General features: G+C 44.2%; 5 protein-coding genes, 2 long non-coding RNA genes, 4 other non-coding genes and 1 pseudogene across 17 annotated transcripts; 3 read left to right on the forward strand and 9 right to left on the reverse strand.

Moving 5' to 3' along the window:
* Positions 1 to 53,843: 53,843 nt before the first annotated feature.
* Positions 53,844 to 55,303, forward strand: LOC124668267 (putative glutamine amidotransferase GAT1_2.1). The gene has a single exon (XM_047205433.1). The coding sequence runs from the start codon at positions 53,963 to 53,965 to the stop codon at positions 55,301 to 55,303; it is 1,341 nt and encodes a 446-aa protein (XP_047061389.1). The 5' UTR covers positions 53,844 to 53,962.
* Positions 55,304 to 61,788: 6,485 nt separating this feature from the next.
* Positions 61,789 to 62,538, forward strand: LOC124668268 (putative glutamine amidotransferase GAT1_2.1). The gene has a single exon (XM_047205434.1). It carries the CDS (start codon positions 61,789 to 61,791, stop codon positions 62,536 to 62,538), a length of 750 nt encoding a protein of 249 aa, XP_047061390.1.
* Positions 62,539 to 66,422: 3,884 nt separating this feature from the next.
* On the reverse strand, positions 66,423 to 71,288 carry LOC124660851. Of its 3 annotated transcripts, none has more exons than XR_006989992.1 (5): positions 71,243 to 71,288; positions 70,151 to 70,211; positions 69,769 to 70,052; positions 67,849 to 68,695; positions 66,423 to 66,897 (listed from the first exon to the last, which is right to left on the reverse strand). It is a non-coding gene; the product is annotated as an uncharacterized LOC124660851 (long non-coding RNA). The 3 variants fall into 3 exon arrangements; XR_006989993.1 differs by lacking the exon at positions 71,243 to 71,288 and adding an exon at positions 70,695 to 70,864; XR_006989991.1 differs by lacking the exon at positions 71,243 to 71,288 and having other exon boundaries at positions 70,151 to 70,501.
* LOC124668857 lies at positions 71,037 to 71,122 on the reverse strand. Its single transcript, XR_006991927.1, has one exon. It is a non-coding gene; the product is annotated as a small nucleolar RNA Z102/R77 (small nucleolar RNA).
* A 1,154-nt stretch (positions 71,289 to 72,442) lies between the features above and the next one.
* On the reverse strand, positions 72,443 to 72,587 carry LOC124668895. The gene has a single exon (XR_006991962.1). It is a non-coding gene; the product is annotated as a small nucleolar RNA snoR137 (small nucleolar RNA).
* Positions 72,588 to 72,813: 226 nt separating this feature from the next.
* LOC124668753 lies at positions 72,814 to 72,895 on the reverse strand. Its single transcript, XR_006991841.1, has one exon. It is a non-coding gene; the product is annotated as a small nucleolar RNA Z159/U59 (small nucleolar RNA).
* A 544-nt stretch (positions 72,896 to 73,439) lies between these two features.
* Positions 73,440 to 73,535, reverse strand: LOC124668743 (annotated as a pseudogene).
* A 557-nt stretch (positions 73,536 to 74,092) lies between these two features.
* On the reverse strand, positions 74,093 to 74,173 carry LOC124668754. The gene has a single exon (XR_006991842.1). It is a non-coding gene; the product is annotated as a small nucleolar RNA Z159/U59 (small nucleolar RNA).
* A 4,106-nt stretch (positions 74,174 to 78,279) lies between these two features.
* LOC124668600 lies at positions 78,280 to 79,182 on the reverse strand. The gene is made up of 3 exons (XR_006991761.1): positions 79,140 to 79,182; positions 78,511 to 78,630; positions 78,280 to 78,344 (listed from the first exon to the last, which is right to left on the reverse strand). It is a non-coding gene; the product is annotated as an uncharacterized LOC124668600 (long non-coding RNA).
* Positions 79,183 to 79,829: 647 nt separating this feature from the next.
* Positions 79,830 to 87,915, reverse strand: LOC124665242. 5 transcript variants are annotated; one of them, XR_006990521.1, is made up of 4 exons: positions 87,215 to 87,374; positions 85,817 to 85,977; positions 85,258 to 85,376; positions 79,830 to 80,298 (listed from the first exon to the last, which is right to left on the reverse strand). XR_006990521.1 is itself a non-coding variant. In XM_047202662.1 (4 exons), the coding sequence occupies exons 2-4, from the start codon at positions 87,313 to 87,315 to the stop codon at positions 85,324 to 85,326; spliced, it is 360 nt and encodes a 119-aa protein (XP_047058618.1). In that variant the 5' UTR covers positions 87,316 to 87,379; positions 87,825 to 87,915; the 3' UTR covers positions 85,187 to 85,323. The 5 variants fall into 5 exon arrangements, 1 of the variants encoding a protein (XP_047058618.1); XR_006990519.1 differs by lacking the exon at positions 79,830 to 80,298 and adding an exon at positions 81,956 to 82,128; XR_006990520.1 differs by lacking the exon at positions 79,830 to 80,298 and adding an exon at positions 84,109 to 84,214.
* A 16,884-nt stretch (positions 87,916 to 104,799) lies between these two features.
* Positions 104,800 to 110,480, reverse strand: LOC124665921. Its single transcript, XM_047203273.1, has 4 exons — positions 110,377 to 110,480; positions 106,514 to 107,058; positions 106,117 to 106,180; positions 104,800 to 105,484 (listed from the first exon to the last, which is right to left on the reverse strand). Exons 1-4 carry the CDS (start codon positions 110,455 to 110,457, stop codon positions 105,011 to 105,013), a joined length of 1,164 nt encoding a protein of 387 aa, XP_047059229.1. The 5' UTR covers positions 110,458 to 110,480; the 3' UTR covers positions 104,800 to 105,010.
* Positions 110,481 to 118,306: 7,826 nt separating this feature from the next.
* Positions 118,307 to 120,092, forward strand: LOC124659472 (23 kDa jasmonate-induced protein-like). The gene is made up of 3 exons (XM_047197338.1): positions 118,307 to 118,533; positions 119,078 to 119,351; positions 119,644 to 120,092. The coding sequence occupies exons 1-3, from the start codon at positions 118,364 to 118,366 to the stop codon at positions 119,824 to 119,826; spliced, it is 627 nt and encodes a 208-aa protein (XP_047053294.1). The 5' UTR covers positions 118,307 to 118,363; the 3' UTR covers positions 119,827 to 120,092.
* Positions 120,093 to 144,179: the final 24,087 nt, after the last annotated feature.

Consider the following 144,179-nt stretch of genomic DNA (forward strand, 5'->3'; position numbering starts at 1 on the left):
GTTCTCTGGCACTCGTTACAGTCAATCCATGTGCTGCCGCAGCTGCTATGATATCGGGGGCATCCGGACCGGCGGCTTGCACTATGAGCGGGGCGATCGATTGTTTACTTTGTTCCCCGAGCTGGGCAACTTCTTTCCCCCTTTCTAATTTTTCTCGGCCTCCTCCAAGGCTTTCTTCTCCGCCAACTCTTGGTTCCTCTTGAACGCGAGTGCTTGCCTACGAAGTTCACGTGCATAGTCGTCAGGCAGATTCTTCGCGGCTTGGGACGGTGTGTTCAAAAATGACTTAGCCCGGCTCTTTTCCTTGTCAGAAAATACTTGCTTGGGCTCGGGCTTCTTTTCTTCTTGCAGTCCGCCTTCCATTTCTCATAATCAGCAGCCGCGTGTGCGTCGACTTCCTCGGCACTACGTTCCCAAGGCCTTGTGGGGAGAGGCTTCAGTGATGGCTCTGGTATCTTTGTGGTTCTAGGTACATAAGGGTCCGGGTTAATAACCCAGGACTGCTTCTGCTTCTTCGCCGGAGGTGGACTAGGGGGCGGTGTCTGATCACCCGCCGGACGAAGACTGGGGGGCGGCGTCTGCTTACCCGCCGGAGGTGAATTGGGGGGCGGCGTCGGCTGACGTGAAGGAGGTGTAGGTGAAGCACCACCACCACCACCGCCACCGCCGCCACCACCACCACCGTAGGGGGGTGGACTTGTTGGCGCCTCGCCTGGAAACTTGATAAACTTCTTCTGCCATAGAATGAACTAGCGCTTGACATCTCCAAGTCTTTTCGCCCCTTCAGGTGTAGCAATGTCAATGTCCAGGTCCTCAAACCCTTGGACTATCTCCTCCACCGTGACACGAGCATAGCCATCTTGAATGGGGTTGTTGTGGTGGAGTGCTCCAGTGGTAAAGCACTCGCCGATGGCTACCTTCATGGACATGCTCCCGATAGGATAATACAGATGACATGCTTTCATCTCCTTTATATCGTCCACGGGGTAGCGAGGAGGCTCCGGTGCAGTAATTTCGACCACCAGAGGCTCCGGTGCAGTAATTTCGATCGTCGGTGCACTAGCCGGTGAGGCCTCCGTGGAAGCCACGCTGCTTCTTCTCTGCTGCTGGCTTCCGAGATCCATTGGATGATCTTCATGCTGCGCCCGAGCTGCATCTCTTTCGGCTACTAGTACACTCACGGTTTTCTTCATCACATCCATTTCCGTTACCAACTGCGCCACAACATCTGCATCCCAATCCATCTTTCTCTTACGGCTTCTGTAACCGTACGGGTCATCGTTCCGGGGAACCCTACTTTCCACGGAATGGGCCCCATGCCTCGTACACGTCCTCCGTGTTCAGGATTCCCGAGGGCTTTTGTCGGGCGTCGTTCTCTCCGTTGAACTTGATCCTCCCCTCTTGAGCATCCCTCATTGCCTCAATAAGCTTTTGGGTGGGTTTAATTATTTTGCCCTGATAAACACACTCCCCTGTCTCCGGGTTCAGCGATCCCCCATGCCCGTACCACCAGCTTTTGGCCCTTGGGTCCCATCCCTCCGTACCTGGACGGATTCCTCGCACCCTCAGCTCGTTCTCCATCTTCTCCCACCTAGGCTGCCAAAAGCGATACCCTCCTGGCCCCATAATATGATTGTACTCCTTCTTGGCCGCATTCTCCTTATTTTTTTCGATATTTCAAGGAACTGCTCCGATTTCTTTTGCTTCACAAATTCTGGCCAATCATGTTGCGGTTTCTCATATTGTCCTTTGAAATCCGGAGTCTTGCCCTGCTTGACAAAGTCATGGGCTAGATTTTGCTTGTATTTCCGGAATGCGTTGGACATCTTAGAAAGAGCGAACTGTTTGACTAGCTTGCGCCTCTCCTTGTTTTCCTGAATCTTGTTAACCTTCTCATCGTATTTGCGGTATTCCGGAGGTAGAACGAAATGTTCCATAAGCTTGTTGAAGCAATCTTTTTTTGTTCTCTTATCGACAAAAGTGAAACCAAGACGTGCCTTCTTTGGCTCATTCCACTCCTGGACGGTGATCGAGACGTTGTCTCTAACAACGGCTCCGCATTGGCTGATAAACTTGGTGGCGTTCTTGCTGGGCTCCAGAGGCCTGCCGGTTGCTTCCTCGACAACCTCGATGGTGCATGTTTCGTTTGGTTTCATCGTCTTCGTTGCGCCACGCTTTGACGACGTACTCGATTTTTTTGACGATCCGGCGGAGGGCTAAAATAAGAAAGAGAGTTAGTTTGTTCAAATCAGTTAGTTTGTATCACCAGAGGCTCAATGTATATATATACCTCGGCGCCGGAGGTGGTTTCTACTTCCAATTGAAGATCGTCGTTTATCGACGTTTCTTTGGCATCATCTTGCTGACGGCGCCCTTCATCTTCACCGTCAAGGTTCAGATAAGAAGAGATATCATCTTCTTCTTGTCCGGTCGGCACATATACAATATCGCCATTTATGATGCCGAACATATGATCCTCAGCGTCCGGATCATAGTTGTCCATAATCGGGTCAGCTCTATCGTCCGCCATATGTCGATCCCGAAAACATGTAGTAAAAACAAATTAATTGTGTATATGCCAGCATTATCACATCTCTTCTACATATAAAGAGAGAGGGCGACGAGGGAGGCGAGAGGGGGACGCGAGTGACCGCGTGACCGAGAGACCGGTGGCGGTGGCGAAAGGGGGACGCAGTGACCGCGTGACCGAGAGACCGGTGTGGCGGTGACCGAGAGGGCGGTGGCGGTGCCGAGGACACATAACCCTCGCCGCCCCCTCTCGATCCCAAAATAAAATAATTCTTGTTAATTAAGTTAAAAAAATTGTTAAGTTAAAATTTTGATCATTAAGTCTAAATTTTGTTAAGTAAAATTTTTCTTAAGTTAAAATTTTGATCATTAAGTCTAAATTTTGATCATTAAGTCTAAATTTTGTTAAGTAAAATTTTAGTTACATTATAATATTACATGTGTAATTTTTTGTTAACCTAACACATTTTTGTTAAGTAAATTTTTGTTATGTCAAAATTTCGAGGGAGTACAAAATTATATACATTATACTATATATTACATATTTGTTAAATTTTGTTAAGTCAAAATTTTGTTAGTATACAAATTTTTAGTTAAGTTAAAAAAACAAAAAAAAAACAAAAAAAAACGAGAGAGGCAGGGGCGCCGGCCGTGTACTGGCGCTCCCCGCGCCCTCTCTCTCTCTCCCGCAGCGCGCGGTACGGTGGGCGGCGGCGGCGGTCGTCTTCGGCGGGCAAGCGGCGGCGCTGCGAGTGGGGGCGCGCGGTGGCGCCGGCAAGCACAGCGCGCGGCTCTGCGCGGGGAACGGCGGCGAGCGGCGCGGGATCGGGCGGCGTTGTTGGCGTCGGGGAACGGCGAGACGTACGGCGGCGCGGTCGAAGAACGGGGCGGCGCGCGTTCGGCGGCTCGGGCGCGGCGACGGCGGCGTGAGGAGCGACGGCGACGGCGGCGTGAGGAACGGGGCGACGGCGGCGCGGTCGATCGGCGGGGCGGGCAGGGCTTCGCTGCAGAGTCGTCGTTCGCGCGGAGAAGAAGAGGAACTGGCCGCTCAGGCGCCGCGCGCGTATTTATAACCCCCCCTTTAGTCGCGGTTGGGGAGGCGACCCGCGACTAAAGGGTACCCTTTAGTCGCGGTTGGCCACACCAACCGCGACTAAAGGGTATTTTCGCCGGGTTTTCGTTTCCCGCGGAAAAATACCGGTTGGCGAGGCCAACCGCGACTAAAGGTATTTTTTCAAATTACTTATCTTTTTCAAATTACTTTTCTTTTTCAAATTACTTTTCTTTTTCAAATTACAAATAATATATCAAAAAGTAAAGAAAAATAAAACTAATTCATTTCAAAATCTGAAAAATACATATAATATATCAATAAATTTAGAAAAATAAAACTAATTCAATTCAAAATCTTAAAAATACAAATATTATATCAAAAAATTCAGAAAATTAAAACTAATTCATTTCTAAATGTTAAAAATACAAATAATATATGAAAAAATTCAGGAAAATAAAACTAATTCATTTAAAAATCTTAAAAATACAAATAATATATCAAAAAAATCAAAAAAATAAAACTAATTCAATTCAAATTCTTAAAAATACAAATAATATATCAAAAAAATCAGAAAAATAATATATCAAAAAATTCTTTCTTCCCGCCACTTTCTTCCCGCCACTTTCTTCCCGCCTCTTTCTTCCCGCCTCTTTCTTCCCGCCTCCTGTCTTCCCGCTCCCATTTTTCCCGCCATTTGTCACTACATATAGGTAGCCCGGCTTGGCCAGCATTATCACATCTCTACAATCTCTCATCACTCTCTCATGGCTTCCACCGCACCCACTCTAACCTACCGGCAGGTGGAGGAGCTTTGCGCCTCGAACTACCCTTGCCCACCGGGCTACCGCGTCCACTGCCGGCCGGAGCCTAAGCGCCGGCGGCGTGCCGGTCCCTCCCGTCCCTCGAGTACTGCGGGCCGGGCGGCCATCACGAACCACTACTACCTCGACCTCACGCCGGAGCAGCGGATGAATCCCCGCCGGCATCCCGATAACCAGCATACTTGGGACGCCTTCTTCATCAATCGGCGTGAGAGGGCGCTCGCCGGGTATGAGGAGGACGGTCCGCCTCCCGGAAACTTCCACGAGGCCGGCCGTCGGCTATGGTGGTACGGCCGGACTGCGCAAAGCGTCATGGACTACATCACGGCCGGCGATATCCCCCGCCTGCGCTACCCTCGGTTCGAGCCACGAGCGCCGCCCGATGACGGCGACGACGGCAGCGACGACGACGCCGGCAACTTAGAAGGCGACGACTACCGGTACAACGGCGGCGGCTATGAAGACTACGAGTATGCATATTATACGCCTAGGCAGGAGTATGACTAAATCACTCCAAATTTCATGTATGCGGGAGTATGACTTAGTCACTCCAAATTTCTGTATGCGGGAGTATGACTTAGTCACTCCAAATTTCATGTATGCGGGAGTATGACTTAGTCACTCCAAATTTCCTGTATGCGGGAGTATGACTGAATCACTCCAAATTTCATGTATCATCGGTGCTATCTCGAGTCAATTGAATCATTCGAAAATGGACACCAAACACATCACGGGTAATATAATTCACATGATTCATTCAACAAAGTTTGGTACAATAAATTATTACACATCATTTCTTCCCTTGTGTCCACCGCTTGCTTACGATTGTGCCGTATCCATGGAGCATCCTCATCATTTAACTTAATGCTTGGGTCGGTGTTCACTTTGAAGGGCGGAATTTCAGCAAACATATTATAATCTTCGACATGTCCGTCTTGTCCTCCACTCCCACGATGTTTCTTTTCCACTGAAAGAACAATGTGGCGCTTTGGATCATCGCATGATGTCTCGATCGTTTTCTTATCTTTCCATTTCCTCGGTTTGCTACTCATGTCCTTCACATAGAAAACCTGAGCGACATCTTTCGCTAGGACGAATGGTTCGTCAAGGTAACCAAGATTGTTGAAATCCACCATTGTCATTCCGTATTGCTGGTCCACCTTTATCCCACCTCCTGTTAGCTTGAACCATTTGCACCGGAACAAAGGGACCCTAAAGGAGGGTCCATAGTCAAGTTCCCATATCTCCTCTATGTAACCATAATATGTGACCTTTTGCCCATTCTCGGTTGCTGCATCAAAGCGGACACCACTGTTTTGGTTGGTGCTCTTTTTATCTTGGGCGATCGTGTAAAATGTATTCCCATTTATCTCGTACCCTTGGAAAGTCGTTATAGTCGAAGATGGTGTCTTGGCCAACATGTACAGCTGATCTACAACATGATCGCCACTCATTAAATGTTTTCTCAACCAAGCGCCGAAAGTCTCCATGTGGGCCTTCCTAATCCAGGATTCGGGCTTCCCGGGGTTGTCCGAGCGTAAAATATTCTTGTGTTTCTCAAAGTACGGAGCCACCAAGCTGGAATTGGTCAGAACTGTGTGGTGTGCTTCAGTCAGAGAATGGCCGTCCATACATATCGTTGATTTCCTTCCGATCGTGCCTTTTCCACTTAGTCTCCCCTCGTGCCGCGATTGAGGAAGACCAATCGGCTTAAGGTCAAGAACAAAGTCAACACAAAACTCAATTACCTCCTCATTTCCATAGCCCTTGGCGATGCTTCCTTACGGCCTAGCACGGTTACGAAAATATTTCTTTAATACTCCCATGAACCTCTCGAAGGGGAACATATTGTGTAGAAATACAGGACCGAAAATGGAAATCTCATCGACTAGGTGAACCAGGAGGTGCGTCATAATATTGAAGAAGGATGGCGGGAACACCAACTCGAAACCGACAAGACATTGGATCACATCGTTACGTAACCGTGGTAGAACTTCCGGATTGATTACCTTCGAGAGATTGCATTGAGGAATGCACATAGCTTCACAATGGCTACTCGAACATTTTACGGCGAGAGCCCCCTCAAAGCAATCGGAAGCAATTGCGTCATAATCACGTGGCGGTCGTGAGACTTCAGGTTTTGGAACTTTTTCTCCGCCATGTTTATTATTCCCTTTATATTGGACGAGAATCCTGACGGGACCTTCATACTGCTCGGGCATTCAAAAAAGATGACCTTCTCTTCTTTGGTCGGAGCGTAGGCGGCACGACCTTGAAACCGTTCCGGATGCCGGTCATCGGGGTCTTTCAAACTTTGCTTTGGTCCTGCCGTGCTTCCTTTGTATCATTTGACTTCCCATACACGCCCAAGAAGCTTAGGATGTTCACGCAAATATTCTTCGTAACGTGCATCACGTCGATTGCGGAAGCGGACTTCTAGGACTTTCCAATATTCTAGCTCCCGGAATATAGATTTCTTCTTCCACATGGCTGCGTGCCCGTCGGCTCCCTTCGGAACCGATTGTCCGCCGGGACCCTTTTCAAAGATGACTTTCAAATCCTTGACCATATCAAATACCTCAGCACCGAGTAGTGTTCCGCAGGCTTCGGCCGGTGATCTGCCTTGCCGTTGTAATGCTTGCCTTTCTTTCTTCTTGGATGACCTTTCGGAAGAAATCGACGATGCCCAAGGTACACGTTCTTCTTACAATTTGGCAAATGTACACTTTCCGTCTCATGTAAGCAGTGCGTGCATGCATTGTATCCCTTATTTGACAGTCCCGAAAGGTTACTAAGAGCAGGCCAATCGTTGATGGTTACGAAAAGCAACGCTCGTAGGTCAAATTCCTCTTCTTTGTGCTCATCCCACACACGGACACCAGGTCTGCCCCACAGCTGTAAAAGTTCATCAACTAATGGCCTTAGGTACACATCGATGTCGTTGCCGGGTTGCTTCGGACCTTGGATGAGCACTGGCATCATAATGAACTTCCGCTTCATGCACAACCAAGGAGGAAGGTTGTAGATGCATAGAGTCACGTGCCAGGTACTATGGCTGGAGCTCTGCTCGCCAAAAGGATTCATGCCATCCGTACTTAGACCAAATCTTATGTTCCTTGCGTCAGCTGCAAAATCTTTGAACTCTCTGTCGATCTTTCTCCATTGCGTTCCATCTGCGGGGTCTCAACTCCCCGTCCGACTTACGGTCCTCTTTGTGCCATCGCAACAACTTGGCATGCTCTTTGTTCCTGAACAGACGTTTCAACCGTGGTATTATAGGAGCATACCACATCACCTTGGCGGGAACCCTCTTCCCGGGTTTACGGCCCTCAACATCGTCACCGGGGTCATCGCCTCCGATCTTATAACGCAATGCGGTGCATACTCGGGCATTCATTCAAATTCTCGTATTCACCGCGGTAGAGGATGCGGTCGTTGATGCATGCATGTATCTTCGAGAACCTCTAAACCTAGAGGGCAGACAACCTTCTTTGCTTCGTGCGTATCGGCGGGCAACTCGTTATTCTTTGGAAACATATTCTTCAACATTTTCAGCAAGTTTTCAAATGCCGAGTGAGCTACACCTGCCCGTGCCTTCCATTTCAGCAAATCCGGTGTGCAGCCCAGCTTTTTCGGACTATCATCGCATCCGGGGTACAGCGCCTTCCTGTGATCCTCTAACATGCGATCCAAATTCTCCCTCTCTTTTTCAGTTTCGCAGCGTCTCCGTGCATCAGCAATGGTCCGACCAAGATCATCAACGGGATCATCACGTGCCTCTTCTTCACCTTCCCCTTCACCTTCAGCATCCTCCATGAAAGTATCACCGAAATGAGCAAGATAGCTTTCATCGATGAAATCATCCCCTTCTTCATCTTCTTCCATTATAACCCCTCTTTCTCCATGCTTGGTCCAACAATTATAGCTTGGCATGAAACCGTGCCGAAGCGGGTGCATGTGAACATCTCTTGAGGAAGAGTAACCCTTCCGATTCTTACGGTTAACACATGGACAGATAACAAAACCCCCACGCTTGTTCGCATTAGCCACTACGAGGAAATCTTTCAAACCCGTACTCGAACTCGCCGGAGAGTCGGTTACCGTACATCCATTGTCGATTCATCTGCATTATTATAATATAAAATATATAATTAACCATCATGTATTTGTTAAACTAACTAGCTACAAACAATATAAATTAAACAATGAACTACACACACATGCATATTTTATCAACGACACATCAAAGGTTCAAGTTGCTAACCGCGATCGAGGAGGAAAAAATAAATGAGAAAGCTCAAGTGTGGCTCCAACACTTCATATCATGTTTGTTTCATGCTCTTGGGGCATTTCATCAAACACCTTATGTGCATAAGAGGAACCAAAAGCAAACCTAACACCCACTTGTGAAGTTTGTGAAGAGAATGGCTCCAAATGGCTAAGTGTTTGCTGCTGGATGGGTATATATAGGGGAGGGGCTTTAGTCCCGGTTGGCCTGGCCAACCGCGACTAAAGGCCTTCGGGCACCTTGGCCAACCGCGACTAAAGCCCCCCACGTGCACCGGCTGGCCACCGAGCGCCCTGGGCCCAGGCCTTTGGTCGCGGTTCGCCTCCCGAACCGCGACTAAAGGTCCCATTAGTCGCGGTTCCTATAGCTTCGCGACTTATGGGGCTCACCGGAAGCCTGTTTTTCTACCAGTGAATGGGAGGCATTGGTCCCGGTTCATCCTAGAAAGCCTTTAGTTCCGGTTTATTTGGAACCTTTAGTCCCGGTTGGGGTGGTGGCAGGCTGCCTCCAGGGCGGACTAAAGGTCTATCCTTTAGTCCTGGTTCGATATTCCAACCGGGACTAAAGGCTTTCTAGGTTTTTTTGGCTCTCCACGCACCTCCACCCCCCTCCCCCGTGGATCGCCTTTTTTAGCTCTGTAAAATATAAAAGAAAATGATAGAAAATTCAAAAAATAAAATCTTTTGAGATTCCTGTATGTTACGCAACCTACTATTAGGATAAATTAACAAATTTGAATGTCGACTTTTTCCCCATAATTTTTTTAGAAAAAGGTAAAATAGGATTAACTTTTGCGTACGAAGTCAGAAAAAAACGTATAATATATTAAAATGATCGTGGGAAAAACTTACATCCAAATTCACCTGGATTTAGCAAGTTAGCCAATTTTTAGATTCTCAAAATTACAAATGAAAATATGAAAGCAGAAAGATTTTAGTTTTTGCCAGAAATTAAGAATTTTATATTTTTCAAATTTTTAAATTAATAATTGCATCCTGCATAAAGGTTACTATTACTTAACCATAAAGTTAGCCAATTTTTAGATTTTCAAATTTTTAGGTTTTGCAGAAAAAAATATTAAAAAAATTTAAAATTAAAAAAACAATTATAATACAAATTTAAAAGTTAATACTTATAAAAATTCAAAATTATAATACAATTATAATAATAGATTATTATTACATCATTATTTTTGTTTATTAAAAGAATTATTTGGAATTAAAACAATAAAAAAGTGTGACATCGACCAACATGTTAATAGGATTGATATGATACTAGTATCAACAACATGCGCGCGAAGCCCTTTAAAGCGGGACGGGATGAAACTTGGAAGTTAAGCGTGATAGTGCTAGAGTAGTGGGAGGATAGGTGACCGAGCTGGAAGTTTGACCACGGGTAAGCAATTTGACTAGAGATTAAGTGTAGTTAGAGGGTAAACTTGTTAAATAAGTGAAATACTAGAAATTATGAAAAAAATAGAAAAAAATAGGGAGCAAAAAATAATTAGGAAAACAAAAATAGATATAAAAAATTAACGAAATAGCCTTTAGTCCTAGTTGGTGTTACAATCCAGGACTAAAAGTTATTTGCCCCGACGCGCGCCAGCAGCCCACGTGGCGGGACCTTTAGTCCCGGTTTGTTTTACAACCGAGACTAAAGAGGAGGGCCGAATGACTAGTTCCGGTTGCAAAACCAGTACTAAAGGCTCTTATCAACCATGATATAGGCCATTTTTCTACTACTGATAGACTACTCACATCATCTGTCTTTTACGTAAACCACAAACTTTACATGTAATCTGTTGCGTAGAGATCCAAAACTCAGATTAAGCTGCGTAACAACAAATCTGATAACCATGGCCCACATGCCAGTGATGACATGGCATCTACCTGTCAACAACTAGCATTTTTTCAAACATCTCAAAAAAAAATCCAATAATCGAAACAATGTAAACTAACAAATAGAGGGAACTTTTAAACAATTAGATCATCCGTTAAAAATATATTTTTCACCCCTTTTTAGATTCGACCAAATTTTGGTGAAATTTTCAAACAATGTCTGGTTGGTGGTCCTGGGTCGTTAGATTTTCTATTAAGTAGATCAATCCCATATTTGGACCTGCATATCTTACTATTAAGGTAAAACCTACGATGTCACAATTTTCTAGATGCCATACTTCGCACTATTTACACATCAAATGGCTCCGCACCACAACAACCTATCTTTGAAACAAATAACCTATCCTGGAATTGGGCACAACACACCAACTACCTGTCTCTAAGAGGAGGAACGTGTTTTGTGTTCCACCTCGCAGTGTTTCGCTCGCATGCTTCGTCGCGCCTCACCTATTGTTCAGCGCACCCACGACCCACCTTGCTCTAGCGGTCTGGCCTCACCGCAACCGTTTCCAATTTTCCCGAATCCCATCCCACGCCTTTCCCTAGCTATCGCAACATTTCCAATTTTCTCGTCGATCCCTCAAGCTCCCATCTCCTCTGATGGCATCTCCCTCAGCAACACTGACGACCCCGACCGTCTGCATGTCTTCCTCGTGGCCGACACCAAACTCTCTCCCATGCACCATGTCGGGGCCCCACACTCCCCCTCGTCATGTGCCCATTCCCTAAAAGTCTAAGGCGTCGACGCAAGCCGCAGACTCGGCAACAGCAAAAGAAATATGTTCACATTTGTAGCTATGTGATGAAGAATTAAACATATTTTAGGCTTATTACATTTGACAAAATAGAGGATGGTTCCATTTTCTCATACTATGATCAATTGTAGCTTTTTTAACACTTGTGGTATCCAACATGCTCACTTGTTATGCATATTTTGCTTCGAAGTGGTACTATCTTCTCTATTAACTGATTCAATGACTAAATATACGAGGAGCTATTCAGCATGTATTTTATAAGTAGTACACTTTGTTGCTCTTCGACTTAAATAGAATTTAATGCATATTGTGACTTTGTTTGGAATCTCAATCTATTCAAATGTCTTATTTAGAGCGGGACTTGCAACGCTGCAGTGGGGTAGAGGAACAATGTGAACACGTTCGCTTCTTGCAAGTTGAGGATAAAAGAGAGGGCTCTCATAAAAGTATAAGGTATTCGCGAAATAAAACGATGATCGATATATTTATATTTATATATCTGTGGTAACGCACGGACGTTCAACTAGTCATGAGTTAATATTTATGTCGAAAGTTTCATTTCATGTAAGCATATCACTTCCACAAATATAGTCAATCTAATTAGCAAAGACTCGGGGCCGTCGGCAGCCCGGTAGACTAAAGTATTATACCACAGACATGGGTATCCTAGGTACCCTCCACTTAGGCATGCCTAGAAGAACTCGGGATAGTTGCACGACTGGGTGGCCACTACGTTGTAGCCCGAAGAGCACCCAAATCACATCCGCGCCAGACTCAGTGGGAACTATCAAGGCGGAGGATCTGGGATCCCAAATCCTGTTGTGTCAAGTAGAAAAAAATCGAGACGGAGCTCAAAAAATGGAGAAAAATCGGATGCTACACGTAACTTAGTATTTAGTATTCACACCATAGTGGATTCCCCTACGGTATCTCGGTCAAAAAAAAGTATATAGTATATATGTAGAATTGTTAAGCGTTTAATTTTTGTTTGTATCATTGCTTGATATCCACACTTATGTGATACCCAAGTAGACACCACGTGTGGCACCCACAAAATGGTGCAGGACCGTGCACTCCACAGGCTCTAAGAGATCCTATCATCAGTTGCATGGCCTGTGATGATCTATTTTTAACAAGTATTTTCGATGAATGAAATTTTGTTGTATACATCGGGGGTTTTTTTTTGTCATATGGATCGCTTAAATGTCGCAACATTTTGTTCGGTTTTTGCGAAGTACGGAAAAATTAGTGCAATGATGTTCCGTAGACCAATGATGTTCTATAGATAATATGTTGCGTGCAGAGTTTTCATGACGCAATGATCGAACTTCCCATAGACCATGAAAACATAAGTGATATTGGATGGTCTAGGATGTGGCCAACCGGGGAAATATATCACCTGACTGACACTTGGTGTAGACGATTAAAAATATAATTAACGTGTAAGATGAACTAGAAGGAGTGTATCTAAGGGTGCTTAAGAAAAATTCTATACACGGTGTGTGCATGTGTGAAAAAACAATTTCTATTTTCATTATTTATCAATTGATGACTGGTTTGCAATAAATGGTTCTAACATGAAGAAGTACCAATGATGGAAAAATGAATAGGACGGCAAAAAAAAATTCTTAAGAACCAATGATTACAATGCATAAACGTTCACATTTCATACCACAAACACACGTTAGACATAACTTCTATTGAACAACGCAATCTCCGGGCTTCAAGATTGGAAAAAAATACCACCTGCGATTGCTGGAAATATTCTTGCTTGTACCCACATATAAAGTGTGGACAATTTGTGTCCAGTAAGAATCTTACATTTTTTTAGGTAAGAGAATCTTACATATTTAGTGGCAAACAACAATGACATGCATTACCTAGAACATATTCTGCGATGGAACAGAAAGAAAAGAGAAATCAAATTTCCATGGAAGACATGTATATCTAGGGACCTGAAATCGTTAGAAAAAGGCCGATCTTCGCGAAGGGAAGACAATTCGCTCCGCACGCGGCAAGTGGTGCGCTGTGGTGCCAAAAAAATTCTATGAAGTGGTCTCCCTGCTCGCCACGTGTCGCAAGGGGAAACAAGGTGGAGATGAGGGAGGAGAGAGAAGAGAGGGGAAGGCTGGGTTGTGTCAGCTTTTCCTTTTTTTCCTAGATTCGTTTTTCCAAAATGAAATATCTTGAGACCGTAAATTCAAATTACGAACCGTTTTCACTTTTGAGACCCTCTTGTCGAGATCTTCAAAACTAGATTCCATGTTGATAGGTTTCGATATTTTTTTTTCGTACTTCATATACTACTATGGTTGTACTCGTATTGTGCATCTAACTGTACTCGTGCATGAACTCATAAGTATATCTGTTTTGAATGTATTTGATACATTTTTTCTCTTTACTCGTGTGCGCAACTGTTTATGTACTAGTTTGTTGTGCGTGACTGTACTTACTTGTGTGTGCGTCTTTACCTTTCTTATGTGGACGACTATACATGTACTCGTTCGTGTACGCGGGTGTACCTACTCGTGTGCGCGGCTGTACCTATCTCGTGTACGCGACTGTAACTGTACTCGCTCGTGTACGCGACAGTACTTACTCGTGTGCGCGATTGTACATGTCTCGTGTGTGTGACTGTACCTTTACTCGTCCATGTGCGTGACTATACTCGTGTCGTACGCGTACCTGTACTCGTGTGTAAATGTATTTCACATGGTGTGTTTTGAACTAACAAACATACTAAGCTAACTCAAACGATCATTCAAAAGGAAAAACTAGCTAATGGATTACATTTTTTTTAGATATGGGAGCATAGCCCCGGTCTCTGCATCAATCGATGCACACAGTCATTTATTAAATAAAATGTCACAGCGAAGTACTTATTACATAAAGAAAGTCTGGTAACCGGAGAAAACGAAAATATCGAAACAAAACAAGTGCCGATGGAAAGTATACAAAGAACTATCCATCTAGAATTCTGCTAATGTGTCGCCATCCAGTAGCCTGGAAATAGCAGTCCTGAGTGACCTCCAGGAGCCGGTTGCATCCAGTAACCATGGTATCCCGCTGGTCCGCCGTGAGCAAAAATGCCCATAGTTGTAGCTAATGGATTACATGCATATGGGTTGTTCGCGTACATACTCCTACCATGCATAGCTGGTCCCTCCGTATGTAAAGCGATTAGAGCATCTCCAACAGGCGCGCTATATAGGCCGCGCTGTAAAAAAATGGCCGGTATGCAGCGCGCGGGAGGAATTCAGGCGCTCCAGCAGGCGCGGTAAACGGCGCGGCGCTGCAAATTTTTTTGGGCGCGCGGTGTTTTGCACAATCCGGAGCGCCATATGTGACGCGTCGGCTACAGCGCGCGGCATCGCTCGTCCACGCGCGAAAAAGCCAACGGCAGGAAATCCCCCCCCGCGCCCGCGCCCTCATTTCCCCACCGCCCGCCGCCGCGAAATCCAGCCGCCGCCGGCCCCACTGCTGCGCGCCGCCGCGGCGTAGATCCGCCTCACCCGCGCCCCCCTCCCGGCAGCGGCGGCCGCTCCGCCGCTCTGTGACGCCCGCGCCGCCGACTGCTGCCTCCTCCTCCGCCTCCTCCTTCCCGGCGCCGTCGCGTTGTCCTCCGCGCCGCCGTCGCCATGTCGTCGTCATCGTCTTCGAGCTTGCTAACTGATGTCTACGCACGTTTCTATTCCTGTAGACATTGTTGGGCCTCCAAGAGCAGAGGTTTGTAGAACAGCAGCAAGTTTCTCTTAAGTGAATCACCCAAGGTTTATCGAACTCAGGGAGGTAGAGGTCAAAGATATCCCTCTCAAGCAACCCTGCAATTACGATACAAGAAGTCTCTTGTGTCCCCAACACACCTAATACACTTGTCGGATGTATAGGTGCACTAGTTCGGCGAAGAGATAGTGAAATACAAGTAATATGGATGAATATGAGTGGTAATAGCAATCTGAAATAAAGATGGCAGCGAGTAAACATGCAGTGGAACAGTGAATAAACGGAGATTCGATGTTCGGAAATAAGGCCTAGGGATCCTACTTTCACTAGTGGACACTCTCAACATTGATCACATAACTGAAACTACTCTACACTCTCTTGTTGGATAACAAACACCATTCATTGCGTAGGGCTACAAGAGCTCCCTCAAGCCGGAGTTAACAAGCTCCACAACATTCGGAGTTCATATTTAAGTAACCTTAGAGTGCATGATAGACCATTGCAATTATACCGAGTACTAACATAGCATGCACACCGTCACCGTCGAGGCTATGAAAGGGGAATAGATCGCATCAATACTATCATAGTAATAGTTAACTTCATAATCTACAAGAGATCACAATCATAACCTACACCAAGTACTACATGATGCACACACTCGTCAACATTACATCATGGAGGAGGAATAGACTACTTTAATAACATCACTAGAGTAGCACATAGATGATATTCAACTAGATCACAAAGAGAGAGATGAACCACATAGCTACGGTAGAGCCCTCAGCCTCGGGGGAGAACTACTCCCTCCTCATCATAGGAGACAGCAGCGTCGATGAAGATGGCGGTGATGTCGATGGAGATGCCTTCCGGGGGCACTTCCCCGTCCCGGCAGCGTACCGGAACAGAGACTCCTGTCCCCCGAATCTTGGCTTCGCGATGGCGGCGGCTGCGTAACTTTTCTCGTCCCGTGGCTTATTTCTCTAGGGTTTTTGCGACGGAGTCCTTAAGTAGGCGGAAGGGCAGCCTCGGAGGGGCCCTGGTGGGGCCACACCATAGGGGGGCGCTGTTATCACCAGAATTTGACCGAGTCAGAGGTGGGCCGCGATCAAGATGGTTTGAAGAAATATATCTATAGAAGGAATACGTGGATCGGCCTTTTATACCAAGTTGGGCTTAATTGCCCGTGTATCTGTAACATATTAGATCGCATCTTAGTTTAGAGATAGAATCTTACTCGTGCACGGTTTGGTGCACGCCCACATTAGAAAGTCCCCTGGACTATAAATATGTATCTAGGTTTTATGGAATAAACAACAACACAACGTTCACCCCAAAACAAACCAATCTCGGCGCATCGCCAACTCCTTCGTCTCGAGGGTTTCAATCAGGTAAGCGACATGCTGCCTAGATCGCATCTTGTGATCTAGGCAGCACAAGCTCCACGTTGTTCATGCGTTGCCCGTACTGAAGCGTCTTTGATGGCGGGCAACGTAGTTATCATAGATGTGTTAGGGTTAGCATAGTTCTTCGTATAACATGCTTACGTAGTGCAACCCTTGCATGTCTAGCCGCCCTCACGCCTATCTCAGGTGTGGGGGCGGCACCCTGCTTGTTCATTATTTAGTAGATCTGATCCGTTACGATTGCTCCTTGCTCCGCAAGGATTAGTTTAATATCTGCAATAGTTAGGCCTTACAAAGGGGGGGAGGATCCAGTGGCACGTAGGGTGGCGTTCGCAAGTCCTAAACAGGATGTTCCGAGGATCAACATCATGTTGGTCGTTTGGCCTTGTTTAGGATCGGCTTACGAGCACCGTGCGTGGCCGCGAGGCCCAACTCCGGAGTAGGATGATCCGATTATGCGGTGAAAACCCTAAATCGTCGTAGATCTCATTAGCTTTATCTTGATCAAGCAGGATCACCAAGTATTCGTGCACCCCGCACGGATCATGGGTGGATCGGCTCTTTGAGCCGATTCACGAGATAACCTGAGAGCCGATCGAGGCTCGTATTTAATGTTTACGTGTATGCCATGCAGGAACTAAGCGAGGCATCCCCATCACCTTCCTGGCCAGGTATAGGTCAGGTGGCACGCCCTTGCACTTCGCATCGCCGCGTGTGACCAGAAGAGCATTGCGGGCCGTCGCTCGGAGGGGTCTCAGCCCAGCCGCAGCTCTAGGCTCTTCCCGGCTCTACCGTGTTGACAGGCCGCTGCCCGCCGGTGGGTTTTGGCGGTCAACACATTCTGGCACGCCCGGTGGGACAATCGTCTACATCAACCACATCGCCATCTACATCTGAGATGGCGGCGGACGGCACGCCAGTCACCTACGAGGAGCTACCTGCCGAGCTCAAGAAGAAACATGACGAGATCAAGGTCACCCTCGAAGCCGACCTCATCGGCTCTTTTCAGAGAACCCGCACCCATGGCATCAGATGGAAGGGGTTCTCACCGGAAGGTGCACTCGATGGGATAGATCTCTCTGCCCCGTCGGAGGAACGCACCAGGGGCCTACGGCAGGAGATCAACTACTTGGTGGCTCACTCGCTACACCGCCACTCTGAAGACTTGGTCAACGTGTTGGAGCGTCTCGCTCTGCGCGTGATCCAGGAGATCATGAGCCACCAGTACTCGCCGTCAGGACCAGCTCTCGGGACGCATCAAGGAGAGTTGGCACTCCAGTCCCGTCCACCGCTGCCATATGCGTTGGCAGCACCAGCTGAAGTGCCGGCTACACCGGCATTCGTCGTCTACCAGATCGGTGGTGACCCTAGTGACTACCAGTTCTTGGCCGAGGCGCCCAAGGAGATCCCTCAAGGATACGCGTGCACGTATGTGCCGGATTGTGGCAACTGGCCACTCTCAAACCAGGCCACCACGTCGGGGACTCCGGCGCAAACAGGGAGGAACGTCAGCAACAGAGCTTGAGAAGCAGACGTGGCTAACTAAGTACGCCACCCCGACGAAACTCCCGAGCCCAGCTCCCGCAGTTGGCTCAGAGCTGGAAAAGCAAACATGGCTGGCTAAGTACGCCACCCCGGCGAATCTTCAGAGTGCATCTCCTGCAGCCAGCACAGCGGATCAGATCAGTACCATACTGAGAGACCGGTTCGGCATGGTGCCGAAAAGAAGGGCAATCGGCTATTCCAAGCCGTACCCCGACGAGTACGAGATGATCCCGCTGCCACCTAAATATCGGCTCCCCGACTTCTCCAAATTCGGTGGATCGGATGGCTCCGGCTCCATCGAGCACATCGGCCGATATTTGGCGCAACTAGGACCGGCTTCGGTGTCGGATCAGCTACGTGTGAGGCTCTTTTCACAGTCCCTCACGAGGATCGGCTTTTGGATGGTATACCTCTTTGCCGGCAAACTCCATCCAGTCTTGGAAGCAATTGGAAGAACAGTTCCATATGCAATACCATTCGAAGCTTCCGAGTCTAGCATTGCCGATCTAGCACAACTACGTCGAAGCGCGGAGAAACGGTGACAGAGTACATCCAGCCGCTTCAGGAATCTTAGGAACCGATGTTATTCGGTTCGTATAACCGAAAAGGAAGCGATCGAGTTGGCGTAGCCGGCCTTGCGACACAGCTCAAGGACATGGCCTCCCAAGCAGATTATCCCTCGGCGGCGCACATGGTTCGAAGCTATCAGCATATGAACAGCGCCACCCGGACCTGTACCAAGACAAGTTCAAGCGTGCGATAGTCATGGTCGATACGGAGGAAGGTGAAGTGCCTGCGGGAGACCAAGAAGTAGCGAGTGGCTGAGTGGACTCGGGGAGGAACCCCCGTGTCCCGCAAATGGGTAAAGCCACCGGGGCCGCCCGGGGTATTTGATTTTGACGTGACCAAGACCGAACAAATCTTCGACCTCCCGCTCAAGGAGAAACGAGTTGACGATTCCTCGAAGGTCTCAAGTTCCCCACGGCGCAAGAGCTAAACGGAAAGCCGTACTGCAAATTCCACAACTCGCTTTCCCATACTACCAACGACTGCAGGGTGTGGCGTCAGCACATCCAAGCGGCGATAGAGAAGGGGCGTCTAATTTTCAACCAGTACGCCATGAAGGTAGACACCCAGCCCTTCCCCGCCGTTAACATGGTAGAAGTCATCTACCCTGAGGGTTGCCAGCCAGGTCCCACGTTCAGCATCAACATGGTAGGACCTGGGAACCACTCTGGCAAAGATGGAGATGAGAGCAGCTTGCTCTCATAGCAAGGACACGAGAGGAGGCCGCTCCACGCGATCGGCTCCATCATGATGGCAAGCGCTACGTCACGAGAGGGAGAAGTGAAGAACATAAGATATCAACGACCTCTCTCGATCACCTCCTCAACAAATATGTGAGTCAGGTATGACCAACGCCGACGGTCCAACTATGATGATGAAGGAGATCGTCCGGCTAGAGAAGCCGAGAAGACATCGTCGGCGAGGATCGCGATGAGGAGGAGCACGAGCGCCGTGCCACGGACAAGTCGAGGGATCAAGATGACAACGCCAGACACTGGGACTGCCCTTTCTTCAGACACTGCTGGGATTCAGGAATGAGCCGATTGCCTACAATCGGCAATTGCCCAGAATGCAACAAGAAGAGGAAGGAGGCAGCCAACGTGTCTGTATTTGAGCGCTTAGGGCCTCTCCCACCACCAAGCAAACGTGCTGAGTCACTTCGTTGGGCAGATCTTGAGGATTCCGAAGACGAGGGACCAGAAGGAGAAGAAGACAGGTACCACCGTCCAAGGTGGTGCCCTGACGGACTCAGCCGTTCACAGAAGCGTAGAGTTCAGCGGTTGCGCGGCCTGGAGGAAGCCGGAAGGTTATACCTGCATACGCTAAGAAAGGCACGGCCTGATCTGGCTGCAAAGGTTCAGCGAGCCCTGGATGAAGAGGGTGGTCCACGGAAAATGGAGTGGCGCCCCAAACAAAGGAGAGCCGATAATGAAACATCGGCTGGCACGAACATGGTGTTCATCCTCCCTTCAGAATTCAGTGCTCCAGGGTTAGATGAGACATCCGTGGCGCAACTTGACTGCGGCCCACGGCCGGTTATCTTTGAGAAGCCACGAGATAAGAGCTACAAGCATTTAAAGGCCCTGTATTTGCGAGGATATATCGATGGGAGGCCTGTAAACAAGATGCTGGTGGACACCGGAGCGGCAGTTAACATCATGCCGTACTCTATGCTACGTCGGCTGGGACGCTCTAGCTCGGATCTAATCAAGACCAATGTGACATTGAGCGATTTCAACGGCCAAGCGTCCGAGGCACAAGGAGTTACGAACGTGGATCTGACCGTAGGAAGGAAAACTATCCCTACAACGTTCTTCATCGTCGATAGCACGAGCAGTTATGCTGTGCTGCTAGGAAGAGATTGGATCCACGCCAACTGCTGTATTCCTTCCACGATGCACCAATGCATAATACAGTGGGATGGAGATGAGGTAGAGGTCGTCCAGGCCGATGATTCAGCTGAAGTTTCAACGGCTGGCATGAACGCATGGGAAGCAGCAGGCCAAGAACCCCTCTCAGGCATCAATTTAGACGACTGCGAACGCATCGATGTGACAAAGGGAAGGGTTAAGCTGGTTTTATCCACTGGCCTGACCATGTAGTTGAAGCGAAGCGACGTGCAATTTGGCGAGGCTGATCCTTGTGATCGGCCCCAAAGATCTACGAAGGGACATTACAGAGCCTTCAGTCAACACATTCAGTCAGCGCTCCAATCATTATGGAGGCCGATCTCGGCAATCGGCCAAAATTATCCTCACCACATGATCTACTTGTGTTCGCCCTTGACCCTATCAGGAGCCGATGTGCGAATTACAGAGCCGATATCTGCCATTCTTTAACAGATTCGGCTCGGGGGGCACCTAAACACGGGAGTAGATGCAGAGGTACATGTGTGCAATGAAATACTGGGGGCCGATAGGAGAGAATCGGCCGGTAAAAAAAAAAAAAAAAATTTCAGCCGATGCAAGGGCATCGACTTCAGAATTGAGAAACAGCCGATGCGCAGCCATCGACTTTAGTGGAATTATGCGATGTTTATCGAGTATCCACCAAATCCAGGCCACGGTGGTGCCTTCTGTTGCTTCGAGGGAATTTCTTCAGCAGCTTCGAGCCGATCCGGGTCTCTGAACTTTTGTCGAGGATTTCCAATCTCTGGGGCTAGTTCAGCTGAAACGGAAGATTATCGGCTATCTGAGAAAGAAAGAGGATCGGCTTTGGCGCATTCTCTCTGACATTCTCGCCTCAAGTAAGGCTCGGGGGGCAGCAGGCCTGATGGATGCTCTGTTTTACTCTATTCAAAGAGCCGATGGGGGTACCATTGGCTGCTCCTTCATTGCAACCTTCTTCATAATGATGAGTGCTGAAGAGGATTATTGTATTTGGTTGGAAAAGTTCAAAGGTTTCCCTGAAGATCCTGCACTTTCCACCAGATTTAGAAAATCATCAGTTGAAGAAGGGAAAGGTGGATTTCAAAGAACCGATGCGGTGCTATCGGCTCAATTCGCATTGGCAAAGGGGACGAATCGGCAAGATCAGTAGAAGAGGAAATCGGCTAAATTAAACTCAGAAGAAATCGGCAAAATCAATTTGGGGAAAAGTTCTTCATTGACAGGCGAGATTTCTTACATAAAGAGCCGATTGCTCTCAAAAGGAAATACTAGGGGATGCATGACCCCATCTACCACTACTGGCCCTATTCTAGAGGTCCTATCTACGGGCCATCACTGCCCTCGTCGTCACCGTCGTCGCCGGCCGTCGGCGGCCGCTTCCGGCGGGCTCGTCGTCGCTCCAGGTGGCCGCCGATCGGGCCCTCATTGTCCTCATCTTCTTCGTCGGCGTCATCGTCGCCGTCGAAATCGCTGAGGTTGCCCGGCCGGGGCGGAACCGCTTGGCCGGCGGCTCGTCGGAGGAGGTGTCATCCTCCTCCTCTTCTTGCTCCTCCTCCTCCCCGGGAGAGGTGAAGTCGCAGGAGAAGCTGTCGTCGTCGCTCTCCTCCTCCGTTTCCCCAATGGCGAGGAAGCGGAGGTCGCTCTCCCCGTCCGTCGAGGATTGGTCGTCTTCGGACCAGATGGAGAAGTCGTGGTCTGACTCCTCCCCGGCCGCAATGGCGCGGCGGGTGTTCTCTGCGTGGACCTCTGCCGGGTTGTACTCCGGCGTCGGCTCTCGGGAGGTGGAGGACTGGCTGGAAGGATCCGATGGAGCGGAGGAAGAAGACATGGTGGTAGGAGGGCTTTTGGAGTGCTAATGCGAAAGAGATGCAGAGGGGAACTGTTCGCAGCGGTTAAATAAAAGGGGATATAGTGGAAATTCAATGCCACAGCAGTTTCCGAGGAAGTGGTGCCTAAAAAAAAAAATTGCCAAATCACGCGGAGAAGTTGAGAAGGCAAGGCATCATAATGAAGGATACTGCGACGGTTCTGCCACGACATGACCCGACGAAAGAAAGCAGAGTGATTTTGGAATTACCAATTCCAAAACCAGGGGGGCATGTGTTATCACCAGAATTTGACCGAGTCAGAGGTGGGCCGCGATCAAGATGGTTTGAAGAAATATATCTATAGAAGGAATACGTGGATCGGCCTTTTATACCAAGTTGGGCTTAATTGCCCGTGTATCTGTAACATATTAGATCGCATCTTAGTTTAGAGATAGAATCTTACTCGTGCACGGTTTGGTGCACGCCCACATTAGAAAGTCCCCTGGACTATAAATATGTATCTAGGTTTATGGAATAAACAACAACACAACGTTCACCCCAAAACAAACCAATCTCGGCGCATCGCCAACTCCTTCGTCTCGAGGGTTTCAATCAGGTAAGCGACATGCTGCCTAGATCGCATCTTGTGATCTAGGCAGCACAAGCTCCACGTTGTTCATGCGTTGCCCGTATCGAAGCGTCTTTGATGGCGGGCAACGTAGTTATCATAGATGTGTTAGGGTTAGCATAGTTCTTCGTATAACATGCTTACGTAGTGCAACCCTTGCATGTCTAGCCGCCCTCACGCCTATCTCAGGTGTGGGGGCGGCCCCTGCTTGTTCATTATTTAGTAGATCTGATCCGTTACGATTGCTCCTTGCTCCGCAAGGATTAGTTTAATATCTGCAATAGTTAGGCCTTACAAAGGGGGGGAGGATCCAGTGGCACGTAGGGTGGCGTTCGCAAGTCCTAAACAGGATGTTCCGAGGATCAACATCATGTTGGTCGTTTGGCCTTGTTTAGGATCGGCTTACGAGCACCGTGCGTGGCCGCGAGGCCCAACCTGGAGTAGGATGATCCGATTATGCGGTGAAAACCCTAAATCGTCGTAGATCTCATTAGCTTTATCTTGATCAAGCGGGATCACCAAGTATTCGTGCACCCCGCACGGATCATGGGTGGATCGGCTCTTTGAGCCGATTCACGAGATAACCCGAGAGCCGATCGAGGCTCGTATTTAATGTTTACGTGTATGCCATGCAGGAACTAAGCGAGGCATCCCCATCACCTTCCTGGCCAGGTATAGGTCAGGTGGCACACCCTTGCACTTCGCATCGCCGCGTGTGACCAGAAGAGCATTGCGGGCCGTCGCTCGGAGGGGTCTCAGCCAGCCGCAGCTCTAGGCTCTTCCCGGCTCTACCGTGTTGACAGGCCGCTGCCCGCCGGTGGGTTTTGGCAGTCAACAGGCGCGCCCAGGGCCTTGGCCGCACCGCCCTGGCGTGTGGGCCCCCCTGGCTCCTCTCTGGTCTCTCTCCGGTGTTCTGGAAGCTTCGTGGAAAAATAAGATACTGGGCGTTGATTTCGTCCAATTCCGAGAATATTTCCTTACTAGGATTTCTGAAACCAAAAACAGCAGAAAATAGGAATTGGCACTTCGGCATCTTGTCAATGGGTTAGTTCCGGAAAATGCATCAAAACGATATAAAGTGTGAACAAAACATGTAGGTATTGTCATAAAACAAGCATGGAACATCAGAAATTATAGATACGTTGGAGACGTATCAGCATCCCCAAGCTTAGTTCCTACTCGCCCTCGAGTAGGTAAACGATAACAAAGATAATTTCTGAAGTGACATGCTACTTACATATTCTTGATCATACTATTGTAAAGCATATGAGATGAATGAAGTGATTCAAAGCAATGGTAAAGACAATGAGTAAACAACTGAATCATATAACAAAGACTTTTCATGAATAGTACTTTCAAGACAAGCATCAATAAGTCTTGCATAAGAGTTAACTCATAAAGCAATAAATTCTTAGTAGAAAATTTTGAAGCAACACAAAGGATGATTAAGTTTCAGCAATTGCTTTCAACTTGTAACATGTATATCTCATGGATAGTTGTCATCATAAAGCAGTATAACAAGTGCAATAGGTAAATATGTAAGAATCAATGCACACTGTTGACACAAGTGTTTGCTTCTAAAGTAGAAAGAAGTAGGTAAACTGACTCAACATAAAGTAAAAGAATGGCCCTTCGCAGAGGGAAGCATGGATTGCTATGTTTGTGCTAGAGCTTTTATTTTGAAAACATAGAAACAATTTTGTCAACGGTACTAATAAATCATATGTGTTATGCATAAGACATCTTATAAGTTGCAAGCCTCATGCATAGTACACCAATAGTGCCCGCACCTTGTCCTAATTAGCTTGGATTTACATGGATTATCATTGCATAACATATGTTTCAACCAAGTGCCACAAAGGGGTACCTCTATGCTGCCTGTACAAAGATCTAAGGAGAAAGTTCGCATTGGATTTCTCACTTTTGATTATTCTCAACTTAGACATCCATACCGGGACAACATAGACAACAGATAATAGACGCCCCTTTAATGCATAAGCATTCAACAACAGATAATATTCTCATATGAGATTGAGGATTGTTGTCCAAACTGAAACTTCCACCATGGATCATGGCTTTAGTTAGCGGCCCAATGTTCTTCTCTAACAATATGCATACTCAAACCATTTAATCATGACAAATCACCCTTACTTCAGACAAGACGAACATGCATAGCAACTCACATGATATTCAACAAAAGTTGATGGCGTCCCCAGAAACATGGTTACCGCTCAACAAGCAACTTATAAGAAATAAGATACATAAACGACATATTCTTTACCACAATAGTTTTTAAGCTACTTTCCCATTAGCTATATATTGCAAAGACAAGGAATGGAATTTTAAAGGTAGCACTCAAGCAATTTACTTTGGAATGGCAGAAAAATACCATGTAGTAGGTAGGTATGGTGGACACAAATGGCATAGTTTTTGGCTCAAGGATTTGGATGCACGAGAAGCAATCCCTCTCAGTACAAGGCTTTGGCTAGCAAGGTTGTTTCAAGCAAACACAAGTATGAACCGGTACAGCAAAACTTACATAAGAACATATTGCAAGCATTATAAGACTCTACACTGTCTTCCTTGTTGTTTAAACACCTTAACCAGAAAATATCTAGACTTTAGAGAGACCAATCATGCAAACCAAATTTCAACAAGCTCTATGGTAGTTCTTCATTAATGGGTACAAAGTACATAATGCAAGAGCTTAAACATGATCTATTTGAGCACAACAATTGCCAAGTATCAAATTATTCAAGACATTATACCAATTACCACATGAAGCATTTTCTGTTTCCAATCATATAACAATGAACGAAGCAGTTTCAACCTTCGCCATGAACATTAAAAGTAAAGCTAAGAACACCAGTGTTCATATGAACAAGCGGAGCGTGTCTCTCTCCCACACAAGCATGAATTTATTCAGAGAATGAAAATAACAAAACGAAAATAAAAGCACACGAGACGCTCCAAGTAAAGCACATAAGATGTGACGGAATAAAAATATAGTTTCACTAGAGGTGACCTGATAAGTTGTCGATGAAGAAGGGGATGCCTTGGGCATCCCCAAGCTTAGATGCTTGAGTCTTCTTGAAATATGCAGGGATGAACCACGGGGGCATCCCCAAGTTTAGACTTTTCACTCTTCTTGATCATATTGTATCATCCTCCTCTCTTGACCCTTGAAAACTTCCTCCACAACAAACTCAAAACAAACTCATTAGAGGGTTAGTGCATAATCAAAAATTCACATGTTCAGAGGTAACATAATCATTCTTAACACTTTTGGACATTGCCCAAAGCTACTGAAAGTTAATGGAACAAAGAAATCCATCAAACATAGCAAAACAGGCAATGCGAAATAAAAGGCAGAATCTGTCAAAACAGAATAGTCCATAAAGACGAATTTTTTAGCGGCACTTAACAGGCTCAGATGAAGAAGCTTAAATTGAATGAAAGTTGCGTACATATCTGAGGATCACGCACGTAAATTGGCATATTTTTCTGAGTTACCTACAGACGGGGCGACTCAATTTCGTGACAGTAAGAAATCTGTTTCTGCGCAGTAATCCAAATCTAGTATCAACCTTACTATCAAAGACTTTACTTGGCACAACAATGCAATAAAATAAAGATAAGGAGAGGTTGCTACAGTAGTAACAACTTCCAAGACTCAAATATAAAACAAAATTGCTGTAGTAAAATAAAAACATGGGTTATCTTCCAAGAAGTGCTTTCTTTATAGCCATTAAGATGGGCTCAGTAGTTTTAATGATGCACTCATAAGAGATAAGAGTTGAAGCAAAGAGAGCATCAAAAAGCAAGTATGAAACAAATTTAAGCCTAACCCACTTCCTATGAAAAGGAATCTTGTAAATAAACAAGTCATGTAGGCATAATGCAACAAGCATAGAAAAGTAACACAAGCGAAACTTCAAGATTCTCAACATAAAGAGGGGAAACTTAATATTATTAAGATGCATATAACCATGTTTCTCTCTCTCATAATAACTTTCAGTGGCTTCATGAACAAACTTAACAATATAACTATCACATAAAGCATTCTTATCATGAGTCTCATGCATAAAATAATTACTACTCCCAACATAAGCATAGTCATTCTTATTAATTGTAGTGGGAGCAAATTCAACAAAGTATCTATCATTATTATTCTCATCATCAAATATAGGAGGCATAGTATAATCATAATAAACTTTATCCTCCATAGTAGGTGGCACCAAAATACCACTATCATTATAATCATCATAAATGGGAGGCAAAGTATCATCAAAGAAAATTTTCTCCTCCATGCTTGGGGGACTAAAAATATCATGCTCATCAAAACCAGCTTCCCCAAGCTTAGAATTTTCCATAGCATTAGCAACAATGGTGTTCAAAGCGTTCATACTAATATCATTGCTACTAGCATGCAAATAAGGTTCCATAGGTTTTTTAATTTTCGCATCAAACAATCCATGTCTTAACTCAGGAAATAGATTAAAAAGCTCACGGTTGTTTTCCATTATGCCTAACTAGTGTAAACAAGAAACAAAAAGATGCAATTGCAGGATCTAAAGGAAATAGCTTCGAGCACTCACACACCGGCAACGAGTGCTAGGAAATAGCTTAGTAGTCGGAGGATGTGAATACCTTTTACCTTACCTCCCCGGCAACGGCGCCGGAAAATAGCTTGATGTCTACGCACGCTTCTATTCCTGTAGACGGTGTTGGGCCTCCAAGAGCGAGAGGTTTGTAGAACAGCGAGCAAGTTTCCCTTAAGTGAAACACCCAAGGTTTATCGAACTCGGGGAGGTAGAGGTCAAAGATATCCCTCTCAAGCAACCCCGCAATTACGATACAAGAAGTCTCTTGTGTCCCCAACACACCTAATACACTTGTCAGATGTATAGGTGCACTAGTTCGGCGAAGAGATAGTGAAATACAAGTAATATGGATGAATATGAGTGGTAATAGCAATCTGAAATAAAGATGGCAGCGAGTAAACATGCAGTGGAACAGTAAATAAACGGAGATTCGATGTTCGGAAATAAGGCCTAGGGATCCTACTTTCACTAGTGGACACTCTCAACATTGATCACATAACTGAAACTACTCTACACTCTCCTGTTGGATAACAAACACCATTCATTGCGTAGGGCTACAAGAGCTCCCTCAAGCCGGAGTTAACAAGCTCCACAACATTCGGAGTTCATATTTAAGTAACCTTAGAGTGCATGATAGACCATTGCAATTATACCGAGTACTAACATAGCATGCACACCGTCACCGTCAGGCTATGAAAGGGGGAATAGATCGCATCAATACTATCATAGTAATAGTTAACTTCATAATCTACAAGAGATCACAATCATAACCTACACCAAGTACTACATGATGCACACACTGTCAACATTACATCATGGAGGAGGAATAGACTACTTTAATAACATCACTAGAGTAGCACATAGATGATATTCAACTAGATCACAAAGAGAGAGATGAACCACATAGCTACGGTGAGAGCCCTCAGCCTCGGGGAGAACTACTCCCTCCTCATCATAGGAGACAAGCAGCGTCGATGAAGATGGCGGTGATGTCGATGGAGATGCCTTCCGGGGGCACTTCCCCGTCCCGGCAGCGTACCGGAACAGAGACTCCTGTCCCCCGAATCTTGGCTTCGCGATGGCGGCGGCTGCGTAACTTTTCTCGTCCCGTGGCTTATTCCTCTAGGGTTTTCGCGACGGAGTCCTTAAGTAGGCGGAAGGGCAGCCTCGGAGGGGCCCTGGTGGGGCCACACCATAGGGGGGCGCGCCCAGGGCCTTGGCCGCGCCGCCCTAGCGTGTGGGCCCCCCTGGCTCCTCTCTGGTCTCTCTCCGGTGTTCTGGAAGCTTCGTGGAAAAATAAGATACTGGGCGTTGATTTCGTCCAATTCCGAGAAAATTTCCTTACTAGGATTTCTGAAACCAAAAACAGCAGAAAACAGGAACTGGCACTTCGGCATCTTGTCAATGGGTTAGTTCCGGAAAATGCATCAAAACGATATAAAGTGTGAACAAAACATGTAGGTATTGTCATAAAACAAGCATGGAACATCAGAAATTATAGATACATTGGAGACGTATCACTAACAACATGGCGCGACCATGGTGCTCGCCGATTTGCTCGCAAGGTATACACCTCCGCCGGCCGGCCTCTATTAGGATGTGATTTTTACTCGCCAATTAGCTATAATAGTTTCATATGTATGTTTGTAGAGTTCATCATACGATTCATCGGACGACGAGTTCGACCAAGAGGAAGAGGAGAACATATCGCTACTATTAGCATACGGCGCCGTTAAGAAGCCAAAATTTGGTGGATCGGTGTTCGGTAGACAGAAGTTGTGGAGAGAAAGGATTGAAGGGCATGAGAAGTTGATGCGGTCGTATTTCAATGAGAATCCGATATTTCCCGAAAGCTATTTTCGGCGGCGTTTCCGGATGAGTCTCAACTTGTTCAAGCACATCACAACGGAGGTGACCAAGTATGATCGCTTCTTTGAGCAAAGGAGGAATGCCGCCAGAGAACTTGGTCATAGCACATATCAACAGGTGACCGCCGCCTTGCGTATGTTGGCATATGGTATACCGGCGGATCTTGTTGATGATCATTTGGCCATGGGAGAGAGCACTTCTATCTTGTGTGTCAAGCGCTTTGTCGTTGCAATTGTCAATGTCTTTGGCTCCACATACTTGAGAACCCCCAATGCTCAAGACACGGCAAGGCTTTTGGAGATCAACGCCAACCGGGGGTTTTCCGGCATGCTTGGTTCCATTGATTGTATGCATTGGAGTTGGAAGAATTGTCCGACGGCATGGCATGGACAATTCAAAGGGTACAAGAAGGATGCCACCATAGTCCTTGAAGCGGTGGCCGACCAAGAGACTTGGATATGGCATGCCTTTGGTATATCATGACCGCGTGTGTCATCATGCATAACATGATTATAGAGGATGATCGCGGGAAAGATGTGGATCATACCCACTACGACTTGATGGGGGTTCCCGTGCAAGTGCGGAGGTCCGCACATAGGATTGCCCGGTTCATTGCCTCATACCATGCCATTCGGTGCAACGACACACATGATGAGCTTCAAAAAGATCTCATGGAAGAATGGTGGAATTGGAATGGGCAACAGTAGTTGCATACTTGTTGTATTTATTTGAAAACTATGTGTTGTATTGTCTCAAAACTATGTTGTATTGTTGTATGTTGGACGTGTTGTATTTGGTGTGAACAATGTATTGTATTTGGATGGTAGATTTTATTTGTGAATTTTATATGGTTCTTTGATCTTATTCGATGCATAGTTGTGTTTGTTTGTTGTTTGCGCCGCGCCCGCGCGCTGCAAAATAGAGCGTCCGGCGGAGGTGTTTTTTTGCGCGTTGGCGCGCTGCAAAATGGAGCATCCGGCGGGGGAAAAATCGCTCCGGCGCGCGCCATCGGTTTACAGCGCGGCGGCAGCGTGGTATAGCGCGCCGATTTATAGCGCGCCTGTTGGAGATGCTCTTAGTATTGATAGGATGGACTCCCACGCGATGTACTTGGGTCTGAAGGAAGTGCTCGTCCGCGGTTTCCGCACCCGCCCGCGCTGGAAGTACTCGCCCGTCCGAACGAAGTACTCGCCCACGTGGCCACGCGTCATACGGATAGATTGTTCCGTACGTGGACCGTACCTTTGCAAAGGTTGGTCTTTAGTAGTGGTATCCCTTTCATAGAGGTGAGTGTGTGTATGTATGAACGTCTTCGATTGTACTGTGTTTCGTAAAAAAAGGTAGTGATACCGGGGATTCCTATTCTCCGCTCCTAGCGGGAGCGAACCGGCACTCCGCACAGGGCAGACTAATACTGGGCCGGCCCATTAACGAGGAAGTGTTTGCTTTTTCTGGTTTTCTTCAGTTTATTCTTCGATTTTCTTAGCTTTTTGTCAATTTTTTCGATTTTTCTAGTCAGTTTTTTTGAAAAAATTTCAAACTTGAAATTCTCAAGTTTTCGTGAAATTTTTAAAATCCGAACTTTTTAGGTTTTGATCATTTTTTAAATTCGAACATTTTTCAGATCCAACTATTTTTAGATTTGTATTTTTTAAAAACTAATTTTTTTAGATTCGTACATTTTTTTAATCTGAACATTTTTCAGATTCGAACATTTTTTAGATTTAAACATTTTTTAAATTTAAACATTTTTTAGATTCTGACATTTTTGAAATTCTAACATTTTTTAGAAACGAACAATTTTTGGATATAAACATTTTTTTAATTCAAACATTTTCCAGATTCAAATATTTGTGAAGTTCGAACTTTTTCAGATTCAACAATTTTTTAATTTGAACATTTTAAAATCTAATTTTTATGAACGTAAGTTCTGGAGCCTTACTGTACGTCTGTAAGTGGGTAATTACAACGAAGTGCAGTAATGAAGAAATAGGAAAGCATCCGCCCAACTGAAATGGGCCGAGCCCATATCGTAGCCAGGGTTGTGCGGAGGCAATCGTTTGGTCCGCTTAAAGCGGACAATAGGCGCTCCCAGTGATACCATTAAGGGCCGCAGATAATAGAGTTCAGGTACAAAATTTTGGGGCCCATTATTTGCATATAGGTCTACTTCAGATTTATATGGATAAAGGCTTAGACGCATCGCTTGGGAGCCCATCTGCTTGCCGATGAGAATAGAAATCAGGAAAACAAAATTAGGACCACGTCCGAACGAACTCTCTTGTTGCTCGATCCAATCGTCGATCGATCGATTAGTCTGCAAAATGCAAACCAATTAGCAAGGACGAACAGTGTGAATTTGGTGGCCATCGGTCCATCTAATCGCCAAAGAAATTAGCCGCATAGTTAATATTGTCCAATCGACCGATGATGTTGCATCTTTTTAATTTTGTTATTTTATTCGAACCTGGGTACCAGCGCACCAAAAAAAGACCTCCTCGCTCCCTGTCGCTCCCTCCAAGCGACGGGCGGGGTGAAACCCTAGCCGCCGCCGCCACAACCCCCCCTTCTGTGCCCCTCCCCTCGTCGCCGCCTGAGGCTTCCGTCGGCGAAGCCGGGCGGCGCTGACGAAGGGGGCGGCAGGGACCTAGCACCCCTCGCGTCCCTATCTGCTGGCCTGGAGGGTGGCTGCCCATCTGGGTCTCGGGGGCTAGCGGCGACGCGCGGCGGTGCGAGCTGGAGATGCGGAGGCGCGGCCAGGTGATGCAGCGGTGGTGCGGCCTGGAGGTGCGGCGGCGGCGGTGACGACCTACGGTGGCCGCGTCTGCGGGCGATGACGGTGCCACGGGCTTGGCCTGGCCCGTGTTTTCTGCTGGCGGGGCGCGGCGGTGGTGCTGCGGTGCAGGCACGGCGTGGCCTGGCGGCGCGCGCTCGGGCCCAGATGGGATCCGGCGGGCCGGCTCGGGATCGCCCCAGGTCGTGCTGGCTCGGTCCGTGGGCGCCGAGGCTCAGGCGATGCCCTTCTGCTGGGGAGGGCGCGGTGCTGGTTGGCGGGGCGGCGACCCTGGGGGTGTGCTAGGAGCTCATGTCTGCGGACTTCGGCGTTCGTCCTCGAGCCCCGTGTTGGTGTTGGTCGGCGCCCCCTCTATGTGGCGTTCCGGCGGCGCCCACGGTGCTCTTCGGCGGTGCTCCGTTGGCTACAGGCTGTGCAGCACAGCGGCGGCTAGAGGTTGAAGACGAGCATTTGAGGCTGCGGGGCGGGGTGCGTGCGGCGGCTCTCTGGGGGTCGCGATGCGGCGGATGTAGGTGGTGGTCTGTGCCGGTCCTTGCTAGGCGAGCGCGAAGTTTTGGGACTCTTCGCTAGGCGAAAGTTTTGTCTTGGCGGCCGGCCAGGACCGACGACGGTGATGCCCGAGGGCGCCGCATCCTTCTTGAAGGCGTCGTTGAAGCAGGTGTTTCTTGATCTCCGCCCGGGCTCTCCGGGGGAAACCCTAGATCCTTCGCGGGATCGGGCATGGACGGCGATCTTGTGTCGCTTTGCCTCTTGGGGCCTCGCTTTGGACGTCCACCGGACAGTGGGACTTGTGGAGTGTTTTGGTGGTTCGGCGGAGGCGGGTTCATCTTCGGCCAGTCGGGGCGCGGCCTTGGGGCCGGCGTGGTAGTTTGGAGCGGTGGCTCCGGTCTTTCGCCTCCGCCTGTTGCGTTGAGGTGTGGTGTCGACCTGGTTGGTCGTCGACCCGTGTGGAGCGCAGCCTCGGGGCTGGCGTGTGGTGTCGTGTTGTAACGGTTTTCGGCCAGTTTTCCTCATAAACGGGCCAACTCTTTTCTCCTATATCAATGAAAGGCAAAGCTTTTGCCTCGTTTCAAAAAAAAAATTTGTTATTTTATTTTTAGTATGTACTGTTCCAAAACCAAGATTTGATTTATCATGGGGCACCAGATATGGTGCCAAAAAGTATAAGAGAGAAGGAAAGAAGTGAATTACAATTAAATCTCAAAAGGGGGCCATGGACAGGTTTGTCTTAATATATTCAATTGCTATGTAAATTATGGCTGAATAGAGTAAAATTTCTAGTAAGATAGGACATCATTTTAGAGTTTTAGCGTATAGGTACATCTAAATTTGGACAAACCTTCGAAATCCTTTTATAGACAGAGGTAATATATGTATTTTTCTGCATTTATTATTTTCGATGTGTTTTCTATCTTTTGGTCATTTATATAGGTTGAAATTTTCGCCAAATCATAGTTGCACTTCTTACTGAGAAAGATGCAACCTTATTTATGTTTATTGTGGTTTTCTATTTTTTGATTATTTATATAGGTTGTAACTTTTTGCCAAATCATTGTTGTACATCTTCTGAAGAAAATTGCGACAAAGAATATATATATGTATTTTCTATTTTTTATCTTGCTGTTTTCTGAGTTGAGATTTTATGAGAAATGTGCAACTCCAATAGATATATTATTTGAGTTGCACTTTTTCTAAAGAAATATGTAACTGCACCACATACTTTCAAACGAGTTGAATTTTTATTTTTTTATGAAACATGCAACTTTTTCGATAACAGTTGCACTTTTCTCGAGAAATGTGTAACTCAAACCGATTTTCGGTACGAGTTGCACTTTTGTTAAAAAAATGTGCAACTCAACCCGGTTTTCTGTGCAAGTTGCACTTTTCTTAAGAAATGTTCAACTCAAACCGGTTTTTGGTTCGAGTTGCACTTTTCTCAAAAATGTGCAACTCAAACTGTTTTTGCGTACGAGTTGCACAACCAGATTTTCTGTACGAGATGCACTTTTCTCAAGAAATGTGTAACTCAAATTGGTTTTGGCGTCATAAAAAGTGCAACTCAACCCGGTTTTCTGTACGAGTTGCACTTTTCAGAAATGTCCAACTCAAACTGGTTTTTGGTACGACTTACACTTTTCTCAAGAAATGTGCAACTCAAACCGGTTTTACGTACCAGTTGCACTTTTCTCAAGAAATGTGCAACTTAAACTTGTTTCGGGTACGAGTTGTACTTTTCTCAAGACATCACTTAGTCAAGAGTCGACAAGGGTCGCTCTGAGCGAAGAAACTGATGAAGTCCAAAATCTGACGATTATGAAGACAATGGTGATGACCGCGAGCTTAGCGGGGCGAGCCTCTTTACCCTTCGGGTTTGCAAAACGCCTGTGCCTCGTGGATTCAAACTTCCTACCGAGCGGCAAGAGTACGATGGTATCCAGGAACCCGAAGCATGGCTCGAAGACTACCTGCAAACCATAAGGGTGCAAGGCGGCACAAAATCCACCACTATGGAGAGATTGCAGCTCCATCTGAGTGGCCCTGCAAGGTCCTAGCTTCGGAAGTTACCCGAAGGATCCATTAGTCATTGGGACGAGCTGTGGGAATAGTTTCTCCGAAACTTTTGGTCCACCTTCAAGCGGCCCAAATTCATTGAAGAACTACGAACATGTGTACAGAAGGCGGGTGAACGATACAAGCATACACTAGCGATGGAGCACCATAAAAACACAACGGAAAACATATTCGATGAACCGGCAATCGATGCTTTCAATAATAGATTGCGCCGCATGGACTTTGTAGAGGAGCTGGGCAGAGCCAGACCCAAATTGAGATCATGGACATAGCCAATAAGTGGGCCGATGGCGAAGGCGCAGTAGGCAACAAAATGTCACAGTCACCCGAAGATGACCGTTTCAAGCGCAGCTAGAGAAGAGGCTAAAACTATGAGGACTACAACTGACCCCATCCAGTAGCAGCAACATTTAGAAGTAGAGACAAATAGGAAAGATGAGTAAGGCGGTAGTGAATACCGCAACAGCAAACGAGAAGAGCCCGGTCACAGTAGGCAAAATGTAGAGGCCAAGGCCTTGGATCCAGCGAGAGTATGATTCGACACCAGAGCAGATACTCAGTGGACCTTGCAACAAGCACTATTATATCGACTCAGAAAGAAAAGAAAAAGCTGTCGAATCACCTCATGAAGGACTGCAGAACTTTTCTACGGCTGCAATGAGCTTTCAGCGCGCTCCAAACGATGCATCAAACGAAGGATTCCAATTAAATGCTTCACTCATTTTCGCTAATATAAGCTATGTTGCTTACATTGAATTCTGAAATTTTATGTTATTTTTTTCTCAATTCATACACCCGATACTCGGGGCTGCAGTTTAAAATACTACAAATAAGCCCGATACTAGACCGTCAAAGCGCGCGTTGCCGCGCCCGTCCATTAAATGATGATAATAAATTAATAATATGTGCAAACAACACTAAACAATAAAAATTCATAAAAAATAACTCGACAATAGAACTAAGTAAATACCAACAAACTTGGAAAATTTCTGAAACTGCTTATAAGTGATGAAAAAATAATCTTATGTGCTTGTAATTTGTAAATACTCTGATTTACAGCCGCCAGTTCAAATGGACCACACTGATGCATCCTGTATATACAGGGCCGGTCCTGAGATTTCGAGGGCCCAGGGCGAAACTAGAACCCGAGGCCCCTTAGTTTATAAAAATATGGATAATAATCAATACATTTTTATACATATTAACTTTATTGTTTTCTTGTTACATTTTATATGTCAAGTCACAAAAGGTCTCCTTTTTTAGAGATTGACAAAAGATCTCTTTGAGTCAAAAGGGAAATAACATTTTAACCATTGGGATTTTTTGAGAAATACAGCATAAATATAGACACTTAGAAGTATGTACATATATTCACCTCTATGGACGCACGCACATACACCATATCCATGTCCATATGAATACCGAGACTAAGCCGATGGGTATTAGGATTGTCGAAGTCACCACATGCATCTCATTATTGACTGTATGTTGCCTCCCACTAGAAAAATATTCCGCCTTTGATGAAACACCAAAGCATCAAAGCTGGGGTTTGATCCCTTGCATTTTTCCTATTGAGATTGTTTGATTTATTATATAATTGTAAAATTCCTTGGTGTTATTTCACTTTTTATTTCAAGGGAATAAATTTGCATTAAGCGGAACTCCTGAAAATCCATGATGTTTACAGTTTATGCAGAAAACAACTGCCATGACATCAAATCTGTACAATTTTATTTCTGAACTTCTCTTTAGAAATCCTGCCAATCAAAGAGGGTTCCCAAAATGAAAGCAAACCAACCTGATAAAACTCTTAATACCAAACCGGCGGCTTTCTTTCCCAACGAACGCGAACCCAATTAAACCACCAATGAATCCTGCATACACTGTACTGCCCCGACCTTTCTATCCATTCCTGGTGTGCAAGGCCAAACGCCCAAACTAGGCGACAGAGCGGGATCATGTTGAATTGTCAGATAGAGAAGGATGCTCACCAATTCTCCAGAGAGCGCCTCCGGGGAGCCTTCGTCGGGGCCGGTGTCCACGGCTTCTGGCCGGCGCCGCCGCGCAGATGAGATCATCAACCGCAGCACTGGAGCTGTCAAGGCCCGGATCTGGCGATCTTCTTATTTTTTCAGTCCGTATCTCAGCGACTCGGCGTGGAAACGCCTGAGAGCCTGGCCGTCTTCCGTCGGAGCATCCTAGGCCTGCCTTCGGGCTCTTCTTACTTTAGGCCGCATCCAACGTAGTATACAGTACAGAGTACACGTGGAGGGCCCCCTGGTTTCATGGGCTGGACAGTTTACATTATCCAGTTGAGACTTTGGGTCGTCCAAACATGCAACAGTTTTATGGCACTTCAGGAAAAGAGATCAGGCGTAAAGAGTACAACAGTACACCGTTGGAGCCAAAGCCCTTCTGAATGCTCCATACTGTTCGGCGGCTGGATATTCCTCGAAACAGTGAGTAACGGTGTCCTCTTTAGAGAAATCAAAGATAATCTGAGTGTTGCTTTTGCCAAGTAATAGTTAAAGGTGTGTCCAAGAACTTATTCTGTAACAATATAGCTCACAAAATTGTTGTACGAGGCGCTCTGTCAGGGGATGGCAGCCGCTGTGTTTGGTTTCACCATCTTGGGACTGTTGTTGTACTGAACTTTGTGTGCTCACTACACGAATGGGCCGAGGTGCCGATGGCCGAGCCCTATGTCGAGGGCCAAATATCGGGGCCGTCACCGATAAGTTTCGCTAGGACATACTACGAAGTGACACCGGTAAGTATTTCGCCAACCATTGGTTACGACTTCCTTTGCCTCGCAAGTTGCTAACATCGAGGGAACATGTATATAGGAAACAGGACATTCCAGGAAATAGGACTTTGGTCATGCCTCCGAGGGTGGGCGTGAGATCACACCGGTTCATCATGGTGGTCCTACTCCTGGCCATTCTTTTGGTGCTTCTCCCGGTACTTCTTCTAGTGGTTCTTCTGCAGCTTCTACTGGAGCGCAATATCACCCTCCTACACCTTAGTTCAACAGTGACGAGCTCGGTTTCGGCCCGATTTACCCAGGAGATCATTAGAGCTTTTGTCCGATGTATATCTCTAGTTGACGCTATGACCCACCTATGCACATTTTGGATGATGTTATGATACTCTGATGTCTATTTGCTACTTGCACTTCATGTTATGTGTAATTGATTGGGTGCAGTTTCTGTGAATTTTATGTGAATTTTGCTGCCGCCAAACGAGCGAAAAAAAAAGATAAATGTCTGCCCCTATGCCGAGGGTGTGGCCGTCGGCATAGGCAGGGATGTAGACCATTGAAATCAGATGTAACTTTTTGAGATGATCATTTTGATAGGTTATACTTTTTTTCGACGTCGTATGCAAAAGATAATTCTATTTTACCGAGAAATAAGCTTTTTTTGCAAAAAAACAAAATTTAAAATTGTTAATTCCCCTCATAGTAGGTTGTATATCATACAGAAATCTCAAATAACTTTTTATTGAATTTTTTTATTATTTTCTGCCAGTTATTTAAAAATTAAAAAGGCCATGGGGTGGGGGGAGGGGGGGGGGGGGGAATCATGGCGTAGCCTCACTGTCACAGCGGGGACCCCTGTGCCGACGGCCTTTTTTTGTGCCGATGGCTTTGCTGTGTTGTATGTTGTTGATTTTTTTATAATAATTGAACATGTTTATTGTTTTTAGAAAAAATGATCTCATTGCTCCTACCTAAGTTGTTCCGAAAATATGTGTCTACTGTCCGGTGTCCCCGTGCTGAGTATGGAGGCCTGGTCGGACGTCTTGCAGAATGTGTGAAATCCAGCGGCCGAAGCTACGGCCTGGGCCTATGGAGCCGACGGCCTGAACTGAAACATGGCAGTATGCCACACATGCGCACTCTACTCAGAGTACTTTCCGTCCATACGGACCATACTGGCGTCCATCCAAAAAAATAATACTCCCTCCTATTCGTATTACTTCACGGTAATATAGATGTATCTAGACCATGGAAAAAAAATAGCGCGCTATTTCGACGCCAATAGCATGCTATAGTGTTTATAGAAAGCCCACACTACATTATTTCGGCGATATAGCATGCTATAGCGTGCTATCAGCGCGCTATATCACGCTAATAGCGTATTTTTAGACCGACGCTATTTTGTTATAGCGCGCTATTTTTTTCCTTGATCTAGCCATATTTAGCTTTAAATATTTTCATTTTAGTATGAAGTAACATGATAAGTACAGTTAATTCTTAACGATATGCTACAAAAATCACAGTTAGCTCTTCAGTGAAAAAATTCAGTTTTTTTTTTGAGAATGAAAATTCAGTGAAAAAATTCAGTTAACGGTATTATTTTGAGGGAATACAGTTTTCTTTAGCGTGATTGAGGGAATACAATTAAAAGTTAAAAACCATCATATGGGACGAGAGTCTGGCCCATTGGCTCATCAGTTGTGATATCGTTAAGGGTGATGGGCCTGGAATTAGCCCGTTTGTAATGTGCGCACACTAGTGACAGTCTTTCGGCATAGCAGTGGCAATAATCTGTCCTAAACTAATCCTATACAGATAACTGAGCCCTTCATCTCAAGGAAAAAAAAAATGATCACGTCAACACTTCAAAGAAAATTGATCACGTCAAATAATAATAACTAAACCCCTCCAGCTCCCTCGGTGATTCACGGTCGGTAGAAACAACAATTAGCATAAGGCCGTCATTCACGTTGTTATACAAAGATACTAAGCATAGCATAGTGCCCCTATGGTGATTAATTGCTCGTGGTCAATATATTGGTTGTGTGTTTCTACATCTGGATGCCTATGCACCCTTTATTTGAAATCCATTTTAAATATATTTAAAAAAAATACAAAACGTAATATCTCGTGTATATCGTGACATGTTACATGCTCATAAAGTTGTTTCAGCAAAACCCAACATGTTTTGTGCGCTATGTAAAAAAGATAAATTTTGGTGCAAAAATCAGAGACATTATTTTGTCTTTTTATGCATGACACAAAAAATATCGGTTTTATGTGAAACTTTACATGCGTACACAGAACATGGCGCCCCTCTACATGCAAATTTTTCCCTTAACTTTTTGAAATAGGTTTTATACTTACGGATACATATGCTCCCAGGATCAGTTTTGTTCTTTCGATTCTATGCTAACCTACAGAAACTTATAAGTTCATCGCATCATTAATTTCTTCTTTGTATAAAGATATTGATAAACAAATTAAGAGTTGGCTAAGGAGAAAGTGGCCGGGATACTCCAAATTAACACCTAACATTAACCGACTATTAATCATGTGGTGTAAAACTTCTAGTGAAACAGAGGAAGAATCAGAAGACAGAAAACAATGCCGAGTTTCAGTCGAATCTATAGTTTGGGCCATGGTGAAAAAAATCAAAAATAAAGCTGTGCTCACGAGTGGCACCTGCATGGCCCTCAGATGTACTAATATATATATATATTGGTCTACATTGCAATATTTCGCATAAAATGGAGGTAACCATGCAACATATATTCATCATAAGTACCGTGAACGAGAGGTGCAATATTAACTTTATTTTCTATATCACATTCCCACATAAGTCATGCTGCTACGCCATATATTATGGTGTTGTTATTATTTTTTCCATATAAACTAACCATAATTTAGATATTTTTACTCACACCTTTCATTGTTGGAGCCTTAGAGAGGGGTGTGATCTAAATCTGCACACACCCTGCAAGCACATTTCTTTCCGGCACAAATAGAACTCGAAGTGCAGCCGGTGCCGGTAGGGCAGCCTGTGTTGGACTTTTGGCGACAGTTGTCTTCGCATGGACCAGTTGAGCACACATCTGAGCTCCCGATATAGTATAGCCTACATTCTTTTCTTGCATTTACACCTATAAAGATATCATGGATTAAACTCTTTTTTTTTTGGAATGATTAAACTCATATGTTTGTTGGGTTTCTGATGCAGCATCATGTAGAAAGAAGTTAAAACGTACCTGATGCCATTACAATACATGCGAGAACTAGGAGTAGCGCTGGAGCATACCTCATCTTAACTTAGATGTGGTGTTGATGAAGTGTCGTTGACAATTACTGAGTGAGTTGTGAGTAGCAATTTTTTTTCGAAATGGGAGCATCGCTCCAGCCTCTGCATCCAAAGGATGCACACAGCTTTTGTTTATTACATTATTCGCAAAGTCTTACAAGGGGGATACAAAGATCAACTTGAAGCCACCTTTCCAGCGACAACTCGCTATGCCTCCAAGAGCGATGAAGGGGTTGACCATGAACATGACCATTACCCTGACAATACACCAACGCACATCATCTAAAACTGAATGCCTTCCCAAGCCGCCCATTGGCGGGTGAGAAGCACAACCAGTCAAGCGGACCCTGAGCGCACGCCAGTACACACGCCACAGAAATCGCTACCGCCATCTTCCTCGCACCCATCTTCAAGAGGGATCACCGCATTGACCTTGCCAGACCTGCCGTCGATGTCACCATGACGCCAGTCAGCTCCACCATCCTGCACGCGTCCGGCGAGTCGGCGCCCGTCTTCGATACCCTGCAGCTCCACGCCGCCGAGAATCATCGACGTCAACGTGGTAGATGAACACCACTCCACCAAGATCCACCTCCATCCAGCAGCTGCTCCAAAAATGATGCCTCAAGAGGTAGAAGGAGATGACAAGTCATTTTATAGTAGTTGTGAAATTAATGCACGCTAAATAATCTCGAGCTAGCGCTTAAGTAGAAGATTGGACAAGTCTTGCAAATTTAGTTGAAATTAAGTGCATTAATCTGTGGATATGTACATATTTAACTTTCATGAAGCATCAATTTTTGGAAAAATATATCTTGAGTTCGAGGTAACGGCTATAGTGGGAACCTTGACTGAATTCAACCAACAATGTCATGCTTGCTCACAATGCAAATTCAGTTGAAATAAAGTACATTAATCTGTGGATATATACATATTTAACTTTCATGAAGCATCAATTTTTGGAAAAATATATCTTGAGTTCAAGGTAACAGCTATATATAGTGGGAACCTTGACTGAATTCAACCAACAATATGCTGCTTGCTCACAATTATATTTCAAAAGGATCGTTTACTGATGGAACATGGATATACATACCTGAATTAGCTATGACAAGTAGAGCATGGTGAGCACTGCGTTGTATTGGACTCGGCTCCATCCATCGCTTGTGTCGCACGACCGTCAATATCGGTAGTTGGTGATGTTATTGGATTGGTGTTAAATATGCGCATTACGCTAAAGTAGGACTTGATAGCAGAGGATTAGTGTGTCGAAGTCGAGCAGATGTAACCAAGTTCTATTGTAAAACACACAAGTTAAATAGAATAGTAGACTAGAAGAATCTGATAAACTACACACAAGATCATCTGAGTGACGGTCCGGCCGCTTGCACCAGATGGAACCGGAACCTATGGAGGCGTCGTGCCCAGACCACCTCGATGGTTGTTACACCCTCTGTTTCATAATAATGGATATTTTAGATCTCCCTTGATCAAACGTCTTAAAATTTGACCAAGGTTACAAAAAAAAAATGGCAATGTCCGTCAAATCTACGTAGTATGAAAATTTGTAGTGTGGTTACTGTAATAAAATTAAACCTGGATCAACAATTACCTAAGCATGTGACAAATTGTAGCTAGCTACATAACTCTTGCAGGTAGCTACTCCCTCTATCCTAAAACTAGTTGAATGCACGTGACTTGCCACGGGTTATCAAGTTTTTTTTTCCCTCGCTACTCCCTCTATCCTAAAGCTAGCTATATAATTCTTATAGGATGCCTATAATATCTAGATAAAGTTAAACTTCTCAAAGTTTGATCAACTATATAGAAAAAGTTCTTAATATTTACAACCTCAAATTAATATTTTTAGAACCATCACAAAATATATTTTCATACTATGTGCATTTAAAATTGTAAATGCTGATATCTTCTCGTATATAGTTGCTCAAACTTTAAAAAAATAACGTCAACTAAAAACCATAGGTATCCTAAATTAGAAATGAGAAAGTACCTTTAAACACGTGCATAAATTGCAGCTACCGTTGGTTCCATTTTTTGGCAGCTACCAGATGGAACTTCACTATGATGGAGACTGCCCTTTCGCTCAACGTAGAGCCAAACTAGCTAACACTTCACAATTTGCTCGAGAGTAGAGAAATCAGAGCGGCGGCTTTGACACTGGTGCATGGCGATTAGACGATGGAGAGCAGTTGACGCGTCCACGTTTAAGCGAGCACGCGCGAGCGCTCGGTCGACGTAGTACATCGGTACACATCAGTGGCTTGTCATTCGGCCTCGCCAGGATAACCACCGATCGAACACGCGTCGGCGCCATCCTGAAGTCACTGCTCTCACTACTCAGAAAGGTTATCGAACTCCACTTTAAGTTACACGACTAGTTTGTCAAACTCAATATCTATCTAACGAAGCATTCCATTCATTCTAAATTTCCATGTTCATGTGGCAATTAAGATATTTCCCTTTTCTAAATTTGTTTACAGATTTGATATAGATACGCATATATCTTGGCGCGTTTATATATGGTGTTTTAATCTTGCCAGACGTGCCAATTGATAATAATAAAATAAATTAGAAATGAAAATACGGAGTATGTAGTTTTCGACAAGCACTCCAATCTAGCGTGAGCGTACAGTTGATAGTTGCCAAAAAAAAATGTAGTTGGCCCTGACAACTTTGCCATGTAGCCCAGAAAAAAGTTATCCACGGCTCTCAATACGTTCCTTCTGTGGGGCTAAAATCATAACGTTCGCTCAATAAAACATTCTTTGAAACAGCAACAATGTTGAGACAATATGTTCACCCTTTTTTGGTGACATGTACCAATATTGCACTTGGCCTAGTTGACCTTGACCTCGTTGTTGTATGCGGCGCGCAGACCGTGTTTACCTTCTTTCCTCGCTTATAATATACTTCGGTTGTTGGCGTGATATTATTCAGAGTCGCAGCCTCGGCGATTTCGTGATAAGATCGATTCCATTCCATGCATGTATTAAGACTTCAAGAGCATAGACACGACGATTTATGCATGCCAAGCTGTGCTCCTTTTTGAGATTGTTTTTGCAGTTATCCTTGGTTGTGCCACAACCATTGTGCTGGACGGATTTTTGTTTTGTTTTGCAGATAGAATGTTTGAATTGACGTCAGTGGTGACTCAACCCATGAACATCCAAAACAACTTCATTTTATCCTTAAAGATGTAGAGAGACGTACTTCTAGGTCGACCTAGCTGACCCACCCACGGTTCTGGATGGATTTTAGGGTGTATGGTCTGTCTCCGTATTTGGCACTTAGTTTGGTCGGCGGATTTGAAATGGAGTAAGAAAGACACATGCGTGACTATTTAGCGATTTTTTTAAATAATACTAATTTATTATTTATTTCCAGGACTAGTACGCGTTTTCAAAATATTTCAATTATGTGACCCGGTCGGCTTGCAGGTGACCGATCGGACAGCTATGGGCTGATCGGACGGTAGCAGTCCGATTGCAAGTGGCAGCTTTTTTTTTTTTTTTTGACGTAGACGCAAGTGGCAGCTTTGGCCGACCAGCCGACAGCATCATGTCGGACAGTGGTTGTCCGATCGGTCGCTAGAGGCCAGACCGTGGCATGGCTCCTTCTGCTCGCCCGCAGACGCCGCTCGTCCCGGCCTCTCCTTCCTTCTTCCTTCTTTCTTCTTCCTTGCTCTCTTCCCTATTCGACGGGAGCACGTAGAACAGCTCAAAAAAACTCTCTGATTTTCTCAGATTTCCACTGATTTAGTCACCAAAACTTCATCATTTTGCTGCTAGTAGTTGAGGGAAGCCCGATCTACAGATGGGTTAGGGTTTGGAGACGATTGGTGGTGATGTTTAGCAGCAATGGTGATGAAGTGGTGGAGGTTGGTGGTGGTGTAAGGGGTTGAGATGCTGCTGCGGGTTGGTGCTGGTGCTGGTGCTGAGCTGATGCGTGCTGTTCGTGCTGCTGCAGTTGGAGAGGCTGCTCACGCTATAAGGGTAAATCCTAATCTTTGCATATTAGTGTTAACTGTGTAGGTTTATGTGGGCTGCTGTTGGTGTTAGTGTATTTCTGTGCTGTGTAGTAGTTACATTTTTTGACGCGGGCGGAAAAAAAATTAGGTAAGCAAAGATGACAGATATAGTGAAGATAGTATTTTACTATAGTTTGGGTAGTGTCCGATCAAATGAGATGGAAGTTGATCTGAGTGAGTTCAAATTTGTAGAGATGAATTTGACAGCCCCTAGAACATGGACAATTGAGCAGGTGAAGGAGTGGTTGACAGAATGTTTCAGACTTAATCCTGAAGTGAACACAGTGGGTGTGCATGCATTATGGACTAAGTCGTTATCAAACATCTTCTGGTACCTGATGCCTGTAGATGATACCTCAAAGTGGGTGAGCTAGTTAAAAGGGTCTGAGAGGAGAGGAACTAACCCTGTGGCCTTAGTTCTTCCGGTGGCGAAGGAGGTAGCGCCTCCTGAAGGAGGTTACGATGGAGGAGGTGGTTACGAATTAGGCCAGAGAAGTCAAGCACCCGACGGTGGTGGTGGTTACGAGCCAGGACAGAGCAGTGGAAGATGGTTATAGTGGTCAGGTTGATGGGTACACAGGAGAAGACGGTGAGGTTGATGGTGACGAAGAAAATGAACACATGCAGAACCAGATGGAAGAGGAAGATACAAAAGGTGATAGTGATGCTGATGATTCTGATGAGTCTGATGATGGGGAGGAGGTGCCTATTCCTTGCAGATGGAATTAGGACTTTACGTCTGCAATGATAGTCAACGATGGCCATGATTCTAACTGGGATTATCACCAGAACAATGTCGCCGTATGGGCCATGTTTCCATCGAAGCGACATATGCAGGATGCAATAATTAAGTGGGCAACGGTGACTCAAAGGCAGCACAAAACAAGCGTGCCATTTGGAAAATACCTGACGATGGAATGCCTGGACATCAATTGTCCCGAAAGGGCGCATGGATATGTTCCTAAGTACGACACGACATGGCGTGCGAGCGACTTTGTGCCGCACACTTGTGAGCTTGCAAGTATCCGCGATGATCATTGCAACCTATCGTCTGCTCCCATAGCTCGGTTGTTGTACACAGAAATAGTGGAAGGTCAAGCCATGAGAGTAAGTGCTATACAGAAAAATGTTAAGAAGCATCATTTGTACACAATTTCTTATGGCAAGGCTTGGAGGGCTAAGCAGAGGGCGCTGCAGATGAGGTTTGGTTCGTTAAGAGACGCGTACGACTCTATTGTTCGTTTGCTGCAGACGCTGCAGGCGAGGAATCCAGACACCTATATAAACATCCAGGACTTGTTCTTGCCAGAGTTCGCAATTTACAGGGTTTTGCATCGAGTTTTTTTTCTCGTTCGGTGTATGCATCAAATCTTTCGGGCACTGTCGACTCGTGTTATGTGTGGACAACACGTTTCTCACCGGCCAGTACAAGGGTCAAATCTTGACCGCCATTGGAATGGATGGCAACAATCAAATCTTGCCACTCGCTTTTGCTTTCGTGGAGAGTGAGAACACCGGAAGTTGGTTAATTATGGTTCTTCAGGCAGCTGAAGATTTCAATTGTGAAGGACAAGCCAAATGTTTGCATCCTTCATGACAGGCATGCAAGTATACTGAAAGCTATTAACACACTCAAAGAGCCTAGGCAAGAAACGCCATGGGTTGACATTCAAATCCGTTGGTGCATGTGCCACCTAGGGGCCAATTTTTACACACAATCCAGGAACAAGAACCATATGAATCTCTTCAAGAAGTTGTGCATCCAGAACCAGCAGTGGAATTATAACAAGTTGCATACCAAACTGCAGGAGTTCACGAAGCAACAAGTTGTGCATAGAAAAGCTGCTCCAGATGCAAGCATAGCAGCACATATGCAGGCAGTTGTAGCACAAACAACAGCAGTAGAAGCACCGGTTTTCAAGGAACCCCAAGGTATGTGCGACTTGCCCAGATTTGACCCGCCCGGAACAAGGAGAAGGCGGGGAAGGCAGGTTAAAAACTTTGAGCAGTGGATAGAGCACGAGCCTACGGAGAGGTGGTCCTTGTGCACGACACACATGGAGCTAGATACGGCGTCATGACAACCAACCTCGCAGAATCGTATAACTTTGTGCTCAGAGGCAATAGGGCTTTGCCACTTACAGCTATAGTAGAGGGTATTTTCATGGGCACAGTTAAATATTACAGAGAGAGACGCGAGAAGGCTCAGATGCATATGGTGAACAGCCCAGGCATACTGTATTGTTCGAAGATTATGCAGTACATGCATAAGAAGAAGGAGAAAGCTAGGCATCTCGTTGTTGTTCCCATTGGGAATGTGGAAATAAGATTCGAAGTCCGCTTACCTATAGATAAGTTCGGGTGTGGGAATCCGCAGAGGACACACGATGTGAAAATTGGCACTGAACAATGGCCAACGTGCGAGTGCACATGCAACAAACCAAAGTTGCTTCATCTTCCTTGCTCACATGTGCTAGCTGTTTCTGGGGTCCTTGGGATGCCGGAAATCTCGTTCATCTCTCCGTATTACCTTAAGGAGGTCGTGCTCAGCACCTGAACCGGTGAGCTGGCAGGATTTCGATCAATGGGAAATTTCAACACCGTAAACCCTGCTGAAAGGCGATATATCCCCGACCCGACGTAACTGCGGATAGGCAGAGGTAGACGGCCATCGCATCACATTCGGAATGATATGGATGAATCTGAAGCAGGAGGGCCAACGAGACAATATTTGGTATGCAGTCAAATCGGTCATTGGGACACCAAGTGTCCAACCTTCGGCACTAACCCAACAATAAGGGAGGCGAGGCACAAGGGGACGTCACGGGAGGGGAAGAAACTAGGCGGCGAGGCGCTAGTGTGACCCTATTTTATTGTAGTTTTATGTAGTGAACAATGAATTTGTAAGAAGTATGGAACTACTTTGCTATTTCAATGGTGAACCTATGTTACTTTAACTTGATGTAGTGAATAATGAATTTCTAATAAGTATGTAACTACTTTGCTATTGTAAGTTATATTCGTATTATGTTTTGTAATTTTTGAACTATGTTACCATATGTTGTTGACATAAATGGCAGAAAGATCGTTGCTTAGTAGGGACGTTGAGAAGGGGCACCATGCGGCGAAGCTATAGGTGAGCCTTGGTAGCCTCCCCACACTAGTGACACGCGGGGCTAATCAAAATTGGCATATGCACCCTGGTTGTGTTGAGAGGTATGTGGGATTTTTTTTGATGTATTCAATTTGAAGTGCATGCACATACTAACTATTTTCTTATATGAAATTGTAGGTTGAAGTGGGCTGGACTTCTACCTTTCGCGCGGTTGGTTGAGGCCACTAGGTCGGAGGTCATCGGTGAGCGAGGAGGCACACTGATCAAGCGCCTTCAGTACGACCACTCTCTGCTCACCAGCCTGGTGGATCGGTGGAGGCCCGAGACACACACGTTCCACTTTCGCTGGGGAGAGATGGCTCCTACTCTGCAGGATGTGTCTTTCTTACTGGGTCTACTGTTGGAGGGTCGGCACATAGGGCCGCTGGTAGAACCAATGGACTGGGATGAAAAAATGGATGCACGTTTTGAGGGAACTCGTGAGGGTCAGCCTACTTTTCTCTGTGAGGACCACGGCCCAAAGTGTGACTGGTTACTCAACTTCGAGGTACGCTCGCGAGGTTTCATGCATTGTTATAACATATTTATTTATGGTTAATGCGTTGTTATAACTAACATCTTTTATTTTCATCGTTGTAGGTTGCACGGTTCACACAACCGATGAGTGAGGCACATATCAGTAGGAGTCTCGAGGCGTACATACTGTGGCTGCTTGGGAAAGTGATGTTCATAGAGAACCATCAGACCACCATCAGCAGGCGCTACATCCCCATTGCGCGGGAGATGGCAGAAGCAACAAGCACCGACGACATCACACCTAGGAGTTGGGGTTCCGCGGTTCTAGCAGCCACGTACCGAGGTATGTGCAATGCTTGCACACTTGTCTTCCCTAAGTCTGGCCTTCTTAGCTGCCCACTGTTGTTGCAACTGTGGTCGTGGGAGAGGTTCTCCATCGGCCGACTAGACATAGACGGTGAGCGCTCTTTCGGGATATACGAGTTGGATGATGCGGACCGCATCGACATGCCTACTTTGGGGATACTAACAACATAGTGCTACTAATCGTCCAAGAAAAACATAGGCAAAAGCCCCATAGTATGTTCCATGGAAAGAAGAAAAATGAAAAATGATCATGTTCGCTTGGCATCGTCAATTTAACTGTTTGCTTGGCATTTAAACAACATGGTGAGAAATAGAAAATTTAAGTTTTTTGCCGCCCCTAAAAGGATTCTATACCATGATTAGTTCAAAGCTAATATATATGCGACCAGCAAGTGTTACGTACAGTATTAATTTAGGTGCCTGTCCATGCTATACGTCAGTGACTTCTTGTTGCCTTACCAAGGCAAATAATCAATGCGCACCTTCGGTCATTTTTTTCCCAACGATGTTACTCAGCATCAGGCCTTCTCGAAACCGCATTATCCGATGGATAATGTTGTATACAAGGTAGGAGAAATCAAAAACTGCACATTCTTTTTTGGCAATTAATTACACGAGATTGGTTTGCCAAGTATTTTTCTCGTTGCCGAGTGTTTTACATTCGGAACTGGACAAAGACAGGATTTGCCGAGTATCAACAAAAAGACACTCGGCAAAGACTCGGTACTCGGAAAATTTCCAGCATTGCTTTGCCGAGTGTAAAACAATACTAGGCAACCTGCCCGGCTTTGCCAAGTGTCCAAAAAAACATTCGGCCAAACCGCCCGCGCAGGCCAAAAAAAATCTGAAACAAAGGGAAAAGAAGGTACTTAGTTCATATCTGGCCGTTTTCAGTAAAACCGGCAGAACAACTTAAAAAATACCATAAAGCTGCATCAGGTTTGTGAATTGTTATATAGAAGTGGTCTTCTATTTATGTGCATATGTTTCGTAGGATTGTAGATTGCGTTTCTTCTAGCTGCTTCAAAAAACATCCCATTTCGGCACTCAGAAAAATGAAAAATGGGTTTTTCGTGACTAGAAAAAAGCCAAATCATAAAGCCCACATTGTACTCACTCCATTTTATTGCTTACGGCGCAATTTTATTTTTTGATTTTTCCTCGATGCTTAAGGTGCTGGTGGTTGTGGATCGCTAATCTCCTGAGTTTGCCCCTCCTTTCCCGTTCCCCCTCAAAACCTAGTCGCATTAACCCACGGCCCGAAGAAACTATTCGTGTGGCCTGAGAAACGAGGAGATCCAGCGGAAACGTTGGGGTCTAGTGCGTGCATAAGAGGAGTGAATCACACCAGCATGCATGGGGCAAAGGCGGAAACTTAGCGATTATTTTTCTCATGCCGCTCTCACCTCAATAACTGTGCAATTTTTTTTGGCATCCCAAGCAATGAGATGGAGGGAGGATGTTCGAGACCACGCATGTGTGCAATATGGGCTTGTTCCGGCAGGCTCCGCCATGCTAAGGTCACGACCTAGCTCATTTTCCCTAAAAATCATACACTTCATGACAAATGAGCTAGGTCGTGACCTTAACCATGACATAGTTTGTCAAAACGAACCCATATTATTTACACGTGCATACCTAGGAATGCTGAACACTGTTCATGAAGAAAATTTTCAACTTGTATCCCAAAAGATCCATTCTTCATTTTCTGAGTGCTAAAACCGGAGTTTTTTTTTAAGCAGCTACAAGAAGTGGAATCCAATCTTGTGAAAAAACCCTACCTAGAAAAATTGTAGACAACTTTTGTACGATGGTTTACATACCTGCTGATGACGCTACGTTTCTGGGAATTTCTAGTATTTTCTATGGCTTTCTGCCAATTTAGAAGGAAACGAGCCATTTTCACTATGAGGAAAAGGCCTAGCAGTCATGCACCACTTTTGTTTAGCAGTGGCGTACAATGGTGCGTCACTACTAGTGACGCATAATTTGGTGCGATGTGCGCCACTACTAACACTTGGTGTGTCAATACTAGCTCTTAGGGTGCGCCACCTGTAAAATTTTGATATTCTGGATCTAGATCTGGATCTAGCACCATTTTTCGCGATTTTTTGTTTGCTTGTTTTTTTTTCGAATTATGTATCCCGTTCATCTAGCATCATTTTTTTCCTCATTTTTGTTTTCCAAATTAGAGGATGGTGAGAGGATGGAGAGGAGAGGATGGATGATAGAGGAGAGCATGGAGAGGAGAGGAGCGCATGGAGGAGAGGACCGTCGAGGGGGGCCGGGAGGGGCACCGGAGTGCTTGGAGGAGAGGAGGCCTAAGAGGAGGGAGAGTGCAAGAGTTGTTGGAGGAGTGGAAGGAGGAGATGAGGAGGAGAGTATGGAGGAGTAGAGGAGGACATGATGGGGGAGAGGAGGGGAGGAATGTGTGGAGGAGGAAAGAAGGGAGGTTGATAAGAGGGTAATGGGGGTATGTGCCGTCCGATTTGAAATTCAAAGGTGGGATTAGCAGTGGTGCACTAAGGCATGGTGCGCCACTGCTATATATTGTTTTTTTTGAATTGTTTTTTGCATCAAGATCTTAAACCTGAATAAACTCCTATTCTTTGATTTTAAGGAATTGATTGTAACTTTTCGCGTGGATACATTTTCATATAATTTTTTTCATCAAAGATCGTATGCAATTAAAAAGTCGATTTACCGAAACAGGACACCATTTTACATAATATACCGAAACCATAAATCCATGTCTGACGATACGTTGAGTAGTTGGACGGGTTCTTCACGTGTAAAGACGAGCACGTACGCCCCTTGAACGTACACATCAGCATCATGTCACTGGCCTCCCCAGAATAACGATCAAATATACGTGTCAGCACAACACGGGAAAGAGAAAACCAGTACTCTCGCTACTCACGAAATTGATCAAAGTTCGGTTAAATTTTGCTACTAATCTGTCAAAATTAAGTGACGGAAGATGTATGGTACATGCTTATTGCTAATTAAGCATATGCCTCCTGTCCTCTAACTTCCGAGAGTATAAATATGTTTTTAGTATGTTCCCAGCTGATATTCGTTTGGGAATCATTTCCAAACAAAAAGATGCCTCAAGTCAAGGAAACCATGTCTGCCATCATCAGTTTAAAAGTACTGAAAAGGTGAGTTTGTGCTCTCCTTAAAATATTGTGCCAAAATTAGTTTATCAAGCAATTTTTTAATAAACCTTGTTCGTTGCGCTAATACAACTTTGAATAGGTCAAACTCAAAATTTTATTTTTTTTGCAAATTTATTATTTCCCAGTTGATAAGATTTCTTCAAGTAGAAATGAACCGAGGGTTAACCATCGAATTAACGTTTCCAGCAAGCCGGAGCCATAGCTGACACAAATGTGGCAATGAAAGTGGTGCAAGGTGGAAAAACCATTGAAACAAAACAAAGTGTGAGGAAGCAAACTCGCCAAACTTGTTACATAGGATTTGTAGGCCAGTGCCATGGCAATTTAGACCATGATATATAGGAGAGTTAATTGATCGTTGATCCAACGATGCAGACCAAAACCTGAAGGGATCATGAGCTAACGGACAACATTGGTAGTAGGGAGGAAGTAATGGATTATTTGGCAGTTATAAATTTTGATCATACAATTCAACACATTGGCTGATAACATACGTTGACACATTGGTCCTGTTAAGGAATACACGTGGACCTAGAGGGGCAATAATAGTATTTTTTTAGATAAATTGTGAAAGACAGGACTTAAACTGAAGACCTCATGTACCATGTGAAGCTACACTTGCCAACACAATTTCGAACCGAAGAAAAAGGACTAGCCAATCCACTTTCAAGTTTCAATGGGTCCGACCGTCACTCCCTCTATGTCTCTAACCAACTCCCTACCACTGATTAGTTCTCCGATGATGGCGCACCATCTTTGTGCAATGAACCCCACACCATATACCCTAACCTTGAACAATGAACCCATGTCTTCGCCTCCATGTCACACTGCTCTACACCGTGGGGGTCTCGGTTGAGTTAGCACATCAAACAGTGGGGAATCATGGCATTTTATTCAGTACTGTCACCGATATATATTACTTGTCGCAAACATCCAATTTGGATCGAAAATTACAACGAGATCCTTGAGAAGCCCTTCAGCTTCAACCTCCAGACCGTGTCGACGGCGCGCCGCCGCTCCTTCCTGAGTCGGCCTGACGTTGTTGGTTGCGGACGGGAAGTCGCCGAACGGGTCGAAGAGACCACATCCGTCCAAGAGACGAAGAAGTAGGATGAATTGCCGATGAAGCTCCTTGACGATCCGAAGATCCCCACAACCAGACGAAATCCTCGAAGACCACACCACACCCACAAGCTTCTCGACGTCGTCGTCGAGATGGGGTTGAAACTGAGGGAATATTATTGCACGAGGCGCCAACACCACCACCTGAACGCCGCCCCTACAAACAAAAACCCTAAAGACGGGGAACTAAGCCCCCAAAACTGGGAATCGGAGCCCTCCCGCCGACGAGAGCCGACGAGGCGGCCAGATCGGAGGCGGCCGACGGCGGGAGGTAGAGGAACCCTAATCGCATGAGGATATACCCTCGCGAACAAAGGGGTACAAGCAGATCGAAGTGAGTATATTAATTAGTTCCGCGACAAATAATTTGGCTCAGATGGAGTATTTTAATTGGGGGCATGTAGCAATATTGCACTTGCCCCCTTTGACTTGAGGCTCTTGCACGCGGCGCCCAGACTAAGTTGTACTACACACCAAACACACACGTCGTAGGTAATGACGTCGGCCTAATAAGTTTCCTCTTCCCGCGCATGGTAATACGCTTCAGTTTTGGAAGTAAATTATTCGTATTCGATTTCGTGATAAGATCGACACACCATCCAGATATCCAGCTACTATACCACTTCCGATGTCCTTCTATAAATACCTCCATCCAGATACAACCTCCACACAAATCCAAGCACACAGGCCATTGATCTCTAGAGCTATAGTTAAACACTTCTGATCGTAGAGAGAGAGCCATTGATCTCCAAGTCAAATCTCCTTGGTTAGTCTGATCGTAGTCTACCAGGCAGCAGCTAGCTCACCGGCCATGTCTCCCTCCCCTGATCTCTCTCGCGTCCTCCCCCGCGTGCTCATCGTCTCCCGCCGCACCGTCCGCAAGAACAAGTTCGTCGACTTCGTCGGCGAGTACCACCTGGACCTCATCGTGGGCTACGGCGCGGTGCCGGTGATCGTGCCGCGGGTGGCCGGCGTGCACACCATGCTCGACTCCTTCGAGCCCATCCACGGCGTGTTACTCTGCGAGGGCGAGGACATCGACCCCTCCCTCTACGACAACGGCGCCGACAATAACAACGACGGCCTCACGCCGGACCAGCTGGAGGCCGTGCGCCGGCTCCACCCGAGCGACGCCGCCGTGGACCACGAGAAGGACTCCATCGAGCTCCTCCTAGCACGCCGCTGCCTCGAGCGCGGCATCCCGTTCCTCGGCATCTGCCGCGGCTCGCAGGTGCTCAACGTCGCCTGCGGCGGGTCCCTCTACCAGGACGTCGACCAGGAGCTCCCTTCCCATGCCTCCAACACCGCCGTGTGCCACATGGACTACGCCGACTACGACGGGCACCGGCACCCGGTGAGCGTCCTCCCCGGCACGCCGCTGCAAGAGTGGTTCGCGGAGTCGCTCGGCGGCGAAGAGCGCGATGAGATGATGGTGAACAGCTACCACCACCAGGGCGTGCGGCGGCTGGCCGAGCGGTTCGTGCCGATGGCGTTCGCGCCGGACGGCCTGGTGGAGGGGTTTTATGACCCGGATGCGTACAGCCCAGGCGAGGGCAAGTTCATCATGGGGTTGCAGTTCCACCCGGAGCGCATGCGCAAGGCGGGCTCCGATGAGTTCGACTACCCCGGCTGCGCCAAGGCCTACCGGGAGTTCGTCCGCGCCGTGGTCGCGTACCAGGCGAAGCTCGCCGTGGTGCGACGCTTCCAGGACGTGGCCACGCGTGGTGCGGTCACCGCGGCGGTAGCGCCGAAGCTGAGCCAGGACTTGGAGAAGCAGCGCAGGGTGCTCGTCCGGAGCTTCTCGCTGGCCAAGAACATGTACTTCGGCGCCGGAGATACAAAGCCGGCAGAGGCTGAGCGGCGCGACCTCGACGCGGGGGCCGAGTTCCTGGAGACAACGGCGGCAGCCCTGAGCTCGCAGCAGGAGAAGCGGCTGAAGCAGATGGGCGCGACGGTGCGGAACGCGTCCGGGTACCTCAACAGCAGGCTGAAGGTGAGCGCGGACCGGGAGGCGGCGGCGCGGGCGCTCATGGGCAAGATGTCCGCCGCGCAGCTCTCCAGCCTCGCCGCATTCTACCGCGCCATGGGAAACATCTGCTCCGACGTGCTCGACGCCAAGCTCCAGCCGACGTCTCCGACTCTCCAGGAGTGAGTGATCACTGAAAACCAAACGGTTTGCAGTGGCATGGTACTGAATTAGTTTGTGATGGTGATGTAGCTGGACGCGCGACAAGTGTTTGTTTGTTTGACTTTGTTACCTTGCCCGTACAATGTGAATGTATCTTCTCATTCTTACGGCTCGTTGACTTTGATGATTTCAGTTTCTCCACCGTGTCGTCGATGATCACACGAAAGATGGAAATGAAAACTACTAGTACTCTGTATAGCTTTGCTAATTCTCAATCGACTTAATTTTCAGTTGACTACTAGACCCATATGTTTGTATCATGATTTGTGCTAATATGAGTTATAGCATTGGTTGCAACTCATATTTTCTACTGAGTATTTGCATATGAGGAATCGTTGGATTCTTTCGTGATTGCAACATTAGTTGCATAAGCGTTGGATTACTTCTGATTTGTGCTAGTCATAAATTGTAGATTCAAGGATTAGGTACGAGATATTACTATATATCCAAGGTGTCCTTCTATTTGTGGTTCTATAGACCCTGGTCGTCCACAGATGCCGAAGTTTCGAGAGAGGGATACTGAAGCAAAAGTACATGTTTGATTCTCATGCTCCATTCTGCAGTTATTACAGCTTCTCCACTCGCATCCCCAACCAGATAGTTGAAAATTAAATCCTAACGGTAATTGAAAATTTCATTCAAATTTAATTATATTTATAAAGTTTGAACGAAATTTATCTAAACCTAAATCTTATAGCGACCGCGGCAGCCACCGCGATAGTAGTACCCGAGTTACCGACAGTCGTTGTCAGTGACTTCGTTCTTCCCGCGGTCAACGTCATCGGTGGGCTCCTCCGTCACGTCGCCACTAGGGCCGGCCTGCGACCATGAGTTGTGGGACGACGCACCTCTCCAGGCCCGCTGCGTAGCTAGTGGTGGCGCCAACGGCGGTGATGGAGGGTATTCTAGATGCGGATCGCCGTGTCGGATCCCCTCAGCGACGGCCGCTAGCGTGTGGCCAGACACTCCAAGAAGACGTATCGATAATTTCTTATGTTCTATGCCATATTATTGATGATACCTACATGTTTTATGCACACTTTATGTCATATTCGTGCATTTTCTGGAACTAACCTATTAACAAGATGCCGAAGTGCCAGTTCCCGTTTTCTGCTGTTTTTGGTTTCAGAAATCCTAGTAACGAAATATTCTCGGAATTGGACGAAATCAAGACCCAGGGGCCTATTTCGCCACGAACCTTCCAGAAGACCGAAGAGCATACGAAGTGGGGCCACGAGGTGGCGACACCACATGGCGGCGCGGCCAAGGGGGGCCCACGCCGCCCTGTGGTGTGGGCCCCTCGTCAGGCCCCCGACTCTGCCCTTCCGCCTACTTAAAGCCTCCGTCGCGAAACCCCTGATGCGAAAAACCACGATACGGAAAACCTTACTGAGACGCCGCCGCCGCCGATCCCATCTCGGGGGATTCCGGAGATCTCCTCCGGCACCCTGCCGGAGAGGGGATTCATCTCCCGGAGGACTCTACACCGCCATGGTCGCCTCCGGAGTGATGAGTGAGTAGTTCACCCCTGGACTACGGGTCCATAGCAGTAGCTAGATGGTTGTCTTCTTCTCATTGTGCTTCATTGTTGGATCTTGTGAGCTGCCTAACATGATCAAGATCATCTATCTGTAATACTCTATGTTGTGTTTGTCGGGATCCGATGGATAGAGAATACCATGTTATGTTAATTATCAAGTTATTTCATATGTGTTGTTTATGATCTTGCATGCTCTCCGTTATTAGTAGAGGCTCCGGCCAAGTTGATGCTAGTAACTCCAAGAGGGAGTATTTATGCTCGATAGTGGGTTCATGCCTGCATTGACACCCGGGACGATGTGACGAAAGTTCTAAGGTTGTGTTGTGCTGTTGCCACTAGGGATAAAACATTGGCGCTATGTCCGAGGATGTAGTTGTTGATTACATTACGCACCATACTTAATGCAATTGTCTGTTGCTTTGCAACTTAATACTGGAAGGGGTTCGGACGATAACCTGAAGGTGGACTTTTTAGGCATAGATGCAGTTGGATGGCGGTCTATGTACTTTGTCGTAATGCCCAATTAAATCTCACTATACTTATCATGACATGTATGTGCATTGTTATGCTCTCTCTATTTGTCAATTGCCCGACTGTAATTTGTTCACCCAACATGCTTTTATCTTATGGGAGAGACACCTCTAGTGAGCTGTGGACCCCGGTCCATTCTTTTAATACTTGAAATACCAATCTGTCGCAATACTTGTTTTACTTGTTTTCTCTCGCAAACAATCATCTTCCACACAATACGGTTAATCCTTTGTTACGAGCAAGCCGGTGAGATTGACAACCTCACTGTTTCGTTGGGGCAAAGTACTTTGGTTGTGTTGTGCGGGTTCCACGTTGGCGCCGGAATCTCCGGTGTTGCGCCGCACTACATCCCGCCGCCATCAACCTTCAACGTGCTTCTTGACTCCTACTCGGTTCGATTAAACCTTGGTTTCTTACTGAGGGAAACTTGCCGCTGTGCGCATCACACCTTCCTCTTGGGGTTCCCAACGGACGTGTCAACTACACGCATCAAGCAAATTTCTGACGCCGTTGCCGGGGAGATCAAGACACGCTGCAAGGGGAGTCTCCACTTCTCAATCTCTTTACTTTGTTTTTGTCTTGCTTTATTTTATTTACTACTTTGTTTGCTGCATTATATCAAAAAAAAAATTTAGTTGCTAGCTTTACTTTATTTACTATCTTGCACTCTATATCAAAAACACAAAAAAATTAGTTACTTGCATTTACTTTACTTGATTCATCATGTTTCCTTTTAATTTTACCGCAAAAAACATACCGGTAGGACAAGGGTCTATAACTGGGAGGAACAATATAGAAGAATTTTTCACCCATGTTAGTACCGTTGAAGATTTTGAAGATAGACACTTGGTAGAACTTGCTCCTACTTATGAAGTTGCTGCTGCTGCTTTAGTTCGCCTGTTGGAAACTAAATTTGTTAATCTCAATCCTATAATCCAACACATGTTTCTTACACTTGGTGATTTGGAAGAGGGGAAAAGAAAGATTTTGTTTTAGAAACCCTTCTTAGAGAATTTGGTGGTCTAGCAAGAGAGGCTAGAAAGGTCTTCGCTAAATTTAATATGCTTGGTTCTCATACTAATTTTGTTGGTCTCCTTGAAAAAATGGATATGGATAGGATAAGGTACACTAATAATGCTAATGATGGTGGGGAGATCAAAGCACCAATACCATGTAAACTCCTAGCTATGAATGATGCACTAGAAAATAACTATGCTTGGCTTGTTCCTGAAAATTTGTTTGATGAGAGTAGCAAGCCCAAGACTAATGAAAATGGAGACGCTGAAACTTATGTATCCAATATAATATGCATGGTTGAGAAAACTCCAAACCCCGCTGTAGGTGCACCACCCTTTGATGTTACTTGAGTTACACTTTCTGCGCCTAGCTGAAAGGCGTTAAAGAAAAGTGCTTATGGGAGACAACCCATGTTTTTACTCCAGTATTTTTGTTTTATATTTGTGTCTTGGAAGTTGTTTACTACTGTAGCAACCTCTCCTTATCTTAGTTTTGAGTTTTGTTGTGCCAAGTAAAGTCTTTGATAGTAAAGTAAGTACTAGATTTGGATTACTGCGCAGTTCCAGATTTCTTTGCTGTCACGAATCTGGGTCTACCTCCCTGTAGGTAGCTCAGAAAATTAAGCCAATTTACGTGCATGATCCTCAGATATGTACGCAACTTTCATTCAATTTGAGCATTTTCATTTGAGCAAGTCTGGTGGCCTAATAAAATCCATCTTTACGGATTGTTCTGTTTTGACAGATTCTGCCTTTTTATTTCGCATTGCCTCTTTTGCTATGTTGGATGAATTTCTTTGATCCATTAATGTCCAGTAGTTTTATGCAATGTCCAGAAGTGTTAAGAATGATTGTGTCACCTCTGAACATGTTAATTTTTATTATGCACTAACCCTCTAATGAGTTGTTTCGAGTTTGGTGTGGAGGAAGTTTTCAAGGATCAAGAGAGGAGTATGATGCAATATGATCAAGGAGAGTGAAAGCTCTAAGCTTGGGGATGCCCCGATGGTTCACCCCTGCATATTTTAAGAAGACTCAAGCGTCTAAGCTTGGGGATGCCCAAGGCATCCCCTTCTTCATCGACAACATTATCAGGTTCCTCCCCTGAAACTATATTTTTATTCCGTCACATCTTATGTACTTTGCTTGGAGCGTCGGTTTGTTTTTGTTTTTTTGTTTTGTTTGAATAAAATGGATCCTAGAATTCACTTTATGGGAGAGAGACACGCTCCGCTGTAGCATATGGACAAATATGTCCTTAGGCTCTACTCATAGTATTCATGGCGAAGTTTCTTCTTCGTTAAATTGTTATATGGTTGGAATTGGAAAATGCTACATGTAGTACCTCTAAAATGTCTTGGATAATTTGATACTTGGCAATTGTTGTGCTCATGTTTAAGCTCTTGCATCATATACCTTGCACCCATTAATGAAGAAACACTTAGAGCTTGCTAATTTGGTTTGCATATTTGGTTTCTCTAGAGTCTAGATAATTTCTAGTATTGAGTTTTGAACAACAAGGAAGACGGTATGGAGTCTTACAATGTTTACAGTATGTCTTTTATGTGAGTTTTGCTGTACCGTTCATCCTTGTGTTTTTTTCAAATAACCTTGCTAGCCTAAACCTTGTATCGAGAGGGAATACTTCTCATGCATCCAAAATACTTGAGCCAACCACTATGCCATTTGTGTCCACCATACCTACCTACTACATGGTATTTATCCGCCATTCCAAAGTAAATTGCTTGAGTGCTACCTTTAAAATTCCATCATTCACCTTTGCAATATATAGCTCATGGGACAAATAGCTTAAAAACTATTGTGGTATTGAATATGTACTTATGCACTTTATCTCTTATTAAGTTGCTTGTTGTGCGATAACCATGCTTCGGGGACGCCATCAACTATTCTTTGTTGAATATCATGTGAGTTGCTATGCATGTCCGTCTTGTCTCGAAGTAAGAGAGATCTACCACCTTTATGGTTGGAGCATGCATATTGTTAGAGAAGAACTTTGGGCCGCTAACTAAAGCCATGATTCATGGTGGAAGTTTCAGTTTTGGACACATATCCTCAATCTCATATGAGAATAATAATTGTTGCCACATGCTTATGCATTAAAGAGGAGTCCATTATCTGTTGTCCATGTTGTCCCGGTATGGATGTCTAAGTTGAGAATAATCAAAAGCGAGAAATCCAAAATGCGAGCTTTCTCCTTAGACCTTTGTACAGGCGGCATGGAGGTACCCCATTGTGACACTTGGTTAAAACATGTGCATTGCAAAGATCCGGTAGTCCAAGCTAATTAGGACAAGGTGCGGGCACTATTAGTATACTATGCATGAGGCTTGCAACTTGTAAGATATAATGTACATAACTCATATACTTTATTACTACCGTTGACAAAATTGTTTCATGTTTTCAAAATAAAATCTCTAGCACAAATATAGCAATCGATGCTTTCCTCTTTGAAGGACCATTCTTTTTTACTTTTATGTTGAGTCAGTTCACCTATCTCTCTCCACCTCAGGAAGCAAACACTTGTGTGAACTGTGCATTGATTCCTACATATTTGCATATTGTACTTGTTATATTACTCTATGTTGACAATTATCCATGAGATATACATGTTACAAGTTGAAAGCAACCGCTGAAACTTAATCTTCCTTTGTGTTGCTTCAATACCTTTACTTTGATTTATTGCTTTATGAGTTAACTCTTATGCAAGACTCATTATACTTGTCTTGAAGTACTATTCATGAAAAGTCTTTGCTTTATGATTCACTTGTTTACTCATGACATTACCATTGTTTTGATCGCTGCATTCACTACATATGTTTACAAATAGTATGATCAAGGTTATGATGGCATATCACTTCGGAAATTATCTTTGTTATCGTTTTACCTCGCTCGGGACGAGCGAACTAAGCTTGGGGATGCTTGATACGTCTCCGACGTATCGATAATTTATTATGTTCTATGCCATATTATTGATGATACCTACATGTTTTATGCACACTTTATGTCATATTCGTGCATTTTCCGGAACTAACCTATTAACAAGATGCCGAAGTGCCGGTTCTCGTTTTCTCGCTGTTTTTGGTTTCGAAATCCTAGTAACGAAATATTCTCGGAATTGGACGAAATCAAGACCCGGGGGCCTATTTCGCCACGAACCTTCCAGAAGACCGAAGAGCATACGAAGTGGGGCCACGAGGTGGCGACACCACATGGCGGCGCGGCCAGGGGGGGCCCGCGCCGCCCTGTGGTGTGGGCCCCTCGTCAGGCCCCCGACTCTGCCCTTCCGCCTACTTAAAGCCTCCGTCGCGAAACCCCTGATGCGAAAAACCACGATTCTGGAGATGATGGTGAACAGCTACCACCACCAGGGCGTGCGACGGCTGGCGGAGCGGTTCGTGCCGATGGCGTTCGCGCCGGACGGGCTGGTGGAGGGGTTCTACGACCCCGACTCGTACAGCCCCGACGAGGGCAAGTTCATCATGGGCCTCCAGTTCCACCCGGAGCGCATGCGCAAGGCGGGCTCCGACGAGTTCGACTACCCCGGCTGCGCCAAGGCGTACCGGGAGTTCGTCCGCGCCGTGGTCGCGTACCAGGCGAAGCTCGCCGCGGTGAGACGTTTCCAGGACGTGGTCACGCGCGGCCGGAGCGCGGTCACGCGCGGCCGGAGCGCGGTCACCGCAGCAGTGCCAAAACTGAGCCATGACATGGAGAAGCAGCGCAAGGTGCTCGTCCGGAGCTTCTCCCTGGCCAAGAACATGTACTTGGGCGCCGGAGATGCAAAGCCGGCAGAGGCAGAGCGGCGGGACCTCGACGCGGGGGCCGAGTTCCTCGAGACGGCGGCGGCAGCCCTGAGCTCGCAGCAGGAGAAGCGGCTGAAGCAGATGGGCGCGACGGTGCGGAACGCGTCCGGGTACCTCAACAGCAGGCTGAAGGTGAGCGAGGACCGGGAGGCGGCGGCGCGGGCGCTCATGGCGAAGATGTCGGCCGCGCAGCTCTCCAGCCTCGCCGCATTCTACCGCGCCATGGGAGCCATCTGCTCCGACGTGCTCGACGCCAAGCTCCAGCCAACGTCTCCGACTCTGCAGGAGTGAGTGATGACTGAAAACCAAACGGTTTGCAGTGGCATGGTACTGAATTAGTTTGTGATGGTGATGTAGCTGGACGACAAGTGTTTGTTTGACTTTGTTACCTTGCCCGTACAATGTGAATGTATCTGCTCATTCTTACGGCTCGTTGACTTTGATGATTTCAGTTTCTCCACCGTGTCGTCGATGATCACACGAAAGATATGGAAATGAAAACTACTACTACTCTGTATAGCTTTGCTAATTCTCAATCGACTTAATTTTCAGTTGACTACTAGACCCATATGTTTGTATCATGATTTGTGCTAATATGAGTTATAGCATTGGTTGCAACTCATATTTTCTACTGAGTAGTTGCATGTGAGGAATCGTTGGATTCTTTCGTGATTGCAACATGAGTTGCATAAGCGTTGGATTACTTGTGATTTGTGCTAGTCATAAATTGTAGATTCAAGGATTAGGTACGAGATATTACTATATATCCAAGGTGTCCTTCTATTTGTGGTTCTATAGACCCTGGTCGTCCACAGATGCCGAAGTTTCGAGAGAGGGATACTGAAGCAAAAAGTACATGTTTGATTCTCATGCTCCATTCTGCAGTTATTACAGCTTCTCCAGTTGCATCCCCAAACAGATAGTTGAAAATTAAATCCTAACGGTAATTGAAAATTTCATTCAAATTTGATTATATTTATAAAGTTTGAATGAAATTTATCTAAACCTAAATCTTATAGCGACCGCGGCAGCCACCGCGATAGTACTACCCGAGTTACCGACAGTCGTTGTCAGTGACCTCGTTCTTCCCGCGGTCATCGTCATCGGTGGGCTCCTCCGTCACGTCGCCACTAGGGCCGGCCTACGACCATGAGTGGTGGGACGACGCACCTCTCCAGGCCCACTACGTAGCTAGTGGTGGTGACAACGGCGGTGATGGAGGGTATTCTAGATGCGAATCGCCGCGTCGGATCCCCTCAGCGACGGACGCTAGCGTGTGGCCAGACACTCCAAGAAGATGTGGCACCCCTCCACATTCTGCAAGGTTGGTGGGCCAATGAGGCCGTCGAGCCGCTGCATGTCCCCCGCCGATGTGCATCGAAGAAGTATGACCACCTGGCGTCGTCTAGATTGGATCCGCGCACACTTCCGATGACAGGCGGCGGCGCTGGTCGCGGATCTCCTTGAACCACCGCCATTGGAGGCCTTCCTCCTGCCGCCGCCGCTGGGTAGCCTCATGTTGGGTGATACTAGGTACCGCGCGTCATACAATGCCCAAGCTTCATCGACAGTGAGGCTTCCTCTCCCAAAGTCGTTGGTGGCGGCACGTGTGGGATGGCGGTTCTCGACATGGCGGCATGGATCTTTTAGGTGGGCGGGTGCTTGGGTTTGCGAGGGAGAGAGCATCGGCGGAAAGAGCGGCGATTATGAAGATGGCCGATATGCAGGGAACCTTTTATGCGCCGGAGGCAGTCGACAGGCAGTGGCTCGCATTAACGCCAACGAGACGCATAAATGCGCGCCTGGGAAAACTGCGCCGCTCCTGGGAAAGCTATGTGTCCATTAGCGCCGGTTGACCGGAAGTAGGCAAACAGTTAAGCCCAAGTGCAGAGACGGAGCTATATGTAGTTCAGGGGCCACCGCCCCCAGCCCATGAAAATTTTAGCCAAAAATTAGTAGTATTTGGCCCATTTACCCCTAAAATCAGTAGTATTTGTCCATTTACCCTCAACTATTCAAATGAACTGAGAGCGTCGGACAACCTATTGAACCGTGACTGTCTGACTGAAGATGCTCTTAGTAGTCTCCAACAGAAAATGTTCCTTACTTGTTGGAGACTTTGTTCATGCATGGCAACAAGAAGAGCCGAGCATAACAGCACAGTTCATGATCATCACGTGGAGCTTCGGAGTTGTCGAAGTCAGAGCACGGTCAGGCCGTCAATAGATCAAACAGGGCAATGAAACCAACCGAAGAGATTTACATATCATGGAACACATAATGCGCGCGCGTGCATGCATATATACCTCCTGGGTGAATAATAGCTCACAGCCAGCCTCAGATCGACGATGAAAACCACCGCGCGCCTACAACTGCGCCTCACATGGACCACGACTTATCAGGTGAGAAGAAAGCAAATCGACCGTGAGAGGGGAAGAGCGCGCTAAGTCAAGTGACATACCTACCGCGGGACGGATTCATCCGGAGAAGCCATCACCTGCGCAGATCGGATCCACCAACATAAACAGATCGGCAATGTGAGGCAGGCAACTCGATCAGACCACGAGGATGGAGAGTGTCCTCCACAAACCATGCATCCAAAGAAGTCAACAGCGATAAATAATCCTCCACAAATCAACACATGTAGCCAACTATGGGGCATGAAATACTCAAGTAACATATCGGACGTATACCTGTTGAAGGATCTCCATCCGGAAAGACTTTGCCCGCGGCCGGGCGAACGGAGATCGGATGGACCAGATAACTAGCCTCGCGCACTTGAGATCGGATGGCAACATTAAACTAATGATCCAAAGGGCCGGTAAAATAATCCTTTTCATCAATGGAGCATCAACCCATGCAAACAACCAGGGAAGAAAAACTCAAGTGACATACCTGTCGCGGGATTCATTCGGAGAAGCCATCACCTGCGTGCGGCCGGACCAACGGAGATCGGATCGGGCCAAGAGAAACGGACCGGCGAGGTGAGGCAACTCGATCTGACGACGATGATGGACATCGTCCTCCACAAACCATGCATCTAAAGACGTCAACAGCGATAAATAATCCTCCACAAATCAACCCATGCAGCCCACCATGGGGCAAGAAAAACTCAAGTATACCTGTTGCGGGATCTCCATCCGGAGAAGACTTTGCCCGCGGCCGGGCGAACGGAGATCAGATGACTAGCCTCGCGGATCACGAGGACAGAGAGTGCCGTCTCCTCTCCTCTCCTCTCCTCTCCTCTCCTCTCCGAGCAAGAGTCAAAGTCTAAGTCGTCACACACGACGCACGCGTTAGCTTGCACCCCTCGTTGTATATATAGAGTCGAGGGAGGTCATGATATTAGGGGCTAAATTTTCGCTAAAGGATTCAAAGCTCCCGCTAAATTTTCCCACTTACGTTCCTTGATTTTGATTTGCTCAGCGCTGATACACTTCCCACCTACCACCCTTGATTTGCTTGAAGGGAAGCACTGATAGACGGATCAGATTTGACAGCCACGGATCAGTGACGTGGACATGGTAGGTGAAACTTCTCCTTCCTGGATTAATTACCGATGACTAATAACTCACCTTCCATAATTTTTTCCCATACCAAATTTACGGATCGATAGGTTCCAGTAATAGGGGAAGGCGCGCACCATACGTATCACAAAACTGGATAGATTTCGTGAATTAATTAGTGACATGACACGCCACTCGTTCAATGCCTATACGATTCACAAAACTGGATAGATTTCGATTCACGCCGGCCGGGCTGAATACCACTAAATCCATTCACCCATTCCAGTTTAATTGATCAATTTTGTCCTGCATACACATGTTTTTTCTAATTTAATAATTGACTTAATATTGAAGAAAAGTATTCTACTATAAAGTTGGTCAATAAAATAAAAATTATGTCACAAAAAATTATATTATTGGAAGTAAATGAGACATCTTGTTTGTTCCTATTCTCTAATGCTATCATGGTTGCTAGTTCACGTTGGCTGCAGCATATACAGTAGCTAAGATATTGCTCGTTGACTGTTTCAGTTTTAATACTCGACTCCATGTCAGTACCAATTCCATGTTATTGGGAGCAAAGTTCAAAACAACAATGTAATTAATACTTTTGATTTTATAATTGTTGATATAGCAAAACGGGAGCAAAGCTTCGTACACAACAAATGCTAGCAAGCAGGTGTCAGCTTGACACGAAATACAATATATTTATGTTACAGGGAGTCAAGAAGGTGTCTATATTGCCGCAACACAACATGCAAGAATGAAAAGAAAACCCAGCACTACGTGCATCTCATCTCTCAGCATTATGAAACGTTAATTCTCTCAGTTTGGCACACAAAACTCAGTATTAGTAGTACATGGATCTCTCACACTCTCCTGTTTTCCCTTCCTCCATCATTCAGCTATGGCAGTCCAACAACACATACAGCTGGCCTGAGAGCTCAGCAACAGGTAGTCCGGGTTGCTAAACTTCCTGAGGAGCATATCATCCACAGCATGTACTATCTTAGGCTTCATCTTCTCCAACATGTCCAGGTTGTGTGTGCCCAACACCTCCTTCCACTGCTCCTTCAAGCACCACCTTGCACTGCTCCACATTAGCTAAGTCAATAGTTGGAAGATGGTACTACTACCTCCGAACCTGTTTCCACCAGATTTCAAGCATTAGACTGACAACACTTCATATTAACCAGGTGTTTTGCAGCTAGAGTTTCACCTTCTGTTGTGCAAATCAATGAGTAAAACACCTCAACACAACCAAACCAAATGACAAGAAATAGTACTACTGAGCTCACATTGTCAGCAAGGCAAAAGAATAGGCTCAATGGTTCATGGAAGGTCATTCCAACATAAGACTTATTTCGATATTGACAGCACCTTTTGTCCAAAATCAGACTAGTTTAAGATGACTTTATTCAATTATGCATATTTACAAAGGAACACTTCCAAATAAAATCACATGATTATGACTAGTTGCCATCAGTGCATACCCAGTATGTTTTTATGTGCTCTTGTGTGTCTCATTAGGAAGTAGTTGCTTCATTCTACTATGCATCACTTCATTTCAGCAGTAAAAAATTATACAAACATCACGTTACTGGAGCTACCATGCTTGCTGTAATCTATAGCCTAATGAGCTGCGAAAATCTGAAATACCATCACGCCTAGAAACAAAAACCTCCAACCTACCCGTAAAAAAGGTAACAAAAACCTCCAACTTCAGCTAGAAGATGCACACATCTCTCGTGCTAGCTAAAAATGTAAGCAATCGAGTTGTAGCTCCAACAAGAACCCGAAGTACACGTGGCAGCTGGTGAGCTCCAGCCGAATATAATTCATCAAGTCAGGAGATCTTCGTTAATATGCCAGTGTCACCCAGATAAAATATTTACAAATAAGTGAGTAAACAGAACTCAAGTCTTCGGTCATTATGACTGCACTAACCTTCATAAGTCTTAACCATAGTGCAAACATATATAACAATCGCCAAGATATTTTCACCAGTCTCGATAATCCAGTTGCCATCAAATTTCTAAGGTGACCAAGTGTGTGAAAACAATGTACAAAAGAGATGCAGAAGGAGGTACCATACCTGCAGACCAGATGGAAGAGGCTAGGTCACCAACATCATTGCCCTTGAGCTGCTTCTTTGTGTCCTCAACTCTTGTCCTTGAAGACGGCCACCACGAACTTCTTGGCAGGGCCCTCAATGAGGTCGTGGCCTCCATGAGCACTAACTTGATGGTCGCGGTGTGGGTGCGGCTCGGCACATCCTCGATCACCACATCCACCTACTTCTTCTCCACCAGCGGGAAATGAACACAGCAAACGACTGCCCAGACGCTCCAAGCTAGAAAATACACCAGGCCAAATAGCAGCATGAAGATGCTTCGGAGGATTTCGTCATCCCTGTCGTTTATCGTACAAACAACAGATCATAAAATACCCCAGGGAATTAGTTTCAAAGAACAGTATGATAGGAACTCCGAACTCGTGACTGGACTTCGCATTTAGCAAAAAAAAGTATCATTATATTGTACATGGAGATTAAATTATTCAAGCATCTATTAAATAAATGAAAAGCATGATCAAACATAAATAGCAATTATGCTGGCTCATGACTTCAAACATTTACATAGATAAATACTCTAGCCCATATATTACTTGACAACAACCAAAGCTTTCTCCCCCGGCAAAAAAGGTTTCTTTTGGTTCCAATCAGTTTATAAAAGGAGTATGCACTAACAACATGATCAAAAGTAAGGAAATCAAGGGGAAAATATTGGTGGTGAGCTCGCAAGCAATGCCAAGGAGGGGAGAACAGCCTGATGATGCCGCTAAGGACTGGAGCAGTTTTTTCTTCATGCCAGCAGACCTTGGCGCTTGACCAGCAGTACTACATAATATGGTTGCATCTGATTCGAGTTCTGAGGTCTGACCTATAAAGAGAGAAAGGCATTCACAACTTCGTTGAACATATAATACTGCAAAAGAGCATAAAATTGTTTAGCACACCACCCCCAAGAGGTATCCCATGGCAAAGAGGATATAATTCTTCAGAACAAGCCACTGCTACAAGTGTATCTTCGTACAGAAGTGTCAGCCTTATCTGCACTCAATGTGATCTCTAGGATTTATAATCCACATCTCAGTCACATGAAAAAATGTATCTAAGGCAATAAAATTAGTCTCCAACCTTCACAAAGACAAGAGGTAATTGTAGTAATAACCCTCAGATTATGCGAAACTATGGTTCATATTAATTTGGGAGCAATCTTTGAAGTTTCAAGCAAAAAAAGAAACCAAGTTTCTCTCATACTATTTTGTCATTTTACAATAAACCTTGCATGGTTAAATCCCGTAATTAATACATATGTTAAGGTTGAACAATGTTTGGCAGTGCAGTGTAAGATATGGTGACATTCAAGGATCACTAGGAGAAGTTTACTGATAATCCAGACTCTTGTTTTCTGAAGGTAACATGATCACTTTTAGGGGTTGTACTTGCTGAGGTAATTGTATTCTATGAGAGCTCATAAAAAATCATACTTTTATCTATAAGCTTTCCATCCAAAAAAATGAATTTATATTTCTGTGTGGTAAGTGCTGTTCCAATAAACAGACTAAAGTTTTCTGTGATACTAGTTGTCACAATAGTGTGATTGCGAAGCCAAACTTTGGATTCAATATCAAGTAATCTATACCTATTTTATGGAAAAAAAAATTTACCTACTGGTTGTTGCTCAAACCATGTGACAAAAGAAACGGTTATAGGCTTGCATAACTACAGCTAAATAAATATCAAACGTTTTTGAACCGAACCCCTCACACTTGTGCAAACAAAGTAGACAATAGCTAGACACATGTACATGCATTGCAATCATGCACCAAATATCGACAGAAATAAGATTGTGCATCACAAAGCAACACATGTAATGTGGAACTTAACATAAAATAAAAGATGATGTTACATAAGATAGGAAAGAGAACCACACAGAAGAGATGGCTTCACCTTGCTGCTAGAGAGAGGTTGGAGTTGAGGAAGCTTTCCACCGTCTCATGAATTGTGAAGCATGTCTTCCAAGTTGCTGCTAGGCGGGGACATCGTAGACCCACTCGTTGACAGCAGGCGAACTCAGGGAAGATCTTGAGCGGGTTAGGCTTGGCTCGTTTCCCACGTAGGAGAGGCAACAGAGCCCGCTGGCGGCGATCCGTCCCTGATGGTGGAAGGGCCAACCCTAACCGCCTCTTTCTATCTTTTGCGAATGCATCTCTCTTTTCTGTGTAGATTCGAATCTGGAGTAGGGGGTGTGAAGGACGTTGTGAGAGGCAAGGGTATTCCACCGACTATTTAAAGTCGGAATGTCCAGGTAAGAGCGAAACAAAGTGCCAACCTGTGTGAGAAGCTAGAGGCTAGCTAGTCAACGAGGGAGCCGGTGGACCCACAAACATGCACTATGGAATTAGATATCCTTGTTAGATTTAAATAAACACCGAAATAATATGGCAACACCTACACATGCTACAGGCAAATATATCTACCAACAACAATAACATGGAAGTTCATCAGTTTAGAAGCTAAGCACTTACTCTAGCTAAACAACCATATATTAGATAACAAAATGTGCCAAATAAAGTACATAATTACACTAGGATAATTAGTTATAAACAAAACCGACTATTTAGTCATGCACGGGGCATGCAAAGATACTAATTTTATCAACTACGCAAGATTAAGAAGATACAACACATGCACAGGAGCATGAATATGATCATAGGAAAGTGCAAGACTAGAGAGCCTTATTAATTCTAGACCAAACCAACAGCATGTCTTTATACCAACAGAAGCAATATGAACACTAAGACCAGGATATCAGCTAACAATTATAAATTTCAACTTTAGTAATAGAAAGGCCAAATGATTATTTGGCAACTGACCATATCTATAGTTGTCAGTTATTGCAATGATACCATAAATGTGAGAGGAGTTTTAGAACTGCGTGCCATGGGAACGCCAACATGGTATATGCATAATGAGAGCCATAAGAAAACTTGCAAAAGCAGAAACATAATCTCATAAAGGAAATTGCCAATATAAACTAAGTATCTGCTGCAGAACATGCTGCAGAACAGTACCTAATGTTAGCTGCAAGGAGCGGAAGCAAAACTTTCTCCAAGGCCAATCAAAGTTCTGAAACTAGTCGGTCTATCTAATAAATGAAATTACTCTACCAAGAACAAAACTAGCAACATACTTATCATTTTTTGGCGGAAACAAGAGAATGATCAGATTCAGTTCAACATTTAGGCCATCATATGGTCCAATCAAACCAATAGGAAAATTAATCTCGTTCATCATCTCATCTCTCGCCCATTAAACCCAATAAAAAAAGCTTTTGAAAGGAAGTTCTAGGGAGGCAAAAGACATCAACAACAGAGGATGCATCAGATATCCAAGGTGAAAAAGACTGTCGTCACAAAAATACCTCAGTCATGCATCACCCATAAACTTTTGTCTCTCCTGAATAGACAATGCCCCATTCAACAGCAAAAAAAAAAAGATATGAACCACCAAATTTAAAGCACGGGATTTTTTAAGTACAAAATAAAACTCGATATGGGATATGGTCAGATAGAGATAATACATGATTCATTGGACATTATACCATCCATCTACAACATCTCGCAACCATTAAAACATAAGAACATCTTTTTTGAGGGATACACCAAATCTCCAATGCAGAAAAAAGAGTGGTGCCAGAGAAATGCCTCACACGCAATTACCCATGAACTCGTGTATGCTCATAGGTAATTAGGCATCGAAAAAAACCCTTCAAACTAACATGAAATGAACCATCAAATTCAAGAAGAAAACATGATAAACCACCAGAGGGTTTTACCCCATAATGCATAATAAAACTTGGTGCGAAAAATGATGAGGCAGAGCTAAATTCTTCAAAGTTCCTGCCATTATCAGGTCCAAGCCTTTAACCCCCGAGGTCCATCTCCCAGTCTTGCAGCAGAACTTCTATCACAACCAGATATTGAACTGGTTGATCAGATCATCAGATTAAGAATTTGATTCAACTAATGGAAAGTTTTAGTGTAGTTGAAATTTCAAAGGCGATAGCAAGACATTCTGTTATTCGATTAGCTATGCACATTAGTGGCTCCTTCTGAGCGAATTAGTGCAAAATGACAAACAAAACAAATGAGCATTGAAAACTAAGTTAATGTTGTGAAATTTGTATGTTAAAAATGTGCCAGAAGATAGGTAACACGAGATGACATCTCATGTTGTTTAATGCTGGCATGTGTCTCCATTCATCTGTATGCTTCCCTCTACAGGATGACAAACTGTTAACAACAGACCACTATTGTGAGAAGCACAAAAATAGTCTATGACTGAACTTACAAGCATACAAACGGAGAATATACGAGATAACTGATTCATCCACTATATTATTGCAATATCGATGCTTCTTTAATCAGTTTGCAATGGTGAACAAGGTAAATCAATTGAAAAGATTTTTTTAGGACACAACCAAATGTCTATCAACCACTAAGTGTAAATTATTCTAGCCAATGAACAACCAAATACCGAAGAGCCACAGACAATAAAAATCTGGTACCAAGCCTCTAGGAAAACAATATGCAAGGAAATTATGTTTCTAGAGAGATGTCTATAATCTACCAGAAGAGAGGTAACACGACAATGTTTGATAATTGTTGTGTTGTTTAATCCTGGCCAGTGTTCCCGTTCATCTATGCTTCCCTCTACAGGATGAACAAACTATTAACATCAAGCCATTCTTCCAGATTTGAAGCAACATCAACAACAAAAATGGATCTCTTTTATTTGCAATTACAAGCGAAATAGGGAAGAGCGATAAACAATGTAAACATATGTCACCTCAGTTCGCGTTGCACCATGAGATAGCGACAAATGAAAGTATTTAATTTGATCATCATCTAATAACAACCAAAATAGATAAAATCCAAGATTGTAGAAACAAGAACAGACTCTAGAAATAGAATCAAGCATAAGATTGATGTGGTCTACTAAATTCATGTCTCCAGTTCTTCCACATTGAGAATTTCAGAAGAACAAAAGTACAATTTGGATCTTCATTGGCGAACAAACAGATCTTGGAAAATAAAAGCAAATCAAACAAAACTGAAGACCGCATAAAAACCTAGTTCATCGATTTGATGGTCATGATATCACAGATACGTAGATGAAAAAGAAGTGAACCTGATAACTTACCTAAGCCACGGAGGTGTGTAAAAGGAGGATACCTCTACCGCGGTAAACTACCTGCCATCGCACGACTGCGAGGGCAGAGGTGAAGCAGGAAGTAGATGTAGCCGAAGGCCAGCCAAGCCCACAACCATGCGTGAGGCACACGAGGCTGTGGACAGCACAAAAACGTCATTGCTGAAGCCGGAACAACCAGGCCACATACCAGGAAAAGCCACGCAAGTAAGCCAACAAAGTCCATCAAGCTTGAATATAATTGTAGTAAAAGGTCGTATTTTATTTGCAGGTGACCAAACAGTTAATATCAAACCATTTTTCCAGATGTGAAGAAACATCAACAACAAAAATGGATCTTTTTTATTTGCAACTACAGGCCAAAAAGGTAGTATTTTTTGGAGGACACACAAACCATGTAAACATATGTCTCCTCAGTTCAGATCTCCAAATTTCTTCCGCAGCGTACCAAGTGATATTGCATCAAAAGAATGAAAGTATTTAGTTTGGTCATCATCAGACAACAACCAAAAATATATATAATACAAGATATTGACTCGAAAAAGGATACTATATAACAGTCCCAATGGAGTACTCAGAACAATTGCATAAATGTATAAAATATTTTCCATACAATGCTTAAACTTAAAATTGGTGTCCAGTCATCAAGAGGAACCAGAACGAAAAAGCAAGGGGAATTTCTGAAACAAAAAACAAAAAAGACTAAATAAAAGATAAGAATCCCTCTGGGTGCAAATATAGATCTGGTGAATAAATAAATCAGGCCACTGCCTATTGACACACATGCCATCACAAACCTCTGATTTGTAGAAACGAATGCTCTTCTAGAGGAGTATATATACTAGAAGAAAATTCTAGCCGCTTTGTTTTGAATCATAAAATTTGATTAGAAGGATAGAAAGGCCATGAGGGTGCGAAAAGAAAAATCAAATCTTATTAATTAATTCTCCGGTTTTGCAATTCTATTATTTTATTATATATTCCTTTCGAAGTTTCCACATAATATTTTTTATAGAATACTAAAGTAACTACAGAAAAAATCAAACAAAAGAATTACGAGGTCTCCTCAATTCAGGTCAACGGTTCTTCCTCATTGAGAATTTCAGAAGAACGGATGTATAACTGGATCATCATCCGAAAATGAACAGACCTAGCAAAAGAAAAGCAAATCCAAACATAACTGTAAGACACATCAAAATATAGTTCATCAGCTCGATGGAAATGGTATCACATATACATAGAGGAAAAATGAGAGGAACCTGATAACTTAACTAAACCATAGAGGCGTAGAGGAAGCCACCGCTGCCGTGGGGACCTCACCGCTGTTGCACGGCAACAAGGGCAGAGGTGAAGTGGGAAGTAGAGGGCCAGCCAAGCCAACAACCCTCCGTGAGGCGCAAGAGGCCTCGGCCAGCACAGCAGCAACATCGCTGGAGGAAGATTGGCTGGGTCAGGCTGGACCGAAGCGCCGGAGGCGAGCCAAGATGTATGGCTGGTCAGCAAGGGGAACAGAGCCATGAAGCCTAACATGCATGGGTTGAAGAACCATTAGATTTAGCTAGTACGCTTGATTGAGGGAATCACCACAAAAATTAGGTGCATGCATTACTGATTTAGCTAGTATGTTTAAATAATACAAATCTACTTTTTTTCCGTGCAAGAAGTCTTCTCTAGTGCTCCTGTGATGCCACTGGGCTGATAGACGCACACAAGGATGCAAGTCAGTACCAGATGGGTTCTTAAGACAAGTATGAACATTAAATGTTGAAAAACTTCACCAGGAAAAAAATATATATTTCTACAACACATATTTAAAAAATGAGAGATTGATCACGTGCTCCTAGTGAAGGGCGGGGAATTTGAAATGACTTAAATCCATAGCCATGCAATTTTTAACTGAGTTAACACATTGTGCATCAACTATAACAAAAAGAAATATTTATACACGGCCAACGGCATGCATAACTGTTCATTGATTGTCTAACAAGAAAAAAGACCAAAGAGAAATAAACCATACAAATACGACAAACAATAGATGGAGCTTTCTACGACATAAGAAATAGAAGACTTTGCTACTTGCTGGAAAATAAGATGAGGTTGAAGGATGATCATTTTATCAAGAAATCGCCTTACACTCTATAATGGACGCTCTGATATGAGCGGGAACTGCATGATCTAAGTATTTTTGGAAATAAAACTCATATTAGGGAAATGCATTAATAACTACCTGCACCCACTGGCTGGTAGGGAGTGAGCAGCATTCCAGGCAACTAAGTAACTGAACTCTGCAGCCAGCTCGTTTAGAACTGATCCAATCACCAAAAGGAATGTGCCCAAATGGGTGGACCGTGATAAACTGATACAAAAAGTGACGCATCTCAGCCTTCATTAGAATGGAGTAACAAATTAGTCTACAACAGCAAAAGGATAGCCAAGTGAATAAGTCATAAGTTTGTCTATCTCTGTTAATGCCAAACTTAAGAAAAGTAGGCTATGAATCAGGCTCAGTAGCAGCCCTTGTTTAGGCGACGTGGTTAATAAAAAGGGGCAGAAAAGAAACATTTGGTTGGAGAATGAAAAGAACCTAACCATGTATATCCTAATATGAAAACAGAAATAATTTGGTACATCTCGGATAATGGCTAGTTTAAATGTTCAGAGCACGAAGTTGAGGCATAAGAAAATGTCAGGTTACATAAAGACTTCATGAAAAAGTCTTTTGTTTCAGTTCATTATCAACACAGAATTTCATCCAGGCTCCAGCCAGCACATTCAAAACTCTGATTACCAAGAGAGAGAGAAGGCTACTGGAAATCAGATAAGGTTGAAGACACTGTAAATGGTCATTTTATCAGGAAGTGGCCATACTATACCTATAATGGACACTCTGGTATGTGCACGAATTGCATAATCTAAGTACTTGCATAAATAGAACTCATATGATGTAATAGGATGAGTTGAGGATGAAATGACAATCTGTATGCACTATTCTCTAGACGTCGACAGAGATAATTATGCACACGACTTGATTTACACAGAACTATGGAGGAAATGCATATCTCAAAGAATAACTACCTACATCATCCACTTTTCCTGGTGCAGGAAGGACCTCGTAGTGACCAGGAGGCGAGAAGCATGCCAGGCAATCAAGTTGGTGAACTCAATATATCCCGCCAGCTAGCTTGTTCAAAACCCTGATCATCAAATGCGAAGTACAAAAATGGTTGGACACATATTGATGCAAAATCATAAGAAATGGAGTCCTAATCAGCCATGTACAGAAAATGACTAGTGACCAACTAATCTACATCGGAAAAAAAAAAAAACCAAGTGAATAAGAAGTCTATCTCTGATAGTGTCAAAGTTAAGAAATTGAGCTTATGATCTCATTTGCCTAGTTAATACAAGTCGATGGAGAATGAAAATAAGTTAAGAGTAATTGCTCATTAGTGGACTAAAAAGAAGAAAAAACAATGGTGCATGTGAAAAATGAGGTATGGCCACAGAACAAATACACCATATATACAGCAAACAATAGATGGAGCTTTCTATACAACTTGGAATGACCTAAGAAAAAGAGAAGACTTTGACAGCTTACTGGAAATCAGATAATGTTGAAGGATGGGTAATTTTCAAGAAATGGCCTTACCCCTATCTATAATGGTATTCTGATATGTGTAAGAATTGCATAATCTAAGTATTTATGGAAATAAAACTCACAATTTGATAGGATGCTTTGATAGGAAAGTGCAGAAATGATTGGACCCCGAGAAAGGATCGGGAAAGAAGCGATTTTGAATTGAGATTGAATCGGGGGAGAAGAGGATTCAGGTCGGGCACAAACTCAGAACTTGAGCATTCCGGCAGAAGTGGGCTGCCGACGGTGGCGGCGATCAACATCCGGAGGCGCGCTAGATCGGTCTACGCCGTCGCCGGCGCAAGGCCTTCGCGGATGGAGACGCGGCGGGGGCTTGTGGCGCCGGCGAGGGAGCGGACCGTGAGAAGGTAGCCGTAGCTGCGGCGGCAAGCCTTGGTGGCCGGCGACCGAGCAGGGAGCATATGGTCGCGCCATGGATTGGGGAGAGGGGAATCGCGAGGTAGGGCGGTTGCAGTTCTCTTCTAACCCTAACCTAATCGCGAGGCTAATTTCAACTGCAGCTCATCTATTTCCTCACGAATCGGGCTGGTTTTACGGGACCTTTAATTACGGGCATTGGTGGAGGATTCAGTTCCTAAAATCACGGGAGTAAAATTTTCTACACCAACCGAACGACCTCCAGGAGGATCGTGGGAGACTTAATTTGAACCGCTTATCTAGTATATATGCGTATTTCCGAGCGAAACATGTCTCTTCGAGCATGTCTGGTTTAATTTCGGGCCAGTCGCCATGTTTGGCTTCGGGCTGGATACACGAGGTTAGCCTTACTTTCCGATCGGGCTGGATACCGCTATATCAGTTTGCCCGTCTCATGAACACTACTGATGATATGATTGTTTACACTCGTAAAAATCTGCTAGCTATATCAGTTCGCCCGTCCAAGCTAACCACGATTTTCCGCCTCAGGTTGTATACATAATAAGCCTCAAGAAAATCTGGGATTTTCCTTTGAAAACTAAAAAAGGAAGTTAACAAGACATAAATTAATCAGCAAAGAGCATCAAGAAAATTTGACACAACCTCTTCTATTTTTGGTGCATCCAGATCAGAAAAAAGCACTGAATAATAATAATAATAATAATAAGATAGCATTTCATTTGGAGTATCTGAACATAAACTCCAACCCACAACGAAAGTATACAATGTCAAGGCAAATCAGCCGATGCACGAACGAATGCACAGCATCAAACATATAATTTACGCCAAACGACCTGGCACATGGACTTATTCCAACACAACACGAATTACAAACTTGACTAGGATCCAAGATATCTGCTGGCATAGCATACATAGAGATGGACTTCCTATTTGGTCCAGTCTTCTTCCAGCTTCTGACACGTGATGATGACGCACCGGGCTGCTGCTGTGACATGTGTTTGATATCCAAGCATCATCCTCACCTCCTACAGCCACTCCTTCTTGCTGGCCCTACTGCTGCCCCTTGCAGTCACAGCCACAATCGCTCTCCCGCTGCTGCTTTCATGTCCAATAGTTTCAAATGTTTTCAATGAAAAATTAGAGCTGGGCCAAGCAGAAATTCTGGCCCAAACCACCAGGACGAAATAGCAACTAAGAGTTTATACCAACTAAAGAAAACAACCAGGGAGTACTGAAAATTTCATCATGACCTTCCCTCTTTTTTGGACATTCAGACCTGCACAGCAAATAATATACTTCACTTCAGACAATACCCATGTGGCATACAAAACATCGTCGAGAATTTCCACAGTACCCAAAAAAGAACATCAATGAATACCGATGCACACCAGAACGCACCCACGATGGCCGAAACAACTTCGAAGGGGAACCGAATTAATCACCTGAGAGGCCACCGCTACAATGGTAGCGGTTTGTTGAAGTCGCCGCCATCGCAGGTCAGCGAGGGCGGAGGTGAAGCGGCGCTGCTCCCTTCACCCAGCTTTAGCCGCTCCCGACAATGCCTTTCAAAAAAAATTGATAGCACACAGTTAATACTGTGCAACCCAGTACAGATCAATACTAGTGATGATTAAAACAACAAGAATATGCAAGGAAAGTGACACATAGCAACCAAGGACAGAACATTTATAATTGAACTCCAGTTAGAAGACAACGTGTGCATAGTTCTGAACTACATGGCATAGATGATATATGACTAGCAAAGGAAATTTATAGGACATGCAAACCAGAGAACAAGCCTCGCTATATCATGGAAACCATGTGATTCAACTACACGACCAACGGCATATTCCTGTACCAGAAAAGCACCACAAATTCCTAAAGGTTGAAGCACCGCATATTCGTGAAATAGAAAATGAATAAAACCAACCAAGAAAAGAAAGACCTATTATGTCATGAGATAACCATATCGCTAACAATCATATCACCAAAAAATGCACCATTCAACTGAACCTGTACCCAAATACATGCAAGGCAGTGTAATCCACTGAGAGCGTCGTTCCGTTCTTACCATGACAAGAGAAACAGCACCGCTGGCTCCTGACGATGCCCTATTTCTCCCTGCTTGGCCCAGTTAGGTCGCACTCAATAGTCAGCGGGCCTCGGCCCAGAACCAGCAGCGCTGCTACCTTGGCCCAGCTCCACGGACACCCCATCCTTGCTCCGGTCAGCAACTAAGGAATATATACCAAGACAACAACCAGGGAGTACTGAAATTTTTGCCATGACCTTCCCTCTTTTTTGGACATTCAAACCTGCACAACAAATAATATACTTCAACTCAGACAATACTAGTGCATACAGCACAACCCATGTGGCATACAAACATCATCAAGAATTTCCATAGCCCCCAAAAGAACAGAACATCAACAAATGCCGATGCACACCATAAGTCACCCTCGATGGCTGAAACAACATCAAAGGGCAACCCAAGGAATCACCTGTGAGGCCACCGCTGCCACGGTAGCGGCGTGCTGAACTCGCCGCCATCACACGTCAGCGAGGGTGGAGGTAAAGCAGTGCAGCTCCCTTCACCCAGCTCCGCTGCACGCTCCGGACAACGTCTTGTCAAAAAAAATAGCACAAAATTAGTACTGTGCAAACAAGTACATATCAATACTAGTGATGATTAAAAGAACAATATGCATGGAAAGTGACACATAGCAACCAAGGACAGAACATTTATAATATTAACCAAAAGAGATGGGGGACGAACTTGAGGGTGCCAACAGCAAAATCTTGACTGAGCTACACACAAGCTTGAGAATTCATATGTATCTACATTCTACAAGCATTGTCGTAATGAGAAGCAAACAATTACTTGGAAACAGAAATAACTTGAAGATGAACAAAGTCCATCGGGGAGGCATGAGTAGGACTAGTACTAAAGAACAAGACAGGGCCAATATATTTATGATGTCCTGGACAGGAGACAACCACTAAATAGCTGCAGCCAACCTAGAGAGCATGCAGAAGAGGAAGAAGGGAACCTGAGCAGATCACCGGAGATGGTGTAGCCATTGCCAGCACCCCACGGTTGCGGCGTGGGAGGCGAGGGTGTACCCAGCAGCAGCAGCAGCACCGCTGGAGCCCTTGCCATGAGCAAGAGGCTGCTGCGGGCAGCTACTACAGCTTCTTCCAGCTACCATACAGTCCTCGTCGTGATAATCCTGGAACAGCAAGAAACAAGGCATCATGACCAGCTATATAGCAGCTTTGTTTACTGGTAGCAACTAAAAAATCGGCATGAGAGTTTTCACTCGACAAACATGAAAACCTGTGCCATCATATTAAAGCCAAAATCCTCGCCAGACTGTACTTAAATGCCAATATGCCCTATAATTGCAACATATGCCAGCAAAACTTAAATACAATCATCTCATGTCTCTGCTAGTATTTAAAATCAGAGCATCAGCGTATGAATATGATAGTTGTAGAACCCACTTTATAATACAGTTTTATATGTTCACCATAGACCTAAGGTGCAGCAGTTCTACAACATACAAGGTGCTCTTGAAGTAGTATCCAGAATTTAGCCACTAGCTAAACTACTAACATTAATTTAGCATGCACGTAAGGGGCAGCAGTCCCATTTATTTATTTTTATATAAAAAGAGATTGATGAACTTGCGGGTACCAAAAGTAAGGTTGAGAAGCTCCTACATGTCATGGTATATGAACAATCCCATGTCATTTTATTGATCATATACTCATCAAGAACTCACCAATAGCATAAACAAATATATGACATCAAGTAAAATCAGTAGCATATCAAGCATACATGTGAACTTGACGAAGTTGATCAAACAATCAATTAGAATACTAAGGAATTAATTTCAGCAAAATATGTATGAAGAGCTGCTCTAGAGCTTATATATAAACACCAGAAGCATAACACCCATCACATACAGAAGCAGAGATTAATTTGTTTTGAACAAAAGCAGAGTTTAATTAACCATGTCCTTCTACAAGAAGATCATCAACTACCGTTAATTATGAATACATCTAAGCAAGCATCACTCCCATTTTTCCAGAAGAGATCAATGAAAGCTCAAAATTCTCATTACCGTAACTAAAAACTCGAACCCACAGCAACCTAAATTAGCAATTGTCAGGTCCAAATTAGCTCGAACCTTTCTCTGCAGCAAACATCGTGTGCAGCCAAAAAATCACAAACAGAAATGAGCAGTAAAAAAAAGCTAAATTCACAATTTCCGTGGTCACCAACAGTTGCATTGTATGGGAAGCCAAAACACCACAATTGTTATTAAAAGGCAGCGAGATGCACCTATCCATCGCACTCGTTCTTCTCCCCCGCGTCCGAGTGGAGGAAGTGGACCTGAACCTGTTGCCCATTATTCAGCTATATGGCAATCTCCATATTCAGGACGAGCGGCAGCAAGAAATTCTGCGATGACAAACAAAGAGAATGATGAGAAGAGAATACTAGTGATGAAATCAAGTCTGAAGATAAAGTAGTAATGCTGTCCATTTAGCATACACCTAAGAAGCAGGGAAAACACTCGCCTTTATTAACCAAAAGAGATGAGTGACGAACTTAAGGGTGCCAACAGCAAAATCTTGGCACACAAGCTTGAAAAATACATATGCATCTACATTCTACAAGCATTGTCGTATTGAGAAGCAAACAGTTACTTCGAAACGGAAATAACTTGAAGAGGAACAAAGTCCATCAGGGAGGCATGAGTAGGACTACTAAAGAACAAGACAAGAGCAATATATTTATGATGCCCTGGACAGGAGACAACCACCAGATAGCTGCAACCAACCTAGAGAGCATGTAGAAGAGGTAGAAGGGAACCTGAGCAGATCACCGGAGATGGTGTAGCCATTTGCCAGCACCCCACGGTTGCGGCGTGGGAGGCGAGGGTGTGCCCAGCAGCAGCACCACTGGAGCCCTTGCCATGAGCATGAGGCTGCTGCGGGCAGCTACTACAGCTTCTTCCAGCTACCATATAGTCCTCCTCGTCGTGATAATCCTGGAACAGCAAGAAACAAGGCATCATGGCCAGTTCTATAGCAGCTTTGTTTACTGGCAGCAACTAATAACTCGGCAGGAGAGTTTTCATTCGACAAACATGACAACCTATTAGCATTAGTTTTTCAATAGAAAGCATGGGCTAAGTCATGCCATCATATTAAAGCCAAAATCCTCGCCAGACTGTACTTACATGCTGATATGCCCTATAATTGCAGCATATGGCAGCAAAACTTAAATACAATCATCTCATGTCTCTGCTATTTAAAATCAGAGCATCAGCATATGAATATGACAGTTCTAGAACCCACTTTATATTACAGTGTTATATGTTCACCATACACCTAAGGTGCAGCAGTTCCATAACATACAAGGCACTCTTGAATTAGTAGCCAGAATTTAGCCAGTCATAGTTTGCAAGCTAGCTAAATTACTATCGTTAATTTAGCATACACCTAAGGGGCAGCAGTCCATTTATTTATTCATATATGGAAAGAGATTGATGAACTTGCGGGTACCAAACCTTGACCACTGACCAAGTGAGGTTGAGAAGCTCCTACATGTCATGGGGAACAATCCCATGTCATGTTACTGATCATATCAAGAACTCGCCAATGGCATAAACAAATATAGGACAGCAACATATCAAGTATACATGTGAACTTGACAAAGTTGATCAAACAATCGATTAGAATACTAAGGAATTAATTTCAGCAATAAGTATGGATAAAGAGCTGCTATAGAGCTCATATATAAATACCAGAAGCATAACGCGCTTCACATCCATTAATTAAGAATACATCCAAGCAAGCATCACACCCACTTTTCGAGAAGAGATCAATGAAGTTCTAAAAATTCTCTTTACTGAAACTGAACAGTCCAACCCAGCAAGGTAATTTAGCAATTGTCAGGTCCAAATTAGCTCGAACCATCTCTGCAGCAATGATTATGTGGCAGCCAAAAAATCACAGACAGAAATGAGCAGTCAAAAAAAGAAGCTAAATTCACAACCTTCGCGATCACCAACAGTTGCATTGCATGGGAAGCCAAAACACCACAATTATTACTAATAGGCAGCGAGATGCACCTATCCATTGCACTTGTTCTTTTCCCCCCGCGTCCGAGTGGAGGAAGTGGACCTGATCCTGTTGCCCATTGTTCAGCTATAAGGCAATCCCCATATTCAGTACGAGCGACAGCAAGAAATTCTGCGATGACAAACAAAGAGAATGACGAGAAGAGAATACTAGTGACGAAATCAAGTCTGAAGATAAAGCAGTCCTTGCCATGAGCATGAGGCTGCTGCGGGCAGGTACTAGAGCTTCTTGCAGCTGCCATATAGTCCTCCTCGTCGTTGTGATAATCCTGGAACAGCAAGAAACAAGGCATGATGGTAAATCAGCTTTGTTTAGTGGCAGCGACTAATAAATTCAGCAAGAGGATTTAAATTCAGCAATAAATATGGATAAAGGCCTGCTCTAGAGCTCATATATAAACACCAGAAGCATAACACACTTCACATACACAAGCAGAGTTTAATTAACCATGTCCTTCTATAAGAAGATCATCAACTACCTAAGCAGCAGCAACAACACTCGCATTTATTAACCAAAAGAGATGGGGGACGAACTTGAGGGTCCAAAAAGCAAAATCTTGACTGAGCTACACACAAGCTTGAGAATTCATATGTATCTACATTCTACAAGAATTGTCGTAATGAGAAGCAAACAATTACTTGGAAACGGAAATAACTTGAAGATGAACAAAGTCCATCGGGGTGGCATGAGTAGGACTAGTACTAAAGAACAAGACAGGGCCAATATATTTATGATGTCCTGGACAGGAGACAACCACCAAATAGCTGCAGCCAACCTAGAAAACATGTAGAAGAGGAAGAAGGGAACCTGAGCAGATCACCGGAGATGGTGTAGCCATTGCCAGCACACCACGGTTGCGGCGTGGGAGGCAAGGGTGTGCCCAGCAGCAGCAGCAGCACCGCTGGAGCCCTTCCCATGAGCATGAGGCTGCTGGGGGCAGCTACTACAGCTTCTTCCAGCTACCATACAGTCCTCCTCGTCGTGATAATCCTGGAACAGCAAGAAACAAGGCATCATGGACAGCTATATAGCAGCTTTGTTTACTGGCAGCAACTAAAAAATTGGCAGGAGAGTTTTCATTGGACAAACATGACAACCTGTGCATTAAATTTTCTATAGAAAGCATGGGCTAAATCATGCCATCATATTAAAGCCAAGATCCTAGCCAGACTGTACTTAAATGCTGATATGCCCTATAATTGCAACATATGCCAGCAAAACTTAAATACAATCATCTCATTTCTCTGCTATTTAAAATCAGAGCATCAGCGTACTAATATGATAATTGTAGAACCCACTTTATATTACAGTTTTATATGTTCACCATACACCTAAGGTGCAGCAGTGCTACAACATACAAGGTGCTCTTGAATTAGCATCCAGAATTTAGCCACTCGTAGTTTGCAAGCTAGCTAAACTACTAACATTAATTTAGCATGCACCTAAGGGACAGCAGTCCCATTTATTTATTTTTATATAAAAAGAGATTGATGAACTTGCGGTACCAAACATTAGTCAGTGGTCCTGACTAAGTAAGGTTGAGAAGCTCCTACATGTCATGGGGAACAATCCCATGTCATTTTATTGATCATATACTCATCAAGAACTCACCAATAGCATAAACAAATATATGACAACAAGTAAAATCAGTAGCATATCAAATATACATGTGAACTTGACGAAGTTGATCAAACAATCAATTAGAATACTAAGGAATTAATTTCAGCAATATATGTATGAAGAGCATCAACTACCGTTAATTATGAATACATCTAAGCAAGCATCCCTCCCATTTTTCCAAAAGAGAACAATGAAAGCTCAAAATTCTCGTTACCGGAACTTAAAACTCCAACCCAGCAAGCTAAATTAGCAATTGTCAGGTCCAAATTAGCTCGAACCTTTCTCTGCAGCAATGATTGCATGGCAGCCAGAAATGAGCAGCCAGAAAAGGCTAAATTCACAACCTTCGCGGTTGCATTGCATGGGTAGCCAAAACACCACAATTAGTATTAAATAAAGGCAGCGAGATGCACCTATCCATTGCACTCGTTCTTTTCCCCCGCGTCCGGTGGAGGAAGACGTCCTGAACCTGTTGGCCATTATTCACCTACAAGACACGCTCCATATTCAGGACGGGCAGCAGCAAGAAACTCTGTGATGACAAACAAAGCGAATGATGCATGAGATGAGAATACTAGTCATGAAATCAAGTCTGAAAGATAAAATAGTACTTATGTTCATTTAGCATACACCTAGCAGCAGCAACAACACTCACATTTATTAACCAAAAGAGATGGGGATCAACTTGAGGGTGCCTACAGCAAACACTTGACTGAGCTACACACAAGCTTGAAAATTCATATGTATATACGTTCTACAAGCATTGTCGCAATGAGAAGCAAGCAATTACTTGGAAACCGGAATAACTTGAAGAGGAACAAAGTCCATCAGGGAGGCATGAGTAGGACTAGTAGTAAAGAACAAGACAAGACTAATATATTTATCATGCCCTGGACAGGAGACAACAACCAGATAGCTACAACCAACCTAGAGAGCATGTAGAACAGGTAAAAGGGAAGCTGAGTAGATCACCGGAGATGGTGTAGCCGTTGCCACCACCCCACGGTTGCGGCATGGGAGGCCACATTGTGCCCAGCCCCAGTGGCAACACTGCCGGAACCCTTGCCATCAGCATGAGGCTACTACGTACAGCTTCTTCCAGCTGCCATAAAGTCCTCCTCCTCGTGATAATCCTGGAACAGCAAGAGACAAGGCATCATGGTCAGCTCTATAGCAGCTTTGTTTAGTGGCAGCAACTAATAAATCAGCAGCAGAGTTTTCATTGGACAAACATAACAACCCGTGCATTTTTTTCTATAAGTAGTATGAGCTAAATCATGTCCATCATATTGAAGCCAAACTCAGCCCATGAATTATTATATAAAAAAATATAAGATTGATAGGTCAATAAGTATGAGCTAAATCATATCCATCATATTGAAGCCAAACTCAATGGGCCACACAAAATCAGCCATGAATGATCATATAAAAGAAATATAAGATTGATAGGTCAATTTGATCACGGCAAGGCATGTATTAAGTAATTAGAATGAATGCACAACTGTACTCAAGTTGGAATCTGGGGCAAAGCAGGGTGACCCACTATTGTAACCCACTGTTATTTATACTTTTATTGCGTTAAGAAATAATTGCTGGGCACCACTATCAGTTGTTATTTAAACTTTTATTGCGTTAAGAAGTAGTATCGTCAGCAGTCCCATTTATTTATTTATATATGAAAAGAGATTGATGAACTTGCGGGTACCAAACATTAGTCGGTGGTCCTGACTAAGGTCGAGAAGCTCCTACATGTCATGGGGAACAATCCCATGTCATTTTGTTGATCATACATACTCATCAAGAACTCGCGAATAGCATAAAGAAATATAGGGCAACACGTAAAATCATATACATGTGAACTTGACCAAGTTGATCAAACAATCAATTAGAAAGGATAAAGTGCTCCTCTAGAGCTCATATATACACACCAAAAGCATAAGACGCTTCACATCCACAAGCAGAGTTAATTAACCATGTCCTTCTATAAGAAGATCATCAGCTATGGTTAATTAGTAATACATCTAAGCAAGCATCACTCCCATTTTTCCAGAAAAGATCAATGAAAGCTCAAAATTCTCATCACGGAAAATAAAAACTCCAACCCAGCAAGCTAAATTAGCGATTATTAGGTCCAAATTAGCTCGAACCTTTCTCTGGAGCAACCAAAATTCACAACCAGAAATGAGCAGGTCAAAAATAAAAGATAAATTCACAACCTTGGCTGTCACCTAGTAGTGTTGTTCACTTAGCATACACCTAAGCAGCAGCAGCAACAACACTCTTATTTATATTTATGATGCCCTGGACAGGAGACAACCACCAGATAGCTGCAACAAACCTAGAGAGCATGTAGAAGAGGTAGAAGGGAACCTGAGCAGATCACCGGAGACGTTGGCAGCACACATTGGTTGTGGCGTGGGGGGCCACGGTGTGCCCAGCAGCAGCACCGCCGGAGCCCTTGGCATGAGCATTCGGCTGCTGCGGGCAGGTACTACGTACAGCTTCCATAATATAGTCCTCCTCGTGGTGATAATCCTGGAACAGGAAGAAACAAGACATGATGGTAAATCGGCTTTGTTTACTGGGAGCGACTTAATAGATTCAGCAAGAGGGCATCTTTTACAGGTTACTACTAGTACATTTGTTTTGTGTAGAAAGTATGAGCATGTGCATGATATTAAAGCCGAAATCATCCGATGAATGCAAACAAACTCAAGGGAGCACACATACATAACGGGCCATTAATGAATGATGATAATACTCCCTCCCTCCGTCGGTCCGTCCCATCAAAACTAGTCTGAATTTTGTCCAGATTATTTAGATGTGTCAAGATGTTGTTAAGTGTCATCCGAATTATTAGGACAAAATCTGAGACAACTTGCGTGGGACGGACGGAGGGAGTATAAAAAAGAATACTCCAAGATTGATAGTAGATTCCAGCGATTTGGTCTGGAAAAAAAAAAAGGGATCGCCACCCGACCTGCAGAATAATTTCTAGAGCACGCGATGAAGAGGAAGGCAAGGCAGCGATTGGGATTAACTAACGGAAGTGGTGAAATCTAGAGGTGAATCCGTGGAAGGGCTGAATGGGGGGTTAGTGGGGGTTTGACGGGATAAACCCAATGCATGGTTGGATGAATTCCATGGAAATCTGGATCCCCAAGAAACGAATGAGGCGTCCTAAATGAAATGGTGGCGGAAGGGAAGGGAAGGGAAGGCGGCTTACCACGGGGCGTTCTTGTCCCCGAGCGGAGCAAGGTGGGCTCCGTTGTTCCTCCGTCTGGCTGGACCCCGTTAGGAGCAGCAGGATGCCACGATTAGGTGGAGGAGGAGGAGGCGAGCGAAGGAGCGAGGTAGCCCCCCAGGCCTAGCGTTGAGGAGGTGGCTGGTCCGGACGGCGGCGCGGGCGGGATCCAGCACGGGGGTGAGGGCCTGTAGAGTTGGGGGCGGATGCGATTTGGTGGGCGGCGTGGAGTTGGGGGCGAGGCGGAGGTGGGGAAGAAGCGGGGTCGAGTAGAGGAATGGCGGCGTTAGGGTTTGCATCAGGAGGGAATGACTCCAAACTTGTTTTTTTTTTCCTTGACACGAACGTGGCACGAACCCGCTGTCCGTCCCAGGGAGACGAGCCGTCGGCGCAGACGCAGGCGAACGCGTCGGCGTTGGAGTCGTACCCGCACTGCGGCAAAGCTCGCCGTGGTGAGACGCTTCCAGGACGTGGCCACGCGTGGTGCGGTCACCAAAGCTTCTTTGAAGTCGTTGCCTCTAGGTCCATCGTTTTGCAACTCAACTTTTTTGCAAGCCGTGGATGCAAAAAGCCGCATAAGTCGCCCACCACAATAGATTAGAACCTAATATTTCTGAAAGCACTGTGGGTGAGGTCTCACCCTTCCGCAAGGCAGGTTGAGGGCATGCCCAATGCATAGCCCTAGGGGTGTTGCCTCACACCTTTAATTAGGTTCGGGTGGTCCAAAGTAGGTTTGGATGAGGAGACAGCCTCTCCATCAGGAGGCAACCTCTTCAGCCATAAAGTGGAAAATGTGAGAGAGAAAAAGAAAAACCAAATCAGCTTTTGAGAAAAAGACATATTAATGGGACCATAATATGGCATGCATATGTCAAAAGTTTTATCCAAGCCTAGTTGAACAGCTGCCTCCATTGCTCATGCCCTGACGAGCCACTGCTTCATTTCCGTAAGATAGCAAATTGAATTGAATCAGATTAGAGTAATATGTTTTCTGACCTTGTTTTTTTGTGATAGAACTACTTAGCAAAGCTGTTGGGCTTTCGCCTGGTGAAGGAGAGTAAGCGGAGGTACGAGAAGGCCATGATGAAGGATGTGTACAACTTCGGTGTCGTTCTCCTGGCGCTGCTAGCTGGGCGGCCGCCCATCGACACACGGTATCTCAGTCGGAAAAGATATCTGCTGAAGTGGTCGCGTCCCTACCTGCGCCGTGAGGACAAGCTGTACCGTATCATGGACCCTGGATTGAAAGGGCAATACTCAGCGCGCGCGTGCGGCCTGGGGTGCTGCAACCATCGCGCACCGGTGCTTGAATAGAGTGCCCAAGGAGCGGCCATGCATGCGCGATGTCGTGGATGCCCTTGAGCCGCTGCTCGCGCTCAAGGACGGCGACCGTCCGAGGACCCTGGCAAGTGGCATGGAGCAACAGTCAAAGACAACTAAATGGTCACACGTTTTCGTCAAAAGAGCAAAAGCAGTAAGCACAATTGCATGCCTTCGGTGACAGCTTGTACGTATCTTCTCTAACATTTCCACAGACCACGGTGGTTCCGGATTGCCTGCGGATGGTAACAGAGACATAACACACATACACTTTGGAGCATCAAGCTCAGTGTCGCCCTATTTTTCTGTTGAGCATTGCGATCTTCCTCTTCTTCTACCGCACCAGCTGTGGCTATCCTGGCAATCATCCTCATATGCAGCTCATACAGAAGGAGACAGAATGGGTGTGAGTCCTCCACCGCCGTGGTCACCGCCGGCGCCGCACGGGAAGATCGTCCGTAGGCTCTTGCAAACGTCCATTGTTCATACGGCTGGAGACTGGCCGGGAGTGGGTCCTCCGTCGCCGGTTCCTGGGTAGGACCGGAGCCACAATCCATGATGAGGCGACCTTAACACTATGACGCGCTCCAGGGAACATCGATTGGCACTTGGACACTTTTGCGCTGCACTGCGAGACACTGAAATAGGCTCTTCCAAACATCCCTTGTGAGTACTCCACATGTCATGGATAAGCACATTCATTAGTTACTCATATGACATATAGATCCCTAACCCTACCTCCTCTCCCGCCCCCCTCCCGGGCGGCGGCGGAGGAACCCTCCCATCCCACGCAGCCGCCCCTCGGACCGCCGCTGACATGGGCATACCCTTCGGGTACCCATTATTAGTATACCTGGCTCGGCCCAATATGGAGAAGACCAAATATGGAGAAGGCCCAACAAGGCAACCCGAAGAAGTAGTCGACTAGGACTCTTGTAAAACCCTAAGCTGGTTGCATATATAAAGCTAGCCAGGGCACCCGAAATAGAGAGGAGAGTAGAGAGACAGAATATAGACAACATATCTCCGCCTACGGCGGCACCCTGTAAACATACATATGATCATATAGTAGATTGCTAGCAGCACGTAGGGATCCTCCACCGAGGGGACCCGAAGCTGGGTACGTCGTGTGCCTAATCTCGTCCCCGGAATCTCCATCGTCGCTCTCCCGAAACCCTAGTCTACAATACGTAGGCATTGCCGAGGTGTTCCCTCGTCAATTGGCGCCGTCTGTGGGAATTGCGGCGACTGGATTTTGTTATTCGGGCGAGATCCATCATCGAGTTCATCATCAACTGCTTTGTTTGGCGATCGGCCGGATTTTTTCGCGCTCCCGAGCGTGGAGCGATCCGGCAAGCGCGTGACTGATTCGTGACCAGATCGCATCCTCGCGTGGAGGCTCCATCGTTTTTTCTTTCTTCGGCTACGTCGTGTGTTTCCTCCACTGACCAAATCAGCGATCTACGTATGGTACAAGGAAAGAAAAGAGCACCCATCTTCACACGGGAAGGAGCTATTCCTTTTCATTAGTCAAAATCAAAAGCTAAGTATTACTACTACATCCTATGGAATCTTTCTTTTCTTTCATTAAATTACCTATCTAGTAGTTGATTTATATGCTCAGATTTAACCACACGCGGATGCTTCTTGTACCCATTGAATGAAGAATTGATCGATATATTCAAGTCTGGATCAAAATAGTCTGTCTTGGATCTTCGTTGCCGACCTGTCCCTCGCCATCACGGGTCCATCGGCGCGCATATGCCGGCCTGTACTCGATATTGAGGATTCGTAATCACAAATCCGCCATCCAACACAAAAAATCATCAGGTGTTATATTTTCAATTAGTTATTACTTGCAAAATATATTTGGCCAAATATTTTTTGGTTTGTGCCGCTATTTGTGTGTAGTTTTTGCATCGTATAACTGCAGAATTGAACAAGCTTCGACAGCTTCGCCAAGTACATTCGCCGCATTCGGGGACTCGCCCGTCGTGAACTCGACAATTCTCTCCTCCATGCCGACTACTTCCATCATGTCGAATATTTTCGGTTAAACGCCGCACGGATCCGCCACGCCGATTACGTCCTCTTCATCGACTACTTCCGGCCAGGCGTCGTGCGCCTACATCGACTGTGCCAGCTGCATGACTTACTCTAGCGGTGACCCCGTCGCACCCGATGAAAAAGCTAAGTGTTCCTCTTCCTCCAAGATTCACTCATTTATTTACTTTTGCCATACCCAAATACTCGAGGGCTGTACCATTACAATATTACAACAAATATACCCAATACTGGGGGTTGCGTCATTACTTCGTTACCACAAATATACTTGGTTACTTGGTGAATTTCTTTTCTTCGGCTCTGGATATATCTTCTCCGGCTTAGTGAAATTATTTTCTTCGGCTCAGTGGAATTATTTTTCTTCGACTTAGTGGATTTATCTTCTTCGGCTCAGTGGATTTATTCTCTCCGGATTATCGGATTGGTTTTCTTTGGGTTATTATTGGTTCACTTATACAATATTACCCGACGCGTTTCCGGGTCAATGGATTCATCTTCTATGGTTATTACTGGAACTATTTTTTCCGGCTCAATGGATTCATCCTCTATGATATCAACGGATTCATCTTTTATGGTTATTACTGAATTCTTCGGGTCAATGGATTCATCCTCTATGATATCAATGGATTCATCTTTTATGGTTATTACTGAATTCTTCGGGTCAATGGATTCATCCTCTATGATATCGGCGGATTCATCTTCAATATATGATAGTGTAATCTTTAATATGGATTCATCTCAAGTACTTCATCTCGGAATTCATCTTCAGTATTTCATCCTTAATGGCTTTCTTTCGGCGACACGGATAATACTCGGGGGCTCGACAACGACTTTGCCCCGAGTAACAATGGTGACACGGCGTCTAAGCAACAATCATGACATCACCCCAGCAGTGCTCTGGGGATTGGCTATTTCTTCATCAATAATATGAAGGCATCTACTTTTGCTATTTGGTGGTTTCTACTTTGGCTAGATTTATTATCTACACTCGAAGACTTCATCATGCATCGACTTCGGCGTGTCCAAAAAGCTAAGTGTTCTTTTATTTTGCACAAAGTTGATTATCGTTTACTTTCGTCGCACCCGACAGTTGGGGGTTGCGCGGCATATATTCACTTTACATATCATCGAATCTGAACATCTGACACCGCATGCGAAAAGGAGAGTCAAGGGAAAGATAGAAAAAGTTTGTTTATTTGTGCAGGAGAAAGCAAAATTCAAAGTATATAAGAGAGAACCCGAAGAATCATCTTAAGGGAGGAACCCGACGAAATCAAAAGAGTACCCGACAAAAATGGACAGGACCCGATGAAATCAAAAAATCACTCGACGAAATTGTCTTCAAGAGAGAACCCGGCGAATTCAAAAGAGTACCCGACAAAATCTTTTTCAAGGAGAACCCAAAAAATTATGTTCAAGGAGGTCCCGACAAATTATCTCCTAGGAGGTCCCGAAGAATTGTCCTCAAGAAGGTCCCGAAGAATTGTCCTCAAGAAGGTCCCGAAGAATTGTCCTCAAGAAGGTCTCGAAGAATTGTCCTTAAAGAGGTCCCGAAGAATTATACTCAAGGAGGTGCCGAAGAATTATACTCAAGGAGGTGCCGAAAAATTATCCTCAAGGAGGTGCCGAAGAATTATACTCAAGGAGGTGCCGAAGAATTATCCTCAAATAGGACCCGAAGAAATTTTCCTGAAGGAGGACCCGAAGAAATTTTCCTGAGGGAGGAACTCGACGAAATTATCATCAAGGAGAAACCAAAAAAAAAAAAAAAAAAAAAAAAAGAGGAGTAGAAAAAAAAAGGGAGGAAAAAAAAAGGATGGACAAATCTTCGGGTCCAATGACTCGTCATTTGTTCTGAGCAAGAGCATCGGCGATGTGCCTGACGACAATATAGAAGAACCAATATATTCGGCTGTCTCATCAAGCTCGAGAGAAAAATATAGAAGAACCCGCAAAATGGGTCATTGCATCAGCCGAACAAGGCACTCGACAATATATTCTCGTAACGCCAAAGTTGCGATCAATTTCTGAATGCCGCAAATTTGCGAAGGTAAGACCCCGGATCCGTTCTGCCGGGCGTGGCATCGCCGAAGACTCGCGCTCTGCTACTTTTATCCGTATCAACAGATACGAAGAAAAATCCTAACGGACGCGTTAGGTACCCGATAAAATATGACCGGGACTCGACAGAATGGTAAGACCTTAAGCGGCACCCGTCGAAGTTTACACCAGATCCCGAGATCATGTCCAGGGACGTGATCTTGAAGTAGGTTTTTGCGGATTGCCACTAGAGCAGCTTAACTAGTACCTGATCCGTCGGATGAACTAGCCCCAACTACCGTTATCCCTGTACAATATAGATATGGATGTCAAATAAAAATAGCAACGGCCTGGAGTCGATAAAAAGAGGGGCTGTGCCAAGTTGTTTATCGAGTAGTACAACTTGAGTCTATGCCCAGGTGCAAGCACCTGCGCATAGGCTCGGGGCTACTCTTATCGAGAGTATTGTTCACCCTCTCGATAAGATACAAGAAAGAGGAAAAATTGTGGAGTCAATTACAAGCAAGTTGAGCCTACACCCAAGTGCAAACACTTGGCTGTAGCCTCGGGGCTACTCCCATCGGGACGCTGGTCGCGCGCCCGATAGAAAATAACTTCGACAAAGCATCTACGACAATCAAGCTTTGTAGACTCAACTCGATTCTACGATTCGAGTGGAGCCTACTCCCATCGGGAGCCCATGGATTTCATCAAGTCCTCCGTAAATATAGTTAAGTTCTTCATCGAGTAGTACAACTTGAGTCTATGCCCAAGTGCAAGCACTTGCCCATAGACTCGGGGGCTACTCCCACCGGGAGCGCCGCCGCGCACCCGATAGAAAATTAACTTCGAGAATCGTCGACATCATCTACGCTACACATGATCTACGGCATGGACCTCGCCTTGTATTTTCTTCGACTTCGGAGATGGTTATGCTTGGAGTTTCTACGCAAGTCTTCGACTTCCCTATAAACTCGGGGCTACTGACATGGGCATACCCTTCGGGTACCCATTATTAGTATACCCGGCTCGGCCCAATATGGAGAAGACCAAATATGGAGAAGGCCCAACAAGGCAACCCGAAGAAGTAGTCGACTAGGACTCTTGTAAAACCCTAAGCTGGTTGCATATATAAAGCTAGCCAGGGCACCCGAAATAGAGAGGAGAGTAGAGAGACAGAATATAGACAACATATCTCCGCCTACGGCGCGCCCCGTAAACATACATATGATCATATAGTAGATTGCTAGCAAGCACGTAGGGATCCTCCACCGAGGGGACCCGAAGCTGGGTACGTCGTGTGCCTAATCTCGTCCCCGGAATCTCCATCGTCGCTCTCCCGAAACCCTAGTCTACAATACGTAGGCATTGCCGAGGTGTTCCCTCGTCAGCCGCCCCACATGCTGCCGCTGCTGCCGGCCCCGGCCCTAGTGGCGATGGTGGTGCCCCTTCCGTCGAACGACGAGGGGGAGGAGAGGGTTTCCGCGGCGGCGTTCCATGTGAGGTGATGAGGCGACGGTGGAGGAAGCCGAGCGGCACGGCTGCTTGGCCTGGCCTGACGCTCTTCGCCGGTAGCTATGGAGGAGGGGTGGAGCGGTGGCGGACTCCGCCCCCCGGTGGTGGTTCGGCGGTGGTACGCATGATCCACACCGCTGTCCTCTTCCCTGGTGATCCGGCAAGAGTGAATGGTGGCGTGGGGGCTGCTGGTCTTGCTTTGTTTTGGTGGCGGTCCTCAGGTTTCTCGCAAGTGAAGATGTAGATCTACCGGAGGCCAGTTTGTCTTGATCAGGCTGGAGAGATGTGTTCCGGAAAGCTCCGCCGACGAATGAAACATTGCATCTTTTGCCTGGAGTTTGCTAGATTGGGTGGTATTCGGCCACGTGCACCCATATTTTTAATCCGACCGTTTGGTTCCGAAGAGAGCGGCGCGAAGCTTTATTCTGTGTTGATATCAAGTGAATTTTTGGTCCATGGTGAAATCAGAAGAAGGAATATCATAAAGGCCGGATTGGTGGATTGACTAAAGTAGGTTCGAGTCTCCGTGACGCTGAGGGACTTGCTTGGCGTTCCGGGCTCCGCAACAGTGGTATGCAAGTGGGGGAGGTAACACAGGTGAAGTTCAGAGTTTTACCTTTCAGGGTGAAAACCCAAGGTCTGACCTTAACTGCTTGTGCGTGACAATAACCTTGTTGGAGGCATTGTTCTAAGGGACTATCTTCAGGGTGAAAACCTAACACCTTTTGGTCGGGCGATGACGGTGCAGGTACACTGTTCCCTTCTTGGAGGTATCGTTTTTAGAGAGTCTGTATTTCAGTTGTTGTCACTGTGGTGGTTGTATTACTATTGCTAGGTCTAGAATGCTGTAACAAGACTTTTATTTCATAGTTTTCTTTTATCTTTTTTGGCTTTTATTTCTTAGTTTTCTTTTATCTTTTTTGGCTGTGTACATCCGTACTGCCACTAGGGTGAGGCGTTGTTGCAGCTGGGTGTAATTGGTATCTTTTGATATTAATATATCTCTTTATCGAAAAAATAGTTATTCATATTTATATTCAATTTATATTATATCATGGTAAATATATATTTTATTAGGTAATTGCCCGCGTCAGTGGCGGAGAGAGAACTTAAACTCTATGTTGTTATTTTAAATATGTGCTGTCAAACACATATATTTTGACCTATTTTAAATATTTTTGTACTATTTTTTTTACCAAAATACAAAGGTTTTACCAGAAATCTGTGTGGTAGATTGACCACACAGGCCACAATGTGGCTACGCCACTGGCCGGCGTGTTGCAATTTTAAGATTCTTGTGCACATCAAGCATCATTGTAAATTTTTGAGTATATATTTCACGACTTTTTTTTTTTTTTTTGCGAAAGGGATGATATATTAATTCTCCGAACTTACAGAAAGGTCCAGAAACAAAGGAAAAATTACAAGGAAGCCCTCTGGATCCCGACGACGACAACGAGCTGGAGCTGACGATGGCGCGCCGCTGCTAAAGCTCCCCAAACATTGGATCGCCGGAGCCCACCACACCGCAGACGGGAAGTCACCGAGCACCGCCTCCGAAGAGACTACTGCCGGGAACGCCGGCGCCACCGCGAAGAACCTCTCGTATCATCCTCTTATTGAACCGCATCCGCATCCACCGCATACTTGGATCTGGCCGTGGTGCAGGGAAAGTCGCACGCAGGTCGGTGAAGCCCCGCAGAACTCCATCGCCGGAGGGGATCCGCGCGGACAACGGACGAACCAACAAGCACCTCCGCCTCCGAAGCGCCGCCGGCCGGACACCTGCCAAGCCCTACCATGAATACACGCCGTGAGACGGGCTTCCCCCACCCTCCCGCCGCCGGAGCAGCCGACGGAGGAGAGGGAACCCACGCCTCACCGGCGGTGGACTCTCAAAATCGCCTCTCAGATCTGTATCGGGGAGAGGAAAGGGAGGGCGACCCTCCGTGTAAGTAGTAGACCAGAACAAATGCATGCTCACAATTTTTGAGTATATATTTCACGACTTATTTTTTAAGCAAATGCATGCTCACAATTTTGGCCGCATCACAACGAATATCATCATACCTATCCTGACCTTGAGGATTCTCCCCCTCCGTCCCTATTGCTAGCATGTGCAGTTAGGTTCTTGACCTTGTCTCACGTGTAAACATAATGCATGTAGATATTGTTGGTGGGGTGAAGATGCAAACATGGGGGAAATCTTGTGAGATATTATACATTTTACGGAAGCCATATGCGTCTCGTCTCTGTGAGACACCACACACCTCTCCACGACTGCCCCTCACTCCACCCATTATTGGAACTAGGAAGTTCGGTGCGGCGTATGCCACGCCCGTGGTGGGGTCGCACTGAATATGTAGTAAAGGCAAATCAATCAGATTTTACTTCGCAGCCCAAGGAATTTATCTTTTTTTAATGAATTTTGTCAAAGAAATTACCTACCTAGGAGAACCAACAAAAAAGCTGAATGATCGTCCATTTTTATTAACAGGCCCAACTCCAGTTATGCTAACTACGTTCACTGGTCTAACGGTATTCATGGGTTGGGCCGGTACTAAAAACCTTGGCTCGGGGCTCTGTTGGTCTGCTTCATGTCTCTCAATGTTTTTCTGCTAGACATCTCAAGAAAAAAAAAAATCTGCTGGAGCTATGGTTAACTGAAATTGGAGGAAGAAGGACGAAAATGAAAGATGAAGAACGGGAAATTAATGAGCAAAAGGCTGCACTCCACTGATACACACTGCGATGCCTCTACTGTTGCTTTAGATCCAGCACCTCTGAGCAGAAACAAAGAATAATCCGAGCCAAGTTCACAGGAGAAGCAAGAGGAATCGGGAGAAGCGGGCATGGCCAAACCCAGTTTCACTGATCTACCTTGGGGTAGCTGAAGCTCTCCAGGAAGAAGACGAGGACATTCAGCACATGACCGCATCAGGCGTGACGAATAGGCGCCCACCATGGGCTGCCGTCCATCATCGTTGCTGGGGTCGCAGCACCGGCCCCACCCAGAGATCCGGAAGGAGGAGCGGCCGTGCTGTCAACACGGTGCTTGCGCAGGAGACCGGAGGAAGCGAGCGTCGGTGGGCGGTCGCAGGAGCGGTGGCTGAGCTGAAGGAGAAATGCTCGATTTTGGTACGTTCTCTTTCATCTGTCAACTATAATTTTTTTCCAAATGGTAAATTTTACTGACCGAGCCAAGTACTTGTGCTGTGTACGGTTTTTTTTTTTTTTTGCGGGTAAAACTAGATCTTTATTAAGCAACAGGGGTTACAAGGCGCTCCAATTCCAGCTCCTGGAGAAACACAGGAGGACCAGAACCGAACGATAAAATAGATTGGCGCTCTGTCCTTGCCCAGTTAGCAAGACAGTGACTAACCCTAACTTGCCTACGATCCACTTTTACAAAGTTGCAAACACGAGTAGAACTAGCTAAATTCTTAATCCCTGTGATAATATGCAGGAATGCCGAACGGTCCTGCGCTGGATTCTTCAGAGCTGATATGAGTTGTGTGCAATCAGAGTCGATAAGTATTGGTAGCTGACAATGTTGGATGGCAAGGCCTAAACCTTCAGAGCAAGCCAGTAATTCGGCTTCAAAAGCTTCCTCACAAGAATTAATAAACTGGCAAGCTGAAAAAATAACTTCGCCTGTATCATCCCGCAGTACCATGCCGATTCCTGCTGTGCCATCCTCTGCACGGAAAGATCCATCAATTGTTAACTTAACCCAGCCCACCGGGGGCTTAACCCAAGGAACATCAGGTGCCTGCTCCTTAATTAGAATAGGCCCGGCTTGCGAATCTGGGAAGAGTAACGGTTGTTTCCCTTTCAGAATCTGCTCCGTGGAGAGCTCCTTGATATCACGAAGTGTTTTGGCGTAGCTGCACAAAAACCTCTTAGACCCTTCCACTGATGGGAGTGGTTTGTCATGTGTTATTTCATTCCTTGCATACCAAGCCCTCCAGGCCACCAACAGTAAACAGTCCACCATATTATTTGGAATCTCCATCACAATCGTTCTAAACCAAAGGGGTGAAGAAACTTGAAGCTCTTTAGCAGATGGTAGATGCCAACAGGTTCGCATCACATTCCATAGATTCCTGGCATGAGGACAATGACAGAGGGCATGCGCTACATCCTCCATATCATCTTCACAGATTTTGCATCGTCCTGAAACCTTCATATTTCTTCTCGGCTTGTTTGTTTCCGTAGCAAGCGCATTAGACGCAGCACGCCACGCGAAGGTTTTCACCTTAGGAGGAACCGAAGAGCCCCAAATCTTTGACCAACATGGATCCTTCTCTGTCCGAGTGCTAGAGGATCCGTATGCACACTGTTCTGGTAACTCGCTAAAAGCTAGCTTGTATGCTGATCGCACTGAAAAAATACCCGAACGTTCTGGCTGCCAAGCTAAAAGATCAGAGTGACCAGCCCTTGATGGCTTGATTCTTAATATTGCCTCCACGTCAATAGGGTAAAAGGTTGCATGTATTAGCTGGGTATTCCAATTACCTTGAACATCCAGGAGTTCTGATACTCGCCGAAGTCTCCGATTTCTCTTAGGAGACAAGGTTTTGCCATACGCTTGCCTTGGTAACCAGCTGTCCCTCCATATTCTTATACGTTCGCCATTTCCTACCCTCCAGATAAGGCCCTTTTTCAAAAGTTCCAAGCCATATGAGATGGCAGACCATGAAGATGATGGATTGCCAGTAAAAACAGTATCCATTAGCTCACCCTGAGGGTAATACCGAGCTTTCAATACACGAGAACACAAGCTGTCCGGGAAGGCAATGAGCCTCCATGCTTGGCGAGCTAAGAGAGCCTGATTAAATAGGCGCATATCACGGAAACCCATACCACCTTGCATTTTAGACCGCTGCATTGTATTCCATTTCACCCAATGTGTCTTTCTTTTACCATGCTCAACACCCCACCAGTAGTCCCGGATGAGTTTGGTGAGATCATCACAAACCGAGAAAGGTAGCTTAAACACCCCCATGACGTATGCGGGGACAGCTTGCGCTATGGCCTTGATCAAAACTTCACGTGCACTTTGTGAGTGCAGACTATCACCCCAATCCATCAAAAGTTTGCATAAACGTGATTGTAGATTGACAAATCGCCCTTTATGCATCCTTCCATCCGGTGTTGGTAATCCAAGGTACTTCTCTTCAAACTCGGGATTTAGAATTTGCAAAATAGATCGGACTTCATCCTGAGTACCCTGTGGGCAAGCAGCACCAAAAATGATAGAACATTTGGCAGGATTAATAAGTTGCCCCGTGCCATTAGCATACTCCTCCATGACAAGCTTAACTCGCAACGCCTCATCTCTAGATGCCCGGAAGAACAACAATGTGTCATCAGCAAAAAGAAGATGTGAAATCCCAGGGGCACGACGACACACTTTAACCGGTGATATACCATTATTTGCCACTTCTCTACTCAGGAGAGCGGATAGACCATCAGCCACGAACAAGAATAGGAAGGGAGAGAGGGATCCCCTGTCTTAGTCCACGTGTAGGAGTAAATGCTTCCAATAAGGTTCCATTGAATTTGATCTGAATATCTCACCGTGGTAACACATGCCATTATCCATTGTATCCACCGATGAGAGAACCCCATTTTATGCATAGTAGACTCCAAGAAAGACCAATCTACTCTGTCATAAGCTTTGGATAAATCCAATTTATAGGCGCAAAAAGAAGAATTTGCAGATGTACCATGTTCCAAAAAGTGCAAGCACTCGAAAGCCAAGAGTGCATTATCAGTGATCATCCGTCCTGGAACAAAGGCACTTTGATTTTCAGATATTATATCACCAAGGAGAGGTCGAAGTCTGTTAACGAGACATTTTGAGACCACCTTGTAAAGAACATTGCATAGTCCAATGGGACGATAATCTTTAAGCTCAGCCGGATTATCGATCTTTGGAATTAGCACAATTGATGTATCATTAGTTCCCTCTGGCATAAAACCAGTAGTAAAGAAATGTTTTACCGCCTTAATTACATTACCCTGCAAAACCTCCCAATTTCTTTGATAGAAGCGCGCTGGAAAGCCGTCTGGACCAGGAGCTTTAAGGGGGCCAATTTGGAATAATGCATCAGATATTTCCACATCAGTAAACTCCTTGCATAAGTCTGCATTCATCGCCTCGGTAACATGTTCCTGAATTAGCGAGGTAATAGGCGTGCAATCTAAGGAAGGATCACGTGTATACAGAGACTTAAAATAAGATACAGACATTCGCTGCATTTCCGTCGGTACAGTATGGATCACACCGTTCTCATCTCGAAGTTTAGCAATTTTATTCTTCCGAGCGCGCCAAATTGCTTTCTGATGAAAAAATTTCGTGTTCCTATCTCCCTCCTTCAACCACTCAATACGGGATCGTTGCAGCCACATCATTTCCTCTTTATATAGCAGCTCATTCATCACATCAGACAAGGCTCGGATCTCTGACCTGGGAGCATCAATCTCATGCAGCCTTTTTAAATTATCACGAAGCTTATTTAGTTCTCTTGTGACGTTGCCAAACTTCCTACGTCCCCACTTTTGTAGCTTTTGCATCATCACTTGCAAGCCAGCCGAAACAGAACCCAAATCATCCAGAACACCCAAGTCACGCCAAGCAGTATCAATTACCTCTTTCATAGCTGGATCTCTTTCCCAAAAAATTTCATAACGTAAACAGCGCCCCTGCACTGCCGGACGGGATTCCTTGGATGTTTTCAACACAATCGGACAGTGATCCGAACATGGACTCACCAAGTGAACAACTGAAGACTCAGCGTAAATATCACGCCAGCTATTATCAGCCAACGCCCGGTCCAATCGTACTCGCACGTTATTATTGCCTGACCTCCTGTTATCATACGTGAAGGGCAGACCTTCAAAACCCAGATCGTGCAGCTCACAAATCTGCAAACAGTCACGAAATGCCATCATCTGCGACTCCGAGCGTAAGCATGCTGAGAAATGTTCATACTGCCATAGGGCCTCATTAAAGTCTCCGATTGCAAGCCATGGAAGAGAGGAAGTGGCCCTTAGTGTTGAGAGAAGGGTCCACATCCGATGACGATTTTCAACCCGGGGTTCCCCATATACAAAAGTAACATGAATTAATGGATCGCTCGGATTAAGCCGAATATGAGCATCAATAAATCTCGGACCAGAATCTTTGATGTCCACATGAATACTCTCATGCCAAAATAGAGCTAGTCCTCCGCTCATTCCATCACTATCAACACCAAAAAAGCCACGCAGACCAAGACGGTTCCGATGACGACGAACACGATCACTTCGTTGGCGGGTTTCACACAGGAAGACTAGCTGGGAACAATGTGTTCTTAAGCTTTTTTCCCTTTGATAATCGTGAGTACTCCACTAACATGGCCCTACATTCACAACAATGATTAAGTTACAGAATACTAAAATGGCAAGTTGAGAACTGGGTGCACATAGATCGTATCTTCCACTAAATCGTCTGTTACAGAAGAAAACACAGAAGATAGGCAAATCAAAAGAGCAGCAGATTTTACTAACTCTAGCAGCAAGCATCTTCTCCAGATGGCTTAAACATGGAATAGCTATTTAGTTGCAGTAATATTCTGTAAATGGTCTAAATATGAAGTAGTTAGTTATTCTTTTTCTTCGAAATGGGATCCTCAGCCTCTGCATCAATTAATGCATACGGCTTTCTTTATTAAAAGTATATAGTTATTGCACCTAGAATTTAATATGAAAACTTATTACATCTTATGGATCACTCAAAGTTTCTACAAAAATGAGCCATCTAAACACCACTAGCATGAAGCGTCTTTGCATCGTCATGTTAGTCTCCGATTAGCACACTAACCGTACTGGCTGTAGAAAACCCGTGCAACCATTACCAGTCGGTTGCACCCAATATCTGTTACAAAACCGCGCAAATAAAAGTAGATCAAACGAAGAACAAGAACACAGATTTTTACGTGAAAAACCCAAACGGAAAAAACCACGAAACGCACGACGGCGCTCTCACTATAATTGGAGGAGTATTACAATACACGAGAGGACAGACCCTCTACGTGCTATCAATATGGAGAAACTCTCTCATCTATTCTATGACTACCTGGGACTATATATAGGGCAAACAACTCTCTTTCTTGGTGGACACGAAATAGAGTTGTACATGTGCTACGTCTAGCACGATTTGTACGCCGTAGTCCGTTAGGACTCCTTCCATAGTACAACAGGTAAATAGATTTCGGAACACAATACAACAATAACCATAGCAAGGCGCTCCTCCTCTGGGCGCAGATAGGACCACATAATGGATAGCCATTGGAATAACCTGCAAAAATGATGGAAATTTTGTTTTGTTAAAGATGCAATCATTGCGCACATTCCATATCGCCCATAGCAAGCACAAACTCCAACTCTAATGTGGGTTTTGATTTTTTTTTGTCTACCCCATTTAGCTAGTTGCCGAAAAGATTAGTTATATTCATAGGCACAGTTATATTGAAAGTCATATAAACTATCTTCCAAATCATCTGCGTAAAAGGGCAAGAGATAAATAAGTGATTAATTATTTCCTGTTGATCACAAAAACATCAATTAGTAGGACCATTTCAATTACGCTTAGCCAAGTTATCTTTTGTAAGAATAACCTTCTTGTGAAGGAACCACATAAAAATCTTTATTTTTAGAGACACCTTCAACCTCCAGATATGTTTTTTGAGGGAGACTGTGTGTCCAGATAAAAGATCATTATACATTGACTTTACTGAGAAGACTCCAGACTCTGTTAAATTCCACGTAAACCTATCTTTACTATCATTTAGCTGAACCAAGATAAGTCTATGTAGGAGATGTGTCCATCTCTCCCATTTGTTACCGTTTAAGGTCCGACGGAAACTAATATTAAGTGGACTTGCTGCAAGCACATTTTCAACCTTGACATTTTTTGTGATTTACAATATTGTATAGAGATGGGTACTCTTCCGCGACAGATTTGTTACCTAACCAAATATCCTCCCAGAACCATCCTATTGCCAACCACGAAAGAACCTCTAGTTAAAAAAATCCTCTTTCACTTTCATTAGACATTTCCAAAAAAGAGAATCAGTTGGTTTTTCCGAAACCTGTGACAATTATTTGAACGCCGTCTTGGCCCTACATTCACAATAATGATTAAGTTAAACACCAAGGGATGACCAAACTCCAACATCCCCACACCATTACAGATGAAATGTAGTGCATCAAAAAGGTTGTGTAAATTCACCGTACCAAAACAGGTAGCTGTGCACCCGAAGCGGAGTAGTGAACACTTGCAGTGTTACAGTCCAAGGAAACCTGTGTTATATTTGTGACGTTAGATGGCAGCATCCCAACTCGTCATAGCACTCCCTAAAAAGGGACAGTAAACACATAGTGCACTTGTATTTAATGATTGACTTTCCAAGATCTGTTCTGCCATAAGTCACTATGTCATTTGACTTTAGTAATCCGAATGGACCAAGCATGTGCTGAATTATCGCTATTGACTACCGGGAAGGTGCCGGTAGGGATTTGCGCGCAAGAAAAAAGGGGAACGAAACTAACTCTCGCTAGATCTACACTGGCGCCCATCTACAGGGAAAAAGTCCAACGTGGTAACTGGTAAGCCCTGATTGGAGAGGAGTAGACCATGAATGGTACCCAAATAGATGAGGTTAAGGTAAAGGGGTTTGGCTTTGATATAGTTTATTTATAATAAGATAATGGCATCACGGAATACAACAACGCGGGGGTATTATTTTCAGAGGGCACAACATGCACTTTATGTACTTATTACATACACATCCCTTCGGGCATAGGAGCCACGCGGGGGGATTATTTCAGGAGGGTAAATACTATATCCCTTCAATACAACAATATAGTATTAGTAGGCAGCAGCAGCAGATAGCAACAGCCGGGTAGTACTACCATAGTAGCATATACTCAGTTTACAGGTCAGGGTAGTTATGCTTAACCAGACGAGCGAGTTGGAGACCATCGGGCATAGGAGCCACACGACAAACAGTAAGCCCGTCTGTTACCTTCACCTTGCTAGTTCCACTACTAAAAATAGTGTCAAGCAGCGCACTTGTAGCAATCCCAATGAGCACACCAACTCCGAACCCGGCGACTGCTCCAATTACAGTGACAACTGCAGAAGCGATTTCGATGTCAAGCGCTACGAATCCAGCGTCTACAGCAGCATTAACAACACCTCCGACCTCAAGGGCAACTACAGCAGTCAACGCATTCACTGAATCCCTAACCGCTGCTTGTAGCTTATCCTCTGCTGTGTATATGTCCCACACCATTGCAGCTGCTGTAAAAACCAAAAGTGCAACACCGACTTTTCCCAAAGCTTCAAATGAGTAAGTCACCACGGGTTTTCCTTGGCCCGCTTCGGCAATAATATTTTCATATACCTGACGAACATGATACATTTCAGCGATATTCAATACCACTTGGACCATACAATATATTATAACCGCTAGTTTTGCAAGGAACATGCCATATTAAGACTATAATATATCGTAAAACTAAAAGGGGGTCAATCCAAAATAAGGGAGAAAAGGGCCTGTCATTTTGGCAATAATTTATTTCAGTTTTGTTGTGCTCGAAAACTATAAACTCGAATAAAATTAAAAAAGATTCAGGTACCATTGGAAAGTATTTATATAATATTTCACTTGATTAATATATTGCTAACATTTACATATAGTTTAGATAGTTAAAAAAAGGACTTCAAATCACCAAATTCAACAACTTAAGTTTAGTTATTTCAGTTCAGCTCAAGAAATTGTTGCTCTTAAGAACATGGCCTAAATCCTTTCTATTTTTTGACTCTTCATGTGTTGGAATATAATTTGTATATCCAGACTTCTTTCCTTTTTAAAAAACTTATACTACAAATCTATTTTTTATAGAAATTCTTATAATATCATAATATTTAAATAATGAGACAAAATGTGTAATATGTTACCTTAAACATTATTAATCAAGCAATTATTTATGATAGGCCTACAAAGAGCGAGGTTAAGAGTAAGGTAGTACATACCTGTAGCTTTTTGATATCATCCAACTTTTTAAAAGGCCCCGTAAAACCAAGCTTAGCAATATTACTGCAAGTATAGTGGAACACGCATGAAAGGTAATTTTTGTACATGCATTACTGCAAAGTGCTATCGTTAACTTTAAAGAGGAGAAAAAGATTATCTTTTCTAAGTTATTCCAAATTTTATTTTGTCTATTCTCAGCAACATTCAGCAATGTTAATCAAATTTCATCAATGTAAAGCAAGTACAACAAAATTTATAAAAAATCAGAAAAGTTCAATATATTACTAATTTATAAAAAAATTAATGTTAATAATAATGTAAAATTATTGTAATCATTTTCAGCTGAATAATATTTATACATAATAATAATAATAATATAATAATGTAGGGACATACCTTTGCACGAGATCCTCAAACTTGATCTTGTTTTCCTTGAGCAATTTTGAGAATTGATTTGGTACAAAATGCTGAAACTTTTTGGCATTCTCAAGCGTAGCTTTCTTGTACATGCCGGCCTCAAGAGCAAGGCGTTGAGCTTCCTTCTGTTGCGTGGCTGGATTGAGCCACTTTAGCTGCTTGATGAGATAATCACCGTGGCTCTTGAGCTTTTCAAGGTAGGCGAGACGTGTGTTGTAACTACGGATGAATTGGAGGGATATTTGGATGGCCTTGGTGCAGTAGTCATAGACATCCTTAGCAATATGTTGCTTTGTGACGTCCCTCTCAGCCTCAGTTTGCGTTATCATTTCTTGCGTACTCTCAAGGATGTTGCACACCTTGTCATGGGCATATTTGGCGTCATGGAGATACTTTTGTTGCTCTGCATATGACTGAAACTTAAGCTCTTGAAGTTTCTCCACTTCTTGTCGATGGATCATATCGGCTAGCTTACGCAGCTGACCTGGAGTTAAATCAACCAGCTCACGAGACATGATGTCAGCCTGAAAATATGTAGTTTTAGTTAGTCATATTTACTTACAACATATAACATATCAAAGGTTTTTGGGTGTAAAAATTTCAACTAACTTTTGAACGGAACTTATCATGTTAATAGCTAAGATTGTCAAATTAACCCTATTTGGTAAACAGTAGTTGGCTTGTGGTTGTTGGCTAGTTTGGTTGGCTTCTTTGACGAGTTGGAAAAGCCAACTGGTTTAGCTATATCTCGTTCTATCAGCTAGTAGAGAAGGTGTTTGATAAATCAGTAGCTTTTTTTTTCGAAATGGGGTGAGCCCCGGCCTCTACATCAGTAGCTAGCTGGTAGCTTGTAATCTGTTTAAAAACATAAGTTGCTAAAGCCAAAAAGCCGGAACGGCTTTAAGCTGGCTATTAAGCCAACCAAATAAGGCATTTACCAAACGAAAACATCAAGCGTAGCCCAGTTTTGTTTTTCCTTTTTCGAATTTCAATTTTTTTTATTTCAAAGTTTCAAAAAAAATCAAAAAAATATGTAGACGTAGAGAATGTTGAAATATGTCGGTGTGTGCATTTTCAGATTGAAATACATCATATATTGCCCTCAGTAAAAATAACAAAGTCTCACAAAATGATGAAATCTAAATTTTAGTGTACTGTTCATTACTGTTCGCCAATGCTGAAATCAAGATTTGTTATTTTGCTGAGCCCAAAATACAACATATTTCAATCTGAAAATCTACACACCAAAAGATTTCAACATTCTCTACGTCAACATATTTGTTTTGAATTTTTTTAAGATGTCTAAAAGGAAATTTTTGTAAGTTCAAAAAGTGGCCTACATGTAGCCCGAGCTACAAAAGTCCATTCTCAATTACCAAACATTGCTTTTTTGACCAAATAAGCAAGCTTGAAAGCTAGCTACCAAAGAAGGCCATTGTGATATAAGATTTTCATATTTGTAAATATCTAAATGTGACAGTTTTAAACCATAGCATGAAAATTTCAAACTACGAGAAGCATTACATCTTAACATAACAATTTCAAAATATGATAATTTTACACCATAACTAGATTTTTTTGTAAAACATAACAAGTTTCTGCTCTACCCAAAAGTATCTAATTTCATATACTATAATGATATTAACTCGAAACTATACTAACAAAACAAAACAGTATAGTCATAGTTTTAAGTTTCTACACACCTTACCATTAAATACCAACGTTATTATCTTTCATTTTAGTTGAGTACCTATCCTCCCTATACATCTATATGGCTTTATATATAATAAACTAGGGAAAAGAAGCTTAGCATATCTTTTGTGTAAGCAAAAGGATATTGATTGTATAATATCTTTTGTGTAGAGTTAGCATAGGATATGGAATATAGAAAATAGGAATCAATCAATGTAGTCAAAACAGGCTTTTTTAAACAGCTATTAGAGACTCTTATATAAACTATAAAAATTAATTTAACTTATATAAATGTAATATTTACATAGACCAGATTTATACAAATATGTGAGTTTATCTTTGAAAGCCATTCAAAATCTTCAATAAAGAAATTCCTTTGCAAAACTTATGGAAGTCGTTGCATCAAAATAAATTCTTCCACAGTCATATGCAATTTCCACATATGTTTATGTTATGTTCGAAGTTTATGTATCAAGATGTCAAATCCACAAACTTATTGTTCCGAATATAGCTTGATGTATCAGATGACTTGTTCATCTTGTGTTGTAATTATGCTACTCCGTGCAAATTTTTTTGTTTGACCAGACCCCGCTACATAAGTATGACTATACCAATTTATTTTATTCTATTTTTTCGTTTACTTCTGATTATTAGATTCGATTTGGATAGAAAACATATGAGTTATATAATATAATTAAATATTTTCATGTTCCGAGGCTAACTAATTAAAAATAGGATTTACTAGATTCTAGCTAGCTGAGAACTAAGTTTTGTTCAACCAAGTTGTACTCCGTTTGATTGCATCATGCTTCGTGCATACAAGTTGCAACTTGAGTCGTAACTGATTTTTTAGTTGCAATTGGGTTTTTTGAGTTACAAGTGGAGTTGAGAAAAAAATCCAGACTGTTAAATTTGCTTCGTGATTCGTTCTAGTCATCAGTTGCAACATGCATGAGTTGCAACTGAGATATGATAACATCATCTGACTCAGAACGAAGTTATTATTAGTCGACTGAGAAATAATTACACTCCTGACAAAATTGAGAAAAAGTAGAAGGGAAGACCAAATGAAATGGCCATTGCTACGACCCACCGAAGTCAATGGGAGGAACATATACCAGGATACTACTCAGATGATATTACACGATTCGATTAAACACAGGAAAAGAAGACATAATACATACTGAGATCTATCTCCCTCATCTGCCGGAAATACTACTATTTGACAATCAAAAAATAAAGGATTATCACAGTGTGCACAATACGAGCTCAGGAATAAAAAACCTTATGAACACACACATCCTTGGTCACTGGACCGTGTTTGGCCGACAGTTTTGTAACGTTAACAGATGGCAGCGTTAACCGGTTCCACTGAATCTTGTTTGTTTTGGTTACTCTGTAATCTGATAACACCGTATCTGATTGCAGTATTATGGAAATCTGATTCCGCTGGGTAACCTACGTAATCGAATAACGATACAGCAAATCGTCATCATCGCCGACGACTTCTTCCGTCCTTGCCGCCACAAGCCGCCTGTTGTGGTGGTCGCTGCCACCGCCCCCGCTGCCGCCTTCTGTGGTCATCCCCGCCGCCACCTACCCGCCGTGGTGGTCACCGCCGCCGCTACAAGCCGAGCGCTAGCTGTCGCTGCCGCTGGCGCTGGCGCTGGCGCTGCCACTGCAAGCCGCCGCAGCACAACAGGAACAGGAAGCTACGCACACGTCCATCCTTCTCGGTGGCTGGACATGGCGCTGCTGGCAAGTAGCTGCTACTCCCGTCCTGTGGTAGTGTTACCGGGTTGTAACCAAAACAGAATTCAGTTTTTTTACCCATTCCATTTACGTTAACAGTGTAAACCGATTACACTTACGTTTCCATTACGATTCTTGGAGCAAACACGTCCTCAGATTCACTCCCAGAAAGAAAAATGCATTCTTGTAAGGTTTGAATTAAGGCAATAGCCACTCCACCAGGTCAAGCTCGGATTTTCCACCCACATCTCGTTGTTACCCCAGTGGTCCATAAACAGACCGTTCCCAATCACTCACCCCTCGCGAAATAATCAAGAAGCGAAACGTTTGAACCAAAACTCTCCCATAAAAGGCGAGCCCCCTCACTAGACATACAGGGGATGAAACAGACGGCTCACCTTGGGGTTCAGCTTCTCCACGGCGGGATTGCTTCCGAGCCTCTCACACGCAGTTGTTTCTTCACGAGTCGTGGCGGCCATTGCAGGAATGGTTGGTATTTATAAAGAGATGAAGAGGCGATGGCCACGAAGAAGGAATAATAAGAATCAAATGAGAGGCGACAGCGGAAAAGCGAGTTAAGAAAAGTCTTCACATACCATGGCTCTGCTATACATTGATCAGACTTTTAGCTCACTATAGAAAATATGCTCGTGTCTTGCATCGGGATCTAAAAAAAAGTTAATCTTTCAAAAAATTGTTCCAAAGTTTGTTCAAAGTCGATCAACCCTCATAATCAACATCATTGCTTAGTATTATCAATGCACTGGTTAAATCGAACAAGATTATCAAGTATACTTTTTTGATAAAGGGAATACTTATTTCGTCCTAAAATGTAAGGTGTCTAAAGATTGATTAAAAGTCAAATTTTAGTAACTTTGATAAAAAATTAGGATTTTTTTACATTTACAATATCGAATGAACATATTTAGAAAATATACTTTATGGTGAATCTATTGATACTAATTTAGTATTGTAAATGATCAAACTTAAAAAACGTTGACTTTTGACTCATCCTTATGCTCCTTACATTTTAGGAAAGAGGAAGTATATTAATATCACGAAGATATCAATTATTGTTGAAATAATGGGCTATCCCTTTGGCCCATGTAGTATTTTAGAAATTGACTAAATCTCAAAGACCACATATGTGGCAACTTATGTTAATTAAGCTCAAATTGGTGGCAGCTCACATGAAAGTGGGAGCATATTTGAGTCTCACATGAAAAATTGGGAGGAAGTTAGACCTACTTATAAGGTGTGTTGTTACAAAACTAGTAAGTTTGTGCGCTCGTCCTGCTCGCCCGTCTCGACTCAACACGACGCGTATGTCACGCTCGTGTTGAGTTGATTGAGCCTCGAGTCAAGAGTTTCCTTTCTTTTTTGCAGGGAAAACGAATCAAGTCCTAGACGGATGCGTTCGTTGTTAGTCTTTTCAGGTAGCTCCTAAATCGCGGGCTATCAGTAACCGACTCAAAACGTGCGACGTGAGCGTGGCTCGCATTGCCTATGATTTCCTAAGCCTGTATAATCTCTTGACCGGCTGCCGTAGAAACATATATGATACATGATTCAGGGTTTTTCCACATCTCTGTGCTTGCACCGCCATCATAGCCTGCTCAACCTCTCCCGCCGGCTTGCACCGGCGAACGGGAGAACAGGTCTCCAGAATCACTCGCCTTTGCGATCATGTACGGCAGAAGGTGAATTAGGTTTTTGGGAAGCGCTCTGCGCGACTGCTCAAGCTCTTCATCATGGATCGTCTTCTGTCCAAGTCGAGTAGTGCTTCCTACCGTCATCTTCAACGTCATCTATTTCTACCCTATCTTCACCAACGTTGTCATCAACAACATTACCGTTGCATCAACAACTCTTTCATCTACAACCGATATGTATGTGCGCCATATTTCCTTATTCCTTAGTCATAAGGTTCTATTATTTAAACCGTATTGTGTATGAGACATAATGTGACCCAAGTTCTTTCATAGAAAAACATGTTTCAAACTGATTTCTAAATGACTTTTGCTTTTGTAAAAAGATGGGCCACTGTGTTGGTGGTATTGTTTGTCCAGTATAGAGGCGACCGATAGTGCTAGTCGCAACTTGCTTGTGCTAGACCACTACCAATGATTCTTACCTAGCCATAAGTTTGTCGAAGGAATGTACCATATCGGTTGTTCTTCTCTCTCTCTCTCCCTATCCCTCCCTCCCCTTCCCTCGCTCCCTCCCCCTCCCTCCCTCTCTCTCCCCCTCTCCCTCTCATCTCTCCCTCTCTCTCCCTCCTCTCTCTCTCTCTCTCTCTCTCTCTCTCTCTCTCTCTCTCTCTCTCTCTCTCAACGTAGTACTCGTCGGTAGGAGAAACTACACAAAAATCGATCAAGTCCAATGTTTGTGCTACACATAATTATTATTAATGTTCTAAATGACTTTTGCTTTTGTAAAAAAGATGGTCCACTGTGTTGGTGGTATTGTTTGTCCGATATAGAGATGACCGATAGTGCTAGTCGCAGCTTGGTTGTCCTAGACCACTACCAACGAATCTTACCTAGCCATAAGTTCGGCGAAGGAATGTACCATATCGGTTACCTATAAGGTTCCTCTTGATTAGACGGGCCACCATGTACGATAAGGTTCCTCCCTATCCAATGAGAACAAATCCTTCTATAGGCTTAATTTATAAGGTTCCTTTTCATTAGCTCCACTAGAACATGAAAGCCCTCTTTGCTGCGTCCGTCCATATTTGACTAAAGAATAATAGAAAACATTGAAACAATTGAGACTGATTTATAAAATAAGTTTATTTTTTCAAGACAGAGTGTTAGAATGACATGAAAATGACAACGCGAATCAGGTGCACTTCTCCCATTGTGTCAAATTCTACTCCCTCCTCTACAACAAAAGTGGACCACAGTCCAGTTGTTGAATGGCGCATGTTGGAACAAGTACGAAAACTGTTGATTATTGTAGAAATGGTATGTTTTTAAGAGCAGTTAATACCACATATAAAGCATATAGTTCACCACAATTAAGGCATAAAATAGTTACGTTATTACATTATATCTTGCACATGCAGCTAGATTAATTGAAAGGCCCACATAACATGCCTTTGAATTTTCAGCATTGATAAAATATTTTGTAGCTGAAATCTGATACCTAAGAAGACTATCTATTATTCTGAACAAAATCGAACTCAAATATATCATTGACCTAATATTCAGTAATGGTTCATATGAAGAACGTATAAGCACAAGACATTCATATAGTAGTAGCCAAATTCATGTAAACATAGAACTGGTCAAGAAATATACTGACAAAATTTGGGGGGAGATGAGATATCTTTAGGTTTTTCGATTGAAGATGTCTTTACTCTTTACTAAGTGGCACTTGGCATGAGCTGCATGACCATATATACTTCCCAGATTTAGACGTTTTACCTGGATAAAAGACACTTCATCTTGTCGATGTCATCGGGAGGTATAAGTATATATCTGTATATATGTATCATGTAGGAGAAGATACCACCAAATTAAAAGATTCTGCTCTCTCTCTCTCTCTCTCTCTCTCTATGTATAGTAATCGTAGCCCAAAAAATGATAATTATTAATGTTCAGAGTGACTTTTTCTTACGCAAAAAGATGGCTCACTCTGCTGCTGCTGCTGCTGGTATTGCTTGTCCGATACAGATAGTGCTAGCGGTATCAGCAGCTTCCCTATCCTGGACCACTACCAACGATTCTTCCCTAGCCATAAATTCTGCAAAGGAATATCCATGGTGTGGCCCTATATACATCCAGTGAGAACATATATATAAGGTTCCTCTTGATTAGCTCCATGTAGTACGTAGTACTCGATTTGCTACTTGTAATCGTATCATCATATTTAGGGCATGTTTGTTTCTTACATATATTATGTAATCCAGTTTATATACCAAGTATCGGATCATATAATAAGTTGATAAAGTTGTTTGGCAACCCAGATGGCACCCCCACGCCCACGCCACGCGATTGACACCACCTTGATGTTGAGATTAATTTCGTTTGTGATTAGCTCCTGGCCGGACAATCTATCCATGTCAATTAATCTTGTCACCAACAATGTCCGACTGAATGTTTTCTGACGTCATACTTTGCATGCCTAGAGACTTGAGCCATAAATAGCTGGCAGGTTTGTTGGAGCCTAGGTTGATACTCCAGCTGCCGGCCGGTATTAACTGCTCTTACAAACTTTACTAAAAAGATCGCGGTTATGGACATATATGTTCAACACATACCATTTCTACAATAATCAACTCATCTCGTAGCAGTTCCAACATGGTCCATTCAGCAACTGGACTGTGGTCCTCTTTTGTTTCAGAGGAAGGAGTAGAAGTTTACACGACGGTACAAGTGCACCTGATTCACGTTGTCATTTTCATGTCATTCTAACACTATGTCTTGAAAAAATAAACTTCTTTTCTAAATCAATCTCAATTGTTTCAATGTTTTCTATTATTCTTTAGTTAAAGAATAGACGGGCACAGCAAAACACGCTTTCATGTTCTAGTAGAGCTAACGAAGATGAACCTTATTATAAATTAAACTTATGGACGGGTTTATTCTTACTGGAAAGGGAGGAACCTTATCATCCATGGTGGCCCGTCAAATCAAGATGAACCTTACGGTGCACACGATATGGTACATTCCTTTGCAGACATATGGCTAGGTAAGAATCATTGGTAGTGGTCTAGGACAAGCAAGATGCGGCTAGCACTATGAGTTGCATCTTTTATTTTCGAAATGGAGGTGCGATCCTTGCCAATGCAGCACCGAATAGATGCATACGACCTTTATTGATTTTTATTAAGATAGTGAACAAAGATGAGACAAAGAACATACATCATAAAACCCGAAGCCACCACACAACACCTACAAACTCGAGAGTGGACGAAAATCGTGTTAACAGCTGCGCCTGGAAAGACAACGAAATCACTCCACTAGCTAATGGCTGGGAACAATCCACATATTTTTATGTCAACTGTTTCAAACTTATGTATCAAGATGTCAAATCCACAAATTGTATTGTTCCATCTTGTGTGGTAATTACAGTACATTTTATTTTGTTTGATCGGTCAATTACGCTACATAATTATGACCATACCCCTTTATTTGATTTTTTTTCTCTTTACTTCCGAATAGTAGTTTCAAGTTGAGTAGAGAATAGAAGACTAGCGTAAAATAATTAAAATTTTCAAGTCCTAAAGCAACTAACTAAGGAAAGAATACAAAAAGGTATAATGTAAGAATTATAATGTCGGCACGCATAAACAGATCGTTAATTTTACCAACATAACATTAATTGTACAAAATCAAAATTATATCATTAGAAAGTAGAACATCTAAACTTTCTAATAATACATATATATACCTTGTATTACGTTAATTAAATTTCCAACCTAGGAATACACTGTGATATCCTGGCCCAGGGCTTAATAGGATTGATAGGATACTCATACCAACAAGTTGCAATTTCTTTTCGGAAGCTCATCAGCAAAGAACTTCGAGGTTAAGCGTGCTTGGCTCGGAGTAATTTGAGGATGGGTGACCGACCGGGAAGTAGTTCCCGGGTACTCACGAGTAAGGACAAAGTGCGCAGGAAAGGCATGTGTTGGTCTGTGGGGCTAGTCTAGAGATCCTAGAGAGCTGCCAGGGGTAACAGGCCCGGCCAGGGGTGGTCGGGGTGTTACATTTGGTATCAGAGCCGATCTTGGTGGTTACACGGGCGTGTGCGGGTCAAGGGTTCGGGCATGTGGCTCATGGCTGGTGTGGCCCGTCGTGGCACACGGCATGGAACATGTGCCGGCACTGGACGCACAGACGTGTGCCAAGAGGGGACGTTCCTGGCTTGGGGCTGATCGACGAGGGCGTCAATCTTCTAAGGGGGGGTGAGTGCGATATCCTGGCCCAGGGCTTAATAGGATTGATAGGATACTCATACCAAAAAGTTGCAACTTCTTTTCCGGAAGCTCATCAGCAAAGAACTCCGAGGTTAAGCATGCTTGGTCCGGAGTAATTTGAGGATGGGTGACCGACCGGGAAGTAGTTCCCGGGTGCGCACGAGTGAGGACAAAGTGCGCAAAAAAGGCATGTGTTGGTCTGTGGGGCTAGTCTAGAGATCCTAGAGAGCTGCCAGGGGTAACAGACCCGGCCAGGGGTGGTCGGGGTGTTACATACACGCCGTACCTATAATCCCGAATGGAGGAAGTACCAAGATACTGGATGACATTAAATAATTTGGTTAATCACACAAAAATAGAAAATATATACCGAGATCTACCTCCCCCATTTTAGGAAAATACTACTCCTACTTATCAATAAACTAAGGGTTATCACAGTGTACACAATACGAGTTCAGGAATAGAAACCTTACGAACGGACACATCCTTAGTCACTGAGATTCACTCCTGAGACGGAAAAATGCATTCTTCTTAGGGTTGAATTAGGCCATCAGACGACACATTGGAGCAAGAGGGAATAGCCACTCCACCAAATCAAGCTCCGATTTTCCACCCGCATGTCATAGTTACCTCAGTGGTCCATAAAACAGACCATTCCCAAGCACTGACGCCTCGCGAAATCAAGAAGCAAAGTTTTTCCCCAAAAACTCTCCCGTAACAAGGCGGGCCTCCCTCACTGGACAATCAGTGGCGGACCTAGGACTTTGGCAAAGGGCACGCCTCACCAAACTTTTGGCGTGCCTATTGTTAACCTTTTAGTCATATAAAAAAAGTAGAAATGATGATTATGAAATATGAAAAATAAATATATAAATGGGATTTTGCATAATAATAATAATAATAATAAATTGTTGGACACCTGCATAGTCAACCAGGCGTTCTAGTATTGAACTAAATTATCACGTTGCATTCGACCCAAAATTTCCGAAGTATACAAACCGCGGGATAATCATTTAGGCAACACTACAATATATACTTAGATCGTAGTAGTACAGAAATAATCAAAAGAATATGTAAACAAAATGTTACAGAGAAGACTACAATGAAACAAAAAATTCATATACTCTCTCCGTTCTCATGGAAAGGGTGTAAATAACTTGCAAAAATATTTACGCCATTTTTATGGATCCGTAGGGAGTGCTTGACTACAAAAGACTAATTATTAGTTGACTTACTTATCAGCTGATGTTACACAGCTAGTACATACTCCGTACTACTAAACGCAGTGCAGAGTCGCTCCAAAAAGCAATCAGAATAGCTAAATATTTCATTGACTAATCAACCGTAGCTAATCATCCATTACCAACTATAGCTACGTTCATGCATGGTCCATGGAGCAAGTTTTGGCTACGTTCACCTGCAGGTTAGTGCAATAATTAACCGGATGGTGAAGTTTGGTGCTGTGACGATGCATGGTCGCCCTCGCCAAAAAGCTAGCTAGCTCTCGGTTTATCAAATCAGCCAGCTTTATTATGGGGAGCTTGATTACGAGGAGCTTGCACGGCATACCACAAGGCAAGGGGCGCCTGGGCGGGATTGCTTGTGACCTCTCTCACCCGTTGGTTTTGTGACGAGTCATGGCGGCCAAGCCGAGAATGGTTGGTGTTACTCCCTCCTTCTCAGTTTACTAGTCCTCCCCATATCCCTAGATCGCTAATTTGACCTATATAATTTAAATTATATAATGCAAAAATTATATCATTAAAAAGTAGAAAATCTATATTTTCTAATGATATAATTTTTATAACACATAATTAATGCTAACTTGATCAAATTTGTGACCTAGATATACGTGCACGCCTTATAAACTGTGAGAGAGGGAGTAATAAAGATGGGAAGAGGTGGACGGCGAGGAAGAAAGAAAATTAATGATCAAATGAGAGGCGTCCATAGGAAAGCAAGTGAGAGGAGATGCGGTTTCTTGTCAAAATAATGTCTTTGCATATACCACGGCTTTGTTATGCTTTGCATCAGACTTTTGGCTCACTATTAGTCCAACGTTGAAACATGCATCCAACTAATTGTGAGCTAGCCAGCTAATTATTATCCAACTAAGTGTATAATATACATTTATATTATATATGTTTATAGATGTTCATACATTTTTCAACATAGTTGGTCAAACTTTACGAATCACGACTTCAGAAAAAACTAATATGCACTATATTTTGGTGAGGAGGGGTATCATAGAAGCCCCACTGTCCCTCAGCTGTTGGTTGTTTGGTGGATGTTCTTGTCTTCCTACGCGCTCTCTCTCGCTTCACCTCCTCCACACACTTGTTATTCCTCCTCGCTGTCAGAACTTTATCCACATCGTGTATAAATACATGCGAAACAACCCATAATTTCTCAGAGCGATCTTAGAAACCCATATATTGTCAAAGCAAAGAAACAAAATGGCGTCAGGAGTGTTTGGTATCCCCATTTCAGTGGAGACGTTGAGAGCCACAGGAGAGTATAACGAACCCATTAGCCAAAACGATGTTGCAGACTATGCCATGAAGATGATCAACGCCGGTGGTAAGGATATTGACGCACAAAATTTCGTCGACAAACTGAAGGAAAGGTTTGTTTTATATCATTTATGTAGTGGTCTTACCTAATTATTTCTGGTTCTACTGCAATTAAAAAATAGACTAGTTTGATCTTTGATAGGTGGGTACATATGCACCAAAAAATAATTTTTGTTTCATATAAGGCTGGCCATAGTGCAAAATATCATATAGTAGTATCCTTCATACTAGTATGATACAAGTCTATGATACTACCTCTATAATGGTTAGTATCATCTGGTAGTATCATAATCTCATGATATTTAATTATTTATAGAATCTCAATGCAATTGTGTGTATAGGATGTATTTGACATTAATTTTTTTAGTTTCACGTGCTATGATACAGTATCATATTATGATACCACTAGCATATCTCTCCTCATTAATTATAGCGCCACATCAAATTTTTGCTAAGATCGCATGCATGATACTCCTTATGATACTAGCACTATGGCTAGTCTAAGGACTTTTTATTTCGGAATTTACGATACTTAAGTTATTGCCAACTGAATTCGAGAAAGGGCAAATACTAACATTTTTGGCTACACACAACTAGGTACGGTGATGGAATATCTGCAAAATGCCTCATCTACAATGCCACCGGTACCACTTTGAGCTTCGTTACCTATAAGGATTGGCATGGCCATATCTATGATACACCCTACCCATCACAGATTCAGAATGGGCAATGGGGGGCATTTCTCCACGTCCACCCAACTTTCACGTCTGGTTCATCTGCTGCCGTTGTGTATCGTAGCAAGGTTCCCTCCAGTGGCAGCTCGTGTGATTGGTTGTTCTCTTGGGGCATCCCGTACGTTGGTGACAACGGGGTAAATACTTTCAAAATGTTACTTATTTCTCTTCGTTCAGGATCCTATTAATTATTACTATGAGATAGAATGACTAGTCTATTAATCATATATAAATGTATTTTTATAATAAAAAAGTGAAAGGTGAACTTTACAGTGTGAATCTTATGTAGGGACAAGGGTATATGTTCGTATTGGCATCTCAATTCATTTGACATAAACTCATACAATAAAGCCAATTGAATTTACAACTAAAAAACATGGCCTCTATTTTAAACTCTACTAGTTCTTATCTTATATTTTTTGTCTGTAGGTGTACACTGAAATTCGTGAGGAAGGGCACTTCCCTAAGCACTGGGATTATATCTACAATAAGAAGGTGGAAAATGCAAGTCGCAGCTCCTCTGATGGCGGTTATGGATATGTTTCCAGGACTGAGATCGGTGAAGGCACTACAGTAAACGTTCGTGGTGTCTTTCAGCTTCCCTACTATTAATAAGGCACTCTTTTGAGTGACTTTCCTACAAAATCTGAAACTAAAATAAAGATATATATGCTAGAATAAAACATCGTTGGGAAATTAAAATCACAATTAGATGCGGAATCAACCTTCGGTAATGGAGTACCATACAAAAGGGTGATGGATTCGCCCCACAAGTTTGTACCAATTTGAAGTTCTTCAATGCCTGTATCTAAATCTATGTAATCTTAATGTGAAGGCTTTGACCTTCTTACTATGAATAAAGTTATTATTAGAAAATATATGGTACATTAATTTTTGACAGAAAAAGAAGTTTCAGTAATATAATTGTCGAATGGTTTGTAGATTATGGATACTAGATGGCTAGGCGCGCTTGGCCGCGTCGCTATTATGTGATGAAAAGATGAACGGTTTCAGATTTCATACGGAACAGGACAGCATGCATGTTTTTTTTATTTCCTACGAACATGGCAGCGTGTGTGTTCTTGCTGCTATCGTTGTGGTGTATTAGGCTCCATTGATGAATGCAAGGTTGGGTTACACTGTTTCAGATCTGACCAATGAGAAGCTGAGAATACATTAACACACAAAGTATCTAGAATTTGTATGACCTGCTAATCAGTACAGTGTAGTATCACTAGGGGTGGAAACGGATCGGATAGTGCCCTTCCCATATCCATTTCCATATTTTCAAAACGAATACAGATACGGATACGGATGTTACCGAATACGAATTTGGAGTGGATGTTACTCGAATACGAATACGGCTCGGATATTTTCTCAATTCGGAGCGAATACGAATACAACGAAATAATAGATTCATGTCTTATAATGAGCCAACTATAGAATGGTATAGAGATAAATATAATGACATAACATAGTATTTTTAAGTTGAATCACATAAAAGAACATTTGACCGATTTGTTAGCTTTTATAGGTTAGGTAACTGGCATATTGGGGTTGAATTACTAAAATTGGCTAACATAATCTTATTCGGATCGGATATATCCATTTCCATATCCACATTTTCTTAAAAATTCAATACCACATTTGTATTTGTTTTTTGTAAAACGGATCCGGATATTTACCATATCCATTTTCACAGACGTCCAGATTCGGACATTAGCACTTCCACTTTCAATTTTTCGAATACGAATGTCGGATAATATGGACTATCCACTACCAGTTTCCACCCCTAAGTATCACTAACATCCTAAGATTACTGACATTCTAGTTCTCGCAAAATAATTGTGACTAAAATTCTTTTTTTTTTTTGCGGGGAATTGTGACTAAAATTCAGTTAGAGCCTATACTAACAACATTAGAAACTCACATGAAAACAAATACAAAATATCAGATCACCACTCAATTGTATTGGGAAAAAATAGAATTGCTTAATTTGTGTAATGGCAGCGTAAGGAAAGTGATAGGGAACCTCCAACTTCACAGTAATCAGAAGTCATCAGAGCTGTGAATATTTGAAGGAATCATGGGCTTAACAATTGACTGTTTCACCACGTCACGGGTTCTTCTAAACGGTGACACCGGCCACCCATTCTGCCACGTGTGGGGCCTCCGCCAAGGTGATCCTTTGTCGCCTATGCTATTCATCCTCGCCATCGACCCCCTGCAGCGCATCCTATCCAAAACTACCCTTTATGGAATTCTGAGCCCCATCCGCTCGCGGATTACCCGATGCCGTATCTCGCTCTACGCTAACGACGCGGGCATCTTTGTGAACCCGCTCAAGGACGAACTTCCCATTTCCTCCATCCTCGACTGCTTCGGCAAAGCGAGCGGTCTCATCACCAACATGAACAAGACGGAGGTTTTTCCGGTACGCTGTGACGAGGTTGACCTTGCCGATATCCTCGCTGATTTCCCCGCAAAAAATCGCAACCTTCCCTAGGACGTATCTCGGCCTCCCCCTACATGTCCGTCGCCTCCGCAAAGTGGACCATCAACCGCTCATCGACAAGATATCAGTAAAAATGCTGGGTTGGATGGGGAAAATCTTGCGCGCCCAGGACGGGTAACTCTTGCCAAGTCGGTCCTCTTGGCGACTGGGATATATCATGCCACAACCATTCCTTTTCCTAAATGGGCAAGAGACAAGATCAATAGGATTGCTAGGACCTTCATTTGGGCTGGCGACGAGGGCGAACACGCGTCACAAGGGAAAGCACTTGTCAACTGGAAGACTGTTTGCAGGCCTAAGAGGTTGGGCGTCCTTGGGATGCTTGATCTTGAGAGAACGGGGCGTGCCCTGTGCCTCCGGTGGCCGTGGCTTAACTAGACTAATCCGGATCGTACCTGGGCTGGCTCCAAGCTTCCGTGCGACGACAAGGACTGACCCTGTTCAGGGCCTGTACAAAGATTGCCATTGGTGACGGAGAAACTGCCTCTTTCTGGCACGATAACTGGTGCAACCACGGACCCCTTGCCACTTTGGCTCCTGATCTTTTCTCCATTGCCTCCAGGAAAAACCGTTCTGTCGCAAAAGAGATACAAGACAACAATTGGATATGTTCTGTTGCCAGGATCAACTCCCCTATCCAGCTGACGCAATATTTAGAGATATGGGATATCGTTCAGACAACCATCCTCGACGCACTACATCCGGACTCCATATCTTGGCTTCTGTCCACTGGTGGGAATTATAGCGCCAGCTCGGCCTACAAGGCCCAATTCCTCGGTATCCACTCCAGCTTCGTGGCAAAAAAAATATCTGGTTGGCTCATGCGGAGCCTAAGTGCAAATTGTTCGCCTGGCTTGCGCTTCACGGAAAGCTCCTCACCGATGACATGCTTGCTATTCGGGGTTGGACCCATGACCCGACATGCCCTCTATGTCGACGTGCGCCTGAGACGGCCGTGCATCTTTGCAAAGATTGTCCTTTCACTGCGGCCATCTGGAACATGGCGAAATCCTGGGACAACGACGACTCCGCCGACTCCAGAACCTCCTTCGCCTCCATTTTGGAATGGTGGGACGACATGATCGCTGGCAAGCCTCGCGATGAGCAACGACGTATCAGTGGATGTTTCCTCTATGTTCTCTAGAACGCGTGGAAGGAAAGGAATCGTCGCATCTTCACCGGTCTTCGACTCACCTACCTTGAGGTTGCGGATATTGCCAGGGAAGACATTCGATAGCGGGAGCGTGCTTTTGCTAGCTTTGGACCGGCCATACCGGCCGAGCCAGATTAGTTTCCCTTTGGTTTTTTTTTCCTTTGGTGGGTTTTGCCATGTTACCACTTTAATCTAAACATGCACCTTCTTGTACAGTTTGGTTGCCGAAATAACTAAACCATGCCAGTGAATGAGCAATCTACAATCTAAGAAATCTCTAAGCAAAAGGTAACCTTATCACTAAACGACCATAGTGTAACATATAATCGCACCAGGCCATCTAACAAAGAATGCCAAAATAACCGACAGCAGCTCACACACGACAACAAGCAGATAAAAGAAGAATACGCAGCCAAAAGGTAAAGGCAACAGGATGAGCCAATGACGAATAAGGAAGAAATTACAGACCAATTATCTAACTAGAAAATACTGGTTAATTGAACCAAACAAATCGATCTCTCTCGAAACTCCTCTCGTCTTCCACCACCGCACCCGTTGAGAGTCGTGGGTGAGCGCCCGGCTCGCTCCTCTTCTCTACTCGGCCACGATGCCGTTCGTTGGGATGAAGGGAGTGTAGCGCGGGAATCCTTTGAAGTGTATAGATTTAGGTCGAGTCCAGGTTTTGCCACTTTGGCTAGGTTCGGCTATATGCCGGTGTTCTGGGTGTTCCTGGTGCTCTCGAGCAGCGGCCAGGGAGCGCTGGTTCTTGTTCTGTTCGCGGAGCTCCGGAAGTGGGAGCCAAAAGCGGCGGTCGGGTATGGCGTTACTTCCCAGCTAAATAAGCTCGTTCCAGCTCTGGATTTGGTTGATCCCGTCCCCATCTCTCTGCTCTCTTCAAATCTCCATGGTGGAGGAAGGGGAGCTGGTAGGGAGACGATTGGCGCTCCGATCTGGAGTGGTGTATCCGGTCATGCTGGTCTGGAGGCTAGGCCTCTGTTTTCTGCTTCTTTCCGCCGGCATCGTGGTGATGGGGGTGGAGGAAGAGAATATCGAAGGAGGTCCCAATCCCTTCGATTCGGTCGGGCTTCATCCACAGCAGCTTCTGCAAGCAACGGTACGGCCCTTCTCCTCCGTCATCGATGCCCAGGCGAGGGCACCTGCATTCCGGCTTCTCCGCTGCTGGATATTCTTGTCGAAGGGCGGCCAAAAAATCAATTCCTCCCAGCCCAAAGATGGCATCAAGGGAGGCAGGGCTGTTTCACCATGGCGTCCATGCCGTCTCTGTCCTCAAGGTGTGGAAGGAGAAGATGTGGCAGCGTCTCTACCACAAGTGGCTACGTCCCCGGTGGTGGCGACGGTGGTTCCGTGATGCATCAGCAAGTAGGATCTAATCGTGTTTTACATTTTCCCTATAGGGTCCTCCATGTAAAATCCAGGGACTGGATTGTAGTTTCTTTTTATTTGTGTCCTTTGGTGGGCTGTAAAATGTACCGTGAAATTATCTAATGCAGCCTGGGTCCTTCCAGACCCTAAGTTTGTTCAAGAAAAAAAAAACTAACTAGAAAATGAAGACAATGAGGAAGGGAAACCAGGACGAACAAACCTTCAGCTCCGAAGCTGTTACGCAGCTCCGAAACATGACCATGGCACCAAGCAGCGAACCGGCCCCAGCAAGCCACCACAGCTAGTAGGAAACAACAGACCCGACAAAATGGGTAGGAGCCACCAAGATGTAAAACACCACCCTCAACGAATGACTCCAGAACATCACCAATGAGGCAAGATCTAAATCAAGACCCAGACGGAGACATTAGGTTCTGATTACCCAAAGGTTATTAAATTGCTTCCACTAGTTGAATTAAGAAAAAAATATTTGACGTGCAAAAGGAAATAATGTACTCATGATAGGTTGCCTAATTTCATGTTCTTTCATATATTTCATCAATATATATATGAAACGATCCAAAATATTATTTATGCAGGAAAGTAAATTTGTGTTTTTATTTCAATTCCCGCAAAGAAGAAAAATAGAGCATATATGCTTATAGCAAATCTATCAAGATAATGTAGTGTTGAGTGCCAAGAAACAATGGAGAAAACGTACTATGCGAAATTTCCTGAAGCATATTAGGCCTAGAAAAACAGAAGTATTGAAAAGGAAACTCTCTCTTGCAAGTTCAACAGGGTGCTTCTACTCTTAGGTACTTTCCATAGTTGTGTATACTGAAGTTTTTGGTTGAATGATAGCCCAGGGCATCGGTCACGCGTTATTTTGAGATGAGAAGAACCCTCATCATGGTGTACATGAAAGGAGTTCGGTCGGTATACTATACCGTACCAAAAAACCAAAAGTATGTACATGGTATAAGACTATAACTAACATCCTCCCTTAATCTAAACCCGAAGAAAGGTTGAGATTACGATTGAACTCATTCATATTCTTTACAGGCAAACCTTTTGTGTAACCATCAGTTACTTGATCTTTGTTGGAGATGAACCTGACATCCAATAGTTTTTCTGCAACTCTTTCTCGAACAAAATGATAATCAATATCAATATGATTTGTACATGCGTGAAACACATGTTTTGCTGGTAAAAAGGTAGCACCAAGATTATCGCACAAAAGATATGGTCTTTCTTTGAGAGAAACTCCAAGTTCTCTAAGCTTCAACCCAAATCAACTCAGAGTGCTAGAACAAGATATTGTAGCATGTTTTCTGGCACTCCAAAAAATAAGATTAGGAACAAAAAAAAATAGCAAAACCTCATGTGGAATGTCTATCATCAAGATAACCTACCCACTCTGCATCTGAGAATGCACTTAGAAGAGTAGAATTAGACCTTTATAATGTAAGACCAACTTTTAATGTACCTTTTACATAACGCAATATTCTCTTGGCTATTGTTCAATGGGTAGTGGTTGGTGCTTGAAGATATTGATAGATCTTGTTTACTGAATAAGACAAGTCCGGTTGCATCAGAGTAAGTATTGCAAGGAACCAACTATGCTCATATATTCCGTTTTATCTTCATGTCCAAGTGGAGATCTATCAGTCAAAGACAACCTATCAGTGGTAGATAATGGTGAAGGGCAGGATGTGCATTTGCTCATACCAACTCTAGCAAGCGAGTCGGCATCATATTTTTCTTGAGTCAAAATTAATCTTTGCGAACTCTCTTCTACTTCAATACCCAAGAAGAAATCTACATTACCTAAATCCTTGAGAGGAAAATTCTCACACGAGTTCTTGAGTAGCATTGTAACAGCATGATCTGAAGATTTGGTCGCAATAATATGAGAACAAACATGGTAACTTGTCAACACCCGGATTTTTAAGTCCAGATGCCTGTTATGCCATACATCGCAATCCCAGGAATATTGTTGTTGCGAGACATAACAGTTGAATATCATAAGTCATCATTCATTACATATCATAGTCGTCTTACAAATAGATCACATGATCCAATATTACAATAATAGTTGAACTATTGTTTCAACACACATCACAAATACATAGCGGAAGCGTAGTAGTAGTAGTGGACTATCTAATCCACAGGCCAACGTCTGACGTCAGAAGATTCCCTAGTTGTCGGAGACATCTTGGTTGCCGTCATCTTGATAGTTCTGCTCTGCTTCATAGTCTGGCCATTTGAATAGCCAGGGACACAGCCGTGAGTACTTTAAAGTACTCGCAAACTAATACTAATGTAAGTACTAACAATTCTAGTAAGGGGGTGCTAAGCTCTAGTTTATTTGCATAAAGCCAATTTGAGTTCACAAGTATTTGGGAAAAAAACTTATTCATGTACTAAACTAACTCAAGTGGGAACATTAGTGTCATTCCCACAACAATGTTGTGATTCAAAGTCAAGTCACAAATTCATCGTTCACTTCACCATCATTTTCAAAAATTTGACATCGGAAACTGTATGGCATTTCCAACCGTCCGTAACCGTGGACACGGCTATTCGAATAGATTTACACTCTGCAGAGGTTGCACACTTGTGCCACAACATTTGATTTCATCTGTCGGGATTACCCCGAATCATCGTAACACAGTACGCGGATCATCAACCATAACCTTTCACTTACAAATCCTAGTATGAGCACCTCTCCCCATGAGCTTGGCCTCCCAGTGAAGACCCACTGTCAACCTCGGGAACCGCACAGGGCTTGGCCGTACAATTCACCTCAATTCACATCATTTCTCAACAACGGAGGCAGCCTCGGCATAACCCCTATGATGTGTGTTCGGAGGGAACCCATACTAAGATGCATAAACTTCCGCTTAAGCCCTACCCATAATCAGGTATTGTGGGGGTACTCAATATTGGAAAGGTATCGCATTCAAACCAATATCAGTTTTATATCAAAAATCACCATCTTCTCTTGGTCATATTCACCTTCAAAAATCATTCAATGAAATGACTTCATCATTCCAAGGTTTCAAACTTGTTTTCAAAGTCATATGTTCCCAGCCTAGAGTAGTCAAGTTTTAATATTTAGCACTAGCACTAATCATGAGGGGTGCTAATCTTGCTTGGCTAGCTTGAGACTAACTTTACTACTCTAGTAACCTCCTTTAATTTTGACCAAAGTTAACTATAAAAGCAACTCTTTGAATAAACAAGTAAAAACTTGTAAGGTAGAAACTTGGGATAGGCTTATGGTAAGAAAGGTAAGAATCATGGTGCCTTGCCCCAAGGGGCTTTGCACTTTGCAAGAATATTAGCTTGCAACATTATAACTTGCAATAGTCTATCTTGCATTGGTGTTAGCTTGCCTTGGTTGTTGAGGTGGTCAAAGTGCTCTTCTTCTTCTGGGTAGAATCCTTCCTCTTCCTGGTATTCTCCGGCACTAGCGTCTATACACGAATACGAGGATACAATCACCAAACAATACTTAAGTAACCTTAATTAGCCTTAATGGCTCCAAATGATCTATCATCATCACTTAACATTGCTACCTAAAATTAATCTAGGGTTTTCTTACTTAGTGTTAGAGAAACAATTTCTTCTCATTATATCTTCTTAAGATTTAATTCCCTCAAACAATTATACATGAAATCATGTTGACATAAGTCAACCATTCATCATCATCATTTTGAGGAATTGATTTAAATGAGGTAGAGTACCCCATACCATTTAATAATGCCTATTATGTTTTAAAATCACCAATCATTTCATTTGAGAGTATTTGACCAGGGGTCAATACTTCATATGAAAGTATTTGGGACAAGATTTAAATGAAGTGAAGCACTTCATATAATTTGCATAATAGTTTTGGATAATATCAACTAAATAAACTAGCCATATTGTCCATTAATTAAACTAAGGTATGATCATGCAAAGTGACCACACCATTTTCTTGCATAAACAATTAGTGTAAGTCAAATGTGGGCTATTGGAGTTGGAATTTACTTAATATCTATTTTGGTTGATTTTTAATAATTATTTGAATATGGAAAAGTCCCTGCCTTCATCTTTTTATCAGATTATTTCTACAACAGATCTTGAAGTGGGACCAGTGGCATGTTGTAGAACTTTTAACTAGCTTTCCAACAATATAAAATTTGTTAAATTTGGCCAAGCCAAACAGATTCTATTAAATTTCAAAGTTGGGTTCAGTATTGGATTTGAAAAGAATTGTTTAAATCAAATTTGAATTGCATGGGATGGCGGGAACACTAGGTGGGCTGAAACCGTTTGAAACGCAGCAAAGCAGAGTTGGGCCGGCCCAGCTAACGCTGCGGGCCAGCTGACAGCAGGACCCACTCGTCAGCGGGCCATTCTTACCGAAACGGTACAGATGAATGTGGGCGGTTCGATTAGATGCAAATCGTGCAGTCGAGGCGCGTCGTCTTCTCCGGTGAGAGAGGATTCCCTGGCGGCGAGGGTTTGCTGCGGGCGAGCTCACCGGCGGTCGGCGAGGCAGGGCGGTGGTGGTGCTCGAGGTTGTCGACGACGACGAGTCGAACGGTGGTAGTGAGAGCGTCTGGGGTGGTCGCAATCGACGGCGGCGTGCAGGTGTTCTGGCGGGGCTCCGACGACGAATTGGCTTGCTCCGGCGGCCAATGTTGATGGGAGAGGAGTGGAGGAGGTTCGAGAGAGGGAGGGGATGATGCTGGTGTGCGGAATGCGTCGAGGGAGGCTCCCTTTTATAGGCGCGTGAGGGTGGCCGAGGCGCGGCGATGATGGCGACAAGGGCGCGGCTTCTCCGGCGATGGAGAGGGGTAGGAGGGGCAGGGCGAGGTAGGCGACGAGCCGCTGCGAGGCTGGCGCGCTTGCTAGCTAGGTGGGGGACGGTCGGGTGATCGCGATGTACTCGCGCCCCTGCGGCGGGATTTGGTCGCCGTCTGCGGCAGCGGCGGGCGCGGGTCGGCTACGTCGGCGTGTCCTTCATGTTCCCCGTGCTCGCGGCGAGGCTCGTGGCGAGAGAGGGGTCCGGGAAGGCGCGAGGCGTCGAGGCGACGCGTGCACCGTGGGGCGCGCGGACGTGCACACCTGCGACGTCTTCGGCATGGCGTGGCCACCACCGGGCGCGCGTTGTCCGGCGGCTGTCGAGCTCCTCCTCGACCGAGGGCTTGCTCTAGGAGATCCGGTAGGGTGTGGTGGCGAGCAATGGCACGGTGGCCGGGTTGGGGAAGGAAGGAGGAGAGGGGAGGTTGTCGGGTTGGTGACATGGCCGGCATGGCCATGTCCTAGCCTTGCTCCTCCTCTCCCTAGGGTTACTATGCTTCATTGATGGTTAGAGGGAACCAGGGGACCATTTAGACTAGGTTTGAGGTAGATTAGCTGAGGTAGATCACTATTTCAAATAGTGTCTAATAGTGCCATAATTGGAAATTGTGAATTTGGCCCCAATTCGATTCAATTCAAATGGTTGCCCAATTTGAAAAGAGTGTGTTTGATTGAGTTAGAAATGATCAGAGAAGATGAGGTGTGGTGGTGGAATTGTTAGAATCAAAGAATTGCAAAATTTGATAAGTGGGAGATTGTTACACTTGTTAAAATGTTGCAACTTTGGATGAGCATAGCTATTGATCAAGAAAGAATTTGGCATGGTGATATTTACAAAAAGTATTCACCTTGATGTTGTCTTGGATGAGGTGCAAAAAGTTGACAAAGTTTAGTTTGAAAATTTTGAATTGCAAGGGCTCAAAGTGGTGACGAGATTGTAAATGGCAGTTTTGACCATAATCACATGTGATCACCAATTGAGTTTGAAAATCATTTGATTTGTGTTTCTTTGATTCCAAAAGTTGTAATAAGTGTTTAGTAACATTATTCAACTAATGGTGGAGACCAAAATGGTCTAGGGTCAAAATTTATAAAAATGGCATAAGCCATATGTGAGGGTTTTGTGAATTTCCAACTTTTATTCTCTTATTTTTCTTTGCTTCACTTTGACAAGAGTGAGGTTTATTTGGTGTTATATTGAGTTGGGTGAAAGGTTCACACCATTTTGAGGCAATGGAATGGCTAGGTCCAGATTTGATAATTTGGCTAAGTGCCACATATGCCTCTATGCATATGTTTGATTTTCTTTTGTTTCTCACTTGAATTGGTTGATAGGTGCTTGGTTGAGTGTGTTGAGGTATTTCAATTCATCTACTCAAGGTAGACAAAGCAAAGCTCATCATTTTCAAAAAGTAGCCATAGGCTTGCATATGCCTTTTTCTTAATTAAGATCTTTTCTTTTTATTTTGTTTTTCAAAGATTGATGACAAGAGGGATGAGGTTTTAGGGTTTAGTAAGTTTTGCAAGGGTTCACCACCATTTTAGCAAAGTAAGAAAAATAGAGTTCAAAACCTCCATATTAGGGCTATAGGCCCACATATGTATTTTTCTTCTATTTTGGTTTCTCAAAATAGGTCCAAAGGATTTTTGAGGAGGTTAGGGTTTAAGGTTTTTCTTATTTGATTTCTTTCTATTTTATTTTATTTGGTTTGTGATCTTCACTTGATCACTTTAGGGTTTTAGGTTTTATCACATAGGAATAAAAACACTCATCATGGCAAAAACACAAGTAAAAGGTATGAGCACTATACATAGCACTCTATGTAAGAAACGTTTTTGTTGGTTCACATTTTTGGAAAAAGGAAATTCATGTTCTCTTTGTTTTGAAATTTGGGGTGTTACAAACCCTTCCCCCTTAAACAAATCTCGTCCCGAGATTTTTACGAAAAGTTAGGTTCCTAAGAGAGATTGGGCGATATGATTTAACAGGAAAACATACTTGGCATGTTCTGAGGTGCTTCTTGAGCTTCGGTGGCAGTCATGTGGTAGTAGCGGCCGTTGTTGTTCTGGTTCTTTCTTGCGGCGAAGCGGCGTTGGTTCTGAGCAGGTGCAGCGGGGTTGGCGGCAATCTTGGCGAGTCTCTTGGGGCACTCATTGGAGTAATGCCCAACCACTCCACACTCATAACAAGTGATGGTGGCCTTGTCCTTGTTGGCGACGGGGATTGCGTTGCTTCCAGTCCTAGGGCCAGTGTTGTTATTGTTGTTGTTGTTGTTGTTGTTGTTGTTGTTGTTGTTGTTGTTGTTGTTGTTGTTGTTGTTGTTGTTGTTGTTGTTGTTGTTGTTGTTGTTGTTGTTGTTGTTGTTGTTGTTGTTGTTGTTGTTGTTGTTGTTGTTGTTGTTCCCGTTGTTGTTGTTGTTGTTGGGGTTGTTGTTGCTGGCGTGATTGTTGTTGTCGTTGCCTCCGGGCTTCGGGGGTCGTCCGTGGTTGTTGGTGTAGGTTGGGCCGTAATTCTGGGCAGGGGGCTTGTTGTATTTTGGAGTATATCCTCCAGATGAGTTGTTGCGGTACTTCTGGGTATTGCTGGACCCATGCTGATTCATCATTCGGTGTTTGCGGTTCTCGTTGGCTTGGTGAAGCTTCCCTTCCATCTGGATGGCTGAGTCCACCAGGGCTTCTAGGTCAGCAAAGGGAATGTTGACCAGTACAGTCTGCATCTCGTCGTGGAGTCCGTTCAGAAATCTTTCCTTCCGTTTCTCATTGGTGTTGGTTTCGTCCGGGGCGTACCTTGACAGAGTAAGGAATCTGTCGCGGTATTCTACCACAGACATTCTTCCTTGCTTGAGTTCCCGGAACTCGTCTCTCATCTTCTTGATCAGTCCTTGGGGCACATGGTACTTGCTAAACTTCAGCTTGAAGTCTCCCCAGGTCATCATCTGTCCTGCATTCATGGCACGGGTGCTGGTCCACCAGGCTCGTGCAGGTCCTGACAGGTAGTGGGTGGCGAATAGTACTTTCTCGGTGGCTTCAACTCCCGCAACTTCGAGGTTGTTCTCCATTGTCTGGAGCCAGTCATCGGCATCGAGGGGCTCTTCGGTCTTGTTGAAGATAGGTGGGTTGGTGTTCTGAAAGTTCTTCAGTTTTGACCCAGGGTGGTCGTGGTTTCCATGGCCGTTGTTGTTCTGAGCAATCTGGCACGGTGCAGCAATGTTGGCCTGGCGTTCAGCTCTCTCGGCTTCTCGGTCTGCCATCATCATCTCTAGCATCTGCATCATGGCGTCCTGGGTGGCGCTGGGTTGGTGGGGCCATCTGAGTATCGGAGTAGATGATAAGATAAGAGGGAAATTTCTACGGTTTGTTTGAATTAAAGTTCACAAGTTCAAAACTTGAAAATTGAGTAGTGTTGAGGGGGTAAAAACCAACAACACTTTTTCATTCATACCAAACATCACACATTACAAATCTAACACACCGTTGGTTTGAAGAACCATTCATTCGCTCTACGATACAAGGGGATCCTGATACAACTCGCACCTACTAAAGTGCTTTAAAGATACTACTCTTCAGGGGGGGGGGGGATTCTTCGTCTTCACAGGTGATGTGCTTGGCGAGAGGCGAGGGCGTTGTCCAAATCCCTGCGGGTTTTGTAGTGCATGAAGTCCTGGTGTGCTACATAGTGGTTCATCTCCGTGTGTGGTGGCATGGTCATCGATCTTCCCATGGAGTCATGTCTTGGGTAGTAGATGAAGCGAGTGTTCTTGATCTTGTTCTCATTTTGTCCACATAGACGGAAATTGCTTCTTGCATAGCTCTGACTAGTCCTTCCTTCCAAGTGTTTCCCGTTACAGAAATCCAGATGGTTTCCCATACCGGGGCTCCAAGCTTTCTTCGTAGATCAGTAGAAACTTCCCACCGAGGTGTTTCTCCGGAGTGGTTGTTGAGGGGTATTCCGAAGAACTCGGGATACGGGTGTCCTAGATATTCCACTAGTTGCTTCAAATCCTTTTCGAACCTTAGGTCGCCTCCGGGACCAGGCTGATAGAACTCCCATTGGTACTCCATATGTGAGAAATTAGGATAAGTAAGTTAAAGAAGTAGTCAAGTGTGCAAAGTTTTAGGTAGTTCTACAAGGAAAAATTAGGGCATGAATTTCTCATTTTTGAAAAAGATCTCAAGGATGAGAGGGAGAATAATTTTTTCCAAGTATTCACTTCTTTGGTTTTGAAACTAAGTTTTTCAGACGTCCATTCTAACTAGGGTCTTCTAAGGTCAAACAATGGCTCTGATACCAACTTGTCAACACCCGGTTTTTAAGTCCAGATGCCTGTTATGCCATACATCGCAATCCCAGGAATATTGTTGTTGCGAGACATAACAGTTGAATATCATAAGTCATCATTCATTACATATGATAGTCGTCTTACAAATAGATTCCATGATCCAATATTACAATAATAGTTGAACCATTGTTTCAACACACATCCCAAATACATAGCGGAAGCGTAGTAGTAGTAGTGGACTATCTAATCCACAGGCCAACGTCTGACGTCAGAAGATTCCCTAGTTGTCGGAGACATCTTGGTTGCCGTCATCTTGATAGTTCTGCTCTGCTTCATAGTCTGGCCATTTGAATAGCCAGGGACACAGCCGTGAGTACTTTAAAGTACTCGCAAACTAATACTAATGTAAGTACTAACAATTCTAGTAAGGGGGTGCTAAGCTCTAGTTTATTTGCATAAAGCCAATTTGAGTTCACAAGTATTTGGGAAAAAAACTTATTCCTGTACTAAACTAACTCAAGTGGGAACACTAGTGTCATTCCCACAACAATGTTGTGATTCAAAGTCAAGTCACAAATTCACCGTTCACTTCACCATCATTTTCAAAAATTTGACATCGGAAACTGTATGGCCTTTCCAACCGTCCGTAACCGTGGACACGGCTATTCGAATAGATTTACACTCTGCAGAGGTTGCACACTTGTGCCACAACATTTGATTTCATCTGTCGGGATTACCCCGAATCATCGTAACACGATACGCGGATCATCAACCATAACCTTTCACTTACAAATCCTAGTATGAGCACCTCTCCCCATGAGCTTGGCCTCCCGGTGAAGACCCACTCGTCAACTCCGGGAACTGCACAGGGCTTGGCCGTACAATTCACCTCAATTCACATCATTTCTCAACAACGGAGGCAGCCTCGGCATAACCCCTATGATGTGTGTTCAGAGGGAACCCATACTAAGATGCATAAACTTCCAGTTAAGCCCTACCCATAATCAGGTATTGTGGGGGTACTCAATATTGGAAAGGTATCGCACTCAAACCAATATCAGTTTTATATCAAAAATCACCATCTTCTCTTGGTCATATTCACCTTCAAAAATCATTCAATGAAATGACTTCATCATTCCAAGGTTTCAAACTTGTTTTCAAAGTCATATGTTCCCAACTAGAGTAGTCAAGTTTTAATATTTAGCACTAGCACTAATCATGAGGGGTGCTAATCTTGCTTGGCTAGCTTGAGACTAACTTTACTACTCTAGTAACCTCCTTTAATTTTGACCAAAGTTAACTATAAAAGCAACTCTTTGAATAAACAAGTAAAAACTTGTAAGGTAGAAACTTGGGATAGGCTTATGGTAAGAAAGGTAAGAATCATGGTGCCTTGCCCCAAGGGGCTTTGCACTTTGCAAGAATATTAGCTTGCAACATTATAACTTGCAATAGTCTATCTTGCATTGGTGTTAGCTTGCCTTGGTTGTTGAGGTGGTCAAAGTGCTCTTCTTCTTCTGGGTAGAATCCTTCCTCTTCCTGGTATTCTCCGGCACTAGCGTCTATACACGAATACGAGGATACAATCACCAAACAATACTTAAGTAACCTTAATTAGCCTTAATGGCTCACTCCAAATGATCTATCATCATCACTTAACATTGCTACCTAAAATTAATCTAGGGTTTTCTTACTTAGTGTTAGAGAAACAATTTCTTCTCATTATATCTTCTTAAGATTTAATTCCCTCAAACAATTATACATGAAATCATGTTGACATAAGTCAACCATTCATCATCATCATTTTGAGGAATTGATTTAAATGAGGTAGAGTACCCCATACCATTTAATAATGCCTATTATGTTTTAAAATCACCAATCATTTCATTTGAGAGTATTTGACCAGGGGTCAATACTTCATATGAAAGTATTTGGGACAAGATTTAAATGAAGTGAAGCACTTCATATAATTTGCATAATAGTTTTGGATAATATCAACTAAATAAACTAGCCATATTGTCCATTAATTAAACTAAGGTATGATCATGCAAAGTGACCACACCATTTTCTTGCATAAACAATTATTGTAAGTCAAATGTGAGCTATTGGAGTTGGAATTTACTTAATATCTATTTTGGTTGATTTTTAATAATTATTTGAATATGGAAAAGTCCCTGCCTTCATCTTTTTATCAGATTATTTCTACAACAGATCTTGAAGTGGGACCAGTGGCATGTTGTAGAACTTTTAACTAGCTTTCCAACAATATAAAATTTGTTAAATTTGGCCAAGCCAAACAGATTCTATTAAATTTCAAAGTTGGGTTCAGTATTGGATTTGAAAAGAATTGTTTAAATCAAATTTGAATTGCATGGGCTGGCGGGAACACTAGGTGGGCTGAAACCGTTTGAAACGCAGCAAAGCAGAGTTGGGCCGGCCCAGCTAATGCTGCGGGCCAGCTGACAGCAGGACCCACTCGTCAGCGGGCCATTCTTACCGAAACGGTACAGATGAATGTGGGCGGTTGGATTAGATGCAAATCGTGCGGTCGAGGCGCGTCGTCTTCTCCGGCGAGAGAGGATTCCCTGGCGGCGAGGGTTTGCTGCGGGCGAGCTCACCGGCGGTCGGCGAGGCAGGGCGGTGGCGGTGCTCGAGGTTGTCGACAACGACGAGTCGAACGGTGGTAGTGAGAGCGTCTGGGGTGGTCGCAATCGACGGCGGCGTGCAGGTGTTCTGGCGGGGCTCCGACGACGAATTGGCTTGCTCCGGCGGCCAATGTTGATGGGAGAGGAGTGGAGGAGGTTCAGAGCGGGGAGGGGATGATGCTGGTGTGCAGAATGCGTCGAGGGGAGGCTCCCTTTTATAGGCGCGTGAGGGTGCTGAGGCGCGGCGATGATGGCGACAAGGGCGCGGCTTCTCCGGCGATGGAGAGGGGTAGGAGGGGGCAGGGCGAGGTAGGCGACAGCACTGCGAGGCTAGCGCGCTTGCTAGCTAGGTGGGGGACGGTCGGGTGATCGCGATGTACTGCGCGCCTGCGGCGGGATTTGGTCGCCGTCTCCGGCAACGGCGGGCGCGGGTCGGCTACGTCAGCGTGTCCTTCGTGTTCCCCGTGCTGCGGCGAGGCTCGTGGCGAGAGAGGGGGTCCGGGGAAGGCGCAGAGCGTCGAGGCGATGCGTGCACCGTGGGGCGCGCGGACGTGCACACTGCGACGTCTTCGGCATGGCGTGGCCACCACTGGGCGCGCGTTGTCCGGCGACTGTCGAGCTCCTCCTCGACCAGGGCTTGCTCTAGGAGATCCAGTAGGGTGTGGTGGCGAGCAATGGCACGGTGGCCAGGTTGGGGAAGGAAGGAGGAGAGGGGGAGGTTGTCGGGTTGGTGACATGGCCGGCATGGCCATGTCCTAGCCTTGCTCCTCCTCTCCCTAGGTTTACTATGCTTCATTGATGGTTAGAGGGAACCAGGGGACCATTTAGACTAAGTTTGAGGTAGATCACTATTTCAAATAGTGTCTAATAGTGCCATAATTGGAAATTGTGAATTTGGCACAAATTCGATTCAATTCAAATGGTTGCCCAATTTGAAAAGAGTGTGTTTGATTGAGTTAGAAATGATCAGAGAAGATGAGGTGTGGTGGTGGAATTGTTAGAATCAAAGAATTGCAAAATTTGATAAGTGGGAGATTGTTACACTTGTTAAAATGTTGCAACTTTGGATGAGCATAGCTATTGATCAAGAAAGAATTTGGCATGGTGATATTTACAAAAAGTATTCACCTTGATTTTGTCTTGGATGAGGTGCAAAGAGTTGACAAAGTTTAGTTTGAAAATTTTGAATTGCAAGGGCTCAAAGTGGTGACCAGATTGTAAATGGCAGTTTTGACCATAATCACATGTGATCACCAATTGAGTTTGAAAATCATTTGATTTGTGTTTCTTTGATTCCAAAAGTTGTAATAAGTGTTTAGTAACTTTATTCAACTAATGGTGAAGACCAAAATGGTCTAGGGTCAAAATTTATAAAAATAGCATAAGCCATATGTGAGGGTTTTGTGAATTTCCAACTTTTATTCTTTTATTTTTATTTGCTTCACTTTGACAAGAGTGAGGTTTATTTGGTGTTCTATTGAGTTGGGTGAAAGGTTCACACCATTTTGAGGCAATGGAATGGCTAGGTCCAGATTTGATAATTTGGCTAAGTGCCACATATGCCTCTATGCATATGTTTGATTTTCTTTTGTTTCTCACTTGAATTGGTTGATAGGTGCTTGGTTGAGTGTGTTGAGGTATTTCAATTCATCTACTCAAGGTAGACAAAGCAAAGCTCATCATTTTCAAAAAGTAGCCATAGGCTTGCATATGCCTTTTTCTTAATTAAGATCTTTTCTTTTTATTTTGTTTTTCAAAGATTGATGACAAGAGGGATGAGGTTTTAGGGTTTAGTAAGTTTTGCAAGGGTTCACCACCACTTTAGCAAAGTAAGAAAAATAGAGTTCAAAACCTCCATATTAGGGCTATAGGCCCACATATGTATTTTTCTTCTATTTTGGTTTCTCAAAATAGGTCCAAAGGATTTTTGAGGAGGTTAGGGTTTAAGGTTTTTCTTATTTGATTTCTTTCTATTTTATTTTATTTGGTTTGTGATCTTCACTTGATCACTTTAGGGTTTTAGGTTTTATCACATAGGAATAAAAACACTCATCATGGCAAAAACGCAAGTAAAAGGTATGAGCACTATACATAGCACTCTATGTAAGAAAAGTTTTTGTTGGTTCACATTTTTGGAAAAAGGAAATTCATTTTCTCTTTGTTTTGAAATTTGGGGTGTTACATAACTACTGATTTGTAAAAGAGAAACAATGAAGTGTATGCCTTGGAAGATACAAATCCAAGGTCACTTAATTTGGAGATGAGGCGAGAATACCAAGCTTGACGGGCTTGCTTCAAGTCATAGAGAGGTTTATCAAGTTCGCATATATGATGCGGAGCATGAGAATTTTTAAATCTAGGTGATTGTTTCATGTAAACCTCTTCTTCCAGATTCCAGAATGCCATGCAAAAATACGTTCTTGACATCTAATTGTCGTAGACTCCATGATGTGGGCTTTTGGATACCCGACATTAGCCTACCTCATATGGCCCAACAGGGGGCCCACAAAGATCACCGCAGCCTAAGAAGGACCAATACGTCGGTTGCAATGGTGGAAAGATGGAAGGACACGGATTCTTGACGGACAAGGCAAGAAGACGTTGATTAAGGAAGAGATAGATTAGATATTGTTGTAATCTAGTCGAATCCGTGTGCATGACTCTCGGGACCTAGCTTACTATATAAAGGTCAGGAGAGGGCCTGCCGGATCGTACCCTCACAATCGCATACAACTCCGCATACACCAAACAATAGAAACTTTACCTCTCGGCAAGGTCATCACCACGCAGTCTTTCGGTTGCTCCGTTGTAACATTTTTTCACCAATAACAAGATCAGACAAGCAGTGGTAGGATTTTACCTCATCGAGGGCGCCGAACATGGGTAAATCTCGTCTTTTGCTCGTTTGGTATCCGATATTTCGTGCTAACATGCGGGATACCGTCAATCCTAAGCCCCTCATGGTGGGCATTGCGGAGGAGCCCCCTCGTCACTTCATCCCCTTGACATTGAAATTTCTAGTACAAATCTAATAGTAGCAGCTTTAGCAACATGGCTACATGTATCTTCATAATCAATGCCCTATTTTTGCTTGAAGCCTTTTGCAACTACACGTGTCGTATATCTGTCAATAGTGTTATCTGCATGTTTCTTTATACGATATATCCACTTATAATCAATTAAGTTTTTGTTTGAGTTTGGAGAAACGAGACGCCATGTTTTTCTCTTCTTGCATAAGCGCACCGTATTCCTCCTCCGTTGCCCGTCTTCAATAGTCGTCACTGAGCCTCATCAAGATTGTTTGGTTCGCCTGTAGAAGTGAGAAGACCATATCGAATTGCTCTGTTAGTATAAATTTTTGGAGTTTTTATACCTTTTTGTGACCGTGTTATGGGTGCAGAGGCACGAGGAGGGGCAGTGTGCTCGGGCACAGAAGATCCTACACCAGGACTGGTGTTGCTGCCATTACCATCTCCTGCAGTCTCATCGCTGGACGAAACGTCATGCCCAGGCATTGTGCCAGATTCCTGGCGGAAATCAAGTTCAGGCGTTGTGCCAGCGCCATAGCTGTCGGGTGAGGCACTGCTGGCTCGCGTGCGTAGACCGACGCCGAATATCTTCGACGGGCGGAGAGCTACATGAGGACGCCCCAGTTGCATGATCCGACGCACGATCTCAGGTAGATCCTCGTGGAGTAGAGCTGGTGTATAAGCATCAGTGCTGGAGCTATTCGTCTCTGTTTCTTCATCTGTATTTGATGCTTCTGTATAATTTTCAGCAGTTTCTGCACTCTCTTCATTGTTGTTGTCATAAGTAAAGGGCACCCACAATGTGTTGCCAAATGTGGTTCGATATTTTCCTTTTAGCTTTTGGAACTAGTTCTCTACACTGTAGCAAGCAAAACTTGAAACCAGAGCAATTAGTTGCTCAGATGCCAAGTCTGTGGCAAAATTCTTGACGGAATAAACAATGCATATCTAAGGAAGAAAGAGAAGATAGTTGAGGTGAGAGAGAGGGATGGCTAGAAAAAGAACACTTCTTTACATTATTTGTGTCACTACCGGTACCCAGTGTACAAATATTTAGAACTAGACAACATTGTGGAGTCATGGCTAGATTTCACATCGATGCTAAATAGTACACTATGGCAGATTTGGCCATTGCAACGTTGTGGATGCCCTAAGGGATTAGATCATCTCCACTGATGTCCTAAATAGGTGCCGACAGGGGCGTCGGCACAGCCGTATAGGGGGCACCAGCACAACATCCTCGATTTTGGAATGTTGTCCCACATCAGTGTCCCCCATATGCTGGCCCAAAAAAAAACTGTAAACAAGCAACCAACAAAATTTCATTAAAATTTACATAAAACTTAAACTTCAAACTAGATTGAACCCTAATCAAATAGCTGTCAATTGGGGCGCATGACGGGCCTGCATCGTTGTCGTTCTTCCCCTTTTGCCTCCTGCAGGCGTACTCACCTCTCTGCCTTTGCTTCACGCATCTGGCGGCGGAGCTTGCCGGCGGCGCTGCCCCCTTAACGCTGCCAGCCGTCGGCGAAACTACTCGTTCTGGTCGAGCCTCGCTTGCTCGTGGGCCGCCGCCTTGGCCTAGCGCTAAGCATCAATCTCAAGCAGTTTCTGCCGCTGGGCTACCATGAGGAGATGACCCGCGTTCTCCGTGGCTGCTGCTTGCGCGAGATCTCGACAGCGTGTTCGTAGTTGGCGTTGTTGATGTACTCGAGTTGTTCGTCGTCGAGCCTCCGGAAGCATTGCGTGTTGTAGGAGGCCAGGATCGCCGCCTGCTCCGGGTCACCGTGGACCTACTGCTCCTTGCCCCACTGCGCCATCTCATCCGCCACCTCGGCTTCTGCATCTTCTTCGAACACCTCGTTCCACTCGTCAAACCGGGAGTCGGCGGAGTCGAAGTCCGACTCGGCGTCTGGCTGCGGCAGGGCCACAGGTTGTGGCTCCGGCGGTTGTGGCTGCGTCGTCCGGCTGTTCCGGCCTAGCATCGAGTACTTGGTCGCCAACTTCCGCGGCATTCTTCTGGAGCTGTGTGGATGCCGCGTGGCCGGCCATTCTGGTCGCCACCTCGGTTTCCGTGCGGGAGACCATTGACGCCAACGACCAACCATCCCGCGTTGTTTTCAATGCGACCTGCCGCGTCCTCTCGCTGTCAGGCGGAGCCCACGCGCGGTTTCTGAGGTGTCGTGAGGCGCTGGCGCGCCTGATTCGCGCCCTTTGCGAAGGGGCCGGCACGGGGTTGCCGACGCCTCTATTTGGCTCCAAAATGCGCTGGCGCTTTTTGGGGCGCGCCGGTATGAGCCCATTTTGGCCGCCGGTCCCCCAAAAGTTATCGGGGCAGCTATGGAGCGCCCCGGTGGAGATGCTCTTAGTAATGGGAACAACATGCATATGATCATAATTATCAGGCACACCCCCATGATCTAAGGTAGTGGAGGACAATTGTGAAGGTAGGAGTAAAATTTCTTCACAGAGGTGAGAGCCACCATTAGGATGAAGGGGATGAAAAGGAAAAATGTTCTCATAAAAAATAACGTCATGAGAGACATAACCAGGCCTGTAGAAATATCAAGACATCCGGTGGAGATGCTTTTAGTAATGGGAACAACATGCATATGATCATGATTATCAGGCACACCCCCGTGATCTAAGGTAGTGGAGGAAAATTGTGAAGGTAGGAGTAAAATTCCTTCACAGAGGTGAGAGCCACCATTAGGATCAAGGGGATGAAAAGGAAAAACGTTCTCATCAAACACAACATCATGAGAGACATAACCAGGCCCTGTAGAAATATCAAGACATTGGACCCCCTTATGAAGTGGGCTATATCCAGGAAAAACACAATGTTCAGAGCGAAAAGCTAGTTTACGTGTGCTGTAGGGACGAAGATTAGGGCAGTAAGCACAACCAAAACTACGAAGGGAATCATAGTTTGGTTTGACATTGAGAAAAAAAATTCAACTGAGGACACAAGACTTAACACTTTTGAGTGAATCAAATTGATGAGGAAGGTGGCACTAAGAAAAACTTCATCTCAAAATTTTAGAGGCATTGATGCATTAACTAGCAAGGAAATACCAACGTCAACAATATGATGGTGTATACGCTCAGCCGACCCATTTTTCTGGTGGGGCATGTGGACAGGAGACATGATGAGTAATGCCACTTTTTTTGTAGAAACTATGGAGGTTTTCATATTCACCACCCCAATCAGTTTGCATAGTAATGATTCTGCGATTAAACTTACGTTCAACAAGTTGCTGAAAATTGACAAAGACTTGATAAACATTAGAACGCTTTTTGAACAAATATAGCCAAGTAAACTTGCTAAAATCATCAATGAATCTTACAGAAGTGTTTGCCAACAGAAGCAGGAGCTAGACCCCGTACATCATAAAAACTTGCTCCAAAGGAACATTGGATACACTAGTAGAAACATGATAGGGTAGATGGTGGGTCTTAGCACATTGACAAGGATCACATATGTAAGGGTTTATTAATGGTGTATGGGGAAGATTATTTTTTCTAAGAACTTGTTGAACATAAAATATGATGGTTGCCCTAAACACTGATGCCATGTGGATGAAAGCTTGATGGTGATGAAGTCTTGATCGGGAGACCCAGTGGAGACAGATACTAGAGGATAGAGACCACCATGAGTGGGACCTCTAAACATTATTTGTTGATGATGCATGTAAAATGCATACATGAACTTTGTAGTTTGTTGACACATACTCCCACATATTTTGCAACATATATGATGTTATATCCATGTTTTATATTATTTTTGGGGATTTACCAATGATCTCTTTTATTTGGATTATAACTCCGCAGGACATGAATTTTTTTTTTATGTATTTGTGACTATAAGGGACATAAAAGGAGTCAAATTGAGCTAGAATTTCGGGGACGTTAATATTTCACCAAGAGACGCATCTGGAGTGCTTGGGTCTCACTAGGAGATGCCCAGAGGCCCAAAAGAGAGTTGGTGGTGCGCCCATGTAGGGAGTGCGCACCAACCAGGCTTTTTTTTTTGCCCTAGGTCGTTCGTTTGGCCTGATTGTTTAATGCATGGACTTCGTTTGACCTAAAAACCCATATATATGACCCGCAGTGTTTCCACGGGGAGAGCGCCGCATAAATACAGAAATACCAAGAGCTAGAACCAACGAAGATTGGAGAGGGAAACTCCGCCAGAGCCGCCGCCGGAGGGACATCTACCTTCTCCAACATCACAATTGTCATCACCATGATGAAGAGGGTGTAGTCCACCTCTAGACTATGGGTTTGTGGCAGTAGCTTGATCTCTCTCTTGTTCTTCATAGATTGTAGTGACATATGAGCTTCCCAACATGATTATGGTCATATATGTAATTCCTCTGTGGTGGATATTTATTCTATGATATTGATATGTGAGATTGGAATCTATTATGCGTAAGATGTATTGATAGATGCATATTATGTACCCCATTGTTAGGTACTTATTTTGATCCAACTTGTATGCAGGAACATGTGTGTGGAGAAGTGTGTATTAGATGGAGTAGCATGGTGGTGTGATTGAATAGTGATAACAAATTCATGATCTACAATGGTTTTTACCTTTCTTTTCCTGTCTCACTAGGGACAAAGTAAATACATGTGCTATATTTATCATGTGACCTTGTGATAATCTTGTTAGTTCAATGTAATCCTAGATTGATTGTAGTAATCTGACGACTTTGTGTTCTTCATCAATGACATCAGACTCCCTTGTTTATCTGATAAGCCGACGAAACCACCAGCGAACCTCTTTTCCTGAAACCCAAGTCCATAACCATGGACATTGTCGAGGTTACCCTTTGTCACAATAAACAACTTAAACTTAAAACATAAACAAAACTTATTTACATGTGCCTAGCGAGACCGTGACGGTGATTATTTGGGCCTAGCAAGTGGAACTCCCACTCCAAAATAGTTGACCTTCAAATTGATGATCTGATGATATTGGGACTCCAAGTGCAGAGTGTTGTGTCAGAAGAGTATTTTCCCCACAAGTGTGACTCGAGAATTATATCGAACTCTCGGGGAATTGAAAAAAGAGTTGTCTCTCCCTCTCTTCTTCTAGAA

This window comes from Lolium rigidum, chromosome 6 (assembly GCF_022539505.1).
Source record: "Lolium rigidum isolate FL_2022 chromosome 6, APGP_CSIRO_Lrig_0.1, whole genome shotgun sequence".
Lineage (NCBI taxonomy): Eukaryota > Viridiplantae > Streptophyta > Magnoliopsida > Poales > Poaceae > Lolium > Lolium rigidum.

Bases quoted from the DNA above. Each gene is read 5' to 3' on its own strand.
- LOC124665242 (XM_047202662.1), bottom strand. From the start codon at position 87,315: ATGCTCATGCCAAGGGCTCCGGCGGTGCTGCTGCTGGGCACACCGTGG. The intron at 85,978-87,214 runs GTTCCCTTCTAC...TTGCTGTTCCAG, and splicing joins GTCTCCGGTGATCTGCTCAG to GATTATCACGAGGAGGAGGA. The intron at 85,377-85,771 runs GTTGGTTGTAGC...TTGTCATCACAG, and splicing joins CTGTTCTACATGCTCTCTAG to AGTTTCTTGCTGCTGCCCGT.
- LOC124668267 (XM_047205433.1), top strand. From the start codon at position 53,963: ATGTCTCCCTCCCCTGATCTCTCTCGCGTCCTCCCCCGCGTGCTCATC.
- LOC124659472 (XM_047197338.1), top strand. From the start codon at position 118,364: ATGGCGTCAGGAGTGTTTGGTATCCCCATTTCAGTGGAGACGTTGAGA. The intron at 118,534-119,077 runs GTTTGTTTTATA...ACACACAACTAG, and splicing joins GTCGACAAACTGAAGGAAAG to GTACGGTGATGGAATATCTG. The intron at 119,352-119,643 runs GTAAATACTTTC...TTTTGTCTGTAG, and splicing joins CGTACGTTGGTGACAACGGG to GTGTACACTGAAATTCGTGA.
- LOC124665921 (XM_047203273.1), bottom strand. From the start codon at position 110,457: ATGGCCGCCACGACTCGTGAAGAAACAACTGCGTGTGAGAGGCTCGGA. The intron at 106,181-106,513 runs GTATGTCCCTAC...CTATACTTGCAG, and splicing joins TTTGAGGATCTCGTGCAAAG to TAATATTGCTAAGCTTGGTT. The intron at 105,485-106,116 runs GTATGTACTACC...CATGTTCGTCAG, and splicing joins ATGATATCAAAAAGCTACAG to GTATATGAAAATATTATTGC.
- LOC124668268 (XM_047205434.1), top strand. From the start codon at position 61,789: ATGATGGTGAACAGCTACCACCACCAGGGCGTGCGACGGCTGGCGGAG.